This window comes from Myiozetetes cayanensis, unplaced genomic scaffold (genome assembly GCF_022539395.1).
Source record: "Myiozetetes cayanensis isolate MyiCay16 unplaced genomic scaffold, myiCay2020 scf10, whole genome shotgun sequence".
Taxonomy (NCBI): domain Eukaryota; kingdom Metazoa; phylum Chordata; class Aves; order Passeriformes; family Tyrannidae; genus Myiozetetes; species Myiozetetes cayanensis.
The window spans coordinates 16,897,582-17,016,621 of NW_026086605.1; the positions used below are offsets into that span (position 1 = coordinate 16,897,582).

A 119,040-nucleotide genomic window follows, 5' to 3' on the forward strand; every position below is an offset into this window, starting at 1 on the left:
AAGTCCCAGGTCCTGCTTGGAGGTTTGGTGGCCACCAAGTGTTGCAGCCATCACACCGCAGAGGGAACGGCAGGCTGCAGCACAGGGACAGCAGCGAAGTGTCAGGGCAGAACTTCACTTACATGATTTTCTCCCTTTAGACCTCACCAAAATACAGTCAGAGCCAGCCCACATCTCCAGTGGAACAGGATTGTCCATCTGCCTCTCAGGTTGCCTGGGTTTTTGACATTTCTGACGTCCTACCTGTATTTTAGTTTCGATGTATGTACCACAGAAATAACACACATTTCCTTTTTTGCAGAGCAAAGGGGATGAATTAACTACTTTCTCCATAACTCTGAAGCTGTAGCACTAAAACTGGTTTTTATGTTTTGTGATTAATTTTTCTTTCCAAACTGGGGGTGGGGAACTCTTATTGGGCTTAAGAGAAGGAATTTTGTCTATTTATTCTATTTTTCCTACTTTTCTAATCCCTTGGTACATATTGAGAGTAGCAAGGTCACAGGGAAAGTAATTAAATTCTTTTGGGAGAGTAGCAGCTATGTTGTGAGAAGGAAAAATTACATTTTGAGTAGAAAGTCTCTTATCACTTCCAAACTTTTCACAATTCTCTACATGAAATTCTCCACATACCAGAAGCCTTTCATAGGTGTGTGCACCTGGGCTCTGAGGGTGCTGACATAGAGCTGGCAATTGCTTTAAAAACACAATATCAAACTCATTTTAATTTTGTAATACAAGAGCCATGAATCATATGTTGCCAGAGTATACAAGGGTTTGGATAGCCTGTGCAATTCCACCCCATAAAAATCACTTAAATTTATAGGACAGAGCCAACTTCATTGTTTGCTTCTGTGCAATACACCTGCTTTCTCCCCACTGCCTCAGATCTTTAGATAAAACCACCATGTAAAAAAATAAACATAACCCATAAGAAAATTCCTTAGAAAAACATCCACCCTTTAGGTACAGGACATCTTTTATGATTATCTCTTTTGACATTTACTTTTCCTTGTAATAGTCTACATATCAGCTCACACCATGCAGAACAAATCTCCAGCCTTCAGTCTGTGAGCAGGTAAAAAAATTCAGCCTGAATAAACTGAATGTCTGGGCAAGTTAAATGTCTGACCTTGCTCCAGTTTCAGGTGAGATATTTTACTGTGCTGATATTCAGCAGGCATTATCAATCTTACATTTTTCTCAATTAAAAATGGACTATTTCTATTATTTTTTCATGAAATAAAATTAAACATACCTGGACAGTTTATTGTATATTTTATAAATTTTCCATTTACGTTTTCTGGAATTTTAACTGGAATCTGGTAGATCAGACCTTTGGTTCTAGAAATTTATTTTTTTCTTAAATTTGTCTTCCACCATATAGCCTTGAAGCTTTTTACTCAATCTGCAAGACGTATTTCAAAGAACTCAGTCTTCTATTTACAATTTGTTTGTTAAATAATCATAATTTGTTTCCTCTTTGAAAAGCTCTGCGATTACATTTTGTTAATGAAACCCTCACAACTTACATTTTCAGAATGTGAATTTCCCTTGCATTTCACAAGTAGGGGAAAAATGAGAAGCAAACCCACCCTCTGAGTTTTCTCAGTGATCTATACAACATGTTTCCTCCCATACGTGGTGAATGAGGAGCTCATGCTACAGTACCAGGTTTTACATTACCAGCCGTCTGCTCTCCTCATGTTCCTGCTGCTTCTTCACTAAAAGTGTGCTCTCACACCATCTGATAGAAGCACTCTCTGGTAACGTTTTAATAGCTGATCTCCCGCACCCTTTTAGCTCCCCACACCCGTCTGCTCCTCAGCTACTCTTGTCACTTAAATTACAAAATAAACCTTTCCTGGCATGCTGGTCATCTCCACCACACTGCAGCCAAGAAACGGTGTCAAGATGCATTTGTTGAGCTAATTTTAACACTTCATGTTTCTAGAAGTGTTCAGATTAAATGGGTCCCCCTCACCCCTTCTGTCCGTGTCTAAAATAATGGGCGAAGAGTAATTTAAAAGGGAGCTCGTTTTCATTCTACAGTACTTGCAAGGGTTTTTAATTCTGTATGCATGTTGCTACAACAACAAGGAATGTATTTTCAGCTTCTTTAAACTGACTGTAGGATGACCAACCGTAAGTTCTATGAAGGGACAAGGTCTTTTTGGCATCCTAATGAAGTCCTCTGTTTAGTACAAGCTGAAAAAAATTCTTTCTCTGATTTCCTTCACTGTTATTTTGAACGAGCTTAAAGAATGGAAAAGACCAAGTCTTTCACAACACTTGCAATTATGATCAGCTGATGGAAAAGCCTGGAGTGGTAGGGATGTTCTAGCCCCTCCCATACCCAGCTCAACAAGGAGTATTGTCAAAGCTGAGATCCGTCCATTAATTACACAGGGAAGAATGAAGGTAGGATATAGTGGTCAGTCATATGGGTTCTTTGTGAACAGAGACTACAACGACTCTTTGAGAACCATTTGAGAAACAAAAATTAAAAACTTCCTAAGTTTGTTTGGTAAGGTGAAAAAGTTTGTTTGATAAAGGTAAAGAGTAAGCATGGTAACCTTTACATGGCAGACAAAGCAACATCCTCACAGTGGAAAGCAGATTACAGAAAAAAACATTTAAGAGGTGGAATTGAAATATGAAAAATTATGTACTTAGAAAAATTAACATGCAAATATGCATCTCTAATCAGAAATACAATAGTCTGAGTTGAGAATATACAAGTCAATTAAAGAATGTAATATATACATGGTGCAAGGAAAAAAGTGGTTCCTATGGAGCAAAAGAACCAGTACCAAAAACTTAATTCACTATTTCCTGAACTCCAGTGGGAAAACACAGCCTTGGAGAACACAAGGCAAATGACTCAGACCAGCTTGTGAAAAAGCCTGCAGGGAATGTTAGACAGTAAAGACGGTGGAAACATATGTGGAATATTTTCTGTTAAAGCAAATGAATTGAGGAGAAAATGTATTCTGGGATGATTCTGAACCACCCTGCTATGTCCTGGCTTCCAAGAGCACATTCAGTCAACGATCTGTTGACTGTAGGATGGGCACAAGGATAATTTCAAACCAATCCTGAAGCATAAGAAATTGATTTATAAATCCCCTGATCAATACTATTCAGTTTCTTTAATTTTTCTATCATTTCACAAAAAGCTATCTTTCAAATGAGAGGTTGTGTTGAACTTCAGTAGCAGTTTACTGGCAGAGAAAGAAAGAATCAACACAAAAACATGTCAAAAACTGGACAAAGGCATCATAGAAAAGTGCCTAAACCGTACCTAAGAGAGACTTCAGAAAGGGAAAATTTGAGCAAGGAAATTCTTTTTACACTTTGTTCCTTCTATACAATTTGGGACAGGGCACAGACCCTAGAATTTCAGCTGTCTGCAAGTCAAAGGTGTAACAGTAAATGAACCTGTACGTAATTTTACAAAATTCTTCAGTAGTCATGCTTATTTGCCAGCTTGTGACGGAAGGAGAATAAAAAATGCTTCACAGCTTTGCCTTGCAGTGCTCTAGCTCAGAGCAAGGGACCTCACAGCTGCCTGCACACAGAGGATCCTTCAGCATAACTAGACAAGCACTTTACCAGTAAAGTCAGTAAATACATGATACCCTTTAGGGATTGAATTTCTCAGGTGGTCAGCAGAGATGAATGGCACTGTTGGGCACCTTCCCAGTGTAAGATAATATTTCATTTTGCTTCATGACCAAATTGAGACAAATGTCTCTGCAAGGCTCTTCAGTGCCAGTTTTTGTCTTTATACCATGCAGAGCTTGGCTTGCTCCAAACAAAACCAGGTAATTGAGAAGGTCAATCTGTAGACACGCTAAATATGATGTTATTCTCTTGAGCCAGTAACAAGAAGTTGGAAGACTGATAACTCAAACAAGTAGGTTAAACACAGCCGTAGTCTTGTATATTTTAAACAATTTAGGTTTATGAACCATCAACATTGTTTACCCTACCCACTTCTCTGAAAAGGAGTTTATAATGACAGGGCTGGAGACTGACTACTTTCCACTTGTAAAGCAACACTGTTCTTGCAATCATTCACAGCTGCTGCAATCCTAGGGACTGGAGTAAGAGAAATAAATATTATTTTTCATAATGACTAGAGTTTTTATAAAATGCAAATAGTTAATTCAACTGAACTTTTAAAGATCAAAACTCTGAAGTCAAAGCCCTAACAGTTTCCTGGGCAATGTCTTCAATGTGAATGAAGTGGCCTATAAATACAGAATATAAGTTTTTCAATTCAGAGTTAAAAATTAACAGGATAATTTATTTATTGACTAATTAAAAGTGTGATTAAGGGTATGATCTGAACTTCTAAAATTAAAAGATGCATAAATAGATTTCACTAGATAATAGATTCAATTTTTACTATTGCCATATTTACCTACTTAGTTCTTTTCTTTGTTAGGTTAACAAGCCCATTGTTTAAATCACTCCATTATAAATCGAGTTTTCTAGGTCTGTGATACTCTCAGTGTTCTTTTACAGACTCAATTCAGTTGATCTTAATCTTTTTTTGAAGAATAAAACTTAATCTGAATACAATGACCCACTCAAAGCCTGGTTTTGGCCAATGCCTTACTTCCTGTGTCTTATAGGTGAGATTCTTATTCACGTGTTTGCCTTTTTTGCAGTTGCAGGACAACTGTTGTCTCACATTCAGCTACAGTGAATCCCATACAGCACACGCTTTTCTATGACACTTTACTCAGTCAACATCCATCATCTTGAATTTGTGCAGGTGTTTTAGACCTGTATCTTGCACTTCTCTCTATTGAACTGAATCCCATGTTTTAGACTGGTCCTATGAGTGTTTACTTTAACTTGGAATTTGTTTTAGAATCTTTAGATTCCAAATTGCATCCAACATGGTATATCTGTAATTCCTTCCAGTTTAGTCTTCTGGTAGCATTGACATAGTAAGCACACTCGTAATGTCATTTGCTTAGATGGACAGGCCTGTTAACTCCTTAGGGATTTGATTCAGGCTCTCTGCAGAAACAAGGCAACTATATCTGCCACAGTGCACACTGATCACATTTTCAAAATTAACTTCATAACCAGCTGACTTTTAGAGCTATAAATGTTATTTCTAAGGTGAGGTGGACAGTAGGGAAAGAGCAGTCAAAATCCAGCTACAACAACACCACAGACTAACTAGATTTAAACTGCAAACACAGGACAAAATAATGTAAGAATGATCCTTCTCTCCCTCCTGCCCTCCCCCACTATATCCCCATCAAATCAGGGAGATAAAATTGTAGTTTATATAAGAAAATTAATATGGAAGCAATGAGTATCAAAGACTAACATCTGCTTTACGGCAAAAGATGAGTCACGATCATGGAGGAAAATGTGTGTGTAAACATAGGTACAAAGAGAACATGGCAAAGAAGATTAAGGAAGATTAATCACTGTATGGGGAGGCTAGAAAAGTTTCATTCTGTTTCAGTTTCTTTTCTTAGTTCCTGAAGAGTAATAACTTGTATGAGATTTAATGTAATCTGTCAAAAAATGTAATAGCAACATGTTCATTAAAACACAGTAATATTTTCCTCCAGTGATATTATTAGAATAAACTGCTATAAAAGTGATCTCAAACGTATTAGACAACTCCATTTCACACTGCATAAATGATAGCAGTGGAATGTAGAAAACAGACAAAGATCTCATTGTACTAATATATAGTAATTACAGGTGGTCAGAACTTAATTTGAAAGCAACTCTAAGGTTTGGCAGACTCCTAAGCTAAGGCACATGACATGCCACGTGCTCATTGGAGCCATGGAGGGTTTCAAAGTCACAATGCAGTTCTTTATGCCTCATGGTACCCACAGCCCTCAGTTCGATGCCAAGATTCCTCCTACAGCCCATGGGGGGTCCTCAGCACCCGTGAAAGCAATACACACAATCTAGCACGCTGAGAAAGGAGCCACACACAGCTAACAGTCAGCTAAGCTTGTCCTTCAGAGATGGTTCTTTATGTAATTACAGGCCAAGAGGAGATACCAGCTTTCACTCACAATTCTTGATTGCAAACCCCTCCTATGGTTTGTTGCCTAAGCCATTCTATTTCCTTCTCATTATCCTCTCTCCCTTGCCATTTCCCCTCCACTCCAAACTACCAACTAGGGAGAGCTCCAAGTATGCAATGCAACTAGGAAATGGGAGATCTATCTGAAAATGCTCCTCCCTTCCCTGAAGTAGGGAATGGACTCTACATCCCACCTCTTCTCCAGCAGTCATTCTCTCAGACTCTGCAGAAGTCTTTCCTTTTTAGGACTTATTGCACAGAAAGGTAAATTATTCTCTTTCCTCCACTGAGTCACATCATAGAGTGGTTTGGGTTGTGAGGCACCTTTAAAGGTCTCCTAGTACCCCCTTCTGCAATGAGCAGGTTGCTAAGGGCCCTGTTCAGCCTGGCCTTGAATGTTTCCAGGGATGTGGCATCTACAGCCTCCCTGGGCAACCTGTTCCACTGCTTCACACCTTCATTGTAAAAGATTCCTTCTTTGTATCTAGTCTCAATCTGCTCTCTTTTAGTTTAAATATTACAACTTGTCCTATCACAGTAGGCCCTGCTAAAAGTTTGTCCCCATCTTTCTTATGGGCCTCCTTTAAATGCTGCAATAAGGTTTCCCACAACCTTCTCTTCTCAAGCTGAACAACCCACACTGTCTCAGCCTTTTTTCACAGGAGAGGTGTTTCAGCCCTTTGACAATTTTTGTAGCTGTCCTCTGGACCCACTCCAACAGGTCCATGCCTGAGGACACCAGAGATGTATGTAGGATCTCACCAGAGTAGAGGGGTAGAATCCTCTCCCTTGACCTGCTGGGCACGTTGCTTTTGATGCAGCCCAGTTAAAATTGGCTTTCTGGGCTGCAAGGACACATTGCTGGCTCATGTCCAGCCTCTCATCCACTAGCAGCCCCAAGTCCTTCTTGGTAGGGCTGCTCTCAACCTGTCCATCTCCCAACCTGTACTGACACCAGGGGTTGCCCCAAGCCAAGGGCAGCACCTTGTACTTGGTCTTGCTAAACAACATGAGATTCCTATGGGCCCATTTCTCATACTTGTCCAGATCCCTCTGAATGACATCCTGTTCTTCATGTGTGTCACCCAGACCACTCAGCTTGGTGCCATCTGCAAGTTTGTGGAGGGTGCACTCAATCCCATTGTCTATGTCATTGATGAAGATATTAAATAACATTGGTTCCTATATGGACCCCTAAGGGACATCACCTGCCACGGATGTTCATCTGGGCATTAAGCCATTGAGTACTATCCTCTGGATGAGACCATCCTACCAACTCCCCATCCACTAAGCAGTTGACCCATTAAACCCATTCCTCTGCCATTCAGAGAGGAGGATGTTGTGGGACATTGTGGCAAATACTATTTGTTTAAAATAGAACAGCCTCCAAATATCCACATGTAACTGAGGCATTCTTTTGGGATGGTTTGTCAGATTTTAGCCTACTATAAGCATGGGGGATCTTTGAAGAAGTCATTGTAAAGGAGAGACAACACAAGAGGAAAGCCTAGAGCAGATGACACTGTCCAAGTCAGTCTTCATTACAGCGACATTTACGTTTTTTTGTAAAGAAGGCTACATTTTAGCTTTGCTCTGTCAACAGCTTGGTCACTGTGCAGGGCCAGGGTGGCAGCTGACATTGGGTGTCCTCTGCACAGCAGGGAGGGTGCTGTCACCAGCTGTCAAGAGGTGAGCATCAGTGCTCATGGTCTGCACTAGGCTCACTGCCCTGCAGGACAGCTGTGGTCCAGCTACTAAATTACACCAACAGAACAAAGGTCTGGGTAAGATCTCCACTGCAATGTAAATGTGGGGTATAAATACATAGGGTATATGACTGTGACTATATATATATATGCCTATTAATAATAGTTTTTCCAAAACCTTGTGACAGCTCAGGGACAGCCTACACCTCCCCTTCAAGTGCCCTGGGTGAGGAGTATCTCTGCAGTGCAGGGCTGGGCTCAGTGTGCTGAGCAGGGGATGTGCTCTTCTGCCGGTCCAATACTGAGAGGACAGCAGGAAGTTGCTGGTAACTCAAGTGCCTTCATCTTTGAATAATAGAGTCAGAACAATAAGGAATTTGGAACAGATGTGCTAAGTTCATCACCTATGAAACTGAAGCACATGGATTTTGAGAGCCTAATTCTGATGAGAGATTTCTGAAACAGGGGTCTGATCTCCCATCCCCAAACGTGCAGTAACATAAAGCTTGTGTCTACGTTCTCATAAAACTTCCGGCATTTTTAAAAAACACTTCTTGTAGAGAAGACTGTCACCACATTATCAAAAAGTAACCATCCTAAATAATCCACACTGCTATTTTCCTTCTGAAATGAGAATCCCTTTTAACTCCATCAATAGCAAAGGAAAACAAATAAATCGATTCTCGTCCACCAGGCACACAACCATTCCCCCCTCCTCCCCCGCGGGGAGATACCCGCACAGCCAAGCTGCTGCTGCCCGGCTCGGCCCCCGGACCCTCTCTGTCCACCTCCCAGGGGTGCCGCAGTCCCGGGATGGCTTTGAGGCACCGGCGTGCGGGTTCCTCGAACAAAGCGTATGTGTGTGTGTGTTTGTGCGTACGTGTGTGGGGAAACTCCCGCCAGCCGGTGCCGTCGGGGCACAGCGCTGCCGGCGTGTCCCCGCGCTGTCCCCCGCGGGCGGTGGCCGGGGAGGGGCGTCGGTGGGGGCAGCCCCCGGTCATTGATAACCCCCGTGCCGGGCCCGCCGCGGGCAGCCCGGAGCGCGGAGCCGCCGCGCACGCCTGTCCCGCACCGCCAGCCAGCCCACAGCGCACCGTGAGTGCCTCGGGACAGCGCGGAGAACACCGGGGCGTGTGGGGGGAAACCGGGTGCGGGGCAGAAGGACGGGGCTTTAGGGTAGCGGGTTGCCCGTGTGCGGGTCTGGCAGCCGAGCGGCAGCAGTGATACCCTCGCAGCTGCGATGCCGCAGCCGGTGGGTGCGAGCTCCCGGCCGGCGCTGTCCCGTCGCGGCTTCCCGGCCGGGGCGATCCCGGGACCTCGCAGCCATCGGCGGGCCGTCAGTGGAGCAGGAGGGTGGACGGACACAAGCTAAAAACCCCAGGGCTAAAAGCCCCACCCTGGAGGGACAAGCCCGCTCCGCGCCCCTCTGCTGGGACGAGCCCCGCCCGGCTCGGGCTGGCGCGACCGCGGGGGCTGCGCTCCAGCGGGGCGGGCAGAGGGTGGGAGCCGCGGGGACACCGCCCGGCACGGTCCGTGTGTCCCTAGGGCGCAGAGGATGCGGCGGGACGGCGGGGCCCGCGCCGGGACTCCTCGTCGCTGAGGCACCGAGGAGGCTCCCGCGGCGCCGAGGATGAAGATGCCGCTGGCGCTGCTGGCCCTGGCCACCCTGGGGGCCGCCGCCGCCGTCGGGGCTAGCCGGGAGGAGGCGCGGGAGGGCCGGTTCTCCACGCCGGAGCAGCAGCGGTGCCGCTGGGAGCTGCGCTCGGCCGCGGGGGCCAGCGAGCTGCGGCTGAGCTGCCGGGCTGCGGGCGGCGGGGCGGCGCGGAGCTGCGCCTACCGCGGGGAGCCGCGGCTCTGCCCGGCCTACGGCACCCGCAGCCACCAGTACTGGCGGCAGATCCTGTCCCGGCTGCGGCGGCGGCTCCATCCCTGCGCCCCGGGAGCGCCGCTCAGCGCCCGCCTGTGCGGGCCGGGCCGGGCACCGCCCGAGGCGCAGCTCCGCCTGCTGCCCGACTCCGGCCCGGCCACGCCGGCCCCCGCCCCGCAGCCCACCGAGGACGCCGCGGAGACCTACTGCGCCGAGCGGTGGCACTCTCTGTGCAGCTTCTTCGTCGGCTTCTGGGAGGGCTGAGCTGCCCCGGCCCGCGTGAGGGAGCGGGTCCGCCCGTCCCCTGCGCCAGGATGCTCCCGGCATCGCCTGCCCTCACCCACCGCCGCCACTGCCCCACCGACTCTGTCAGCTTTCCTCTTTGACCCCCAATAAAGCGGTAACTATTTTACGACAAGAAGTTCACGTAATTCTTTGTCTCGTCAAAGCTCTGTAACACCTGCAGCACCGTCACGCTGCTGAACAGTGTGTGGCACCCACCAGCTAAGCTGGTGAGAGCACCTAGGGACAACTCGTGCCCTCAAGTACATTAAAGGTTTTCAAAGGACAAAAGCACGAAAAGACAGCTATTCCCTCCCCAAAAATCAATTTCTCTAAGCCTCAAGTTACAATGAAATCAAGCGAGTAGAAGGCATTTATACCAGAATGAGAAACAACTGAGACTTCACTAAACCGTAAGTACTAGAAAGAACTTTTTTGCTGACAGAGATTTCAAAAACTACACAAGTCCGTCCAGTCCTTTCTCCTCAGAGCAGTTGGTCAACTGACTGTCTTTAAACAGGAGCATGAACAGAATTTGGTGAAAAAGCAACTGTGAAAAGAAAGGTTAAAAAATTCAGAAGCATCTAGGTACAAAAACTGGATTTGGGAGATGAATGGCATTTCATCTGGCTAATGGCATAGTGTTGAAGCAGGCAACTTGTTTTACCAAGGAAGAAAAGGGGTTTGAGATGTTAAATGCTTTATCCACACAAAACGTGGTACATTTTGTTAAGGAGAGCTCAAGTTTTCCTTGGTCCCAATTTTTCTTCTTTAGACACATCCCACTCAGATGCTTAAAAACGGATTGTGATTTCTACAGTGCATACCTGGCTGCACATCAACAACTTCTCTACCCTGCTGTCCAGTACAGCAGTGCAGAAAGCAGGGCAACACTCCAGGTAAAGGTTGGAAGGACCCAGCCCTTTCACTCAAAAATAAGCGGCTAGGGAGTCACTTTTGCAGAAACTGGAACTATACCTGTCTGCAGAGAGGTGTTTGGTTAAATACTTACATTAGTTCAACTGTTCCACAGATATATCTCAAAATTATCCCTGCAGTCACTCAGAGTGCTGCTGCTCATCCATCTTTCCTGAAGCAGAACACTTAGGCTCATTGACAGATTGAGAACAGAGGAGCAGCATCCCAATACAGCAGAGCATCCATCATGCTCCCCACAACAAGACCAGTGATTAAATGTCAAATCCCTGATGGGTGCAGTAAAACAACCACACCAACCATGGATAAAGCAGACAGGTAAATGCCAAAAATAAACCGCAGTCCCCCTCAAACAAGAGCATTTGAAGGAAGCAGTCACATCAGAAGGCACCACATACATTTACTTTTTAGCCTGAAGAATTATTTGGGAAAGCAGCTGGGTTAGAAGAGGAAGCTAACAGTATTTTCCCAAGGCTAGTACTCACTGCCTAATCAGCTCTCCCACAGGAGAAGACACCTCTGTCAAAGCTCTAGCATTACAGATGAGTAAGTGTTCAGTCACATCATATATATTCTTATGGCAGCATTATTTACTTTGTTGAATCACAGAATTTCATTTTTTCCTACACTGTGTTGCAAAAGTTTGAAATTCCCAGCTAAACTGCTGGTGAGCTTATTAGGGCAAAGTGTTATTCAGCCTCACAGGTATGCACTGTGGCCTACCTACATGATGCAACAGAGCTAAACCAGAATTTTAACAGTTTCAGATTGAACCTAACCCAGACAAGTACCAAAACAGAACTGTGGCTTATGTAGCTTTGTAAGTGTGTGAGCCTTTGCAATCTCTCCTTTAGCCCTTCTTTTGTACTTTTAAACCCCAGGTTTAATAAAAAAGCAGGCTTGAACCCCCTGCTGGTCCCCGCCCTCATTCATGTATCAAGCGCCACAGATAGACTGAGAACAGTCACAGTGCAGGTGAGGGAGGGGTGGTGGGAGGGCAGCCACAAGCATGGCCCACTCTGCAAACCAGCTCTCCTTATCTGCCTGTGGTCCTACACAGCCCCAGACACCTGCCCATGACCGGGAACACTTGCAGAATCTTTCTATAAGGTTTTCATGATGCCTGTGACAAGGCCACCAAGTAATAAGGATCTGCCCAGTGGATCTCACAAGGCTGAGAATTGTCACACACAGCTCTTAGTGCCAAAGCATTTTCATTTTAAGCAAGTAGCTGGATGATCCTCAGCAGCACTATGCAAAAACTTGATCATCGGCGTATGTGACTTACATGATTATTTTTTTAACGACAACTCACTTTCAGTTCATGTGTATGTCACACAAGCAGCCACAGAGCAGGCTGCTGGCCATAGCATTGCACAGTATCTTGCAATAAAACAAAGCTTTGTTTTACTTCCATGGCACTGGCACGGCAGCTTTGTGCAGTTCTGTTAGAGCCTGCATTTCTCACCATCAGATGCAAAGGTGGAACACCATGGCAACCAAGCTGATTACCCACATCATTCTGCATTTAAAAACCCAACTAGGAACTCTGAACAAATTCATTGTTTACTCAAGAGGGAGAAGAAAGAAGAGGGTCCCTTGCTCTATGTTTTACCACATTATTCCCCTGATTCTCCAAAAGAGCTCAAAGTCTTCCTTTTAGCAGCAACAACTAATGAAATACAGCAACCCAAGAGACTGTATTAATTGCATTTACTGTGGTTAATAACACCAATGCCTAGAGCTGAATAGCAACAAATATTCAGTTTTTCTACTGAAAAACTGAACTGCAGATCCTAAAGGCTGGAAAACTATAGCGAGATCCTCAGATTTGTTTTATAAGGTGGAAGATCATAGCTTTTTGCTGTGGTCTTTTTTATCACCCTTCTTATCCTCCTGCATGGTTAGGTAACAGCTGACACCACCAGCTAAGCCAACCAAAACTAGGAATGCTTTGTAGCCAAGATCTTCACTTCCAACAAAAACTGTTTCTTTCCAGTTCTACAGCAGCTCCACAGCACGTACTTGTCACACCCCACACACAGCCACTCCCACTCCCCGCTATCCTGCTTTCATTCAGGCACCTAAATGTGTCTACACATCCACTCTGCAGCCGACCTTACCTCTGCCCTCCTATTGCAGCTGTGGTGGCCCCTCATGATTCCTCTGCTTCTTCGCTTGGCTGGCTCCTCTCCTCTCATCCGTCCCTCCTCAGCTCCTCCTGACCACCTGATGCCCAAAGCAAGAAGAGCCAGTGTAGCCAACCTGCCAGGGCAAACCCTGCCTGCTTGCCCCACAGGTCTGATAAACTCTTCCCTCCCAGAGGAAGGTGGTCCTGGGCATAATTAATGAGAGGGCACAACCCCTACATGCAGCTGCTGCTTGAGTTGTCATCACAAGGGTGCTGCCAGTTTGACATATCAGGACACTAGGTTTGTTTTTCAAGGATAAGTAAGCTACCTTTAAACAAAAACAACTGATGGACATTTTAGCTTCTGGATATTGAATTCTGGGAGCTCTAACTCTGGCAATTTTCAGATATAAAAAATATAGAATCAGCTATGTGCCATATTGCACACACAGCATTGTTTTCTTCCCTTTGGCTGCTGAGCTTATTTCAGTGTCTGCAGGTTCCAACAGAAGCTCAAGAGCTGTCAATACCATTCCTTGATTTTCCATTTGGAGAGAAATCAGTGGTGATGAATCTGGGTATGCATTTAGTTCAGCTGGTTTTAATTACTCTCCTTATAAATAGAAAACTCTTGATCTTATTAAATAGCAAACTATTACTTTCTCTTTCACCACTTTCTGATTTTGAAGGAACAGTTACAAAATGTTACTCATTTGCAAGTTTAAAGCAGGCAATAATACATCTTGCTGTGTGTAACAATCCCTTCCTATAAAATGACATCCGAAAATTAATAAATGAAATAAATCTTTGTTGAATTTTCCATCTCAGTCATGCCTTCACAATTCCTCTGAATTCACAAGTTCAACAAGTGAAATCTGGTCAGGTAGTCATAAATCAACCCTTATCTCTACCAGATGTATTTGCCTGTGTTTGTATATTTACTGTTTCCACATCTGATGGTAAGAATAAGACAGAGGCACAAAAAAAGAAGGAACTTTTCAAATGGGAGCTAGTTGGATAACAGAACCTGAAGTCTTTAGGCATTTCTCTTTCATTGCCTCTGACATATTTCAGGCTCTCCCTTGTGCTGTGAGCCCTGTCTGAGACTCACTGTAAAGCTGAGCAGCACATGAGGTGAGTGAATGGCAGGCTTTGTCAATTTGCCAAACACCAAATCCCTTCCTTTGTAATAATCTGGATTTTTAAGAATTCCAAGCTCAGTTCATGAACACAGTTACATGAAAGAGGCTTTTAACAGTACAGTATTACAGAGTTTAGATTAACTCTCCCAGCCTTTACACTCCTTCTTATGTGGAAGGGATCTGTTAAGAACAAGCATGTATAAAATATCTACAGCTTTAGAAATAATTCAGCATTTTAGGGCTTAACCTCGTTTGGTATGTGCTGTGCTTTCTGAAGTGTGTACAGGCTGTGCTGGGCTCTCAGAAAGCAGATATTTTGTCCAATTTATTTCAGGGCCTGAGATGGTTAATGATGCATGTTTCTTCAAGGGGGGAGAGGGTGTGAGAGGGGCAGCAAGGCACAGCCTGAGCCCAGCCCACATTCCTGATGGCTGAATAGTAGCATGGCCTGAGCACAGGGCTCTGATTTTAACTCTCCACTCCAGCCTTCCCACGAGCAGCTTCTGCCTCCCCCAGGCTCCCACACAGCCCCAGCCAACAAGGACAAACACTGCGGGCTGGCCCCTGGGGTCTCAGCACACCAGGGAAACACACAGCTGCTTCACTGACAGAAAAAAAAAATTACTGATATAGATATATAAATTCTATCTATTTCTATGTGTATTTCAGAGCTCTGTCCTTGCTGCTGGCCCGTGAACCCTGGATGGTACACGCATTTAACAACAGCTCAGCTGGGCAGAGGGTCCTGCTGCCTGCTGGGTACTGCCTGAGACACTGCACCACCACATGCCAGCACCTGTGCCCTGCAATTCACTCACCCATTTTACACCCACTGTAGGGCTGTTGGATCAGCTGGAGAAGTTCTGTGTTAATCTGTTAGAGGAAACCTAGGAATAACTACTCCATGTAAAACAAGACTTCTTAGGATTTAGTTGTAATTAGACTCTAACATGACGTTATTTTCTATTTAGACTGCCATAAAATGAGAAAATATTTGATGAAAGTGTCATGGTAAAACACAGAATTAGCTAATTTCTTATTATGTGTTCACAAAGTACTGAAGTTAAAGTATCTATTTAACAAAGGACATCCATAGGACAAAATCTGGTCCAATAAAAGAGATATAAATCCTGAAATGTAAAACTGTATGTAATATCTACTTCAGCCCACATTGTTAATTTAATAAAAACCAAAATATTTTATTCTGCAAATTGTATTAAGAGCCCCTGTTAATCTGAGTACTGGATTCAGCAGATTTTCTCACATCTTGAATGTGAGATGAATAAATGAAGTCATTCCATGAATAAATGGAAGTCCTTGGTCCCAAAATGTCTAAAAGGTTTGAATTCTTGGTTGAAAAAGAGCAAAAATGCCTATAGTAAAAAGTCCTACAGTAATTTCTTTCTTTTTCAGACTGCACTAGAAAATACATGAGATGTATCATCCTCAGAGTTAGTTTAGTGAAAAGCAGAAGAAAGTCTAGTGGCCAACTTTTTAAAGCTGTGTTCCTTTTCAATTAAAAAAACTACTGTGCACCTCCCAAAGTCACCATGCTTACCAACAGCATGATTTGCCCTAACAGAAATAAATATAGCCTCAACTCCATGTGTTTGCTGCTTCTTTTTTAAGAGCAAAACCTTTCAAAATTATGAATAAATTTATCACTAGTATCCTTTTGATGGGAAAAGAATAACAAGACAGCCATACAAGGGAGTGTTATTTCATGTTAGTTGAGACAAGATGTTGAGGATTTAGAGCTGATCTTTTGTTTCTGCTCAAAGACAAATGGTATAAAATTTATATGCATGCTTCTGTCCTGACAGCAAAGGGCTTCAGCACGACTCTCGCTGAGAGTTAATGGCTCTTGGGGATGCTGCTCTCTAAAGTCCCTTGGCATGAAATGGTCTCTTGCAATTCATCTCTTGTTAATAGCAGCTCCAAGACTACAGTCCCTCTCTCTCTCTCTCTTCTTTTTTTTTTTTTTAAGTTCTTTTATCCCTGACTGAGCTGCCTGTGTTCCCATTGGAGCCGAGAGGGTGTAGTGTGAAGGTTTTCTCCCCTCAGCTCTATTCTCTTGCAGCCCTCAGCAGACGTCGGGGCAAGCTGAAGGCCCTATGGAAAGTGGGGCCTGATGTCATCCCACCCAGCACAGGGCCAATGAACGTCCTCCAGCACCAGGCCCCGCCACACACGTACACATCAACAGCATCTTAATCACTTCTGGGGGCTTTTTAAAGCTTTATTAGTCCCTGGCAAATAGCAGCTGTAACATGACCCTTTGTTTCAATGCATGTCTCTGAGCCAGGAATGTTATGGTGCCATAGTCACGTAGGAAAAAAGCGCCAGGGAACAAAAAGTAGTTTGGTTTAAGAAGTTATTATAGATCTAAGGGAGATAAAGCTCCTATTTTCATTTCTGGGAGATGAGGTAGCCCTGGGGTGGGGGTCAGCCACGTGCAGGGGGCACCTATGGGGACAACACACGGCTGGGCCACCAAGAGACTCCAGCTGGCCCTTTCTGCCAGCATCAGCATGGTGGGGAGAGCCCAAATCACCTGGCAATGACTGCCTTTTCCTTTTAATGTGTCCCTGTGGTAAACATGGCTTAGTAAAAAAATAACATCACAAAATACACCTAATGCTAGCACAATACAATGTCACAGTTTGCTCTACCTTTCACATGGGTCCTCACCTGCCCTGGTTGTGCAGATGTTTTGTTGTCTTCTTCATGTTCTTTGCTGCCCAAGGAGATCAGGTTCCAATGCTCAGGTATATTTTTGCCTCTGCCCACAATTTGGAGTGGTGGACTCTCAGAGATGCTAACTCCTTTCAAGTTATTCAAACTAAGGTGCCATTTTGGAATAGACTTCTTGTTGGAAATTTTGAGTTAACCCCTGAATGAGGTTAATGAAAATATTTCCATCACACATCAGTCGCAGTACAACTAATTTGCTCTAGAGAAGAAGCACCAGCTAACTTTAAATCAGAGTGGAAGTGAGTGTAAAAATTGGAGTAAGTAACTCATAAGAGAAGACTGGAAAAGTCATAATTACCTGAAGAAGAACAGCTCATTTATTTTTTTATTATTACAGCCTAATTAAGGAGTAAGTGTAAATAAGTACTCTTTGTAAATTTGAGACAGTCGATTTGTTGGACACCCTTCTCTTTTCTAGGCACCTTGGAAATCCTGTTCAGCGTGTCTTGTGCAGCTCACTCGGTTATCTCACACCAGCGCTTTCAGTGACAGGACTAGAATGATGCATCTAAGCTGCATTTTACATCCTCCTCTATCACTCCTACCCATGATGGTCACTCTGGTGTTCTTGTACAGCATCTTCCAGCACTGGCCATACTCTCACCTCACTACCTCTGTCATCCCACAGGGGCCCCACCCCCTCTCCCTCCCCTGCTGTCAGCCTTGCCCTGTGTTGCCCAGGGCTCAGTGTCTCCAGCCCAGATCCTTCCCTGTCTCCTGGGAGGGGGACAGTGTCCTGTGCCACTGCTCAGGCAGACCACTGGGAGCTGTTAGGGGTGTGTGGCCATGGTCACTCAGCACACACAGCAAACTGAAGCCATTTCCAGTCTAGTGACTGCCCAGGCTATATTTTAGCAACACTGGATGATCATAATTAAAGGGAAAAAAAAAATCATGTGGTCTGGGTCCCTTGTGGGGAGGTGGTGAAGGGACAGGAACAGGCATTCGATGCTAACAGAGATTTTGTCTAAGTTTCTATTGATTAAATTAAGCTTTCCAACACCTTCAACAGTTGCTTGAGGCTGTGGAAAGGTAGCTTGTGTCAGATCTTCTCTCTTTAACTCCTAGGGACAACTTCTGTGGCCTCTCATAGTGCATTATCATTCAACTTTGTGTGTGTCTGTGTGAACTCACCCCTTGTGAAGAGCATTCCGCCCCAAGTGAAAAGGCTTATTCCAACTGCTACTGCTCTTGATTTACATTAAGATTGTAACAAGAAGAAGTCAGAGCAAGAAATATGATTTCTGCTAGGTCTGTTAAACCAACACAGCTGTGTCACTGCCAAGAGTGACTGGAAAATGGCAGGATGTAAAGGGAGAAAGCCCCTGCTGCTCCCTAATCTATTAAAATGAGCCACAAACACAGTACTAATGTGGTAAGTCAGGGCAATATGCAAATGACTGCATGTCCCAGAAACCCTAATCCTATCAAGAATGCAGAAGATGTTAATTTGACCATCTTTCACAGCTCATAAATCTATCTGTAGCAAAGCCAGGCTGCCAGATGTCATCCAGCAGCCCTTCTTTGAGGCTGGCAGTCTCAGCACAGACACCCAATCATGCCTCAGTAAAGACCAATAAAGAGCATTGTTTGTGTGGCCTGAGAGCAGCTTCTCACATTTTGCTACAATAGAGGAAAACAGTGGGAAATGTGAATGACTGATTGGCAGAACTGGTGGTCTTGGTTGTCCTGCTTTCCATATACAGAGCTATAGATTTCACATGCATTTTACATCACTAGCATGCGGATTAGTGTACCTTGTTCTTAACAATTAGTGCTGTATTAGTGCTGTCCTCAACTTAGTTTTTTAAATCCTAAAATATAAAAAGAACATAGTTCCTTTTCTCTCATGCAGATACTCCTTATTTAACTACTTAAAATGGCAAGTAGCTTTTATTATGATGTGATCTTACTCTTATAACATCAAAAATATATAAAAGATATAAAAAACAGATAAAAGACTTCTAGAAATATATACTCATTTTATCCTTCTCAAGTACAAGGTTTAAAATTACCAGTTGCGATTTAGGTTCTTTAACATCAGCCAGAATTAATCCAATTTTTACAATGAAGGTGGAAAAACACTGGCACAGGTTGCCCAGAGAGGTAGTAGATGCCCCATCCCTGGAAACATTCAGGTTGGACAGGCCTCTAGGCAACCTGGTCTAGTTGAACATGTCCCTGCTCATTGCAGGGGTTTAGACTAGATAACCTTTAAAGGTCCCTTCCAACCCAAATCATTCCAGGATTTGATGATAATTTGCTTTTACAGGATGTATACTGAAAGCACAACAGCAGATATTTTGGTGTGAAGTTACCTGGGAACAAGGTGAATGAACCTCACTTTTATGAGAGCTGAGAGTTGCGCTGAAAAATAAACTAGGCAAAATTATAGAGATTGTTGTAGAGAAACAGGGATTTCCAGCAATGAAAAAGATTGTCTGCTGTCTACAGGTACAGAGATCCCCATGGAAACTGCTGTTCATTCAGAATGTGTATATTCCTGTCACATGCCACTCTCGTCACCCAAACCATTTTAGATCATGAAGCTCCCGCCAGACAGAACAGACTTCTAGAGCTTCAGATCAGGTGAAGGGTCTGCAGAGGGGCAGGCTCTGAACCGAGCAGCTGAGGCCCTTAATGCCAGCGAGTCCCTGCTGCCTGCAATAAGGGAGAAGGTGCTGATGGAGCCTGAGCCTCCCAGGTGATGCCAAACCACTGCAGTGGTTTGACCCCTCAGCATCGCTCAGGGAACAGGGACAGGTTATCTGGATGCCTGAACTACCGGCAAGCCCCTTCTGATGTGAACAAGCAAAAGCTTAGTTCAGGAAGTCAATTTTAGAGACAAATTTGTACATAGTCTTGTCCCTACAGTATTACCTGCCAAGTCCCATTCTGATCTCAGTATAAGGGAGAAATGGTGATAATGAAGAGAGGCTTTTTTAGGTAGCCATGGTTAAATAAATAATTCTGATGGGTCAAAAGAGACAAAATGGTACAAAAAAAGAAGAAACCTGAAAAAAATTCAGTTTTAAAACTAAAGGACACCATGAATTTGCTTGGGAAATTCTGGTTGCATTTTACCTCCAGAACTAGATTGACAGGGGAGAATGAGTTCTGTCTTGAGATGTCAACTATTCTGCTTAATAACCTTAAAACACCCGTATTGCAAAATTAGAGTATGTGTAAATATAGTTCTGATTAATTTTTCTGAAATTAACAAAATTATGAGAAAAATTTGTGTTTACAGATACAAGATAATTCATTATGTCAGCAAGTCCAAACCCACTATTTTAACAGTATTTCAAGTAGGTTGAAGATGCTGAACCGCAAACTCCACAAAATCTGTACTGTAGAATCAGTCCAACGAAGAGACATATTAAGCATTATTTTGTACAGTTTTTTTTTTTTAAAGGAAAATATGCTATTTATTGATTTTGCAATAAAACATCTGTAATACATAACAATGCACCCTATTACACAATTAATAATATTTAAGCTATTAACTGTAAAACATCACATCACTCTTTCTTCTTTTCAAAAAAAAATAAACAAACCCAAACTTGATCTATGAAATATTTAACTCACACATTTTGTTAAACTCCTTTACTGAAAAGTGGCATTTCCAGGGGTGGTGAGGGAAGTCTCAGAGAGCAGGCACACCTAAACCTGTAACTACTAGTTTATGGACCTTGTTGTATGAGTCCTTGGCTTTTAAAAGTTGCCACATGTACAAGGCTCTCATATCTCTTGCAAACAATTGTCCTGCTTTCAGTATTCCTGTTGGACTCCCTATAGCTGCCACATGGTACTTATATAAATAAAACTATGCAAAACTTTTAATCACGTCCCTGAACAAATCTATTTACAGTAAGTACGAAATATTACTTTTATCTGATTTATTCCACTTAATTGGTCCAGGTCTGAATTACTGGTATTTATTTCTGTATTTTATAAATGTCTGGGATTTTTTTAGTAGTGTTTCCAAATTTATAATTAAGTGCACTTTTAGTAGCAGGTAATACTTCAGAAGTGCCTTGGAATTCAGTCTAATACACAATTACATAAAAAAGCAGGTTTCCGTGTTATTTTTGTCCAATCCTATCCATAATGGGTTATTCCCATGAGAATTCCCCCCTGGGACTAGCACTACTATTGAGGATTGCTTAAAATGAACAAGCACCAGCTCATCATTCTGCCACACCACTTCGAGTCTGATTATACAAATGCTAAGGGGTTTTTAAAGAGATTTTAAATGCTGACATGGCATATATAAATAGGACATTGGATTGAAGGCTCAGTGTAGAAGTTTTTTACTTCAGAAATTCAGCAATCTGACATAGTTAAGAGAAGCACTTTTCTCTATTTTTGTCTCCTTATCAAGACATTGCCTTTCATTCTAATTTAGTGTAGACTATTTCAGATGTGGTATACCACTGACCAGATTTTCTCTGTTAATGTAGTTGCCACCACTCTGACATGCTCAGTCAGTTCCACACCACACAATCACACGCCCCCACCCTATTCCCTTATTTTTTAACCTAATTTTTTTATTTAAGGTCTGTTCTGCACCTTTAGAAATCCATCTTACTACTAACATGGTAAACTGTTCTCCATTCATAGAGCTTTACTCCCCATAGGAGAACATTTTCTTCTCTTAAAACCTACAGTTTTGCAGTTTCTAGTGCATTTTAATGTTTCTAATCTTTCAAAATAAGCTTTAGCATTAGTTCATTTAGTTAGAAGTCAGATTGATTTCACTGTTGGATTATTTGTGTTAGAATTTTGCATTAAATAATACCTTCTACACTGTGTGCTTCAGAGGCCTCGTTTTATTACTGGGACTATGCTATCTGTGAAACAGCCCTTATTAATAAAGTTTTTTGATTATTCATAAAGTTTTTTGATTATTTATAAATCTTTAGGTTTTGGTAACTAACCCCTAAGTATGTTCTTTCCCTAGATTCTGAATTAGAATTTGTTTTATGAAAACAACTGCTCCAATGAATATTTACTGTTCAAAGTAAAGCCCTTTAATTAAAAATCTAATTTTTCATTGCATGTTTTCAATGCTTCAGTAAAATACTTTCAAATAGGGAACCACTATCAGTCACTGGTCAACATATACAGGTTTATTTATTTATTTATTTAAAGATGACACTTTTGGACTCTTTAGTAGCTCATTCTATCATTAATTAAAACAATACTTAATGTAACTGCTGTCAGCTTCTAATTTGACTACTTCAATAACTAAAAGCTATTAGATACAATATCCTCCTCAGTTGGGTCATAAATATTATATACACTAGTTCTTTACTGTTACTCATTTTTGCAACAAACCCTGTTTTTTCATTTTTTCTTGTAATTTCAGTCCTACTTACATATCATTCCTATTTACTTGCTTAATTTATTTACCCGCTTCTTTAGCAGGCTAGTAAGAAATTCTCCTTCTATGCACACCTACCGATCTATGATGCCCACTGCCTCACAAAATTGAATAAATGTCCTGTTGTGAGATAAGCTCCCAAATACATTGCTAGAAAAAGTCACCTTTTTGAAGAGCAGCTAAACACAAAGCCTTAAACTCCTAGTCCAGACTACTACCAACTCCATTTCCCAGGCTATTTCTATGAGCTTCACTGCTCCACATTAATCCTTTCCCACATGTACCATCCTGGATCTGCACAGTATTGTCAGCCGACACGAACCCGCTTTTCCAACTATAAAAGGCCTCAATCACACGTTCTTAGGCACTAGTGCATCTTCTTTTGCTCCTTAAACAATTTACATTTATTTTAAATGTTAAGGTTGGCAAATACTATTCCCATGATCTTTTGAAAACTCTTAATGCTCCTAACTTAAAAAACTTTGCAAGCAAGTGTTCCCCTGGCTGTGCCACTGCACACATAAGGAACCATCCCAGTTCCCTTCACTGCCACCCATTAAGATCCCAGCTGAAACATAAGTTTAGCAGTTTTATCAAGACTACAGATGGAGAGATGGCTCTGAACTCCATGTCCTTTGTGTCAAAGCAAAGTTTTGAAGAGCTACTGTACAGGGCATTTGCCTTCAGTTTTTAAATCCTATTTCTTTTCTTGCACACATTATTTCCCAGGTCTAACATTAATATTTTGAATTGGCTGCAACTTTCCTCTCCTAAACATGTGTGTTCTTCTCAGGAGAAACTGTTTTGAAATCTCTGTAATGTCTACACATCAATGCCTGTTTGCTGTTTTAACTCAAACATAAGTTGGGAAGTTTATGTACCATGATTGCCTTGGCCATCCCTAAAAATGATAATAGTTAGTACTACTGTAACTTTTTAATGCTTTTAGAATTTCCCCCGTTTTTTTTTTTTTTTGTAGGTTATTAGTTCTTTTTTTCTCTCTCTGCTCCTGTCTGTCTCCTCTCAGTTACCAACTTAGCCTCTTTTTAGGGCAGAACTTGTTAGCTCCAAACCAGTCATCTACATGCTTTTTCTTTCTGTTTGGCATTCTGTTCTGGCTGCCTGATCTAGTGAGCCACAGGGAGAGGAAAGAAACTCCCTGATACTCTCAGACGTAGCATTGCTTATGCTTCCTGGAGAGGGGCAAAAAGAGGGACACACCTCCCCCTGTGTCCTCAACTTTGGTGCTTCCCTTCTGACACCACCTCCACCTCCTACTGCAACTTCCGTGGGTGCAGGAAAAGCACAGCTCCAAGAACCACCGAGGGGCAGACTTCAGTCACTCTCACTTCCAGGTCACTGAAGGAAAGAAAGCAGGTTTTGCTACACTGCTGCTTCACACGAATACCAACCAAGCCTTTATACTTTTTTTTTTTTTAAACTGGGAGGCAGAAGGCAAGTCACCCATGGGGCTCTGTTGTTTACAGCAAAAGAGAAAATCTGTTTTATTATATTAAGTTCAGGATGGGCAGAAGAAAGGAAAGTGGCTCCTAGGCTGCAGCACCTTCACTGACAATGACGTTTGCTCAAAAAGTCACTTTTTAAACTTTTTCTCAGCTACTTGATGAATGAAGTGAGGGAGTGAGCAAGTGTGTGTGTGTACTCATAGATACACACTCATGGTTAGTGAGCAAGTTCAGTGCAACTCCTTTATAAACAGTCATTTGCATTCAAAATTAGTTCCAACATACCTCTTCAACATGCACTGCATGGATAATCTTAACTTTTTCAATTATACATAATAGAAGAGTCAGACAAAATAATCTTTTGATTTTTAAGAACTAAGGTCTAAGTTATTAGAATTTTTTTTAAGAAAAAACCCTAATATTTTCAATTTGCTTAGTTGCACCACTTGTTTTTATAGTAATTAATTAATTAACCCCCACACTAATGCATAATGGAAAGTTAATGTTAATTTTTTGCAACCTAGATAGGTGGACTTTTCAGGAGCAATTTTATCAGAAGTTGTGCTCCCAAGATACTTTAAAGATTTTCATTACCCTTAAACTTATCAAACATTTGCTTTCCTGCCCTCTAGTGCTCATGTCTGTATAAGTCTTCTATACAAGCCTGGTTTTGGAAACCTTCTGTCTAAATGGTCCTACCAAAATAAAATTATTTACTTATTGCAATACTACCAGTAACCTAAGCAGTTACTTTTGTTGCTCCCCTGCCATACTGCTGCCCATGCAGTTATCTGAAAGGTAAGACTTTTTAGGTTACTTTTCATTTTACAAACCCAATGCAAGAGAGTTTTCTTTTTCAGTTTTGGACCATATAATGGAGTTTTAAGTGCACAAATTGAACCTTACTTTTGGATTTATTATTAAAACATTTTCACTGCTAGCTAAAGCTGTTTGTTAGCCATGTGCCAAACTACAAGTTTCTACAGTATTTACAGATTTTCATCCAAGTTAAAAGCTTTTCTATTTAATGCAATTAATTTCGCCTCCAGTGATGTAGTTTGTTTTACTATTGTGCATGCTTACATTTAAAACAATTGGTTAACATACTACATCTGTAATTACTCCCATGCTACCAGAAAACCAGTGAATTAAATTTATTTAGTGTTATGGATATGGAATGTCATACAGTACATGTAAAGACACTTCAAGATGAGTAAAGCAGAACTAATTGCACAAGGGATTAAAGGTTCACCTCAATAGTCAGTATTACCAAATCATTACAGCTTCCATCTTCAGAGTGCAAGGTATGTCATGCAAAAAAAAACAGCTCAAAAAATCCCCAAACAGACAAAACCAACATTGTGGTACCACTTAAAATGCTATCATACCACAACATTTTACAAGACATTAGGTGATCATTCATACAGAATGAAGCATTTTAGCAATAACAAAAAAGTTTTAAACATAATTAACAGATTTTGCAGGAACACCAATTCCAGCATTACTATACCTAAGGAACAGGCAACATGCTGGGAGAAAGTACGTAAAAATCAAAGCCTTTTGTATTCATAGCCAATATTACTTTCTGCAAGAATTCTGCAATCTTATTATTCAGTTTCCTCACATAACTGGGTAAGGTTCAATACATTTTTACATAGAGCATAATCACATAACCACCACATCAGCAAGAGGATTTCATTATCTTGACCAGTTACTACATTTAAAACCATGGTATGATAACATGCCCTGCAAACAAATTGTCTACTGGGACAGTGTTCTGTATGTAGAAATACTAAACAACTAAAATATACTCCTACCCACTTTAACCCCAAGTAAACTATAATTTGTATTTACACACTTTTGAAATATGTAGGTAAAAACTGCAGATGGAAGAGAAGCAGAAAGAATAGAGAGGAGAGCTGTGATAGTGCTGACAGGACTGATGAGTGCATTCAGTAACCCTGAACGAGACTTGGACCTTTTGCACTCTCCCTCTGTCACAGAGGTCTTACCAGGGCTACCAAAGGCAGCTGCTGCTGTGGAGGAGCTGCTCATCCCACTCACTCACTCTCGCCCTGCTGGCCGAGCTGGGAGCAGAACCACACACCCCAAACAGCCCCACTCAGCTGAAAGCAGATAAACACACCCCAACACACCTGCCCCAACTACAGCCTGAATGTTAACATGGAAGAGACACAGGAGATGACAGGATGGCTTTTAACATTTCTGCCTTGCAATACTCATATTCTCAGGGTACCAACAGGTAGATTAATCTACCAAATAAGCGTACAAAATAGGCCAAGTTGTTTGCCCTCATATTAGGAATAACATGTTTAACTTCCTGGCTTAAATGTAAGCAAAAGAAACTCAAGAAAGAACTCCTTGAGGTTAATTTTCCATCTACATTCAAAGGAAATAATTTACTAAAACTGTTAACTTGCAAGGTCTTCTAGCCTTGAAGTGAGGATATGGGCTAACTATGCCTACAGTTAAATAAAAAACTTCAAAAGACATTTTACAGGAATAAAATATGCAACTCTAGGAAGTAGGTGGAAAACCACTTTAGTATTCATCTGGAACACTCTATTTTCATAGCCCATCATTCTCAGGAATGTATATTTCATAAATAAAACTACAGAACAAAAATTTGTGTATTAAATCTAAAGTTGGATATTTCTAAACCTCTTCAGATAAAATTTGTTTTCTTCCCCACAATTAAGTGATAAAACCTGAAAAAAATTGGCTTTTCAAATCTATCTTGCATGAGAAAAAACAGATGAACAACCCCAACATCTGGAAAGAACATTTTGTACAAGATTGCAGTTCTAAAACACGTATATTACAAAGCAATGTAAATAAATACCAGGCTAGTACAAAAGCTCTTATTTACAGTTTTACAAATGAAAACGTTTTCAGTGTAAATGCAGTGTTTTAAAGAACACAATATTAGTAAAATGAGTTCCTGTATAGAGCATTACAATTTCTCCTAAATTTGAATGCAGTATTGTATAAAACCATTGTTTCAAGATAATTTTGTTTATAATTTAGTACAGCCAAACCCCAGTTTATGCCTGGAACAGTATCTGTTAAAGTGCTGAAAAAGAGGACATTTCTGAAATTTTAGAAAAACATACTGTACATTATTAAAGCTTTATCAAGTCAAAACTGGTATATTTTGTTCACATTTGCTACCACACCACCTGTGAATGGAAGTTTTTCAACAAAAACTTGTAATTAACAGGATGGCAGCCATTGGTATCTTCTCCTCCAAAGTCTGATGGTTTCCCACAAATAACTTGTCTTAAGCTTCAGTGGTGACTTCAGGTTTCATGATCTGGTAAGTAATCAAGTATTCTGGATAAGCCTGGAAGAGTGACACACATATTTTTTATTATGATTTCATTCTCTCAATGAGTTCAGAATGTTTGTTAGAGAGGAGAAAAAACTATTTATGCCAAGGAAAAAATTGCAAAATATCAAAGGTAAAATCGCTGGAGCATCAGGAAACACATATCCTTTCACCCGCAACCACAGCTGGAGTTTGTTTAAAGACAAAAGCAAGTCCTAGCACCTCAAACATAAGAAAATGCATTACATGCCCTTGGGAGAAAAAAAAGAGTCTGAAAAACCAACCCAAACGCTGTTTACCTGCTCTCCTCTGTAAATGACGTACTCTGCCAATGCCAATCCATTTACACTGGGTCTCCCAGTAACTGAGTGATGTCCTGGGGGAGAATGAGCCATTTTCATAGCACTGAACTGCAGGAAAGATTTGCCCAATGTCACACGACAAAAGAGCAACTGCCTGTGTTAAAAGGAAAAAGGACCGTGAACACTCAATGTTTATGAATGATTATTCATCTTTGTAATTTAAAACTTTTACTTGAGGAGAACAGTGGAACTTTGAAGCCACTTCAGTCAGTCTTTGTAGTTCACAAAATCCTGAAGTTCAGTTTTAAAGAACAAAAGTTATGCTCCCTTTGGAAAGCTCTTTAGCCCAAGGAATCTGTTGGTAATAACACTGAAAAATGTTTAACCTAATTACTGGAAACAGCACGCTTAACAAGGTACTCTGAGATTGTCACGACATTTTCTTTAAATTTTCTAAATTTATTCAGTTATTTTGTTTGCTTTTAAAACAAAAGTTTTCTAACCCCTTCCCGCATCACTCATACTGACAACATAATTCAAGAGTGTTCTAAAGCCAGATTTGTATCTAACAGCCAAATCAACATCAAGGCCAAGTGCATACTCTGCTGCACTGATAGTCTAAAACACAATATACAAAAGCAAAATCACATTCTTTTGAAGGACTTACCTGTGGCAGACATAACAAGATCTATCTTTGTGAATTGGACATCCAGTGCCACCTCCAATTCCATACACATACTGATTGCTTTTGGAAGAATTTTCAGCAAAATAAATCCCAGCTCCAAACATGCCCCCTATATAGGCATGTCTCTCATCAAAGCCTTTGTGAATGATTGCATTCACAAATGGGGAGCCTAAAAGAAAGGAGGCAAAATATTGAAAATACAGTATACAGATTTTTTATGTGTCCTAATTCAACCACCCATTCCCATTATGTTGGGAACTACATGGCCTTCATTATGAGTACATACTGTGAACTTGTTTAATTTGTTCATCAGGACAAACAATGTATTGGTGCACAGAAGAGCTTTTAACTGGCTTTAATTTGCTAATGATAAGATACCTTTTCTGGAATGCTGAACAAAACTAACTTATCAAATTATAAAACCAAGAAAACAAAAAAATCCCAAAACCCAAAACAACCCATAGCAGAAGAACGTTTGATCCTTTATCATTTTGGTCATCCAGCCAATAAAACACACTTGAGGAGGCACACTACTTAATCTTCATTCATAATTGCTAAAATGTTTTCACTTCAATCTTTGAAGTCTCCCTCAGGGAGAGACAAGGAGATGCAAATTTCAGAAGAAAGACACAGTGCATTATATCATTACATTGTGACATATACAACACTTGTTTATAAAAACTCATATAAAACGTAGAACCTATTTCCATTGAGGAATTTACTTTGTTTGAGACAGCAGAAACCCTCCAGTTAATTACTGATTAAGGTGAATTTCAAAATCTCACCATGAAACAGCATCCTTTCATTGGCATGGTTATGATTCTCTTCAGAGACCTCTTTCCTCCTGTGAGTGTACCTTTCCCACAGTTTTTTGTTGCACACTTTCTGAATCTGAAACAATCAAAATGCAAAAGTTCCATCTTGAAACTGAAAAGGTCTGTTCATTTTAGTGGAGAGATGTATAACTATAGCCACTATACTACAATACACTTACACTGCCACTTAAACAAAAGTATCTTGCTTGGAACTCAATGAAACACAAATTCTCTAACTTATCCTGCACAAGCTGATTTTTGTAGCATGACAAGTAAAACATAACTATATACTTAATTAAGAATCAATTCATTTTAAAGAGCTCTTAAATAATACTTCATAATTTACGTTTAGTAAGCTTAGTCACAATTCTACTTAATGCCAAATCACTAGTAAAATGATCAACTAGTAAATTAAGAAATGCCTTCCACAAAGACTTCTGAAACACTTTTAAAAGAAAATAAATTACGTACTCCCTGCACAGGTATGTTGGACACTGCAAAGCCTTTTATACATGAATATACCATAGTAATTCTACTGGGAAAACTGTAATATCAGTTCAGAATAAAACTTAATAGTACTTACTTGCAAATCAAAATCTTTATAATATTAATGAAAATTACCATTTCTTCAGGGGGAAAATACATAAATACAAACCAAATGTTTTACAATTGTTTGATGTTAAATCAAGCCAAAATAAGTACCCTTAGTTCCACATCAGAAGAGTTTTGCTTCCACTTCTTGCTGATTTTCCCCCTTGCCATTCTCCCTCAAGAGAAACCTTCTTTTGTTTCCTATAGAACATCCTGTCTTTTTCTTCAAACATTCTGCAGTTTTCTGTGAGGTCTTTATGTCAATTTCTCATAAAATTTCTTCCTGACTATTAACCCGTAAGTAGCTTTTCCATAGGAGCTTACTCTGAATTTCCCTGGAAGATGATCTTTATCCTATGCATGCCTCAGAAGGACACACACATCTTGTCACATTATGGAACTCCAACAAATGCAGGACATTTTATGGACAGGTCACTTTCAGCCAAAACTTTAAAGGTGTAACCACTGACCATAAAAATGCAACAGGTACCTTTAAGATGTTGTATCTATTGAAGACTCCACCAGCATGTCCTCCATCTCTGTGCTCCCGGACAGTGCTCTGCATCTAACATTGAGAATTTGAGGAGGATCACATTGTCTCAGAACACATTCAACACACAAATATTTCCTTCACACAAGTCAAATAATCAAAAGAACTAATTTTTAATTATGTATTAAAACAATTAAGAAATCATACAAGAATTTTTTAGGCAATGACTATATGTTAAATAATGCCAGGTTTTATGGATGCACATGAACAGGTTTTATGATTTTAAAAAACCACGTGTCTGGACTAGTCCATGATCTAGTTTTCAAACTGGAGAAGACTGTCACTAATCTATCTAGACTTCTATTTCTTTGGTATTTTATCTTGTGTGATTATGACACTTTGAAAGGAAGTGATTTAAAACTGTGTATAACAGACAGGCAATCAACTGGTAGCATAGAATTTATATGATATATGAAAGAGCTTTTCTATATAGTAGAGATTTTAAAAACACTACAAGCAGTAATAAGTAAGAAAAAATTACAGACATCATGAGTACAGATCAAAAGTCGTGTAAAGTTGAAAAATTTGAAGTTTGCTTATGCAAGTTTTTCTTGGGCTTAATGATATTTATTGCATTGTTAGCAATACCTCTTCAATAACAATAACAAAAATACTCAGAGACTACAAAGAATGCCATACCTCTTCTTCTACTGACTGAAATTCCTTATCTTCAGTGGAAAGGTCAATGAGAATAGTTCCACTACCAGAAGTATTTAGAGTCAGGTATGGGTTAAGTCCTGTGAATGTAATAAAACACAACCACAGTTTCAGAAACTGCTGATCTGGAATGATAACCAGTAGGACTTTTTCAAGGGACCATTTTCTCAAAACGCATTTTACCAGATGAAGAGCTTATTTGCTAAGGAAGGCAGAAATTACAAATTACTTTATTGCCTTCTACTGGCCACAGACATTTTTGTGCATGTGTAAATGTGATCCCTCAAATTATTTCATTACTTTCAAACTTTTTCAGCATCTCTGTAACCTACCCACACATTTACCATGCATACACCATGAATGCCAGGAGAAGCACAGCAGCTAGACATGGAATAACTTCATTGATCTGTGGACAATGATCAGTCCTTCTCTCAGCAAGAATCATCCATTTCATACACACTAACCCGTTTGTGTGTGTTTAGCTCAGTATGACAATGTACATGACAGGGAAACCACTTGTAAGCAGTTGAAGTGTCATTTTGTAGGACAAGTTTTATTATCAATTCTTTTTAATGAGATATAATTTGGAATAACATCAATCATTTATAAAAACTGATTATATAAAGGCAGTACTACATGATAATTTAAAATGAGTATATACCTTGTTGTCCAGAAATAAGTCTTTCAACTCCCTTGATGATTTTATGCCTATGGCCATAAGCATTAATTCCAATTTCCTTCAATTCTTTGTGTCCCATTTCAACTAATACATCCAACGTTATCTATAATGAAAACAACACATTTTTTTTTAGTAGAACAACTGCCAATGACAGTGAAAATATACCTCACAATATCTGAGAGAAAAAACAAGTGTGAAAAGAACATGAACATAGAGACTTTAATGTATTATTCTCATATTTCACTTTTACTCAACTGTTTTCTCCAATCCTTTTGTCTTTAAATAAATATACTACAAACTACTATTATGTAACCAGTATTGCTTGCAAGAATCATGTTTCTGACTGAGAAATACTTTTCTAGATGTATTCAAGCCAACACAAACAAAAACTGAAATTACTAATCAACAGTGACTACTTACTCACAATACCACTTATACCGCTGAAAGGAAACATTACTACGTTGTTAAACTGATATCAACATTATTGCCCCCAGCTTCATTCCCTTGCTTTCTAGGGTTGAGTATCTGGAAAAGAATGCAGCCACTCACCTGTTCTCTCTCAAATATGTCAATTAGATGTTCAAGGCCAAGGTTCCGCACAAACTGATTAATGCTAAAATCTACACCTGAAACTGTGCAAGAAGAAAAACTCACAATGAACATTCATACCTGTAGTGTAAAATAAAGTATACACGTCTCACTCTGTCTGTGGCAACAATGAGAGAGACAGAAATTCCTGGTCTATTGCAGATGGGGATTAAATATGTCACTAACCAGCAGCAACTATCACTTAGTCTATCCTAGTTCTTTAAGATTTCTATCTTACTAAGAGTAGTCTTTGTACTTCCACAAAACAAGCCACTAATTAGCTACCAGAAATGCAAATTCAAACAGAAAAGATATTGAGAATTACAATGTCACAGAAGTAATCTTTTTAAGATAACTCATCAAGAATAGCTTCTAGAAACTAGATAAAGTTTGCAGTAAAATACTGCTTGGTATGGAGCTCAATTTCATTTGACTTAGCTTTTAAATTACAACTCACCATTTTGTTTCTCTACAGCAAAGGTTTAGAGCTAAAAGGTTCTGTAAGGGGAAAGGAGTAAAATCTTATACTACAAGACTTTCAGACTTCTGCTCTTCATTAATGGCATCATAGGAATAGAAATACTGCGTATGCCATAATAACTGTATGCATGTATGGGAAACTTCACACTTTTGTAAGCCTTTTTACCACACATCAAGGAATGTTATTCATTCCTGAGAAAGCCTTACCTTCTTTTTTCTCCAAAACAGTAGCCCCCTCTGCACAGTTTGTACCGACAACAGAGGGGAGCTCAGAAAAACTACCAGACAAGTTGTCAAGACTACTTGCAGCAGACAGACTGGATGGACTGGATGGAACAGAAGACAGGGAATCAGCTGCAGAACCTGTAGTCTGAGACACACTTATGACCTGAGGTTTGTAGCAAGTCGGTAAGGCAGAAGGAGGCATTGCCGCTGTCAATAACGCACTGACATCATCTGCCTGAAAGCGAGAAACCAACTCATTAAAACAGAGGAACACTTTTGCACAATGTTTTCTCCAAGAATGCAATATCATTATTTCAGATTTCTTAAGTATACTACAAAATAAATAAATGCATATTGGGAAAATAGGCATTTTACAGTGCAGTTTACAAATGGCCTGCCAACAGCACGCATGAAACTGTAAAATAATAAAAGCTCTAAAATAAAAGGTGAAATAAGGTAAAAGCTTTAGGGACAGTTAAACAGAATTAATTTCCCAGGGAAAATGAACTGAAGTTTCTACTGGCAACAGAATTTATGAAGCAAACAGTTACTCTGAGTGTAGCTTTGGATTGTATTATAATACTTAGAAAAAACATGCCCAAAAACTTAGTTTCTGAAATATATGTTGCTACAAATTGTGCTTACATTTTATTGTCACAATTTTTGTACTAGTCAAACTACAAGCACTGAATTAAAAGCATCAAATTATAACCATAAATTCCTTTTTGTTGCTTTGGGTTTATTCCCCCCAGTCTATATTGAAATAAGATGTCTGAAGCAAGAAATTCTTTAAAGCAGGTTTATAAAGGCTCTACTGACTTTCCTTACCAGACACATACAAACACCAGAGAAACCAGAGTATTTTAAATTCTGCAGAAGTTGCTGTATTACCCTTTTGTCCAAGGACAGTTTTTAGATGAGCTGTCACAAATAGCAGACGAGTACAGATTTCCCAAGATGAGCCCCATCACTTACAGTGACCAGGTCCAACGGCGTTTGTCCTTCTTGGTTTTTCAGAGTGGGATCAGCCCCATGTGCCAGTAACAAGGCACAAAGCTGAGTCCTTCCTTTCTGGGCTGCTTCATGGAGAGGTGTGAAAGCCCATTTGTCCGTGGCATTCACACATGCATTATATTTTATAAGTAAAGCTGCTACATCAACATGCTGGAAAAATAAAAATACCTGTTAAATTCCAAGGTACTACAGTGCATTAAAGTAACTCATAACTATTACTGACACGTCTCTGTAATCAGAGCTATTCTGATTTTTCTTAGAATACATTTAATTATGATTTTAAAAAGTGCCTCCTTCCTCACTTATACCAGCAAAAAGTTAAGATTTGTTCTCTTGTGAAAAAAGGACAGAGTAAAACAGAATCCCAAATCAACGGGAATCTGAAGGAAAGAAAGCCTGATTTAAACTTCCAGTTTATAAAATACCCCAGCTGTTTTGGTTAAAGACCTGATTAAAGCACAAAGATTCAAGTTCAAAAAAACAATTGCTGTCTCAACAGCAGCTATATAAGTGAAAGTGAGATCTTGCTGATAAAATTCAAGTGGTCCAGGTAAGGAAAGGCATTTTATGGGACATCTTTCAAACTGCTGATTTCCTAGGTATCCATGGTCAAAAAACTCAGTTCTGTAAACTGCATTCATGATTTTACAAATTCCTAAGTCTTCACCTATGAGCTATGATCAAATTACTGATTTTGTGTTTTACAAGATTACATTATAACTCAATAGCAAAAGCATTCTACAAAGTATTGGCTCACAATGCTGTCACTGAAATGTATCGCTTTTTTAAATAAATAAAATCCAAGAAAGTTTGAGATGTTTACCCCATAGGATGCTGCATTATGCAGAGGAATCAAACCTCCTTTATCCTGTGCATTCACATCTGCTCCATGCTGTAACAGGTACTCTGCAACCTCCAAATTGTTGTAACCAGCTGGAAGGTTGCAGAAGGACAGAATAAACAGAATTAAAAAACCACCCAAAACAGGCCATAGAGAGGCAGTAACTCACTTAAATTACTTGAAAGTTAGTTAATATGTCAATCCCAGTGAGGACAGTATATTACTTATTACTGAGGACACTTTAATTAAGAGGATTTGGTTTTAAAACCTGTCAATAAACAATAAAAGATCTTTTTCAGCTAGAGAGAACAGGAAATTAAAGTAAGTAAATGGTTGGAAGAGCAATGTAAGATTAATATTCCTGAAATACTAATTTTTTAAAAGAGAAAATACTGAATCCTCTAGCTTTGAGGCTACACTTTAAACTTGCTCAGACATAGAAAGTTCAGTCACAGTAATTAGTAACTGATCAAACCAGTTAATTAGAACACTGACCTGCTAAATGTAGTGGTGTTGAATGTCGTCCTTGCGTGTCCCGACAGTTGACATTGTCGGGTGAACACAGCTTTTTTACTCGGGCCAAACAACCTTTCTTTGCAGCATCTAGTAGAGCTGCATCTCCTCTAAGTAGGTCTTGAATATCAGTATCACCATCTTTAACGAGGTCTAGGGGAGTATTTCCATCTCTGTTTTTCTTCGTAGGGTCAGCTCCATGCTGTGCACATCAAAAACAGGTGGGAAATATGTCAGTAAACATGCTGCATCTTAAGCATCTTACAGCTTACTGAGCAAATATTCTGACATATGCTGGAATCCTTCAGAGAACCTTCCATTTACTGTGTGAGAAAGGACAATATAGTTGCTAATAGCATCGCTTTTACTGAAAACACTGAGCTATAATAATTTAGAAAGCACAAAGCACAAATCATTTCTCAAAGAGGTTCAATTTACATTTCAGAGGGAACAAGAAAGAAAAGAAAGCAACTTTTCTCCAGCATGTGTTATACCTGTAACAGGAGTTTGCAAATCTCGTATTTTCCTTTTGCTGCAGCTTCATGCAAGGGAGTGAATTTCCACAAGTCAGCTACATTGACAACGGCACCATGTTTAACCAGCAGTTCTGCGACTTCATAGTGACCATATGAACAAGCATTATGTAACGGGACAAGTCCTCTGGAAACAATTAAAAGAAAAGAAAAATTCTCTTTGAAAATAGGGTATTTTTTCACTCAGTGACATAAACTTAAAACACAATGAACCTTCAACAATGAAACCATTATCCCCCACCCCGGTAGTCTAATACAGCAGGAGTACCTACTGCCAAAGCAGTGCAAATGCAATCAGCAGCAGCACTGAAGAGGAGCAAAAAGACAGGGCCAGAGAAATCCTTGACACTCTAGACTTAAGTACTGCTAAATGCTTTTGGACATTCTGAACATCATCATTCTAACAGAAGGTTCCACGAAAATAAAAAAATAAAATGTCTGAAGAAAGATGGGATGCTTACCAGCTAACAATGTTCAAAAGCTGACAGATATTTCGAACACTTACCCCTTATCTTTTGCATGCACATCAGCTCCATGCTGAAGGAGATACTCCACAACAGATACTCTGTTATATCCAGCAGCAAAATGAAGTGGGGTAGACTGACGCCCCTCAATATCTCTGCAGTTCACACTCTGAACAGTACATAGCTTCTGTGAATTTCCCAAAACAAAACAAAACATATGTCACTGATTATGTAGTGTTGGCACTTTTAATTTAGTCATAGAATGTTGTTATACACATCTAATTTTGAATAACTGTTTTTATTAAAGATTTAAATTTATTTTTATGTAAAGTCTTTACTTTTCATAGATTGCATCCTAAGAAAAAATCCACCTGCTCCCAAATCCACACTCGTGACTTATTTATGCTTTTTATATAGGGCAAACATCTGGAGGTGGTGAATATTATAGTCAATCATCTGTAATAATTGTGCAATATAAAGGTCTTAAGACAGGGATCACAACTCTAAAGCAGTCAGTGAAGAGCTGTTTGATTGCCTGCTTTGAGAAATTATAGACTGAGATATAATTCTGTGCCAGTTCCGGCTGTAGTGGAGTAAATTTTTTTTCACAGTGGCTGGTACAGGGCTGTGTTTTGGAGTTGTGCTGAACACAGGATTGAAAATGTAGAGATGTTGTTGTTGCTAAGCAGGGCTTACACAGAGCCAAGACCTTTTTGTGCTGCCACACTAGTGAGGAGGCTGGAAGTGTATGGGAAGTTGGGCGGAGACACAGCTGGGACAAGTGACCCAAACTGACCAAAGGGATATTCCAGACCATATGGCATCACGCTCAGCAGCGGAAGAAGGAGGAAGGGGGGACATTTGGAGTGATGGGTTTCGTGTTCCCAGCGTGATGGGGCTCTACTCTGCTGGAGGTGGCTGAAGACCTGCCTGCCCATGGGAAGCAGTGAATTAATTCCTTGTTTTGCTTTGCTTGTGCGTGCAGCTTTTGCTTTCCCTATTAAACTCTCTTTATCTCAACCCACAAGTTTTCCAGATTTTACCCTTCTGACTGTCTCCCCGATCCCACAGGTGGCAGAGTGAGCGAGCAGCTCTGTGGGGCTTGGCTGCTGGCTGGGGTTTAATCATGACAAACTCTCTTATTTTTAGGTACAGGTTTAAGCTTACTTTTACAGTATCCACATCTCCAGCCTTTGCAGCCTCCAGCAACTGTCGATCTGCATCAGAATTACCTAATGGGATCCCTTCTGCAAAATAAATGAGGTTGCATGACAGGTAAGTGAAGACAGTTGAAAGGATTTGTTAAGATAGGAAATCATTTGATTTTTTTAAGGGAAATCCTTGAAATAAAGTTAACCAATTACAGATAGGTTTTGTCTTTGCTTACTATTTACAACTATAGTTGACAGAGCTAACAGTATTGCAAAGTTGTCTTTAGCAACATGCTTCCTATCTGTTTTGAAGTACTGTGGAACCATTCTTATTTCAGTTTCAGAATTAGACTATATCAAGTTTACCTATATGTATAATGCCCAAACCTTAGCCTTGAAAAATCCTTGTACAGTGTTGCCTCTGCCTACAGATGCAAAGACAATTTTACTGTAGAAATTCATTTTCAAAATTCCCCCCACACTATGTCAGAATTTTTCTAAAATTATTTCAGGTGGCTATGCCACAAACATTCAGAGCATCTCTGACAATCAAGAGAGTAAATGATATTGTTAACTAGGAAATGAAACTCCACAACCCAGACTGTCTCTTGAAGAACACACTTTTTTTTTTTTGACTTGTCTTCACTATTATTTCTTGACAGCACTTGAAATGGTAAGTAAAACAAAGCACTAGAGCAGATCTTGAATAAATCAGCATACCCTGTAGCAGCTGTTGCACGCTTTCAGTCCCCATTTGTAAGGCTGTAAAGCCCTGCAGAGACACGATGGAAGGATCACATCCAGAACTCAGCAGCAACCTGCATGTCTGAAGATGACCACAATGTGCTGCTCTATGAAGAGAGGTCTGGCCAAGATTATCTAATGCATTAACCTAAATATAACAGAGACAAGAGACACCACCATCAAAGTTTAGCTTTAGAAGTGTTTTCATTGCTGACTAGGAGCACTTCACAAGTATTCATCTTACTTTAATTAAAAGGAAATATTAAGCATATTTCCAGAGGTCATTGTAATTTTTATTGCACACAACATCATGTAAAATCTATCTGTCACACAGTTCAGCCTAGCTCTTGCTGTTCATATATACCCCCTACTTTTTTTCCTTACCCATTTCATTATTACTGCTGGACAATGAAGCACTGAGTAAGACACTCTAAAAATTTTCCACTCACAGAGAGAACTACAACTGAATTTCAAACATTCATTTAAAACAACGACTCCATGTGTAAGGCTGTACTGATAGATTGATAGCCTATACCTGAAGTGTATAAAACTAGAACCTTCCAAAATTTATTATTTTAGAAAAGCCATTCTACTTAGATGTCCATTCTCATGGTATGAAAACCTATATAGTACACAAATGTCAACAAAACCCCCATGATACTCATACCTTAGCTTCGTGTTTCACAACTACTTCAACAACATCATTATGAGCCTTTTCTGATGCCACATGAAGAGGAGTCAAGAAGCTTTAAAAAAAAAAAAGGAATAATTCAAAATGTATTTTGCAAAATCTTCTAAACAAACACTTAGGAATATTCATTTGAAACCACTCACTCTTTTGTTTTTTCATTGATGTTGGCTCCTTTCCTCAGCAGCAGTTCACATACTTGTTTCCTCTTAGGATATGGAGATGCAGCAGCACAGTGCTGTGAACATTAAAAAATTTAGGATTAACAACTATCTAGCAATATAAAGGCCTTATTGCTTGCTGATCAGTTGGCAATTAAGAGCTGGTGGTGTATAAAGTTAACAGAAAAAAGCCCCAAAACGTGCAGAAGCTTATTAATTTGGAAGATTCCAAATGGGCTTTTGGATTTACTCTGGTATTTTCCAGAGCTTCCTCTCCAATAATTGCTGGAAACCATCAAGCTTTACAAACAAAGCTAACACACATAGCTTGCTGTTGCTTAAAATGAGACTGTTCTACAAAAAAGTCATTTAGACAACTTAAAAAGGCAATTTAGGTTACTCTTAACATTAACTTTAGGAACAAAATATTAATCAGTGTTATTTGTTTAACTAGACACTGGATATTCCATGTTGGTCTGAATTACACTCTTCGACATCGAAATTTTTATTTCTAAACTATTACCTAGTATGCTTAGACCAGCCACAATATAAGCAAAATCATGAATAAATCCTGAGATATTACCAATGCTGTCTCATGTGTCTGGGGATGCTTGAAGTTCACTGTTTCCAAAGACAGATGTTTCTTTATACGAGCTACATCTGACTCTCTTGCAGCCTGCAGCAGTGAGTGACCTTTGAATTCATCTTTAAAAACAAATAAACACATAGCAGAAGGTTATGAGGTTGGCTTGAGATGGATCAAGAGAATTGTTTCTTTCAGTTAGACAAAACTATTCATTTTATTCAGCAGACCATGGTACAGACATTTTCAACTCTGAGTCAAGCCTTTACATCACTTGACAGAACTTGTTAGTGAAGTCAAAACACTGTATGAATTTTGCTTTGTTTCTAAACCAAAGCCAGAGACATCCAAACTGGCTGAACAAGAGCTATTTCACTCACCACTTTATAGCTTCTACTGTTCACATATGTACCAATTCAAGCATATATAAATCTCTACTTCTGACCTATCTTTGGAAAAGCATTTTTAGATGCTAACATGAAGTCTAATGAAGTATTTACTGACAATGTCAGAAAGTTATTGTGTGACCCCTCAAGAACAGAATTTGAGGTCACTCTTTGCAACTCCTTTATAGTTTGCTGGACAAAAATCAATGCCTTTCATCAACTTCTTTGAACTTTCAGTGTTTGTGGCATACTGAAATATAGTCAGCATTCTAAACAGTTATCCTTTTCTTTTCTTCAAACAAAACACTGTGGAATAAAAACGAGTATTTCAACAATCTTGATGCAATGACAGGAGCAAGTAAGGAAAATGACAGTGTATTGGCAAGGTCGTGAGGGAATGCATGTATTCTGGGAAGAAAAGCTACAAAACCCATCACAACCACATGACTGTAAAACTGACAGTAAAATTATTTTAAATGCCTACATTCAGAAAATATAGCAATCTCAAATTATAAACAGTGAAATGTACCGTTCAATACTGCACAATGGCTTGGGAAGTGTAAGCATTTTCTAAATCTGATTTCTGGCAGGTCACTGTCCAGGGAACCTAAATACACATCACAAGCTGTAACTATAGAACTGATCTCACTTTATACTCACATGCTAATCGTTCTTTTAATTGGGGTGTTGGAGCCAAATCAATGGTGCTTTTGTTGTGACAGTTCAACAGTGTTGGGTCAGCACCATAACTTAACAAAAGAGAACATACTTCCACCCTGTTCTTAGAAGCTGCTTCATGCAGAGGGGTGAATTGCCACAGATCCATTGCATTCACACATGCTCCATGCTTAAAAGGGAAAGGGGTAAAAAAAGATGCAGTATCAAAACCAGATCGTTAGAAAAAGACAAGGTTATTAGTTTTAACACAGTAGACTGTTAAAATAAAAATCAATGCTTATATGCAAACTGTTTCCAAGACACTAATTTTCAACCTATCACATTTAAGTACAAGGTTCTGCAAGTAATGGCCTTGGATGATTAATGTATGTGGAATTCTTCTCCAGTAACATTTTGACTGCACCTCGAGTTCAGTCTGTAATCAAGTCTAATAGGACATGCTTTTTCCCACCACTTCTGTTAAAGCTGTATGGCTTTGCAAAAAGTAATTCAAGATTCTGTGGAGGAGAAATCCAACATGGAATACAACTCTACTTTAACAGTTAAGACACACAGTAGTGTTTTTTTGTGTCTAGTACCACCATTGCAAAAATTCACTTTACAACTGGTCTCTGAAGTAAAAATATCATGACTATTTATACTTACTAAAGTACATGCTTATTTCCATATTTTTTTTTAATTTAATGTTTTGCTAAACAAATAGAAAGATACATGGAATTAGTGAGGGGCTTAGTCATCCAAGATGGAACAAGAGCTATTCCCTGAGCATCCAAATGTCTGAAGTTATCTAACAGAACACTCTCAGTATAATGATCTGGATTTGCTGTGGCAGCTGAGAACAGACACAGTTCAAAACTCCCTTGGTGGAAAACATAGATTATTTTGCAGGCCACATCTTCAAGCCACTAGTTGATTGTGCTTCATACTTATCTTCAAGATTAACATAATCCAGATAAACCACTTTAGTTACAGGAGTTCAATTCTGTTAGGAAGATTGACATGTTTCTCTTTCTTTGGGGTGAAGGCTACAATTCAGGGCCAGAACTGATGTTATAAAATTCATTTCCTCAAGAGACTGAATACTCTTTAATTTAAAAACATTTACTATCTTTACCAATTTTTTTAAAACATCTCTTATTACTTTGCCTTCTGAAATATTCCTCTACTGTCAAATTCAAAATATCACTTGGCTTTTAGGGTTTTCTTTTGGTGGAATTTTTTGGTAAGGGTAGAAAGTTGAGATAAGCAGTACTTACTTCCTGGTACAAAAACATTCAACTTTGGAGCAGAAAGAGTTAAAAACAGAAAGCACATTTATAAAGAAAAAGCTTCCTTGCAAGCAGAAGATTCTGTAGCTTCAGCTTAATAATCACTAACATGTAAAGCAAAAGCTATCTATCATGAAGTTGTGTAAATCTAAGTACAAAAAAATATGCAACCTACATTAGTCTATTATAAACCACTCTTATTGAATAATATTTAACTTCCTCTCTTCAGAGACCAACCTTTACTAGAAGCTCTGTTACTTCATAATGACCATAGGAACAGGCATTGTGAAGTGGCACCAAATCTCTATACAGAAGAAAAAGGAGAAGGATGATTATTTTAGTACACATATTTCAATTCTAAATGCATCCATAACATTGCACATGGTATTATGCTGCACCTTAAACATTTTACAAATATAATATAAGAGATGATCAGATGAAGCTGAGGGAAAATAAGAAGCTGGAGAAGAAATCAGAAAATCCCATCAGCATTTATCAGAACAAACACCTAAAATCATCAGAAGATGAGAAATTAATTGCATTGTCTCACTGCAGATGAACTGGTTTCACTCAGACTTGAAACCCTAAGCAGGAAGAACTACCTGCAGGGAATGTTCAGGAGTGACTGTAATTATATCTTTTTCACAAGAACATTGCTGTAATATCTCCTTGCTTGAAAACTAATCAAGTTGCATTTTTGTCATAACAGAAAGGTTAAAGATGACAGAACAGCCTCAAGTTGAAAGAATTCCTGGTTAAAACAGCATTATTGTTTTTTACTTCATCTCTATTTTTTAACAAATTCTGTTTACTCTGGACAAAAGCAAAAAGGAACCTTACCCTTTATCCTTGGCATGTACGTCAGCCCCGTGTTGCAGTAAGAGCTGTACTATTTTTACACGGTTATACCCAGCGGCTAAATGTAATGGAGTAGACTGAAATGAAAGAAGGTAGAAGTAATCAGTAACACAAAATCAAGGGTTGATTTCATTTTTTTTTCAAAACTTGTTAACAGTACTAAATACTGAAGTCTTTAAAGATTTACAAGATAAAAAAAACCCAGAGTGTTCGAATTCAGATATTTGATAGCTATGTTCATTGTTTACTGACTACTCTAGAAGTCAACATAACCCCTGAATTTACTCCATCACTAATACATTTGGGCAACAAAGGCCCTCTTAAAGGATTTTTGAGTCCTACATTTCATTTTTGTCTTTTAGCCTACCCTAACTAGAAACACTTTGCTGGCACAAACTATATCCCTTGTGAATAGGGTAGTAAGGGGGGCATTAGAATCAATAAATTATGAAGAAGTCTCCCTGCCAATCAATAAAGTAAGTTAGAAATTATCAACAGAAATTGTTATCCACATCTGTGAGTGCAGTAATTTAGTGGGATGTGGGGGAAACTTAATCTTCTCTTCCAAACTCTCGTCCTCCACAGAGCAGACAGATCTGTGATGATTTCTAGAGAATGCATCCAAGCATTCTCATCAGCAGCACTAAGGGCACAGCTACAAATTAGTGAGGAGAAATCTTATCCTGCACATTTACAAACCCATCTGCTGAACTAGGTTAGCTCCTAGAGGATGAGTCTCATAACTAGAAGATGAGAAAACAGAGATGCATCAGTGTTTTGGAGACCCCAATATCTCACCACAAAGACTCAAAAAAGGCTAATTAGATCAAAACTTAGGTGAATGAATACACATACTTAATGATAACAAGGATCCCAAAAATTGATACTCAATAATCTGAACCTTCCACAGGTTGGACCCAGAAGACTTGAGATTTTTGAGAGTGGAGATTTTGAACATTTTTATGTTATTTCTTTACCAATACTTAGAGCTATGAACAGCTCACTTGCCTAGGGTGCATGGCAAATAAGGGGCCTGTATCTCTGACAGCAGTAAGAATCTATGGAATGGCCCTGTTTCTTTATCAATGCAGATATGAAGGTCAAGCCAAAGTTTCAATTGAAAAAGTGTTTGTTTATTGCTCCTAGATAGAAATACCTACATAGTTCTTTAAAGATTAAAAACAAACAAACAAATAAATCATCTGGCTGCTAGAGAGGTGGAGTCTTATTTTCCCACATACAGTGAAGAAAATAGACAGATTTTATGTTTAACATTTTTAAAATCTGGTCAAACAATGACTGTGAAACGTATAAGAGAGAACTAATTTTAAATGAGGTTTTAAACAAAAATACCTTTCTGCCATCACTTGCATGACAGTTAACATTTAAAGGTGTAAGAAGAGACATCATTTTCTCCTCATTCCCACTCCTGGAAAACAAGACATGAAACGGGCAGAAATATTTTTATCCTGATTGTTAGTAGCTTATTCTGGTTTTATATTTTACATTGCTATAATGTTCAGCAGATTTTAAGCAATGCATTCACCTCTGTATTGTCAGCATTAAAAGGAAAAAAAAATGCATTTACACAACGATTTTGGTAATCTTATTCACAGAAAATAGCCAAAGCTTAGCATCTAGATGGAATGACAGCTCAAAAGACAATATATATATTAACTGCATACAATTTTGAAAATATAATTCCAGATATCTTCCAAACCTACATACCTGGCACTTTCTAAGAGTTCATCTTTCTTGTATTCACCTAGAAGACAAAAGGGCTTTCTTTAGGGATCAAATAAGTATCTTTATATGTGAAATTCACTACTTATCCTCCTCTTCCAAAATTTTAGAGAATACAAGTGCTAGAAGTACTTAACAGCACACCTTTCAGTACTTAAAAGATGCTCACAGAAAATAGGAAAAGCGATTTTTTACTGTAGGGTGTTGACCTTGGCTGGACAGCAGGTGCCTACCAAGCTGCTCTATCACTCCCCTTCCCAGCCAGACAGGGGAGAGAGAATAAGGTGGGAAACAACTCATAGGTTGAGATAAGGCAGTTTACTAAAGCAGGAGCAGAAGTCTGTGTGCGCACAAGAGAAGAGGAAAATAACGAGGTTTATTCTCTACTCCACAAGAGCGAGCGGTGTTTGGCTACGTCCTGGGGAGCAGGGCTCCAGCATGTGTAGTGGTTTCTCAGCAGGCAGCCACTGGAAACAATAAATGCCCCCCCTCCTCCTCCTTTCCTTGGCTTTTATATCTGAGTTGACATCATACGGTATGGAATATCCCTTTTCTTAGTTTGGGTCAGCTGGCCCAATTGTGTCCCCTACCAGGATCTTGCTCTTGACTGGGGGTGGGAAGCATGGTGTGTCAGTGCTGCCCAGCAGTAGCCAAAACACTGGTGTATTATCAACGCCTTTCTAGCTACCAATGCAATGCACAACACTGGGAGGGCTGCTATGGGGAACTGTACTTCATCTCAGCCAGACCCAGCACATTTACACTGGCACATAATGACAGGACAAGGGGAAATGATTTTAAACTAAAATAGGAGAGATTCAGATTAGATGTTAGGAGGAAATTCTTTACTCAGAGGGCAGTGAGACACTGGAACAGGCTGCCCAGAGAAACTGGGGATGTCCTGTTTCTGGAAGTGTTTAAGGCCATGTTGGATGGGGCTCTGGGCAACCTGGCCTAACGGATGTCCCTGCACACGGCAGCGGGGTTGGAACTCGATGCTCTTTAAGGTCCCTTTCAACCCAAACTATTTGACAGGTCATTACTGAACTAGCACAATAAACTATCCGGAGCATATGCCATGACTGAGATGATGAAGGCCATAAGGGAATTTCTATTTAGAATTATAAACCAAGGAGAAGTTAGAGGAGTATCAAAAAGACAAAACCCAAACTACTGAATTATATTAGTTCAAATGTTATTAGTCATAAAGTAATCTAAAGACTATCACTTACCAGTCAGCACTGCTTTTGCAGACGGGTCTGCTAAATCCAAAGCTGTTCTTCCATCTGTGTTCCGGATGGTTGGTTCAGCACCATGCTGCAACAATACTACAAAAATGCCAAAGTTTTCCATGAGAAAACAATTCCACAAGACAAGGCTTGTGAGATACATCACTACTGTAAGCTGCAAGCAACAAAAGAAACATCCAGTTCCTGATCCTAACTTCCTTTTCAGATTTTTCATGTCAGATTTCCCTAACGTTATCTGTGAACAGTTTATCCAGTGAAACATGTCTACACACATTTTATGAGAAAAAAGTGGAGCAGAAAGGGAACAACAACAGACTGGCAAGAGGCAATCTCAGCTGAGAGCCTGTGATACACTACAAAAACCAGTAGCAACTTCCATCAGCTCCAGAGCAAGCTGATCCAAATCCACAAGCAACTGTGCCCTAAACTGTACCCAGGCAGTGCATCCTGCACTCATACTCAGGCCAAAGAGGCAATATCATATATACAGCTCTCTCTGGATGTGCTCCTTAAAGCAAAGGAGAGCCAACCACACAATCAAAAAATTTGTTTCTTGACCACGTATCTTAACTTTCTACCTCTTCCTTAAGAAGTTCCTCTTAGAAACTGTGTAGGCAAAAAAGTGGTCAATATAACTGAAGTTTAGCTCCATCTTAACTAATTTAACACAGCTGCTACATATAGACAGAATGAATCCTTTATTAAAATCAGTTTTTTTCTTTCCATTGCATTGTGAGTAGCAGAAGGCAGCGTAAGAGTCTAAGCTGAAATAGAACAGAATTTAGCTCCATCACATCACTCTATAGCTCCTTTTCCATGTCAATGTGAACCTTCAGAGATCGGCAATTATCAAAAAGAGTGACATGTAAGAAGTGACATATGAATTCACGTTTAGGAAAGATTTTTAGTTTTAACCCTTACACCAGTCATAGCTTCATAGAATAAAAATGGTCTTTAAAAGCTTCTGGATTTTTCACAGTGAAAACAAATGAGTCAGTCACAGGAAGAGTGGGAGAAAATTACCAATGCAGACATCTGTCTTGCCCTTAATGGCAGCCTCATGAAGGGGAGTGTAATTCCAATTATCCCGAGCGTTAGGATCTGCACCATGCCGCAAGAGAAGATTGACGACTTCAGCATGACCAAAAGAGCAAGCGTTGTGAAGAGGAATAAGGCCTCCATCATCTCGGGCATGGACATTGGCACCGCTCTGAAGCAAATATTCAACTACATCCTTCCGACCAAAACCTTGAAGGGGAAAAGGGAGAGAAGGTGTCAGGATGGGGTAAGAAAATTCCACGTTCCACATGTACAGATTGAAATAACAAACTTGAATAGCAGTAACCGCTCTAAATAACAACCACAACTGCCACTGTTTACAAAAGAGTTTTGACACACTAACGCTGTTTTTGAAACCTTTAAAAATTAGACTAAAATCAGTAGAAAAATAATAGTCAAGATTACTGGAACAATGAACAGGGCTCCCACGAGTCAACAGCTTCCTTAAAATGTAACAAAAAGAACAGAACAGTGACAACAAAACCTATTTTTTAGTCACTTTATATGGTTAATAAACTGAACAATATTTTACGTGATACTCTGCCAACCCACTGCCAGTTTGTGTATGGAGCAATGGATGAGCCCTGGGAACAGTGAGGATGAGATTGGCTTCAAGCCAATGCATGGAGCGTCCAAAGTGGAAGCGTTCAGGGCCAGGATGGATGGGGCCCTTAGCAGCCTGGTCTAGTGACTGACATCCCTGTCCATGGCAGAGGGGTTGGAACTACATGATCTTCAAGGTCCTTTCGGACTAAAAAAATTCTATGATTCTATTTACGATTCATATTCTAAGCTTTTTAAAAAATATTCACGTAACAAGAAAAGTATTTACAGAATAAAGTTTCTTGTTTCCTAAAAGAAGCAAGTAGGCAGCACTACTCTCAGGTTAACACTAGAAGCATGGCTATTTGCTTTCCAAGGAATAATTAGCTTAGAAGTGTACACAGATTCCATCTTTGAAATAATCACTTAAGAAAGCCCTTAGGGACATAGGAAGTTTATCTGACACCATTCTATATCGAAGAAATTTATTATAAGAGTATGCACAACCATAATTTAAACATATTCATACTCTCTATTTTCAGTGATGTCTAAAATTATTATAAATATTTGATCCAGACTGAAGAACAAAAATGCTTTTATACATTCTCAGGCACTTTTTTACAAGCCTGTTATTCAAGTTAGTGGACAGCAAAAAATATGCCCACTGGTACATCTGGGCTTAGAAATATATCATAAATTAGGTAATTCCTCTTATAAAGCATTTCTATAGGTACTATTTTTCAATTTCAGTTGAATCTTGCATTTTTTTTTTAATGGCAAATAAAGTAGGACAACAAGCTGTATCTTGTTTCCTCCAGTATCTCCACAGGAGGCCAGAAAGCTTTAGGACTTCTGCTTGTAGCCATTATGCCCATCTGGTTATGTTGCAAAGGTCACTGCCTACAGAAATCCCTCAAATGTTCCACGAATGTCTCCGTGGGTCTCAGGACTATTACAGCAGTAAGAGCCATATTTTGGTACGTATCAGTCTTCTGTCAAGTACCTTCTGGGAAACAACCCATGTGTGCAGGACTTGACCTTCCTTTCTTTAAACTGTCTGACTTAGAACTGTTTGCCTACAGAGATCAAGACCTGGGTGGGGATGAAGTCTTGGGCTTTTCCCTCAGACAGAATAACCATACAGTTGCCAACACCACTGATACTCAGGTTGCAGCAAATTTAAACTTTGCTACAAATCATCGTGGAATGTCAGCAGACAGGTGTAGGTTCCTGCACCCATAACCTAGAAATTATGTATATTCCTGATAACAACACAGTGTTTCAGTGACAAAGCCACCAAAGCATAAAAGAAGGGACAACATTTCAGTTACAACTGAACTTTTAGTTTTAGCTTAGTTGTGACTCAACCTTTTCATAGTATGTTCTTCACTAAAATTGACTTCAGTAAATCCCTCTCTTGGAGCAAGAGGCACTTCCAGTGTCACCATCCGAACCTCATAAAAAAACTCCACTGCCATTATTAAGCAATTTCTCGATCCTACTTGATAAGAGACCATATAAACATATATGTCAAAGAGAAAGAGGCCAGGAAAAGTATTCAGAAAAGCAGTAGTTAAATTCTAACTTTTCTCCTCTTCCCCCAAAAGTCTGGTAAAGAACCACATTCACCACAAATTCATCATTATTATAAAAATCAGTTTATGTGAAACTTTTTAATCCTAGAATGAACTTCAAGATGTTTTCAAGTAACAGTCACAAGGCTATATTGGTGATGTGCTTCAATTTTTCAAATACAAAACAATACTAATAATACAAAGCTTATTAGCACTTTGCCTACAACAGAACCACAGACTGCACAGCAAAATCACTTTTGAGTCTCAATATGACACCTACTCACCCTGCCTGCCCTAAGAGAGAATGGGAGCTCAGCACGCTTGGGATAAGAACTGGATCCATGCAAACCCCATTTATCTGCACTGGCACAGTAAGCCATATTCACTGCACATGCATGCATATTTCTGCTGCTGCTGCAAAAAAAATCAGTACCTGTACATATACCCATGCACCCATATTGTTCTATATATTAAATTATATGCAGTGTATTCCTCGTTCTTAAATATATTTAGCTTTCCTATGTAGATATTATAAATACTAGGTATAATATATATATAAAAATACGAGGTATTATAAACACCAGTATTTATAAATACCTATTAGGTATTATAAATGCTGTTATTTTCTTACATGTGTCCTGATTTTTTTCTTACATCTTCAAGCCTTTAAAAAATTCTGCTTCTAGTCTGAATGTATACTCAAAATTTACTAAATTCTTTTGAGAATCTATTCAAATGAGACTTCTGCAAGTGCCAGAGTTCTGCAAACACATCGTCAAAGCTGTTATTTGACGACAGACTGCTTGGTATTTTTTTTAGTACCAAAAAAACGTTTTCCAGGACTGCTGCAATATGTCAGAAAAGCCTCTGACCAAACTCTTCATCCAGAATTTACACATCTGGTAACAAAACCACTCATTCTTGTACACAAGGCATTCCTATCCCTCGAAGGGCTGACATACAGCCATGTTTTTGAGGGTAAAATGCCAACCTTAGCATGAATCAATTCCATAACTGAAAACCAGCTGTAGTGAACCTTGTAACAGGCACAGAGAATTCACCCAGATTCCTCTATCTAGTACAGAGGTTCAATCAGATACAGCTCCTGAGCAGCCTGCAGCTTCTCTCTGTGCAAAGCCTGCATCCATTCCAAAAATGCCTCCACAGTGCAGCAACACCCCGCAACTACCTGTATCTAATTTAATGTTGAGATGGGCTCATTTGCATCACACCAATTTTTGTGACTTCTCTCCAGCACTGGGTGCACAGCAGGGATTCCTTACTTCCTTGTGGAAGCATCTGTACAAGAGGGCACCATATATGGAAGGAGAATTATTTTCTCATTACATTCTAAAGGATGCATGTGTACAGAGGAAATGACCAAACCGCACAATGGCCTCTCCTTGTGTTGTTTTCACCGAGACTGGAAAGCAAGGAGAACCTTTGCTGACACAGGGCAGGCAGCCACTATCTCCTGTATTAGTTCCTCTTTACCATTAGTCAGCTGCTGCAAAAACTGTTTCAAACCACAACATTGTGATTTTTAAGGGGTGGGGATTTTCTTTTGCTCTTGAGTTTTTATACAAAGACCACCTAAGCGGGACCATAGCTTGTGACCATGCAAGGTAACTGTCTTACCGTCATGAACGCTTGAATTTTTTTATTGCAAAGGACGGCTCAGGATCTCCACCTGACACTCTTCTACTATCTGTGACAACTGAACACCTCACTGCACTTGTTCCCTGACAAGTTACAATTTTTTAGCTCACAATTCCTGATTATAAATCATAATAGAAATGTTTAACTGTATATAATAAAAAAAATATTTTGTCACCGTGTGCCATAATTGACATTCATCTAATACTGATGAGATGAGAAGGCAACAGAAAGAATTGAGCTTCACTTCTTCTCCCCACCCTGGCCGTTCATATTTTTTGATGAATTTCAGATTGCAGTAATGGCATTTTGGTACCTGCCAAGTCCCTAAAGCCTTGTGATACTTTGAAGTTTAACACACACTGTGGAGAAGAACACTGGTTCTAGCAAGTATATGCAGGTTATGGTGGGAAAGGATGGAGCCCATTTTATTGTGAAGGGTGGTGGCTCCTGCCTGAAGCTTCAGTACAACCTACCTACCACACACAGAGTTGTGTACTACAAAATCCTAAGAGCAACCTTCCCCAAAAGCCCAATATTTATTATCTCTGATAATAACATATGCCCAGGGAGAGCTTGTAGTGTTGGTTTTTTTAATACACTTTATTTTAAAATCCACCTTTACAAAATGACACATGGAAAAAGAAGACTTTGTTTTATTTATTTTTTTTTAAATTGCTTGGTGCAAAGACTTAAAAAATAGAACCCAAGTCCAGACCCCAGAATGGCACTCTAAAAAAGGAAAAAAGGGCAATACAAAACCTATCAGTGTATTTCAACTCCATATAAGAAGTCTCAAAACTGAAAGAAAATAGTCAGAAAAGTTTTGTAACGTATTTTCTAAGAATACCAAGCCAACTAGTATAAACAAAGCAGGAATACAAGAGATTTTTGCTTTCACTTCCTGGAACGTGATTCTTTTAGAGGCAGAAGACAAAAGAAGTTAGTATTACTCCAACTATGAGTAATGGAGTACAGGCAAAATGAAACAAAAACAGTAACTCCCAAGTTTGAGAGTTCTTTATGACCACCTTTCACATGGAGTCTACTGCAGGTGGGTTGACAGCAGTGGAGTTTGACCTGAGGCAGTAAGGAGTGTTAAATCCAGAAATAACACAAATATTTTATACCACACGTTAACTAGAAACTATCAGCATCTCCTACAGTCCGGTGAGAGGAGGAATTAATTTCTCTGTATCAGGTCTGGAGAACACTTAAGCATGGCAATGGTGTTTCCCATTTACACACCAACATTAGAAGTTGAACAACTACATGAACTTATTGCTGTGCATTTTTCTAAAGAAAAATCTTTCTATAGATCAGGAGTTCTTTAAAGTCAAGACGGATCACTCCTGTCCAGAGAGAGAGAAACTAGATCACTATACTGAATGAGAAACACCTTAGGCACCCAAAGGAAGCCCAAACCAACCAAAACCAAATAAACAAACCCCCTCACTTCTACAAAAGGCTCTAAAACATAAATATTTGTTTGTAGAAGTTCAGTCAATTAGTGAACAGGTAGGACTGCTGCATATAAAAGAATAGCTGCAAAACTGTTTTCCTCTGACAGGATATTTTGTCTCCTGTGCTCCCTTACTGATCAAGTTTTTTACATTTATGAAATGCTGCTGTCCTAAGGAGGTTTTCAAAAACTTAGACCTCTGAGGTCTGAATCAAGACCTCTTGACACAAAGAAAGGACACCTTAAGTAGAAATCTTTTCTAAGACAATTCAGTAAAGAAACGAACATCTTTGTTACTATCCATGCTGCTCAGCCGAAAGGAAGCTGCTGTCTTCTGCAGCCTGCCAGCCTTGGGGTCCTACAGCTAAGGTCGTAATCAAATCAAAAGCACCAACATGAAAACAAGTTACAGTCAGGTCTTTGTCTGAAAAGGTGGGATGCAATCTTCTGGCCTGCTGCCAGAGAAAGCAGTTGTTCTGTGACGTCAGTTGTTTGCGTACTCAAGTCCTGAATTAACAAAGTCCATTTGTTAAAGATAAGAATGCAAAAACCTTAGAAACTGTGTTATCTGACAGGCACCTTCATGGGTGCAATTCCAAAAACGCGCAGGCCTGCCGAAATCCATGAGAACTGCACCTGGGACAAGTGTCCCTGTCGGAGCTCACGTGTCACAACACGAACAGAACCCCGCTCCAGATGTCCTCACGGCCAGCTGAGGTTTGTTTTTTTGTTTTTTTTTTTAAATGGGAAAAGGAAATAGACCGAGGGTAGACACCGCTGTACCGCTCGCAGCCCCCACCGCGTGGGTGACCCCGAGCGGGCCCCGGGGCCGGGCAGAGCCGCGGCGGGGGGCGATGCTGGGGGGTGATGCTGGGGAGCGATGGAGGGCCCGGCCCCCCGAGTTCCGCCCACCCGAGCGGCCCAGGCTGCCGGCGCTGCCCCGCGGCCCGGCCCGGCTCCCCCCGCCCGGTACCTGCGGCGAAATGCAGCGGGCTGGACTTCCTGCCCGCCGTGTCGCGGCTGTTCACGTTCTCGGGCCGCACCAGCCGCTTGACCCGCTCCACGTCCCCGTTCCTGCAGGCCTCGAAGAGCTCCCGGGCCGGCTCGGCCGCGGCGCCGCATCCCGGTGCCTCAGCCAGGGCGGCCGCGCCGCCCGCGCAGCGCCGCCCCGCCATGCCGGGCCGGGCCGGGCCGGGCCGGGCCCCCGCACCCCGCACGGCCCCGCACACGCTCCGCGCGGGCGCTGCGCCCGGCGGAGGGATCCGCGCACCGCCGGCCTCGTGCGCAGGCGCGCCCGGCGGAGCCCCCGCCCCCCGTGAGGCCCGCGGCGAGGCCGCTCCCCGGCGGTGCGGGCGGCGCTTCCTGCGCTCCGTCCTGGGAGCCGGGGGGAAGCAGCGGCAAACAGAGACTCACGACGGCCTGTCTTTAACCCGCTGCCCTCTCCTTCGTCAGGGACGATGATGATGAGCGTAAAAAGTACAGCACTAGCGATTCGTCCCGCATTCGTTCCAAAATATGCTCGTGCTGCTTACAGTTATTAAATGTAGACTAGGAGGTGATGATTGTTCAGGGATTTTTTTTCCCCTCCCTGTAAAATGTGTAAGACTGTGTTTTGGTGCTAATAACTTCATGATGCTTGCACAGTTACTTACATAGCAAAGTACTGTGGCTCGAAAGGAAGTTAAGATTGCATAATAACTATGCAGTGGAAATTATACAGTATAAATGATGTAGTTTCCTTTATTAATCTTGAAAAACAGGTATCAGAAAATACTGTTAATTGACTGACAATTCAAGGTTTTGGAAGACAATGGAAAGCACCTCCTGCTAGCAACCCTCGCCAGCTTGATGGAAAAGCCTGACCATAGATGGGACTGACAGGATTCAGTTGCTGAATATTCCACTCATGACATATTAAAATGCTTACTTTTGTAAAAGACAGTTGAATAGAGTCAGTGGCTTCCAGTTCCAAATGCAGAGATAAGTACCTCCAAACCCAACTGAACTTGCAGACTATTGTTACACTAGGAAAATCAATGGCCTGAGAACATGGAAAGAGATCCAGATTTGTATAGTTTAGTCATTTACACTCTGTTAAAAACATCCTTGTCCCTGAAACAGGGCGGTTACATCCAAATTGCCTCTCCCTGGTTCGTACTACTACATAAACTATGCCCAGGAATTTTTTTGGTGGGGGACACTACTAACTGTCCCAGGCCTACACCCTGCTATAGCAGCAGATCAAGGTCCAGTGCCTGTGTCTGTGTCCTCACACTGTTTACTGATTTACACATAGTAGCAGTATGACAGAAGAATGCAGCCAGCACAGGGACAGAAACCACTTACTTTTGACAAACACACGATGCCTTGGTCACGTGTATTTTCTGTAATCCCACTGGCTTTTCTCTGTGTCTTCATTTAAATTACAAGCTGTTCTCAGCACGCAGGGAAAAGTCAGGCTACGGCCAGAGGCCCTTGATCAGCACTGTCACACATACATAATTCATCCACTGCTTTGCATGGGGCCATAATATTCCAACATAAACTGTCATCAAATGTGTCTCATAGGCCTGCAGCCGTCCCAGACATTCCCAGCTTCTCCAAAGCATGCATGATGAAAACTTCCCTTCCTACGTGCAGGCTCCACAGGCTGAAAACAAGACCTGCAATGCTGCCATTTGTATCCTTTATTAGCACCATCAGTTTTGCTGGAAAAAATATACAAGCTTTTGAGTTCATAAACCCTTCTCCAGGCCTACAGCAGAAGTAGTAAATGCATTAACTTAGCTGTTTTCATTTCAAAACTGATGACATAGTGTGTATCTAAAAGTATCTAGACTGTGTATCTCAAAGTCTGTGGAAGTGTAAATACCTGTGTAAATACAAACACATCCTGCTCCCCAGGTCTTTGAAGTAAATTTAAAACTGGAACAATTATTTCACTACTTCACTATATTGTTTCTTTCCTTGGCTAAAGGAATTATCAAGTGCTAATGGAAAAAAAGAAAGAAGAAGAGAAGGATTATAAAGAGCATGGTCTAAAATAAACAAACTCCCCATTTTTTCCACATCACTTTACCCCAAAGATGCTGTTATTCTAAATTATCTATAGCCTGACTTCCTTTTCCAGTATGTCTTCCTGATAGCTTGAGTTTGAAAATATGGCAGGTATCTATGAATAAAAACAAAATAATAATAATAAAAAATTATACTGTAAGAGCAGGATTCAATTAGCCTTGAATTCATTGAGTCAAACACTTTCAGCATATTTTAGGACTGGTGTATTAATAGCCTTCACAGTGACTTTTGAGATTCACATCAAGTAAAAAATCCCTACTTTTTATTTTATTTATATACTTATTTATGTTATGAGAAAATAATCTGTAAAATCCAATGTTTTTCTTCCACCTTCTGTACAATAGTTAGAAAACCATAGCTGAAATGTATGCCAAATCCCATGTGGTAGAGATTTTTCAAGAGGCACCTGTTACCAACACCCCCGAGAGGCTCAGCCATTAACAGCTTGGAAACATTTGACTGTTATTCCTTTTAGTGTAATTTGTAATATACCAATGGCTTCTACCTTTGCAGTTCATTTATCCCAGTGGCGTAATTTGGCCTCATAGAAACAAAGTATTTTGGAAGTGTGCTCAGTTTGTTTAGGAACATGCTTGGTTGGTCGCTAGAGGGCAGGAGAGGAAAGGAGAAAAAGAGGGAGGAAAATAAAAAAGCAGAAAAAGAGGAAAAAAATAAGAGGAAAAAATAAAAATAAATAGAAAAAGAAGTAGAATAATAAAGAAATAGAGGGACTGCTGGGCATAGACAGACTAAGGCAGCCTTTAAAATTAACTCTTTTCCTTTCTGCTTAGGAGACTGTTTACTGATGGCAAGAGACATTGTCCATGCCAATCTACAAGGCAGTCCATCAGATTCAGGATTTTCAGCTGTCAGCCCTTCATGTCATGAGGACTTCTCAGCTCTTTCTAAGTGGTCCCTGCAATGCTTTGCCTTGCTCATGGAAGGAAAGTAAAACACTAGAATTAAATAGAACATTTTAAGAGTTCAGAAATTTAGCTTATTTCAAAAGGAAAATGATTTTAAATTTACTCCGTTTGAAGTATTTCCAGATGAGACTTGGAAAAAAAACCCAAACCAGCGGTAATTAATGTTAAACATCAGGAAATAGTAAAACATTGCTATAAAGAGTAAATTTCGGAGAGAAGTGAAAGGGATCTATTGTTTGTTACTAATTTTTTATCAACTATAAATAGAAACTTTCTCAGAGCAAGCCACTTTTTCTAAACGAAAAGAGATGCTGATTAATTTAAGAAATATGAGCCCACAACAAAATCAAAGCAGTGAATATGTTTAGCAGTGGATCTTTTAAGAAACTTTTTCCTTTCCCTTTCTTATTCTACCCATCAAGTACTTTGGCTATGCACCTTAAACAAGATCTGCCAGTCATCTGTAGTTAGTGGTGTGTTATATGTGCCACCTTTGTTTTACCAGCAGATGGGGGTAAAGTGGAATAAATATAAAATGTTGTTCTGGAATAATAAAGGGATTTAAAATAATAAAAGGAGACATGGAGATGGTGAAATGTTGAGAGACTGAGCATTGCAGAGAGGAGCAAACACAGAGCCAGGTGGTCCCTCTAGGAGATGGGGATAGATTGTGAGTTGTTTATGAGGTGTAACAGTGGATGATTTAGTTATCAAAATACTGTATCTCTGTATTCAGCAACCAAGATAATTCTTCATCAGCTTGGTGACCAGCTGTGGTGACAGCAGTTAGAGAAGATTCTTTTTAGTGGTAGGGAGGAGCTTGTGATCCTGGCATTAGAAGCACGGGTAAGTGTATGAGAGTTCACGTAAACTAGATTATGCAGAAAAAAAAGCCTTTAGTCCAGGACCCTTGTGATTTATTTAAAATTATTCCAGTTTTGCTGTCAAAGACTGCTAGACAAAAACATGTCTAGAGGGCTTAAAGGGAGCTTTTGTTTGTTTTTCTGTAGTGCCTGGAACATTCCAGGCTGACAGAGAGATTTTTAAAAGCATAGATTGCACACATGCAAAGCAGAATTACATGGGGTGCCAGCATGGGAACATGGCAGAGACCTGGGAAGTTCTTATTTGTTATTAGTAAAAAAGCCACAAGCAACAGAGGAGCAGTAAGGCCAAAGATCAGCACTGACTAGGGGTGCCAGCAGAACAGATTCATTTGTATCTCAAATAGGGACAATAATATGAAAATGCTAAAAGCAATTAAAGGCAAACTAGAGTGTCTGTCCAACCACGGCATATTCAACTTTCCTGAAGCCAATTGAAAAAAAAAATAAAATTGTGAGCTACTTAGGTTATAATCTGCATAGAACTGACTGGGGTAGTAACAGGGAAATCACAATTCTCTTGAAAAATAATCTTAGAGGGATACATTTACAGAGGAGTAACAACTAGCAAGATACTCTCCATGTAATAGAAGGGTTAACTTTGTTCATAAAATCTTATGTGTATGAGGGAATAAAGAACTTTTGTTATAATTCAACAAGATAAGTTTCATGGACATCCTGTTAATCAAGCAAGTGTCAGTAAAAATAATTGCAGACATCTTGCTAAACAAACAAGTATCAGTATCAGTAAAATTTACAACTGATAAGAACTGCACCTTTCATCTCTGACAAATGCCAGATGACCACTTAACAACGAGCCACGAACTCAAGCCTCAAAGCAATCGCATTCAAAACCTGGGACTTGAAAATGTATAAAAAGGGGACATTTACTACATGGTGGTGTGTGCCTTGGCAGGGCACTTGCCCTCCAGGCCACCCAGCGCTGTTTTGCTTTATTATCGCTTGCTTAATAAATTTATCAATGTTTAATTGGAATTGAGTTGTCTAAATTCTTATACTAACTTATAACACTCCATGCACTTAAATTGCAGTTCAAGTGACAATTATTTTAACAAATTTCAGTATTTGTTTCCTATTCCAATTAAAAGCCAAAAAAAAAAAAAAGGCTGTGTGGAGGTTCAGACATCTTCACAGTTTATCCTGGGCATTTAACAGAAGCATCCAGGCCTCCAAGTAATTAACAAAGCAGGCAGGTTTCTCAGTGATGCAACTCTTAATTGCCCTCTGAAGCACTGTAACTCTTTTCACTGATGGCATAAGAAGCCTATACTTTTATTTTGATACCTAAATTAGTTGTTGTCTATACAATGCAAATACCATACAGAGCAGACAGTGTGAAGGAAAGCAAAGAAGCAACCAAATGCAATGGTTTTTTAGAAGCTGTTACTGCACTATTCCACATACTTGCACATAGATTGGCAAGTTGTGATGTCCCTCTCAAGCTGTTATTTCAGGACAGATCTTTGAGAGGCAATTTCTCAACAATTCAAATGATGGCTTCTTGGAACAGTTAGTTTCACAGCCAGGGAGAAAAACCAACCAACCGAAAAACCAACCAAAAAACCCTTGTTATTCTTGACTTGAGCCTAAGAAACACAGTTACTTTGTTTAAGAACTTGTTTTAGTTTCACCACGAAGTAATAATTATCAAATCCAGTAAATTTCAGTATTTCTAATGGAAGGCTCCTGCTGAAAAGTAGTCCATGGCACTGATTCAGAAGAGAAATTGAGATGAGAGGAAGGAATTTCATTACAGTGGAATTAAAATCAGATATGAAAACATTAAAATCCCGAGACTTATTGCGAAGAATATATTTATGCATGGTTTTAACTGAGGGACACAAAGTAGGAAACAAGTTTAAGTGGTTGCCAGAGTCACACTCCAACACAAATTATCACAAATTGTCAGTAAAAACCAATAAAAATAAATATACTTTTTTTTTTAAAAGGCGGATTATGAGACGTGAACACAGTTATGTGTTATCCTACTAACCATAAGTTATCACAAAGCTAATCCAACACATGACAACTAGAAACTTCTCCTTTGGGATGTTTTATCCAACACCTTATGGCTCACTGTTACCAGTAATAATGTCTCAAGAAGAGTAGAGTACATTTTGTGTGGGATATTTTTGGAGAAAAAAAGTTTTGTGCTCCATTAAGATAATTTTTATGTTCCTGCAAGCAGGGTTTAAAATCTCCATCCAAAGATATTTTTGCTTGTAAAAGAAAAATATCATAATATTAGACATTTACCTGAATGTGGAGTAGGCAGACACATTGCATATAAGGCACTAATCCTCACTTAAGGGGCATCAGTTTAGTTTATTTGTTCCATGAGTAAACTGAAAATAGAATCTCTTTATCAGACCTCTGAGATCGAAACAAAGCAACACAAAAGCCTTTTATACCTTAAATTTAATGAAGAATTGGGCCTAACAAAACTTAAAATACTCAGAATGGTCAAAACGTTCTAAAATAATTGTATGTTTGAACTGTCTTTAAGAACAAACTAAATTGCAAAACTGAGTTAAAAGTAATTAATTTAGCTTCATTTTAAGACTCTGCCACAGGTCTCTAGTTTTTTATTTATTACCTGACTAAATGTGGTAAGCAATTTTAAAAAATATTTATTAATTGATAGAATGGTATATTGTTAGGCTTTGTTATTGTTAATATTATACATTTAAAGGATGGGAAAATATTAGCAAGTTCAGTTTTGTTGGTTTCCACCACAGTTGAGTGACATAAATGTATGGCAATATAACATTTATTTATGTATGTATTTTTGTGATCCACTTCTTTTTGTAGTTATTACAAGCAATTGAGATGTTTCTTCTATATAGTTTATAGAAAGCCTTATAACCATAATTTATGTCTTTATGAATGCATAGAAAATAATTTTCCCACTCATTCCAGAAAATTATTGGTTTTCTTCTTGCATCAAACATACCTTGATTGTTGAAATGTTGCCCTGTGGTCACTCTCTCAAGGTCATGGGTCCACAGTAGTGTAATCTTACTGCCTAAAAATAGTAAATTATAGTGCTGGTATTTCACCTGGGACTGTGATGATTTTGCATGGCATGTGCCCACGGTGTACTGGGCCAGTACAGCCAATGCCCTATACCTTATAAATTCCCCTTTAGATGGCAATATTTTTGAGGGTATAGGGTAATCCTATGTCATGGGGATTTTAGCTATCTGAGACATACATTTAAAAGTTATCCTTTTTGTATTTTAAGGTGATTGAATCAATTTCTTTATAACTAAAAAATGGGTCCTTTTTACTTTACATAAATGCTCACTATTGCTGCTAAGATGAAGTTACACAAGATTTCATTTCAACATCAAGGTTACTTGGGGTTAAAACTAAATATATCTCAGGTTCTACCACTCTGGAATCCAGCCAGGAGAGTGAGTGGTCATCCTTCTCTCTTTCTTTTTCAGTTCTTTGCCTCATTTGGCCAGGCCCCTTGGTCTTCAAGATAAGTACTTAGCTGAAGGGGTCTCCTACCTCACTTCACCAGTAAATGCCCAGTGGGAACTTTACTTACTTTCCAGATCCACCTCATGACTTGAACAATTTCAAGACTGGAAACAGAACAGCTGAATGGAAGATTACATTGGTGTGGAGGAGTGGGCATGATTAAGACCTTAAAACCTTAAAGACATCTGAAATGCTATTACTGCACACAATATGAGGGCACACAAATAAAGGCCCCACAGGCATCTAACAGTAAAATAGCTTTCTCACAGCAGGTTACTAACTGGTTTTCTTCAGAAGTAATTTAACTAATGATCCTTTCTCTGTTGTCTGGACAGCTCATGCAGCAGAGCTACTGCTGCCTTCTTGATACTGTCCATGCATGGAAACTCTTCATTGTGAACCAGAATAGCCCTTGCAGTGTAGATGATGTAGCACCCAGCTGTTCTTGTGGCCCTCTTAGCTTGTAAACCAAACTCCTGTGCAACAGATAAACATTGGACACAACTTAGCTTAATTTGTATTTCTTCCAAGATAAATTATATTCCTTGGAAAAAATGCATGGAATGCATGCTAGTTACTAGGGATTTTTAATTGTAGGCAAACAAATTATTTTTATCATTGGAGTTAGTTTGACACAACCAGCCATATATTTAGAAGGCTGCAGAGCACTGAAGAACTGATGACAGTGTACAAACAAATGGTCAGGGATTTTCTTCTTTATACAGGCACTTTGTGATGGTATCTAAAAAGTCTATTAGGAATATAATTTTCCCATTTTTTAGCTAGGTAGAGTGATTCAAAAACAGTCTCTGCTGTAGCGAAGATCTGGGAGGCTGAAGTGCAGACTTATCAGAACAACTGACGCATGCCTGTCCTCATTTTATCCAAGACAGAACAATCATAGTAAGGAAACATCAAGAGGTATTAGTATTCCTCAAATTTAGCCAAAAGAGCTTTTAGCAAAACAAAATTGGAATTAAATAAAATCATATTTTTTCTGAGCTATTCTCATCATCTACTCAGGTAACACAGAGAGGGCAGCTCTGGAAAGTTAGATTCTCCTTACAGAGATTATGATGTAGAAACTGAACCCTGCATTTAACAGCACAGTATCACCAGCTTCTGGGGGAGAACTGGTTTGCTTTTAGCAGAGATCTCATGGAGTCCATAGGTGTAGGCCACCTTGGCTAAAAGCTGAATCAGTTATTTTTTCCCCATGTGGTTAACCAAGTCTGTGTTACCTTTGTTGATCTCACCAAGGCTTTTGACACTGTGAGCAGAAAAGGTCTGTGGCAGGTTTTGGAACGTTTAGGATGTCCTCCCAAGTTCCTCAAAATGATCATCTCGCTTCATGAGGACCAGCGCGGTCGAGTCAGATATGGCGATGCACTTTCTGAGCCCTTTCCCATAGCCAATGGTGTGAAGCAGGGCTGTGTTCTCGCACCAACTCTATTCACAATCTTCTTCAGCATGATGCTCCAAAGGGCCACGGCAGACCTCGATGAAGACAACGGTGTCTACATTCGATATCATACCGATGAGAGCCTTTTCAACCTAAGGTGACTGAAGGCCCACACTAAGAGCGTAAATCATCTTGTCCGTGAGCTGCTTTACGCTGATGATGCCGCTCTCGTTGCCCACACAGAAGGAGCTCTGCAGCGTTTAACATCCTGCTTTGCAGAGGCTGCTGAGCTGTTTGGACTGGAAGTCAGCTTGAAGAAGACAGAAGTCTTATATCAGCCTGCACCTCAGGAAGTCTCCCATCATCCCCATATCACCATTGGTGAAACAGAGCTCAAATCAGTCCAGCAATTTAATTACCTGGGAAGCATCATCTCCTCAGACAGTAAGATTGATGCAGAAACAGACAACAGGTTAGCAAAGGTATACAAAGTTTTTGGTAAACTCCATCACAGAGTGTGGCGAAACAAACACCTGAAGAGAAGTACAAAGATCAGCGTTTACAGAGCTGTTGTACTGTCTACTCTTTTATATGGGTCCGAATCATGGGTCATTTACCGCCACCACTTGCGTCTCTTAGAACGCTTCCATCAGCGCTGCCTCCGTACAATTCTAAACATCCACTGGACTGACTATGTGACCAACACGTCTGTCCTTGAACAGGCAGCAGTCCCGAGCATTGAGGCCATGCTGCTGAGAACACAGCTGCGCTGGGCAGGGCACATCTCCAGGATGCAGGACTACTGCCTCCCTAAGATCGTGCTCTGTGGGGAACTTGCCACTGGCTGCTGCAAGAGAGGAGCCTCAAAGAGGAGACACAAGGACTGCCTGAAACAATCCCTCAGCCTTGGCCATATTGATCCCCACCACTGGTCTACCCTGGCCTCCAGTCAGGAGGCCTGGAGACACACCATCTGTAACGCTGCTGCTGCTTTTGAGAACACACGCAGGATCACTCTCGAGGAGAAAAGACAACGCAGAAAGAATCGCGTCTCGTCGATATCACCTGGGGAGTCTTTCTGCTGTGCCTTCTGCAACCAGACTTGTCTATCTCTCATTGGCCTTTTTAGCCATCAGCGCGCTTGCAGCAAGCGTGGGTAGAGCCCTTCTCAAATCTTCGTTCATGAAGCCTAGCCATGATGATGGTTAATCAAGTATTGTAATATTTGGAGTAGTCATATTGACTTACATAGAGGGACCTGCATATAGGAAGTTCAGTAGCATACCTAAATGCTTTGCTAAATAAGCTGGTCAGCTGCCAGTCCCTTTAGGACTGGAGAAGAATCTGAAGGCTTTGCTTCTGTTCTGGCAGAAGAGAGAGAAACAAATAAATCTTACAATAGATTCCCTTAGCTAATATTCCTCAGTACTGTTTTATTTATCCCTGGACAGATTTATAACGTACTTTAATGCTGAGCTCATAACATTCTTAAAAGAAATATTTAATGTCCCTGAAGAAAAGAACCCATTTGTATAAGAAATCAGAGACATTATGCTTCACAATAGTGAGAAAAAAACCAAATATTCATGCTACTTGCATTGCTCAAAAAAGCTCTGGGAAATCATACTGGTTAAACTGAAACTATGTACTAATGGCTGCCCCAAGACCACTCTCTAAAGTAACAACCTTGTATGTTGGAAGCACAGGCTAAGAGATTGTGTGAGCTGGTCCCTCACAATGCTGAAGACTCCAGCACCCAGGGCCACTGAGGCTGCAGGCAACTTGTGAGGCAGCAGGATGGATGGAAGATGGACAGGGAGCACTACACTACTGTATATACAGCTGTCTTGTCTTTTTTATGGAGGTAATTATCCAGCTGGGATGGTAAAAGAGTTCACTGTAGGAATGGTAAGAGTTAATTTAAGAGTGAAGGAGGAGTTAAGTAGAAGCAGATGTGCTGCAAAGTGATATTTGAACCACCCAAATAGCTCTATGGGCAGAATAGGGTAGTCAGGACCTTGCTATTATTATTACTCTATTATCAGAAACGTGTGAACTCCAAGCTGTGCTCCCACACAGGTCAAGCTCATGGTGTTAGTCTAGATAGAGATCTGTATGTATGGACAGAAGTCAGCTTGGCACAACACTGAAACTCATCCTTTAGGAAAGACGCCTAAGGGGCCGGATTTGACCTTTAGATGATGATGATGATGACTGACCTACTTCAGAAATATACTTTGTCCTCACAAAGAAACAAGGAGTCCAAGATTGTTTGTATTTTGAAATTGCCTGGTTACCGATTTTTTAAATTTTTAAGTTACACTTTGTCCAAATACTTTAGACAGAGGATTTATTGAGTTATATTTTTTTAGGCAAACTGCCAGTGTCCTATTTTAAACCACTGCTTCTGCTTTAGCTGATCCCAGCACAAATGTGCAGGCTTAGGTGACTTCATACTCTCTGGACAGGGCTTCCAAACGTAAATTACGTCAAAGCTTGATATAGCCCCTCTGTATACTCCCCATCTATATTGGGAGGAGTTGTGTGAGGCAGCTAGGTATGTGGTTATTGTGAGTACTGGCAAATTCTGCTGCTCTTTTTACTTTTGATGCCAAGCACTGATAAATCTTAGAACACAGCTGGTGCCATTTGGAAATCCTGCCTTCTGTCTGTTGTTCAGGGAAAAAGAAGTTGAGTGAAGAGAAACCACCATAAACATCATGTGCATTATGTGTCAAAATTTTCAAACCAGAAATTTTAAAATCAGTGGAAGATTTTGGTTTTTCAGGCCAAAATGGTGCTTTTGTTATGTTAAATATAGCCTTAGAAATGTGGCTAACAAATTACCTTATACAAATTACCTTATAACAAATTACCTTCTATAAAACCAGGCTATTTTGCACCTTGCAAAACACTGAGGCACTTAAAGTTACTAAATGAAACCATTAGCATAAATGTTAACCAAGAATCTGAAACAATAAAAAACTGCATATAAAAAAAAGTCTAAAAATTTTTGAGATTTTGGGAGGGAGATAGATATTTTCACCAGTGTGTGACAATGATCTGCACTTTGAGGCTTCTTAATAGGAAAACTTGTAGGAAAAAGTATGTTTCTGAAAAAAAGAAACCAAAACCCAAACAAGAACACCTTTTCCAGGCACTGATCACAGAGAAGAGAAAGACCTTCCATAATTTCTTGGTATCTTGACTGGTGTTCATTTCACATTCTGCCTTTCAATTCAGGGATCTCTAAACAGCTTATTAACTAGCAATTTTACTGTCAGCTATTGGAAGGCTTTGAATGATAAAGTGATCAAATGATCACTTTAAGGCTTTAAATGATCAAATGATTCAAATGATCAAGCAAAAAGAGGTAGGAGAATTGGCTTCTCTGTCTGAAACTTATCTTGGGCCAGTTGTGTTGTGCTGTGTGCAAACAACAACTTGCCCTGGGCATTGACATTCTAGGCTAAATTCAGAAGGAATTCAAAGCAAGGCCACAGCGACCTGCAGGGATTTATTTTATCCTTTGCTAGATGCCTTTTACTACCTTATATCACTCTCCCATGTTCATTTATATGAGACTAACACCCTCCTATTTTTAAGTTGCTTCTAAATATAGAAAGAGCCTTTCCTCTGAATATAGTAGAGCCTTTCCTTTAAAAGATATGTTAATAGTTGTGCATTTGTGCACAATTTCTGCCAAATTGGCAAGTGCTTGCAGCAGATCCATTGACATGCTAACCTCTCTTTTGCACCTGGTGTGTTAGCATATGGTAGGATTAATAGCACTGTTACAGCGAGGCACCACTTTGGAGCTCACAGGCTGCTCACCTTTTAAGATGCCTCTCTGCTACAACTGAGAACATGTCTGGTCTTAGTCATTTTTCAGGACAAAGGAGTTCATCTGAAGTCCTGCTGTATGTTGAGCAAACCTCTGATATGACCCAAAATGAATTAGAAGGACTCACTGAATCAATTCTTGACTGTCTTCGCTAGCTACATGTGAGAGGAGGCAAGGATGGATCTGATCCCTTCCCATCGTGTCCTCTGGGCAAGAACGGCAGATTGAGTTCCCTGTTGCATTCCCTCCAGTAACCTCCCTTGCCTCGGCTGAGTGATGAGTTTTCCACTGGGGAGAGTTTCTTGTGCAGACATGTGAGCCCAGCCTCGAGGCTGCCACACACGGCAGCTAGACACTCTCATGACTGGCACAGCTCCTCTAACTGCAGGGACAAAAAAAAAAAAAAAAGGAGGAGGAGGAGGAATGGCATGTCAGGAAAAAATGTGCCCCTTAAAATGTCACACACCATTTTAGCTGTCACCTTTTCCTAACATTTGTGTTGCACCACTTGAGGCATGAGGCAAAGGAAAAAAAGCAAAGGAAGGGCAGTGGCCAGCATCACCTCTGAATTAGAGAGCTTGCACTGCTCAAGGACACTGAAAGTTTTTGTTTGCTTGTTTTAAACAAAGCCCAAGATTGAATTTCTATCACAGTAATGATATTTACATAAAATCAAATGTGCCTACAAAACACTTAGCTGCAGGGAAAATACAGAACTTATGGAGACTTAAAATTTCCCTTCATATTTAGACAATGTATTTTAAATAAAAAGATTTTTGCTTAGTTCTTTCTAGGCTCCTGTTACATTTAAATGATGACATATGTGATGGGAGAAAAGGATCAAAATGAACTGGAAGTGTTCCCTTCTGCTTCCTGAGGAAAGTGTAGGACTTCATAAAAAAGTGCCATGTCAGTAGTCATTTTGGGACTCTGCACAGAGACACAAGAAAACCTCTGAGATATAGAGCCTCTAGCTTGACTTGTTTCCTAGCCTGACATCCATTTTTTTTTCCATCATGATTTCCTCCCGCTCTCTGCCTCCTACTCCATGTTAGAACCAATTTAATAGGTAATTCCAGACATTCCTATTCAAAAGTATTCCCCCAGCAGGAAATCAGTGCCCTATTTTTCAGATTTAAAAAAAGCAAGCAAACTAAGCATTTTTTCGGAATGTATGCTCATATCTCTCCTATCCACTCTATATCCATGCATAAATTTTTGCATCAGCCATCCTATCATCTGCCTGCTGAGCCAGGCTACCAAAGGCAAATTTAAAGCGGATGAGTAATCAATTATCTGCAAGAATGAAGTCTCAGTGGCTAATTGAACTCATCTAGTCATAAGACTCAAAAAGGAAGAAAACTGGTTTTAGATATGATGCTATGTATCAGCAGTGGAGTTTTGGTAGTAATTAAAACATTGTATGACATAATAGTGGCTCAAAGAATTCTATGGTAGTTTGGCTACAGGTTATTGAAGTGCATAGTATGGTGTATCTGTAAGTCATGTTTCCCTCCTCCTAGAAAGTCTTGCTCTAATTCCTTGTTTCAGATCTTTGACCATCTGATACTTTTGATAAGGCATGGAAACATCTCCATTTAGCTGTTAAAAACTTATACCAATATGAATCTGCAGGGAAAGTAGATTTGCTCAGTTGGTCTGCTGAAACACTCCTTTTTGCAAAACAACACAGACAGATGAAATAAATGTTAGGCAACACTTCTTGAAATTATCATTGGTTTCTATGATGTCTTTTCATCATTGCAACAGATTGAAGTTGTTTTTTGCCATTCAATCTGATTAAATTACACTGGTACTGAAGTACAGAAATCCATATATTCAAAGGAACCCCATGCTCCATTAAATTTTTGTGAACTATTGTGGCTGTGGGGATGATGCACAGTGAAAGTATAATTGTCTCTAAACTCAGAACACATCCCACTGAATGGCTTTCTAAGCATGCCCTTGCCCCATCAAGAAAAGACTGGTAGTAGGAGTTTCAAGTGGGAGTTTCCACCCTTGTTATTAGCTGCACTGTAAGGGTTACACACTGTGTGGTAACATTGTTCAGGGAAAGATTTTCAGGAGTATAATTACTCTTTCGAGTTCATATGGATAAAGAAAGGAAATGATCCTAAGAACAGAGGACCTCAAAGACCCATGAAAGCCAGAGAATGTTTCTCTATAGACTTAGCTAAGAACGTATCATTAGAAATGTCAGCCAGAGAATCATGGCAAGAACCTTCTATATTTATGTGGTAAGATGTTATTCATCACTTCACAACCAGTTTGATGTGCTCACACTGGAATAGGTCTCCTGTTTTCAGAAAATCCACAGTTTCATTAGGCACAGATGTTTCTAATCAACATGGCATCCAACTCTAATATGTCTATATAGTTTAAACAAAATAGAGATTAATATTTTATTTTGATAAAAAATGCTAGAAAGTAGATTTTCTAATTTTGGCAGACTGATGTAAAAAGAAAAAAAAAATGCCTGAGACCATGAAGCTCCCTGTCCTGGACAGAATGACTTTCACCTGCAAGAAGGATTAATTTGCCTTTTGTATATGGCTATCATAAAAACCAGGACAGGAGCATGAGCCTGGAATGTAATTTACAAAAGCTATAGTGTGCCATAGACTTTATTATGTATTTTTAAAGTTCTATATGCTGTTTAAAAACACAGAGGACAAAACTAGTGCTAGATTGCCTGTAAAGCTTATAACAAGGGATGGTAGAAGTAGGGCATACTAGAAGATACATTACATACCAATGAGTCTAAGTCTGATCGAGACCTTTTGATTTAGAAGAAGATCAGTGACAGAAAGCACGGTCATGCTCCTGCGCACAGCATCTGAAAAGATGATTTGACAATAATCAAGAATGCGTTTAGACTTGCAAAGCTTTAGGACGTAGTATGTGTATCAGCATTCTTGGGTTTTGGATGAACAGATAATGAATCATCATTTCTCTTCCTCTATCTGCACTTACGTTGTGTTACATAAAAGGGTCACGTATCCTATTTTATTTTCTGGTATTATACCTGCAGGGCATTCTTAACCTGATTTTGGAGCTATCAATCCTGATAATAGGGTGTCATTTCTAAAACAGACATTCCATTGACCAACACCCCATCCTGCTTTTAGCATTGTTGTGCTATGACTAGCAGAGGAGTTTCTCCTTAAATACCTTCTTCATGGGATATTCAAATACAGACTGTATCAATTATGAATATGGCTATTATCTGGAGAAGCCAAATGTGTAATACATGATGCCAGTAATAAAATGGATATGTAATTCCTATGCTACCTATTTTATACAGAGCTAGAATTTATTTCCCCTCATGCTCACTGTCTTTATTACTGGCCTGAGGAAAAAAGCTACCAGAGGAACAACTTCTCTTTCCCTCTGGGGCACAGAGAGCTTAAAAAAGTTGGCAATCTGGGTTGGATGGAAAAAGGTTTTTTTTTACTTTCTTCCCTTCCCTCACTTGCTCCCAAAGGACAGAAGCACAACTTCCTCTCCCATAACACCCAGTTGATATGGTCAGGCTCTGGCTTGGGAGACAGCCTGCTCCTGCCCTGTGAGTAGGCTACAAAGTGCCTTTACTGCACTCCAGACAGCTCCATGGGCCTCTCCTGTTAGAGCTGTGCTGTTCTGCATACATAAATATACTGCAGAAAAATATATGGGCACAGGAAAGAGAATCAAGAACTTCAGGATGGGTTTTCCCCAGCTCAGGAGAAGGTCATGAATGCCATGCCACCCGTGCTGTATGTTATTTTGTGTCCCATCTCATTCTCTGGGAAGGGATCCTTGATAGAACTCCTTGCTAAAGGCAAAAAGAAAGGTTGGATTTGTTTCTTTGTTTAATGTTATGTTTCCAAGAAGTACTCTGTTGAACGTCATTCCTTTAAATATTAGAATTTTGTAACAAAGAAAAGTTTCTAACTACCCCTGGTTAAGAGAAGCTTTTTCCTTCTTCCTAGTCTGGGAATAAAGAACAGAATTCCTTTTCCTTTCCAACACACTCAGTGCTTTCTTCTTCAGATAAATGTTCTCAAATAACTCTTCATACCCTTAAATAGTACATTATGACTAGGAAATGTATGAGAGTGTCACCAAGGTGAGATCTATGCCTTTGCAGTAGAGTGCAGCCTAGAAGATTAGTGCATGGGCTCTGTTTTACTCACTGGGCAAAGTCCATCCTGTTGCCTGGTTAACATGAAATGGTTAAAAAGAACTAGCCAGGAAGAATGTGTGGAGCAACCTTGAGTGGTTTGAAGCCAATTTTTATTAGTGTAGGAACAGCATGCTGAAAGAGCGGCTGTGATTTTTTGCACTGGATGGCTTTTTAAGGGGTCTTAGTGGCTTTTGCTAAGCTAGCTGGGCAATAAGAGTTGGGTAATAGATTAAGGGACATGAAGTGTGGTGAGAAGGTGAAATGTAAATTGACAGCATGAGAAGTCACCCAACCAAAATTAATCAGAAGAAGAGATAGGAAGACGGAAACAGCAACATGTGTAGAAATAGAGTTGTAGAAAACCTTCAGATGTACTGTCAGAGCAAAAGCCTCAAACAGGTTTGAAATTGGCCTGACTGTGACAGCAAGCAAAGCAAAAAGTTTGTGTATCAGCATTTTGGAGAAAACTTTATTTCAATTTTACAGGTAAGAGTGAACAGTGAACATGTGGAAGTGGAGGCAGATGTTAAATCAAAAGTCCTGAGAGCCTGAGACTGTGATAGCCTATTTACAGAAGTGCAATATCCTTTTCCTAAATGACTGAAATCGTATGAGAGAATGATTCCCAAAACTATTGAGTTGGAACAAAGAGTGATTTAAGAAGACTCCCACAACCCACAAATAAAAGGTACTTATTCCATGTCAAAATTCTGGTGAGATAACTGCTGTTTCCCAAACAAACCTAACAGGCCTGAAGAGATTGAACCAATATCTATGTACCAAATTGCACAGAGCCTTTGCCTCTGCAAACAAAGAAGTTCTGCCTGTGTTATGTGTATGAGAGAACACCATGGATCTGTTTTTAAGTCCTGAATTAAAGGCCAAGTGAAATGTTTATTCCCCTCTATGGGGCCCATATGAGGTTGCATCTGGAGAACTGTGTCCAGTTTTAGGTCCCTCAGTAAGAAAGCTTCATGGATTAACTGGAGTGAAGGCAGTGGAGGGTCACCAAGATGCTTAGCAGACTGGAATGTGCTGCAGAAGGTGAGGCTGAGAGAGCTGAGTTTGCTTAACTTGCAAAAGAAAAGGCTAAGTAAGAGTGGGTCAGAGTGCAGCCTCCTACAACTAAGAGGGAATAGAGGAGGATGGAGCCAGACTTCCACTTGAGATGTACAGCAAAAGGAAAAGAGGCACCAGTCACGTTGCAGCAAAGGAATTCCAGACAGATAAAGAGGCAGCAGTCACATTGCAGCAAGGGAATTCCAGACAGATAAATAGAAAAAATTACAAGAGGGGTTAAGTAATGGCACAGGTTTGCCTAAGAAGCTGTGGACTCTCTGTACTTGGAGGTATTTAAAGCTCAGCTGGACAAGCAACCTGAGCAGCCAGATCTAACTTTGAACCTAGTCCTGTTTCAAGGAGGAGGCTGGATTAGATGACCTCAAAAGGCCTCTTGCAACCTCCGTTATTCTGTGACTGCAATTCTCTAGAGAAGCATGCAAGAGTATTCTCACTGAGTAAAACCATTTTAAAGATTGCAAAACTTACTGTAAGCATTAATGCATATATGGAGCAAGCACATTTTGACAGTAAACCATCTGTGTTCTGGGAAGCAGCATCCAAGAATAACCCAAAGAAACCAATTTATTGCAAATTTTGCATTTAGGCCACAAATCTTCCTACATCCAGGACAATAACTACTTCCCCTCCCATTGCAGGATGAAAGGGGACTGATGATGTTAGAGCACTTGGATTAAAAAACTTCATTCTTTCCAGCAAATCTAAAAATGAAATGAATCTCTGCATGAAATTTGACCCCTGTGAAACTGGAGAAGTATACATTTATATATATATATATATGTTGTACATCCAAAAAAGGATAGCTATGGCACATCCTAAAAAAACTCAAATTTTTTGTCTGATGTGGTTAGAAAATAGACTAAATCTGAAAGAGAAGAGATTCATTCATCTCTTAGACTGATGCCATAGGGGAGAGCTTTTTCCCCACATAGAAAATCCAAGAAGAACTTGACACAGAATTTGACTGTACTGATTTCCAAGCCCCATTCTTCCCATGTGATAAGACAAAAAGAACCTTGTAAGAGAACCTAAAATACAGGAATGGATCATGTCTCTTGGGGGGCAGAACAAGAAAAGCAGTGTTATAAAGACCCTGCAAAGACTTCTGAACACTCTGGGTGAACACATTGCAGCTGTTAGCTGGGCCGCTGTCAGATACAGCAATGCTCATTCAGGATGAAGGTTTTATTCAACATAAGTCTTATGTGAATGGTAATCATATTGAATAATCATGTGGCTCCTGCAAGTCTGTAGGGAACTGTGCACATTTGGATAAAGAAATCACATTTTTCCTTGAGAGATTGGAAAGAACGAGGATACTTCCCACATAGCTGATGGAAGTGTCTACTCAGCCAACATTTGCTTGTTCACACAGCATTAAACATAAACCAAATTGCACAAAGCAGCATTTCACTTACTATTTTCTTTGGAAAAGACTACTCATCAGCCGAGGTAATTCCTTCACCTTGGCCCAGGAAAAAGAATACAGAATAAACACTGGTTATCTACACACAGCAACATGATTTATATTTATGAAATGTTTGACCACAGGATATCAAGGTTCAACCTTCTTGGGTGTGTGGTTAAAAATAAAATCCACAAAAAATTGAGAAAAGGAATGTTGTAATATTGAAATACTGTATGTCTTTCAAAGATCTAGGAAAGCCTTTGCATTCTAAAAAACTGATCTGTATTTATAAGCCAGATTTATAATCATGCATAAAATATATGTATGTGTTTTGTTTTCTGCACTCTTGGGAAGTTCAGGTTATTCCAAGAATGAATACCTACATTCATGCTATTCCTTCTTTCAGTTTGCTTTCCCTTTTCACTTTAAGGTGCAGCAATTTATACGTAATGTGGCATTGTCTTTATTTCATCTTACTATGTACTAGCAAAGCAATTATACTTCTAACAGGCTGCGTTTTGCAAAAAAACTGTTTAAGGAATCTTGCTGAAAATATCCTGAATTTAATATAATCACATTACATAAAACATTTGAGCAGCCTGAGATACATTTTCTTGCTTTTTCGATGTCACTTGTTTCAGAAAGCAATGCACTTCTCTCACACTATACATTTCCAAAGTGATGACTAATCTACAATTGACTAATCTATCATTAATCAGTCTTAACAAGATTAGACATTTTAAATCAATTTCTAGCTTCTAATTCAGTCCAAAGCTTTCAATTTCAAAGAATTTAAATGTCTCAGATTTAAATGCCTTTGAATTTAGCCTTACAAAGTTCCAAGAGTGGCAAGAACTTGCACTGTTGACTGAAATGAAACGAGATCTAGACCCTCTGCCAATGCTCAATGAGTTAGACCTATGTCCTGCTGCTGTAAGAAAACATAAAACCCATCTGTCTTTGCATGTGTGTTTGGTTGCACATACTTCTCCTTTCTGGGGCACTGAAATACTTTTTTCCAGACTTTCTGTGATTTACCTATTAACAAGTGATCACAATTTACAAATGTCTCAGTGAGGAGATCCCAATGGCTAGAGCATGTTAGGCCTAACTGAACCATGAGAAATGGACTAATACATATTCTGAGAATGTAAAAAATGTATTTCTTCCTCATATGGACTGTGCCAGTGATGAAGAAACCCCTAAAACAATGACAGAGTTTCCCAGGACAAGTTTCCTGTGTATATATTCATAACCATCAGGAATTTTCAGAGTTCACCAAAGGGTTCTGAGAAGCAAGTAAAGAAAATAGTCTTCTATTTGGAGTAAAATAAGACTTCTGCTCACTGTATTTCATCAGATAAATCAGTGATTTCAAATTTTCCAAGGCTCACAGGCTCAACTGACCAGCCTTGCTATGTGCCTGAATAATTACTATTTGCGTCACAGTTGCATTCATAGAAACTTGCAGCCAAACTTAGTAGATAGTACACATTTACAAAGATCAGTCTTAGTAGTATTGAACAGAAGAGCTCAATTCAAGGGAAAAAAAAAAAGACGGTGGCTGTAAACGTTGTGTGATCTGTCATTACCACAGATATTCTTTACATTCTTTAAAGCTCTGTCTTATTCACAGGTGCTGTGGGATGCTCTAGGAACAACATATGTGCCAGCCAAAATAAGGTGGACATATTCTTTGGCCTAGCAATTGATTTCAGTTTCAAGCCCAAAATCAAAAAAAACTTCCCCGTTCAATTGCACAGTCTAACTGCATTGAGCTGGCACTGCTCACCCACTCAGCAAACAGCAGCAATTTCTCAAGGGATGCAATTACTATACAAGTGAAATGGGTATCTTTTTTTCTCTCTGGACTTCTATGTGTCCACTATAAATGTGGACATGACTTAACTTTGCTCTCAGGAAATATTTGCTTATCTTTGCTTCAGTAGGCTTCAATTAAATGCTAAAGGCTATTCTATTCTTTCTATATCCTCAACTGCAACATATTTCCTTCCTTCCCTCCTGAAGCTGTGGGGGAAGACAGCAAAGAAACCGAGAAACCTGAAAGTAATAAAGTCAGACTAAACTACAAAAACCTTGTTTAACTACCCAATTTCAGAACACAGGCTGAAAAAAGCAGCTCTTTCATTTTTAATAAAATGACAAGAGCCAACAAACAGATGATACCTGACAGAAAGGTACGATCACTCATTACCTGCTCTCAGAGCTGCTGATTGAAAGGTCTCTGTTAGTTCAGGCAGGTGAAGAACAGTGAGACCCAGAGGAGCATCTGCATATAAAAGCATTCACTGTGGAGCTAGTAGCATATATTTGTCTTTAAACAGAACAGTGTGAATCCAAGTGCCTGTTTGTCACCGAGCAACCTCAGCGAACTCCTTGCAAAATGAGCCCGTGCCTTACATTGCATCTGGATCATCTAGGCTGCAAACTGTTTTTAAAAATATACATTTAAGGTTTAGCGAAAGTATGGTAGCTATAACAAAACTGTATTTACTCTTGCTAACTTGTTGCAATTATTCTACTACATTTAACGTGCGACTTATTCAGGAAAAGACAAAGATCTAGTCTGGGTGCTCAATTTGGGTTTTCATGTTACAGAAGCAGTTGGAGGTACAACCCCCTATGATGGGTCTTGATTTTATAATCAGCCCTGCCTCTTCCAGGAATATATTTCTGTCACTGTGCACTTGAAAATGTCAGAAAAGCTGATATGCCATAAAATGCTCTCAAATGCATAGTAAGACAATGAATGTTTTTCCTCTGGTACTCCCATTTTAGCAGCCCTATTTGAAAGGTAAGACAGACAGATCTGCTGATGACAGAAGAGCTGCAGAACCAAAGTATCTGGAAACCTGAGTCCTCTATAAAAAGCACAGCTAGGGAACCATCGCTGGCAGGATGAACTGGTGTGCTAACTCAGATAACCCTGTCAGTTTGCCTCGATGCAGGGATGCCTCCTCGGATTAGGAAAGAGTTTCCTGGCCCCACACAATGCTCTCTGTTTGTATTGGCAACAGGAAATTGGGGCACCAGTCCACGACCATGAATGTGCTCCAGATTACCAATTAGGCACAAAGTTGTGGTATCCAGTCCATATTTACTGACTTGGGCAATGATCTCCCCATGAAAGGCTCTGCATCTCAGTACTTTTTTTTTTTTTTTCTTTGCTAAGCATATAACTTTAAACAATCTTTCATTATGTTTTCCAGGTCAGGCAAAACAGGTATTTTACCACAACAGGAGCAAAATATTTCATAGCAGCAAACAGTGCAATGAGCTACTACATAGGACCAGAAATATGTGTAGCAAAGCCTTGAGGTAATTCCTTCTGTGCAGACTTCAAGCAGCTCTTATTTAATGCCTGCAGATAGTGTGATAGAGCAGCCTCAGCTGCTGCATGTGATCTCTGATAATGCAGCAGCCCAACTAAGTGGTGCTGTGGGAGAAGCTGCATGGACAAACATTCAAGTAGTGCAGGCTCATAAAACTTCTCCAGTTATTAACTCATTTTTTATAATGGGTAACTAGAAGGGATTTGATAACTGCCAGCCGTGTGTCCAGTCCTCCCTTATGGTGGGTGTTGGGCATGGCTTACTGATGCCCGATAGGCTGCTGAGCTGAAAGTATTTGTAGCTCCTCCTAAAGAAAAATTAACCCTTTGCAACCAGTAAGGCTTCTGACACACAGGTACTGTTTTCTAGCACTTTCCCTAAGCAAATGATGAGAAAATATCATCTGTCTTTCAGAGGGAGCTGCAATGACCAAAAGATAAGAGAAGGGAAAGAAGAGGAAGAGTAATGGGAGCAGCAGGGATGCAACTCGAGAAGCAGAGGACCAGGGAAGGTCGTCCTGAATAACTGGCACCAGAAAACAGAGCAGTATTTTTCAAAGCCTTGTCTGCATTGCCAGGTAGTGCTTCAGGCTTCATCTGTGTGACACTTAATGTCATGTACTGTCACGAAAGGCAGGAACTTCAGTCACCAAGGCACAGAGCTAAGAAACTGAAGTCTTACTGTCCTATGAATACTCTCATTATACGTACAGAGACAGCATACTGATCCATGTGCCATGCATCCATCAGCAGGAGCCTCTTGGGAACCCCTGCCCGCCCGCAACTCCGCAGCCGCTCTGCGGGGCGTCGCTCCTGCCGTTCCCTGAAGGACGGGAGAGCACGGCAGCGCCAGACCGGGGTGGGGGGAAGGAGAGGGAACGCGGGGTGTGCAAGCACGGGGCGTGACACGGGCACGGCACGAGGACCCCCAGCCCGGGCGGGATGTGGCGGCACCATCCAGCCTCCCGCACCGCCCCGCCCGGGCCGGGGCCGCCCCTTGGCCGCGGGCCGCGGCCCGGCCCCATAAAGGCATCGGCGCGGCGGGCGCGGCCCCCGAGCGGCGGCGGCGGGGCCCTTATGCACTACACCGGGTAAGCGCCGGCCCCCATGCACTGCACCAGGTAAGCGCCGGTCCCGCTCCGCCCGGGCCGGGGCTGCGAGCGGAGCCGGCCCCGGGGAGCGCAGCCTGGCGCTGCCTCCGCTCCGCGCCCCTCCCGCCCTGCGCGTCCCCTGTGCCCGGGCAGCCCCGCGGTGCTGCTCGCCCCTTCCCTGCCTGCTCCGTGTTGCCTTCTCCAGCAGCCTGTCTCAGGCTGTGGCGTTGGGTTTTGCGTGCTGGGCTGTTTTTTGTTATTTCGTGTGTTTTTTTCTTTGGTTGGTTGGTGTATTTTTTGTGTGTGTGTTTTTTTTTTGGTTGGTTTTTTTGTTTGGTTCTTTTAGTTTTGGGGTTTTTTTTTGACACTGCAAAAGCTGAGAAGCAGCAGGTCACCAAAGTTGCAGAGAGAGTATTTTTGCAACCTGAGTTCTTTTCCTATTAAAGCAAAGCAAAACTTCATTACTTTGATTCGGGTACTCTCCTCCTACTACTTATTATGGCAAATACCTCCACAATTAAAAAAAAAAAAATCAAGTAGACGAGGCCAGCACAGATTCTGCTTTGGTTTTGGCAGGGCTCTGAAATACCAGGGAGAACTCTGGGAAGCAGAAAGCTCTTTTATTTAAGTGGCAAAGCCCATGCCTTTCTATGACTCAACAAAATTCTGCATTTCCAGCAGGGACTGCATCCATCTCAGCAGGGATGTGCTGCAGTCGAAGCCCCTCTTTACAAATATTCACACTAACTGGCCTTGAACAGGCCATGTTCTTGCATAGGAATTGTGATATTCATCATTTGAGAGAGAGCATTATGAGTAAACCTTTCCAAATAAAGCTGTGGCATTCTTATTGAATACTTGCAGTAGGCTTTTGGCATGGTCTTTGGGGATTATCAGAAGTTGTTTTTAAGCCAATTCTTGAAACCTAAGGAGGTCTCTCCCCTCCCCATTTTTCCCCCCTCTTCACCCAGCAGTCAACATTAACAGTGCAAAGAGCTGTATTACTTAGACCTGAGTTAATAGCTCATAGAAGATATTTCCAAAGGTGCTTTAGGATTTTTGTTCATCTGAGTTATCCAAAATAAGTGTCTAAAACGTGGACTAATGGTTGTTCAAAGCCACAGTGTGATGGTTCTGCATCAAGGTACATAAAATCCCATTTGATGCTCTGATGGGATAGTCAACTTGCTTAATATAGTGCTGTCTCTCTCCAGAGATGAAGCAGCTGATCCAGCTTGTTGGAATTTTAAGACCTGGGTCAGAGCCTCTAAGAGGGAAGCTAAAGTGGATGAGCATTTCCACTTACTCTGGTTCTGTTTTACTGATTACTAGAACGTTCTTTTTCCTGTATTTACAAGGAAATACGTTCAATTAGCTGTCACTAAAATCTGTTTTTCAGAGGTTTTGATAAAGCAAAGATCTGAATTGAAGAAGTTGAGGATTGTCAAGAAATGACTGGCTAGTCTCACCCTAGTTCTTTAGGTAGAACTGTCAGTTTTGATTTAGACTGCATTGTTTAAAGCTGTTCAGAGACAAGGTCATGAATAATTAAGAGAGTGGATGAAGCAAATATGCATTCTTAAGAAGCTTCTTATCTGATGTTATAAGCAAAAACACAGGACATTATTTCTTTCAGAATGATACAGGTCTTGGACCCGAGACCCTTGCCGAGCTCCATCATGCCTGTGGACGTCGCCATGCGAATTTGCTTAGCCCATTCTCCACCGCTGAAGAGCTTTCTCAGCCCTCTCGAGGACTGCCAAAGAAACAACTTTGTGAACAGACTCAAACCTCTCAGACCATGCCTTCATGTGAAACGTGACTCTGAAGCTCAACAGAGCGACTGGAACCACTCATCAGCCCGAGCCAAGAAGCGAGTCGTGTTTGCGGACTCGAAGGGGCTGTCCCTGACGGCGATACACACCTTCTCTGAGTTCCAGGAGCACCCTGGGTGGGATCTTCAGTTTGACCTCTTAGGCATTGAAGACATAACATCTGACTTAAAATTGCACGAGGAGAAAAACTTGATTCTGGGTTTCCCTCAGCCCTCAGCTGACTACCTGGACTTCAGGAACCTCCTACAGAAGAACTTGGTCTGCCTGGAGAACTGCACCCTACAAGAGAAGGTGTTGTCAGGCACTGTGAAAGTAAAAAACGTGAGCTTTGAGAAAAAGGTTCAGGTTCGAATTACTTTTGATACGTGGAAGACCTACAGGGATGTTGAGTGTGTATACATGAACAATGTTTACAGTGATTCTGAAAATGATACCTTCTCATTTACCATCGATTTGCCTCCTGCCATTTCCTCTGAAGAGAAGATAGAGTTTTGCATTTCTTACCAAAGCGAAGGACATACCTTCTGGGACAATAACGAGGGCCAGAATTACAAGATTGTTCATGCAGAGTGGAAGCCTGATGGTGTTCAGATACCATCTGCTGAGAAAGACTATGCAGATCATCAAACTCAACGGAGAGGACAAGAGAGAGAGCCTGATCAGCTTGGCAGTCCGAGGCTGTCCAGTGGCCTCTTTCCCCAGTGGCAGAGCTTGGGTCAGATTGAAAATTCATCACCATATTGGTGATCCATAATACCAAGGAAGCATTCTTCTATTTGGCAACAGAACAGCATTAGTTTTCTGGTGCACATACTACACGATGAAAGCACCTGGCAGGTTTTGTTTGCTGTCTGAAGAAATCCAAATTCGTTAGTCTATGGGACTTGTTAAACCATATTATGCTACTGAAGTTCTTAGCCAAACCTTATCCTTGGAAGGAAAGAAAACCAAGGTAAAAACCCATGCGTATGCCACCTACTATAGGAATAGCGTGCCCGTATCTCAAGTATATGCTGCTTTCTTTCTGCTGTCAGGTCTCCTGGCTCACTCCAGGGGAGAGACTTGCAAAGTAGTATGGAAGGCAATGGTATGTTAGCAAGCTGTAATAACTGTATGCCTGAGAGTATGTGTGTGTGCAATGTCACAATTCACTTTGCACATATTAGGAGTGCAGTAGATGCTGTCAGGAGGCTTGATATGAGCCTCTACATGCTTGTGGCAGAGGTAGGTAGGGATGCATGGCAAAGATTTGGGGCTTCAATACAGGTTCAGAAACTTGGAGAGGATAATGGAGAAGTAAGGAAAGAGGATGAGGTAGAATGTGCTGTATAACTTGGAGATGTGCAATGTTCTAATTGCTTCTTTCCAAAGCTGTTTTTCTAAATCCCAGGGGAAGTTCTAGGGGATAAAAAGACTAAAGAAAGTAATGCAAAGTGGGTGTTGGAAGTGACTACTACTTTGAGATGATGTCTGTCCTCACTGGCTTTTTCGAATGCCTTGCATTTGATAACAAATCTAACCTTGACTTCATCATCCTGCTCACTTAGCAGGCAGATGGTTACCTTTTAATGTTAAAAGAAAAATGTGCCTTTAAAAAAATTTTTCAAGCCACCCTAATATGCCAGAAGTAAGGTCAGGTGACAAAACATCAATTTTTAAATTTCCTTGGCCCGTAGCAGCATTAGGTGCTTCTATTCATCACCTGATCTAATATTACAGCATCTGATGTTTGAGTATCTTACTCCCAGTTGCAAAGTTAGCAATGACTTTTCACAAGTGCATAACATAGGCAAGGTCCTTCATATTGAAGACAGTGAATTAGTTGCACTTTGTGAAAATTAATTTCTTTTAAAGAGCAAGGCTGCTATTAGTTTTTTCTAGACTAAATATAGGCTTGCACATAGAAAACTGTTCTATTTTACCTCATTTTTTGAAAATTCTTTTTTTTAAGACTTTATTAAACTAATATAAATTTTGTATCCTTATGCTTATAATTTAGCTTTCTGAGCTGTCAAACTGTAAAGGTGATCTGTGTTTCATGCAAGACTTGTGTGAGAAATTCTCCAACACATGCTCAGCAGGTGTGAATACTGGCACACCTTTTAGCTGTACAGAAATAGCGTTAACATCAAAATATAAATCACAGCTAAGAAGTATAATATCCTGAGTGTGAAGCAGTACAGTGAGATGATTAATACTAAGGTGAAATAAATCTCCTCCACTAATTGCACTTTTCCCCTATGTAATCCGTGCTGTTATGTGTGAACTAGCCATTTTAAGAATAAACTTTATTTTGATATACCTTGTTCTCACTTTGTCAGCTCAATGTATTTTCTCAACTTCTGTAAAACAACTTAGTTGTGATACAAGGTACAGCCAGTTCCGTACCATGGGGTTTGCTAAAGTTGGCTCTAGTGTGGCATCTCGGGTCAGAAGCTGGCATTACCCTGAAGACAAAATCCGGGATCTTCACTAAATGAGAGATAAGTGACAAGTTGTGCCGCTTAAAAAACCCCATTGTATCTCACTAAATTTAACTGGAGCGTTTTTGTTTGACAGATTCCGTCAGGGATCTTGCTGTGCTGTGGGCAAGACTGGCAGGAGTCTGTCTTAATTTGACTGGCCAGACTTACCTGCTGAGCTATAGCATACTTGGTGCTTGGATGGATGAACCTAGACAGCAGCACTTAATGTTTTCTGGATTGCTGTCACCTTAGCTTGACTAGTTATGCTGCCTCCTGCAGCTTTGCTGCTGTTTGGGACATTGAGAGGTTGGGTTTTCTCCTCTTGTATGCAGGAACCCATTAGAACTGCCATCAGCACCAAAGATCTCCCTGCAGAATGAAGTGTTTTTCTCTGAGCCAACCATCACTGTTGCCCCTGCACCATGGGCCTAACCTCACAGTTACTTAGAATGGAGACAAGGGGGCATAGTTTCCAAGGGCCCTAGTCCCCTGGGGGGCTGGCAGAGGGTTTTGATATACCCCTGTTTCTCCTTCATGGCAATTTAGAGCAGCACAGAGTCAGAAGAGGCTAATCAGCACAGATTGCACACCAGCTACTTCATATGGGATTTCTCAGTACAGTAACTCAGTGACAAGATGCAGTTTAATTCAGTCTGTTGCACACAAAGTCAGGGGTTTCCCAGCAAGAGATCTAGCTTTAATTATGAAAAAGCAATTCCCAAAAGGCAGAAGACATGAAGCTAACAGCATTTTGCTGACCTGAAGAGTGAGTTTAGAGCTTCCACGTTGCAAAGCCTGCACTGAATGCAGAGCCCTCCTTTCCCCAACACTATCTACCGGTCTCAAACTCTACTATGTACTACACTGGGTCTTGCTGCACAGGTGCTCTTATGATACATACTGCACCATCAGCTCCCTGCTCTAGGAGAAAAGTGAACTGAAGAGAGATTTGTAACTTCAGTAGTTTGAAGGCTCCTCTGCCTCAGTGTGGAACATTTCTTCGGTGAACCAGGTGCAAGGCTACCGGTTGGAGCAGAAGGCTTCCAGCATGAGAAGTAGCTTTTCTTATCCTCCAGCTGGGCTTTGTGACCAGCCAGTCCCACACTCTGCCTGACATATAAATCACTTAAAAATACCAGAAGACAGGTTCCTTTGACCAAGCCTTGGCTTTAGGCCAGGTTCTTTGCAAAGATGCCTTGCAAGGTCTCACTTGCCCAGCAGAGAGTCAATGTAGGGGTGTTCCGCAGCTCCAAAGCCCTCCCTCAGCTGAGAGGGCAAAGGATTTCTCCTTTTTCCACTCGTTACCAAAGCAATACAGTTTCATTCCTTTCTCTTTTAAAAGAGAGCTTTAACACTAAAGCTTGCATCCATCAAAAAGGTAACAGGCTCCTAGAGAAAAGTATTAGCAACACTAAGGTATATTAACTGAAAAAAATATTCACCTTACAAATGCATTTATCAGACACAGAGGAAAACATCACCACTGGAAAACTGATTTAGCATCTTAGAAATCTGCCCTTTCAAACACATCCATTCCAAAAACTGAAGGTATAAAGCAGATGTGATCCTTGAAACAGAGCTTGCAACTTATGGCATCATCTCATTCTCTTAGGAATTCACTTTTTCAGCTCGATTGTAGGTTTGTATTTCCACCACTAATGTGACAGAGGGAATGAGTGGATTCACTCTGCAAGTTTGGCTTTCAGTTATAGCCTATGGGTGGCACAGTACTTATAGACTTTATTCTTCAAACATGAGTGTTTCAAGTTGGGTTCCTAATAGCTGTACTCACTTTTGGGAAGCTAGATCTAGTTTTGCCATGCAAAATTAAATTAAAATTTTATATTAATAAAGATCTGTCACCCTGGAAGATCAGTGTATGAACATTTCCTGAGAACATAATTAGAATTTTCACAGGCAATTAGTGAACGTCTTTTTCTGCAGTTATATATAGCTAAACAAATTACCATGATTTATATGGTTAATCTGGTATATTAGTGATAATGTGGTAGATGCTACAGTATTAAATAGACATAAAGCAACAACTCACATCCCTCTCAAACACTTCTGAGCTTTAAAATGAAATGTAATCAAGAATAAAACGTTTCAGTGAGGCAAAATAAAAGAAAGTAAAGATGTGCTAAATCCTGTTGAGAGGTCTCTCTTGTTTCAAGAACCATTTCTACTTCAGCCTTTCCCAGCTGGCATTCACCTAACCTGTTCTTACAGTCCTTCAGTGATGGAGGCTCCACAAGCTTTCCAATTATTCTTTCCTTGGCTTACTCTAAGAATTTCCTGAGGTGTTAGCCTATCTAAAATTAAGCTCTTAGTTTCTTGCTTTATTCTGCTATAGGGAAGAAGAAAAAACTATGGCTTTCTTCTTGCAATAGCCTGCAATGGCTTGAGAACAAGAACAGCTTTCCCTTTTCTCCCCACATCCCTTCTGTAGGCTACATAACACATTTCATTAAAATGGATATGTTGTCTTTCCATCCTTGTTTGGAAAGAACCTGTTAGACCTTTGGATTGTCCTTAATGCATAAATATCCCTCTTGGCTATCTCTGACGAAAGCCTCATGATGTGGTCCTCAAAATCACCAGTGAAAGCTTAGCACAGTTCAATACCCATTTTTCATTGCTCAACTGACTTCATCTGTCTCATACAATAAGGCCTGAGGAATGTATGGCTCATTTCTGCAGTGCTCGATGGCCTGTCTGTGAAGCTTATGACAGCCGGGCAGGTTGAGTCAGTGATGCACTTCACTGACCATTGATTCTAAGGATGGCATTTCCTCCATTAAAAACATTATATACAATAAGTTGGCAACCAGAAGTGATCCGGGGGGAGTAAGTATTAAATAAGCAATCAAATGTGCTATAGCAGAAATGGTGAGGGTGCAAGAGAAGAAAGTGATCTACAGTTTACTGTACTGTAAAAGAAGTTAGAAAGAATAAAATCAAAATTATTTTTTTAAGGGTGTTACTGGGGAAATATCTCAGCTATCTCTTTATATTTCAGGTCATCATAGTATTTTCTATGCTTTTGCAGCCCCATACTTTTAGGAGAAACATGAAAGTGTCTGTTGCTACACACTTGGCAGCAATGGGAGTGATGCGGCAATTCCCCTCTCTTGCAGAAATGGTAAAACAACACAAAAACCTTCACACAGCAAAGCTCATGCCCTAAATAGTCCACTCATCCCTGAATCACACACATAACTATAGTTAACCACGAAGTCAAATCTGTGAAATTGTAATGCCAAAAGCAAGTATCTGAATTTTTTTTTCCAAAAAATGTCTCTGACTGATATCCCTTTGAGAAAACATTTTACAGATTAATTCAGAGCATGCAGCAAGTATCATTAACTGAAATCAGGGAAAGGTCAGGATGAAGGGGTTTTTTTGTGTGTGGGCTTTTGGTTTTGTATGTTTGTGGGTTTTAAATTTTTTTCTTCACAAGGCTTTGTCTTTTTCTCCTGCTTTCCTATTCACAATCTCTCTCCAATTTCCCCTGCCTGGAGCTAATTCAACATTGAACCAGGAGATACGTAGGTTCTCAAGGCATCCAGCTGCCTTACTTTAGCCCAACAATTACAATAGAATTTATAGGGATATACCACCCCCCCCCCAAACATAAAACTACAACACACCAAAAAAGGCAAAAAACCAACCAAGCAAAACACCCAGTTATTGTTCTCAATTTAAAGCTAATTACACTCTGCAGGTCCATCAGGTCAGCTGTCAAGAATGTTGTGGTACAGCACAAACATCTCTGAGCACCATAGCAAATGCACTGACCCCAGGGAAACAGATCTGTCCATAAACTTGGAGTTCAGCCACAACCATTACCAGTCACCCCTCCTCTACCTGTAAGAAGGTCAGGCCACACACTGGCACAGTGCAGAAACACACCAGAGCTGCAGAGTTGGATAGGTAGAGTTAAAAGATAATTTTTGTGGCAGTCATGTGTCAAGTATTGATACTCTTCAAACTCTCCATCTAGCAAAGGTGAGTGATGGAAGACCTCCTAACATTTTCTCCTTCATTTTCCTTGGAAGAGACACCCTTCCAAGTCAGAACTAACCTATGGTCTCTGTGTCTGTGACTGTCACCTCAGCAGCTGCACCACCAAAAACATTTCCCTTTACACTGCACCGAGAAGTCAGGAAATGTTAACTCGCCAGCCCCAGAGTTATTATGAAATCCTCCTTTTCTTACCTGGCATACACTTCCGAAAGACCGTGGGTATCTGAATTTCTGAACAATATCACTTTCAGAGGTCCGTCATTATTTTTGTTGAGGAAGAACACCAGGGCATTATATAATCTCAGCATAAAGGAAAAGTCTGCCCATGGAAAGGAGACCCCAGCAATTGAGATAGAAAGGTTACCACCACTTGTAGGTCCCAAGAACAAGAGCTAGTAACACTCCCACTAGTAGGAGGTGGAAATGATGCCTTAGGGACAGGTGTTATTGCTAAAGCAAATCTCCTTCAGGGCTAATACCAGACCTGGGGGTGGTGAGTTAGTGCTGCACTAGCAGCACCTGAGAAAATGGGTGGTTATTTGATAAATAAATGAATTACATTCCTTCCCCTCCAAATCAAACCCTTACCATGCTGGAGAGAAACAAAAGGGGTGTTTTAGAGGCCCCTATCTTTGCATCCTAGGTGTACTGGAACCAGTTGCTCAGCTTTTTCCATTGGCTCATGTGAAAGCATAAGGTCAAGTCACCACTGAAGAAGCAGCTGGGCCTGTACTGGAGTAACAGGTGTGGGTTCAGGTATAGGGTGTTTCTACTCAGCTGGAAGAGAGAACCATCAGGCAATAACTCAGTGATGAGTATGAGTGAGGAGTCTGCTCCTCTGTTTCAAAATCCATGAACAGCTTCATATTGAAGAGCTCAACTCTGATATTCATTCTAGCTAGTAATTAGAAAAACGTAGTATTTTTTGTTTTCAGTGGATTGCAAATGTCAAGTATTGTATTATTATTCTCAACATCAGTTACATAAATAACATTGCATTTTATTCTATCCAGTGAAAAATATGCTACTTCTTAAGTATAAAATGTCATACAAATGTTACCAGTGTACACACTGGGCATGAGCAGGTTAAGTTCTCCTGTAGTCATAGTCTCAAGCAACAAACTAACAGAGGAGGTTGTGCTGCTCCTCACACTTCAGTCATTATTCAGGAGGGGGGAAAAGAGAGGGATGAAATCTGTTTCCAAGATCACATCTTGCTAGCTGGTTATTAGAGCTCACATCTTACCCCTACCAGCTCAGGGAGGATGACCAGGGCATGCACCTGAGCCAAGTTCAGGCTCACAGTGGCTTGTGAAGCTGTTCACCCTGTAGTCCTCCTTGTCTCTTATGGTAGTATGGGAAAGAATTACTTTCTGTCAGCATGGCAGTGATGGGGAGATAATCACAGAATCAAAGAGGAGTGAGTCTCAATCACAAAATCACAAAATCACAAAATCACAAAGAGAGGTTTGTGCAGTCATTTTAAACAACAGTCACCTCTCCCAGGCTAAAAGCTCCTTAAAGAAGGCAGTTTTAGAAACTATTGTTCAGAGTATGCCCTCCTCAGCCGTTGGTGAACATATTGCAGCAATGCCTTTACAAAGAATAATTAGGCAAAGACATATATTTATAGTTAATTATCATGTTAGGGTAGCAAGAGCAGAGCGAATTCCAAATGTAAAATATTGCCCCCCCTTACTTTCCATATGGATTATATTAGCCCCTCTGGTGTTTGCTTATACCTCCTGGGAGCCTTTTCGAAGCGTTCTCAGCTCTGGGATTTAATGCGTGACATTGCGGACATGCAGAATTAAAAATGTAAAGCGTATTTGCCTCCTCCTGTTTTTAGATTAGCAACAGAGAAAATAGTCCTTGACCTGCACATAAAGCCAGAAGGTCGCAAGGGATGCAGCTGCATTGTGAGCACAGAAGGGAGAAGAGAGCCCATGGCAGGTGGGGCAGAGGCAGGAGTCCCTCTGGAGCTACAGGAGAAACTGGAGGAGAAGGAAGCTGTGGATAATGGCCCTGTCAAATGCTCATTGCTGACAAGGAAACCTGTTGAAGTGTTATTTCAGGAGACGAGAGTGTTTTGTCTACATGCCAGGGAAAGGATTGGACTACAGCTTAATTGATATCTGCAGTTGTTTGAGAAAATAGTCAAAACCAATGATTTTCACTGAGTGTTCCTGTGGTAAAAAACTAAAAATCTTTGCTTAAAACAATAAAGAGGACACAAAGTGTGGGGTTTTTCCACTCAGTGGAACATTATTAACAGCTCTAGCACTTGCTTTCTGAAGTGGCCTACATTTTCCAGACACCATTCTACCTGTTTTCCAATTTGTCTTACTTACTGAGTATTTTTTAAACCCTCAAGGCTTAGCTATCAAAGCAGTACTCATAAAAATGGTCTCTCATGACATTTTTGAAGGATATTCTCAGACGTCAGGGCTTTTACACCACTCTTACCTGACTAGAAACCAGAATAAATTCCTAGTATTTTAACTTTATTTTTGTACTGTTCTTTCGGTAAATAGAGTAGTGTAATTCATAGGTACTTAACCTGAGGCTTGTGTGCCAGAGGGCCATTTGCCACAGGTTTAAAAAATCTTGAGACAGTGGTGGATTTTTTTCATTTATGGTTTCAATTTTTGTCAGAGCAACTTCTTGCTTTTCCTGCTCTGAGTCACAAGTTTGTGCAGAACAGAATGCAGCTCCTGCAGTAATTTATGTAAGGGTTTATTTATGTGCCTTTATAGAGAGAAATCTGCACAGTGGTTTGGAATGTATTTTTTCCCAATTGATTATAAGTTCTGGCCTCCTGCAAATAACCTTTGCTGCTACTATGAATTTGCTGGTTTTGTGACTACACTGGTAAGGGAGAAGTGTCTAAGTGTCTGTAGGGCAATTCCTCTTATGCTAATGCCAGTCCTGCTGGACTTTGGCACCTTATGTATGTCCAAGCATCTTTTGTTCTCCAAAGGGCATTCCTTTTCAACACCATGAGCCCACATGGTTTCCTAGACAGTTTGGATTTCTCTTCACATAATGGTGCAAATTAAGTGTCTCTGTTCTTCAATAAAATGGGAATATGTGGGACTGCCTCTCACTGGCAAGAAGCACAAAAGTGAAAAAGTACAGAACGTGAACTGAAGTCCCTGGATATTTTCCACCATCCGGTCATTAATGCTTGCTGTAGCTCCTCACTTCCCATGCTGGCTGCCAAGAAGAGCTCAGTGAGCTCCAAATGCAGGGTTAAGGGGATGGCTGGGTAAGGGATGGCTGGGTTGCAGCTCAGTGCTTCTACGGGGAATATTTCTTTGCTCTAAAGAGACACTGAAATAGTTGTACTTCCAGCATCTGCTTCCTCTTAGACATCTATTTTACTCCTACATTTGACAGATGGACCAGTGATGGGGAGATGAGTGCTGAGAGCCTCCAGCTAATTTCACTGATTTGGAAACATAACTGAGAAATACATATATTTTTATCCCTCACTTCTTTCACAGGTGTTCTACTCCTTCATTCAGCAAAGGCCAGAGCTACAAATAAAATTTGAGTTTTGTTTAGGGAGGAGTGGAATAGAAGACGGAGGTGTGGCTGGTGTAAACCATTTCACCCATTTTCATGTTTCTGCAGGCTTGAATATTTCAAACACAATTAACAAATATATTCTTAGTGCAAAGACTGCTTCTGAAGTAGAAGGAGCTCTTTTTTTATTTCCATCTGAATTTCTGACTGTACACTGAGCATGCAATAAATAGTTAAGATTTCTCTCAGATAGCTCTTGGCTGTGTTGGTCATTTAACACAGTTATTCTTTCATCACGCTTTCCTCTGTTCTTGGTCTTGCAAGTTTTCCCTTCATGCATTTCCAATTCCCAAACTTGCAGTGAAGCTATTCTCGCCTTCTGCCCTGCCTGGAATTCACAGGCTTTATGTGCTAGTGTGAATCAGCAGTAATTAGACATCATCTGTAGGAAAGATAGAGGTAAAGGAGTTGAAGGTGATTTATCAGAACACTTTAGTAGCAATATCACACTGGAAAATCATCATACCTGAGTCATTAGGTCCACTTCACAGTCGCAGGCCATTGTGTAATAGATAGCTATCCTAAAGGCTTTCTGAAATGCCTTATCCCATTATATTTAGACTGAAAATTGAAGCACTATGGAAGGGCAGGGATAGTACCTAAGTGCTATGAGCAATTTCCCATTTGTTCTCCCTGTCAAATGTTCTTCTCTCAATTCTCTCAAAACACAGTACTGTAGTTAGAAATCATTTGAATCTGATGAGTCAGTGCACGTAGTATTATCCTGGCACAACCGAGGCACTAGCAATTAAACCTTATTCTCCAGTTGTTCTGCCCTTTTAATCACTGCCAGTTCTCATGGGTTTCTGGCTTACTGCTTGCTCTGAAGGAGCTGGAGGCAGATGACCAGTCAGGTATCACAGAGATGTGCCATACTGGTGTCAGTCTAGCAGAGTTAAAATCTACTGTTGGATCAAAAATGATTTGATTTATATAATGAATCCACCACGGGGTTATGTTGCAACATCCATTAAAACAAGAGCAAAACAGCACTGCATACCAATACCATAAAAGGAACGGCAGCTAACTGTGTGATTGGCTTAGTGTTTGTTATAAATCACAATAATTAGCAAAGTAAACTAAAGTCCAAGTAATTTCTTCCAAAATGTAACTATTTCTGATTTCTTTTCAAAATTGTAAGGCTGGGAGTAGTTCTTTATGAAGCTGAGGGGGAACCATCACTGGGCAGGGCTGCACAGAGTAGACTGTTCTGCAGGACGTGTAAATCTGCAACCCTCCTGTACAGCCCTGCCAGCACTCTGACCCTGTGTGCCGCATCTTCCCCTTCTGGTCTACCCTTCCAAACAGAGCCTGGTAATTACGTGATATTTTGTATGAGACAAATCAGTAAAGGGTCAGCATGAGAACAAGAAACTTGTAATTTGTGGCTTAAAGAATGCAATGCTTAACATATTTTGCCTGTAAGTATTTCACAGCGATGACATGCTGTCTTCACAGAGCTTTGTAAGGCCAAGTGGATAATCTTTCCTTCTCTTCTAAATATGTTTTGTGTAATACCCTGAACAGCATTTGCAGATGCTAATAAAGACAGTATATTTTATAGATGTTCAAATTTTAAAAAATTGCGTTTCATTATTTGTTTGCTTAGTATAAAGATGATGCATTCTGCAAATACTCATTTTAAGACTGACAAGATTTTGAAGACGTCAGAATGCAAGTGCTAGGGTTTGACTGTAAGCAGAAGAGACCTTCTGAATGCCAAGTAGGGAAAGATGCGAGTGGAATGAGAGTGCTGTGGCCTTACAGGGGGAGTTGGACCTGAAAGCAGACATAAAGGCTGCTAAGCCTCTTACTGAGTCTTGAATGTGCAACAACTTTTCCTCATGGTCAGATTTGAGGGGAAACAAGACATTTCAGGAATATTTCTGTGAAAGCTACATGTTTATGGAAACCATGCAAGTTAGCCAATATGAAAACGTGTGTCAATTCTTGCTCCTCTCAATAACTTCTTTTGCATTTTATCTAATTGTACTTTAAAAATTTCTCTTAAATCAGTGCTGCCAAATGCCTTGATGCTTTTGGGTTTTTCCCTCTTTTGATTTTTTTCCCCTTAGAAGTCTGAGTTAAAACCTACATATCTCCTTTTAAGATTCCCATTTCTGTTAAATAAAAGCAAGAGAAATAGGGATATAGGGACAGCAGAGAGAGACTAAGATTAAATGGAAATGGACATTTGCTGACTTGGCTCTCATAACCTCATTGTTTGCTCCCTCTTTGCCTCTTAAGAACTGCAAATGGTTCCTTTTGCAAGCACATGGAGTTACTGAGTTTTCTGCTCAGTACATTTCTGTCCTCCAGGACTGACAAATTACAGGCACTGCATTCTGTGAGAAGCATCCACAGTGCACAAAGACAGTCAATGCCCCTATCAGCAGTTCAGTGTTAGCACTTCACTGAGACCACACAGAATGGTGGATAATTCAGATGGCAAATTTGCCAGGTGGAACACAAGCTGAGGGAGCTCTTGTGGCCACTGGTGTCCTATAGTCTCATTTCTAGATTGTCACTACCTACCCCCAATGGAAGGCATCCATTTGATTCCATTTCATATCCAAGAAAATTAAAAAATATCTTCTAGGAGCATCTCCTGCCCATGAGCTAATGTTCCCTCCAGGTCTAAGAGAAAATGCTTGGAAACAGCTTTTTCAGGGTATTCTATTGTGCAACATAAGAAAAAGGTTTCCTTGCATATAATAAAAAAATTAATATATCTTAACACTGTTTAAAGTATTAACCTGTCTTGCCCTGCCTTATGAACACTTAAATATTATTAAATTGCTATTGGATAAAATCCAATAGCAATTCCTGAAGGTGTCCAGGGGGAATGTATTCCTCCACTTGTCTGCAATAGGAATGAGTTGGAAGTAAGTGCTCAGTTGTTGGGGTTTCTCACAACTGAGGTACCTTTGAGGCAGGCACTCCCAGAACCAGGCAATTGTGAAACACTTACAAGAGAATCTGAAGCTGCAGTAGACAGCATCTGCCTGTGGGCATAAGCAGCAGCTAAATGGGAATCAGGGCAGCAGAAGGATTTAGATACTAAAGTTCCTTTCTGGATCTGGACCTCAGTGCAGTGAAGCTTCCACTGGATTTCAACAGGTGGCCTTTCGTTTGACCTCTGGTTCTCCCTTCACTTTCAAAAGGAAAGTGGATGCATAGTAAGGTTGCCATATGATCCTGACAATACTTGAAGTAGAGATAAAGGGGTTTACGGGCAACTTGTATGTACTTGGAGGAAACTGTTTTTCATGGAAAAAATGGCAGATTCCCTCTCAGAAATGTATACAGTATTTGCCTTTTCCAGAAAAAAAACACAGCTAATTTCTGTATACAGTTTTGCAGAGTTCCTATACAGTTCTTAGGTGTGAAAAGTTACCATTTTTTTCCAACTGTGTATAGATTTATTGAGCATTTAACAATGGCTAGAAGCACAGTCTACACTGAAACATGTATCTAAACCTTGTTTAAATGTCGTCAAGAAAGCCAAAAAATATTTTTCCTAATAAGAAATAAAGCATAGTCCTGTGTTGTTCTGATGTAGCAAATATTTGTTTATAAATTTGTTTCGCTAGAGAGTACCATAAGGACATGACTACCACATTTCCAAGGAGATGCCACAACAGACCCCATATTAAACAATGTTCCAGCTTCATTTTCAATGAAAAGGGTTTTCTTTTTAATTTAAAAATGAAACATCATCTGAAATGAACATACACTTACCCAAGTTGTGGATTAATCAGGCCCTGCCTTCAGCTGCTGCCTTTATTACGCCTTCATAACAGAAAGTATTTTATGCTCACCTAAAACACAGCTTTGTCTACTTTTATCTTTTTAGAGAGCTGATGGCAAAGGTGAACACACAGTATGTTCTAATAGCCTCATTTACATAATTTTTTATATCACGATTCTTTTGCTTTATCTAGGTTATCCCACCTCAACCTTATTCTGGATAACTGAGCAGTGAGTCTACAGCAGAATTAAGTAATGAAGGAGAAATATCTCAAGCAGAGACTGTACCCCCAGCAGCTTCCCAGGGCTGAAGAGAATTAAAAGTGTGCTGTCAGGTTTGCACCTCTGGATCTGGCCCCAGCATAAGAAGAGCTCAGTGAGGCGAGGAGCTGCCCTCCTTCATTGGGGCTTCGAGCAGCACAGTGAGCTGCCCTGAAGTTACTGGGAGAATTAGTTGGTCCACAGAGCACTTTGGCCACATTTCTGACTATTCAGCTTGTCCTCTAGACCTTTCCCGAGGTCAATCTGAGTCACAGACTAACATGTAGGGGCAATGCAGATGGGCAGACTATTGGGAACCACAGGTACATAAGGCTTCACAAACAGAGTGGGGAAAGGGGGTGTGTATCTTCTGCCTGGCCACTTTAGAGCACAAGACTACCAAGTCCCCAAAATATGCAGGGCCAGGTCATGGGTTTAAAAGCACAGATATTAAGATTATGAGAAGGAACCACAATTTTAACTTCTAGCAGAGTCAGAAGACAGATGCATTTCCAGCCTTAAATCTTTGAAAAGTGAAGGCTACAAGGCCTTCCAGTCTGCCTCTGGACTCTGGGTGCTTATGGGATCTAGTGGTCATACCATTAGAACCACTAAATGAGCCTTAAAAAAAAAAATTAAAAAAAATAGAAGAATAATTTAAGAGCTGAGGAGAAATGCCAGAAGTGTCAGAGGTAGACATTCTTCCCTACCCCCAGCTGTGCTTAGTGGGAGGTTTTCTTTCTGGAGCTGCATTAAAAACACTCTTTCCTGGGTCTGAGTTCCACATGCCCATGTTAGAGCTTGCCAGAAGGTAGTCTTTTATGCTCAATACAACAACTTGATTTCAAACTGCAAACTACAGACAGGCAGGATCTTCTGTCTCCCAAATAAGAAAGCCTAATTTCTACATCTTATGTTCTCCATGTCTCTTGAGACAACACTGCTTAGAGGATCTCAAATAGAGGACAGCCATCACTACTGCTCCAGGCTGAAATCTTTCTTTGCAGCAACTAGCTCAGTTGCATCTAAGCCATCCATCCTAAATACTCATCTTGCCACCAGGACTTAGGGTTGTGTAGCTGACATTCAAGGGCTGTCAGTTAAGAGGACTTGATGTAGGGTATGTGTAGAGGCTCAGAGTGTAAAGGTGGGCTGTCACAGGACAGAGCATCTCTTCTATAATGAAAGGCTGAGAAAGTTGGGATTGTTCACCTCGAGAAAGAGAAGGCTCCAGGGAGACCTTATTGTTACCTTCCAGTACTAAAAGGGGGCTTAGAAAAAAGATAGGGACAGAATTCTTAGCAGGGCCTATTGTGACAGGACAAGGGATAATGGTTTTAAACTAAAATAGGGTAGATTTAGGCTAGATATAAGGAAGAAATGTTTTATGATGAGGGTGAGGAAACACTGGAACCGGTTGCTCAGGGAGTTGGTTGAGTCACTGTCTCCAAAGGTATTAAAAAGGCGTGTAGATATAGTGCTTAGGGACATGGACATGCTTAGTGGTGGACTTGACAGTGTTAGGTTTATGGTTGGACTCAATGAACTTATAGGTCTTTTCCAACCTAAATGATTCAATAATTGCTTTTGAAAATCCACTGTAGACAGTGAGTGAGCCCTGATCTGTTCTTATTCTCCCCTCCCCTTCTAAAAACCTCACCTATGTATACCTAAGTTCTAAACCCTTCCCCCACTCCTTTGGAAGCCAGGTGCATTTTTTTTGGAGTAGTGGGGGTTTTCTTTTAATAAGGGAGTGAATTCATGTGAAGGCCAAAAGCTTTTCTATAGGAAACATTCATTCTCTCTAAAGAAAATCAAGAAAGGACCAGTGAGACAGCAGCACTCAGGAAGTGCTTCTGTAGAACTCATCACTTCTTGAGAAACATCTTTCTGGGTAATTCTCTGAAGAATTCATTCAGAATATTTCAGAGAATTATTTCAGTGACTTCAATTTATCCCATATAAACCACTTATATTTAGACAAGTTGCAGTCAAAACTACGTGATACCATCATTGATTTATGTGCAGAGCAGCAACAAATGAGTAATAAAGTTAAAAAGTAATGAAAGGTCTAGCAGATGGGCACAGCACCAAAATAAACATTCTGATAAAAACACAGATTCAGCAAACCACCAAACCCAACAGATTCTTGGGAGTTTGGCTTTGTTTGGGTTAACTAAGTAAATTTGCTAAAGATGTTGTTAAAATATTATAGTATGAAGGCACAGAGCATGCCAAGGAAAGTTCAACATAATCTGGATATAAGAGTATCAAGATCTCAGAGAAAAAATGCAGAACACACTGTAGCTCAGTTGCACTTTGCCCCCATCATAAAAACTTACAAATCCTTCTAGAAGAGCTGCCCTTTCCCACAATCCATGTCACTAAAACTAAATGCAGCAGTGGTGTTGGTGCACCCAGAGCCTTCAGCTGCTGTTCCTCACATCATGCCTTCACATCTTGTATGAAATTGCTTTCGTTTCAGGAAACTGGGCTCAAACTTGGGAAAAAAAAGTACAGTAATGCAAGTGTATAAAATATTGTGCTATCTTAATGGGACATGGAAACTTGGCAAATAACTTCTCGTTAGTAAGATTTTTGATCAACTTGGTTCCTGTTTTCTGCATCAGGATGGGAAATGCTAGATAAATAATACTTTTGTATTGGGGAATGTAGTCTAATTATCACTGGATAATCCAGTGTCATTACCAGTAGTAGTTTGGGTGCAGATTCTGAAACTCAGCAGCTTCCTTACTTCCCATATCCCAGAGCCTGGAACCTGCTCACAGATGAGGGAAGTGGGTAATCCCTCATTTTAATCAGAAAAGGACAGTCAGAGGCTCTACTCCATGGTAATAAAAGATGATTTGAAGTGGATAACTCTGCTGCACAATCCATTGCAATCTACAAATGACATGGAAGTATTGTCAACAGCATGGTTTTCTTGTGAACATTTCATTATATATTTTTGGGCTAAGAAGATCTGAAAGTTGCCTCCAACTGCAATTATAAACTGTGGATGACAGAATGTATTTCCAGAGACCATCATCTGTTCTGGGCAGATAATGAGATTTACATGGCCCGAGACCAAGATCAAATTTTAGAAAAACTTTCAGAGAAATCTTTCTAGCATAATGGTTTCTCAACAACTCTAAGTCAATCCATGTATAAGGCCCCATCAGAAAATTTGCCCTGCCCTCCTCCTTTGTCTGTATATTTCCTATTTTCTGCTGGACCTGTGGGACTGGCAGTGACACGAGCAGGACGCACATCCAGCTGTAAAACAGACTCATTCTTTGCTGGGCTCAGTTTTCAGCAGAACAGTTTTAGTTGCAGAAGTGCTTTTGAACCATGTGCAGTTCAAATACTTTTTTGATTTCTGTAAATAAAAAAGCTGGCTTGTCCTGCAGCAGCAGCAGCTGCAGCGTGCTCCCCACCCAGCCCCGCACAGTCCCTGGTGCCCAGAGCTTGCAGCTTGGAGCCTACACCCTCTGAGGGACTCATGGCCTTGGGAAGAAACCCTTTGCATGACTGGGAGCAGGACTGAAAGGACCAGTCTGTGCTGCCAATTTAATGTCTAGGTCTGAGCAGACTTTGTAGAGTGAGACCTCGGGATGAATGTAGAGTTATTAAAAAAAAAAATATGGTAGGCAACTCGTAAAAGTAGTTTTAGTCAGAAACAAAACTTGAATACTATACAAATGAGGAAATTTTGGTCACAGGAGACTGTAGAGGAGTTTTCTAAAATATGCATTTGCTGGCTATGGCTGCCTCAGTCTATCAAGTCAACATTTTCTAAATTAAGAGGGATTTATGTAAACACAGCACGGTCTCTAAGGTGCTGTTTATGGTCTGTCTGGTATAAATATTTATGATCATTCTAAAATTAGTGATTTTTCTAAAGTGTGCTCCTGTTTAATATAGCTCATGACAGTTTCTATGGTAAATATCCAGTTTTGCTTAAGAAAGAAATAGAGGCAACATAGAAACCCACTGTAAATAGTGCTACAATGGTGGCTAATCAACGGAGGGTTGTTCTCAGCTGTAAACTCCTGTGGACTCTGCTGTCTGAGAAGAATTCACTCCTACCCGCTTTTCCCCAGGGTACACAATCGTTTTCCCACATGACCATGTAAGCACATCCATGCCACGCAGCAGTATATATAGGAACAGAGTGCCGGGAGGAAGCACTGGAGCCGCTGCCTCCTGCCATAGAACGCACGCGATCACACGGAATGCATCTGCTTACTCAGATCTGGTGTCAGAAGGATAATTCATGTCCTCTCTGCAGAGTTAAAAATAAATTGGGTTCAGACTGAGTTCAACAACCTAAGGTTGCATATTAGTAGTTATCACTTTTCCTGAGGGGTGAGGCACTTTTCAAGTTCCCACTGATAGGAAAGCAACCAGATAAGAGCCCAGTGCGTGATCAGGGGCACGGTGCTCGCTCTGAGGTGACTCATGCTGATTGGTCGTGACTTCAGTGGGCTTTTGTGAGCCATGACTACAGCATCTTTTAGCAGGATTTCCTTGAGTCACTGGCCTGTCTATTCTAGATCCATAGATCTATGGAACCTGAGCAAGTTTATAGAATAGACTGTTCCTGTTCGTGTACTGCTTTATGAATTGTAAAGTGCAACTGTGGGTAGACTGTCAATTAATTTCTATCTTAATCTCTCTTTTGAATAACAAAACTGTATTAATAAGTTGAAACCATCTCTTTGCCAGATCTTGCAAGTTAAATCTACTCTTAGTATAGAATTACCAAATAAGAGTAATAAACGACTGCAAATTATTATGAACTTCCAAGTCCCTGACCAAATTCAGTCATTCAGTGTCTCTTCTTCCTCTGCCTTTTCCCATTCCCAGTCTTCTCACTTTTTACACTGCTAGGAACATGAACTTCAGAGCAAGAGCTAAACAACTTTGCTATGGTCCTCCACTTGAACCGCTTCAGCAAATCTCAAACACAGAAAAAATTAAAATTCACTTAAGACAATTGACCAGGAAGACAGAAAGCTGGTGAACGTGACGAGACCAACCCACTGCCACAATTCAATCTACACGTGCTGACAAGCTGAATGATGAATGTACATTTGCAAAGGGGAATGAATTTGTCCAAAATGGAACAAGCTAGGTAGTAGTCACTGAAGTGGAAAGAAATGGATTCTAAAAAAATTGTGAGATCACAAGGAATAATGAACTGAACATTGTATTATTGTTTATAAATACCTGATAGTTGTGGTGAGAAGTAAAGAAGAATGAGCCAGACTCTTCTCTGTGCTGACAGGACTGTGACAGGACAAGAGGCAACTGGCAAAACTGAAACACAGGAAATTCCCCTTGAAAGCAAAAATACCACTTTTTCACTTTGACTGGAATAAGTCAGAGATTTTGGAGTGTCTACTCTTGGAGATATTCAAAGCTGCACTAGGCAGAGCCCTGGGCACCAGCCCTGGCTGCAGCTGCTTTGAGCAAAGGACTTGGACTTGATAATGTCCAGAGGTCCCTGCCAACATCCACCTCACTGTGACTCTTCAGTACCTACACAGAGATCAGAAATATGAGAATTCTTTGTTAGAATAGAAGGACCAGAAACTTACCCATGTGACAATATTCGAGTAATAAATGATAATAAATGATTTAAGTAAACTGCAAAGTTTTGAGTATTTCAGTTGCTGGAGCAACTTGTTAAGGACTATTGCAGACATTCCATCCATACGAATTTTGAAATCGAATTAGACTTTATGCTAAATATAGTGATAAGACAAGGGACAGGGGCTTTAAACTGAAAGAGAATAGGTTTAGATTAGATATTAGGAGGAAATTATTCACTGTGAGGGTAGTAAAGCACTGGAACAGGTTGTCCAGAGAAGTTGTGGATGCCCCATCCCTGGAACTGTTCAAGGCCAGGTTCAATGAGGCCCTGAGCAACCTGGTCTAGTGGAAGGTGTCCCTGTCTATGGCCAGGGGGTTGGAATGAGTTGGTCTTTAAGTTCCTGCCCAACGTAAACCATTCTATCATTGCATATATTCACCTAGGAGCTAATTCAGTAAAATCCCTTATCTAAGCTGCCCTGTGTTTATGTTAGGTTATTTTTAATAATGGTCTCCTAGGAAAATACTACAGTGAGAAGACCAGTGGATATGCTTTTTTAACTTCATAAATATGTCTTTAAAGAAATGGAAATACCTTTGAGAAAAAAATATAGTACAATAGAGCCCTTTATAAGCCCTATTTCTCCCTGGGGTGCCCTGCAGGATTGGTCTTCACAGGGAAAAGGTATTGATGTATCTCTTAGGGTGTGGTTTTAGAAAGGTTTAAGAAGAAATCTCCTAAAGTACAGGTGTAACCATGATACCAAACTTTGGTAATACCTGTGAATTTGTGAATTCCTTCTGACTACAGAGGATGACCGGGTGTCAGGGGCACGGGACTGAAGCTTACAAGGAACTTTTGAATTTCAAGCTGGCTTGGAACACGTGAGCAAGTGTGTCTGACTGGTTCATTTACTAGTTTGCTGTGTCACTGGGACAGCAGCCAGTGCAGGTAGTGTATTGCACGTGAACAGAGTGCCTACAGAGGCCTACTTCAGTTCAAGTATTTTCCTTATAGATAGCCCATCGATTAGGTCTGTGCAGCCTCTTTGTCCAGATATGATGTGCTGCAACCATTCAGCTTACAGCACCGAGTTTGCTGCTCGTCCTGCTTGTATGAAAAGCAGAATATCTTTCCCATCCCTCCCTTGGACTGTGGCAATTTTCAGAAATGAAGGTGGTGCAGCTTTTCAGCATCTTCTGTGGGATGCCTGGGTAGTGACAGCCTGGGCTCTGCACTGGCAGACCAGTGTGGCAGACCAGGAGAGAGAGCTGGGGGCTGTTTTTCACAGCCAGACCAAATCCCTTCAGACACACAGAGGATGTTTTTAGAATAACTAATGTTCAATCAGTGACAGGCTAGACAAAGCAATGCATTTCAGAAAATTGATGCTCAGGAAGGAAGACTGGAGATATCAGGGCAAGAGGATTGTCAGCTTTATGGAGACATATTAAATACGTGCTGAGTTTTTCCAGAACAAAAGAAGTAAAACTAAGTTGGCTAAAACCACCAAGTGTGTTTGACCTTTCTTCCCTATAAGCAAAACCTTACACTTGAGCTGGGGCCTTCCTCATGTGAGAAGAATAAAAAAGTTCTTGCTTCCTCCAGTACATTATTCATTCCTAAAGATGGGGAAGATGCTGTTTGTAATCTATTTGATCCCAGCCTTTCACCCTAATCAGTGTGGCCAGAGAGACTGTGTGACAGATACACCTCCCCACAGAAGCAAACCTCTGCATTTTTAATGCCTTGGAGCACCTTGGAACGGACCTTTGAATCTGCAAGAATCAGGGCTCACAAAGTGACCAATGCATCTCACCAGCCTCCCCCTCTGCCCCTGAACTCAACTTTCTTAATCAGAAAACCAAACAAAGTTATCACATACACATACACAAAGAGGAACATAAAGAACATTTCTCACTGTTACAGGTGCATTGAGATCCCTTCTTCCCCATCCCCAGATTCCCCAGCCCCCCAAGAGTAACTGGAGAGGCTGCAGCAACCCTGGTACAACGGTGCAGAAAGGGCACAACTCACTCTCTCACATGAGCAAATTTCTGAATACCCAGTGTGGGTAAATTAAATACCAACATTATTTGCCAGGACTGGTGCTTTGTTTCTGTGGTTCACCAGCAGAGTTCATTTTGTCAAAGAAGTGCAAACAAGCACTGCCATTTCTTTTTTTTAAATCTGAATCTGATGACTGGCAGAGTCTGTAGCAGCTTCCTGGGCTTCTGGACACTGGGTCGGCTGCCCAACACAGAGTTAAAGGAGTATCTCACAATTTGTACAAAGGAATTGTTGTTGGTTTTTAATGTGTTTTTTAATTCCTTCTACTTATGCGAAAAATAAAAGGAAAGGAGAGGGAAAAAAACCTCACTAACTTATAAAATGTGCTGATTTTTTAAAATGCACCAGCATGATGCTTAGCAAGCAATGGAGAAAAAATTCTTACAACATATTAAAGATGAAACCATCCATACTTTTACTAAAAAATCTGCATTCAAACCTCAGGGGAGACAAACTTTTTTGATCAGCCTCCATGTGTTTACGAATGTGCAGATGTCTAAAAATATGTATTTACCAATCAGAGTTTATGCAAGTTTAATAGATCAAACAGAGGCTGTAATGTCAGTTAAAATTTAACTGTCATATTCTAGTTTGTGTGACTGCAGACTTTGAAGCCATGGCCAGAATAAAGTAGGAGTTCTCTGTGGGACTCACCTGATTTGAGCATGGTTAGAGAGTAACTTTTGAAGGACTGCCAATACAAATGATCCTTCTTGATAACATCTGCCTTAAGCATGGTGAAATGTCTCTTGGATCCAATTCACTAAACAATTCCGTCCTCTTTGAGCACCTTTCAAGTTAAGAAAAAAAAAAAAAAGAGACAAAAACTATCAACAAAAAACTTCAGCAAAAAGTTTACCCTAGTAATAAGTCTAGACTGTTGAACTAAAATGGGGATTGCCAAAGCCCTTTTTATGTTTTATTAAATAAAGATATTTTCTCCTGAGTGATGCTAATTAATAACTGTCTAATGTACTAATTTGGAGACTTCACAATGGGACTGAGCAAATCAGTCTTTTAGACCTCTGCCTCGGCTCTTTTAGGATGAATTTGGAACAATGAAGGCTGTTGGCAAAAACAGGTAGATTTCCTCGCTGGAGCTGGGATGGCACTGGTATTCTCATGCTCTCATTTTCTCCTTCCTTCTCCAATACAGTAGTACCATTTTTTGGCTATGCAGCTTGTGCTGAAAGTACCACAGAGCCCAGATATGAACAACAACAACTATGCAACAGAGAATTTTAGTTCACACTGGGCTTTAAATGTCCTGTTTAGATAGTACTTTGACAAATGGGAGCCTGAACATGACTGTATGTACCTTTCTTTGCAGCTGGGAAGGTGAAGGGCAACACTAGGAACATCTTTTTGGTCCATCTTTCTCGGTGTGGTTTGTGCCAGGATACAGATTTGAGAAGGTTTCATCTGGAACCATTTCTCTTCATCTGTGGCAGGATTTCCTGAACTTCTGAAGGCTGATCCTCCTGCTTCGGGAAAAGAGCAAGGTCCCAGCATTTGGCAGCTTTCCTGTGTGCTGCTAAAGCCGTGCATGCTTGCTCCCCATCCCCATCCTGACCCACTTTGGATAACCCTGAGGCAGGTCAACACCGTTCTGTGCTTTGGTTTTTCAAATACCTCATACTGTCCCTTCAAAAAAATGACCCTCCCGACAGTTTCTCTTGAGTGTTTTTAAGAGGTTACTTATTGCCAGTGTGAATATCAGTATTTACTCCATCTATACACCTGGTGTATGACACAGATCTCTGCTGATAGCCTATTAGCCAAGTATTATCACATTTAAATCCAATTATCATTAATTCAAAAGACAGTCAGCTGTGAAAGCTCTTCCATGTTTTTAGAGGCTGGGGATAAGTGTCACAGGTTCAACTTTATGGGTTTTTTTGGCTATAATTAGATGCTGACTTCATTCCCAGAACTCCTCTAGCTCAGGCACAGGCCCCTTTTCATCACCAAAATGTTACAGGGATCTCTGAAACCCTGCAGCAAATTTCAGACTCTGTTCTGTGTTGGAGATGCCATGAAGCAAACTTCCAGCAGAATGAAGAACCTCTGCTTTCAGTAAAAGTGACAGTACCCACCAAAGTGTGTCAGCACATACACAGTGCTTCATTTCCACCTGCCTGCTTCAGTAGCATGTGTAAACTTCAGTTTTGTGATATGACACTTAAAAAACTACTGTAGGTATGCGAGGAGATGGCAATAAAAGCCAAATGCTCTGCAGCAGAAAGCAAAAATGACTTGTCAAGTTATGGGAGAAATACAACTCCTGAAAAAATCGTGTGCCATATATGAACTACATGAAATGCTTCTGAACTGTGAGAACCTTCTTTTTCTTAACATATTTTAAAACACATTCTCCCACCAATGTCTTCCAGAAACATATCTCTGCTGCAACATAATAAGCCATTCCTTGGCTCTGTGTTTTTTGTATTTCAACACACTTTCCTGGATGCAGCTCTCAGCTGAAAGAGATGGGCTGTTTCTGCATTTAGCAAACAAAAATGTAAACACTCTGTAGTTTAATGAACTAAAACCATGTCATGCACTAGAGGTCTTCCCTTCCTCTCCTGCCTCCCCAGGCAAGCTATTCAACTGGCCTCTAAGCAAGTTCTTAAACTTCTTTAAAAGCAGAATTGCCAAAAATGAAATCAAAGTGCCTTTCATTCTATCTTCATGCCTACTAGCTATTAAATATGGAAATACCTTGGGAATCATTATCTGACAGGCAGTCCTATTGTCATTTCAGTCCTCTAAGAATCTGTTCAGTTTTTTTCAATCTAAGAACAGTAAAAAAAAAAAACAAAAACAAAACCCAACAGATTTTGTTTGGGAAAAATGTGTGCATGTTGCTTAAAACATCGTAACAAATGTAGGAAAATACATAATCCTCACAGCTGATATATTAGAATTATTTTTCTAAGAGGCATGAGGTCAGCTGGCCAGAGGTTTCCAGAAAGTTGGTATGTGAACCAGCAGATGCACTTCTGGGATAGAGAAAACACAGACTCATCTGCAAACAGCCAAAGTGCCGCCTGTTGTTGCATAAAACCCTGTTCCTGTGATGCAACCACACAGGTTTCATCCACCAACACAGGAACCAAAGCCAATCCTGGGTAGTTACACTACATAGTAAATTTTCAATTACGTTTAATCAATGAATACCTATATCCCAGAGCTACACAGCTGTGATACGAACTCAGACACAGAGAGGATCCACACCACCACAAACACAAAAACAGACACTAAAGAGTGATGCTGCTCTTCCAAATGCAGCCCCTCAATACACCCAGTTTTGAAATGCACCAGTCAGAATCTCTCTGTTGGCTCTGAATTTGATTGGAGCTGTTAGCCCTCCTAGTTAAGTGAACAGAGGTGGCTCTTTGCCATCGAAAAGCAAATGCCTTACCCAATTCTTCCTGAAGTGTTCGGAATAAGAAAACTGTATGAGGCGTTGTCATTTCAGTGGCCAAAATCCTCATTCTGCATAATTGGTGTGGACAGAAATTAGTGTGTCATATTCCAGTAGTGCACTAATGTAGCTCTGACTGGGATTAATTAAATGTGTTGAAAAGATGATAACATGTTAATAAGGTTTATGTTATTCAAACAACCTATTTTGTATTCTTTATTGTGACATAAATATTGCTGAACAAAAGCAAATTGCAGAGCTAAGGCAAATGTTCAGCCATTTTAGGCAAAGAAAAGCCAGCTGAAAGTACCTATGCCTTACCTTTGGTATCAAAATGCCCTCACTTTCAGCAGGCAGATAAGTCTGATTTATGGCTGAGCCAACCTGCTTACACACTGCTTCTGGTTCACAATGTCTTTCTCTTTCCCCTAGTCACCCAGGCTATGGAAAGCATAGAAATCTGGTATAAATTGCCAATACAGAAAGTCCGAGTGAGCTCCTGTTAAGCAGGAATGGCTCCCAGGAGTTGGACTCTTTCCTGGCCACAGCTTTCTCCTTTTGAAGCATCTCCAGGATTTTGTTTCCCAAACATCCCTGACTCTGCCTGCCCTTTGCTGCCTTTGCCAGTGTTGTTTTCTGGTTCTGTTAAACTCTCTTTCGGGCATTTTGTGACTACCAACAGGGAATTTCATGGTGTTAGTGTTCCTAGCAGCAGTTCTGGGTCCACAGAAAGTGTGATGCCAAGCAGTGCAAACCTGACGGCACCTTAGCAGCTGTCGAAGAGCAAGAAGGGCTCTTGCAGTCAGGAAGTGGTGGCAGACAAAAGGCAACTTGGTAAAAGGTTGAGCAACACTCTGGCACTCCAGCGTCTTGCTTTGACCCAGGAATAACAAAAGTTGAGGCTGGCTGCAAGTTTGTGGTATTATTACTCTGACTCACAGATTCAGGACAAAGCTTCCCATGAAGAAACAAAACAGTCCCCTGGGATAATGCTGGTTTGTAGCAAAACCCTGCCATCATATATAGAGACATGGGCTGCACTTTCTTACTCTACAAACTAAAAGCTGTGTTCCAGCTTCCAGATTTATTCTGCTTACGCAATGCTAATAGCCCATGTCCTGGAGAAAACTTTCCTTGGGAATAGAATGCCCATCTGCTAAAATATGGTGAAGATTTGGGCAAATAATTATTCCATGTATAAACAAAGTCTGATGCTTATTTAAGAACAGTCTTTAAAAAGATGAGTATGGATCAATCTTAGCCGAAAGTGATCAAGAATAACACATTTCTTGTGAGGAAAATGGGACTGCTCTAATACTTATCAGCATCATTCTTTATTAATGCCATCAGGTTTCAACAACTGACTAGAAGTCGTAGGTTTAGCATCCCTCAAGCATAAAAGTATCAGTGCCACACCATTTCAAGAAATTGAAAAGGATGCCCAGAAACACAAAGCTTATTTCTTAGGCTATGAAGACATAATTGGCTGAGATAGAGTCAGAGAAACATGAAACAACCATATAAAGGCAAAGAAAGTCTGTTGTAATCACTGGCTGAGTTAAATCTGTTTTTGTAAGAAGCGTGTCAACTCAGCCAACAGAAGCTGGCAGCTATGTGTGTGCAGCTAGTTTTTCCAAAGGAAAGCCAAAGTAAAACTAGAGTGTTTATTCTGGCATCAAGGCATTCTTACCCCAACTGAAATCTCAGCTATGTTTGTTCCAAGTCCAGAATTATCTTAATTCTACTCAGTGTATTATCATTCTTTTCAGATACATATACAATCTTGAAACAAATAAACTTTATCCTGAGGTAATGTTTTTGGGGGAGGTTACTTCTGGTGAGGCTGCCTGACTAATCAGCAAGCAACAAGGCACCCACTGTCTGGTGTCCTTTAGTATCCGGAGCTTTTACTAAATCCAGCATTGCTCCCACTTTTTTATGTGGGGAAACTGAAGCCTAGGAAGATTATTGGGTGTACTGTAAAGTCAATAATTAACAATTTTGTTGTAGCCTCATTTGAGAAAATTGACAACATACCATCATTTCCAGGTATAGGCCACTTGCTTTCAAAACAGAGCCCTAACGAAGCACACCGATGTTTGCAAAAATAATGCCACACACAAACTCTGCAGCTCAGGGAATGAGTTGGCTGTACTGAACCCAAATGCAAAATAATCATGTTTACCTTATTAGAGAGAGGTCTGTGGCTGCCTCCGTTTATGTAGGTGTCATCTGGAGGAGTTACCTGGGAGCTGCAAGGAGATGGGAAGAGCATCACTGGAACCTTGGAAAAAGCTATAGAGAGAGACTGGGATACTGCTGTGGTTGGGATGGAATTCCTGGGGAAGGGACAGAGCTAAAGGGACCCCCATGCTCTCATGAGGGTGGGTGGGTGTGGCTCAGGTGTGGCTGTGTTGTGACTGCGGGTGCTGGAGGTGACAGCTGTGTGAGGAGTTGTGGGTCTGCTCACCAGCTATGCAGGAGCTGGGCAGGTTGGTGGGATGCTGGTGAAGCTGCCTAAACCTGGGCTAAGATGGGCTGTGGTCACACCAGGTGCAGCTCAATGTCCCCAGGCTCAAGAGGAACTGCTGCTGGTCAGGAGGGACAGATCCTGTGGAGCCACCAAGCCCAGCCCAGAGCCAGACTCCATGTCCTTCTCCCCATGCCCTGCAGGGCTGCACCTGGGTACCAGCTGCTGCCTGCTCTAGGTCACACAAATCCCTGATATAGAGCCAGGTGCTCTGCTTAAAGCCTGGTACAGATCTCTGGAGCTTCAGGCCAGTTCCTTCATCACAAACCCCCCTTCATTTTCCATCAAATCATTTGCACTTACACTCCAGGGTGTATGACGGTGTGTGAAAAGAGGAAAAGAACAAAAAAAAAAAACCACAAAAGAAACCTAAAAACTGTAATTACTTTATGGAAAAATCTCACAGAATACAAAAAAAAAAAAAAAAGCCAGAATTTTATAAAAAGAGTCTCAAAGAAATTATGAGAAGTCTTAGAATTTTACCAACAATTACTTGTTCTTTTCATAGAAATCTTTATTCCTGCTAAAGAGTTATGCAGCAACCCTGAAAAGTCCACTTATAAAGCATAACATTATCATTTGGACCTCACATAAAGATTACCAGGGAAATTATTTCCTTCTGCAAGTCAGCAATTTCATATTTCAATTTGAATGAGAGAGTTCACCTTTAACATTCATTATTACGGTTCTAATTGAACAGTTTTATGAAACACTCTTTTGCTACCTTGCAAATGCACTTCAGTGAAGTGAAGCAAGACCGGAAAGATGATTACCTTTTTTATCTTTAGATGGTTGCCCATTAAACACACCCATAATGCGAATGCACATTGTTATCTAAGTTCCCCCAAACATATTCATGTTTCACAGCATGAAAAGAGTTAAATTCAGAGCTAGATTTGTATCTTTATTCATGAAATGCCAGCTTTTATGAAAGTGTTAGAGACATTAGTAACCAAATGTCAGTCCCAAAACACCAGTGAATGTGATAGCCCACTAGGTGGGAATTTAATAGTCTACTAGGTTGACATACCACGTCCAGTGTCTAGTTGCTGGAAAGAAGGACTTTGGCATCTCAGTGATCCACAAGAGACTCATCTCCCAGAGAAGGCAGACACACAAAATATATCAGAGCCTGAGTTTAAAATATGATATAATTTTGAAAATTGTATTATCCAGACTTATCATGCATGTATCAGCTTTGAATTTAATCTCAGCATTAAATGACTTTTCCCCAGAGATGTACCTTGCCAAGAAGATGTATTTTTATTACTTTCCTATTTGATTTTTGCAATACTGATCCTGAGGCAAGCTTGAAAAAACAGCATCCCCATTTGTTTTTTGCAGAAAGTTTGTGGATGTTGGAAAAGGGCTTAGGAAAGGATAATTTACCAATAGATACACAGCTTTCAGATCAGATTTAGCAAGATGACCAGCCTTAGGGAAACAGAGCAGGCCTTGCTAATGAAATCCTTTCCTAGTTATTGCTGTATCCATGACCTTACAATTTGCATGAAGTGCTACCTCTTACCATCAGCTGCTCAAGATGCTGATTCTTTGCTCTTCAGCAGTAAATTGGCACCAGAGGGATGAGCAGGCCCCTGTGATGTGCTGTGGCTGACGTGGCAGATGAGCCATTTCCATTTGGTGGTTTGGTTTTTTCGGTTTTGGCTTTTTGATTTTTTTTTTTCTCCTGACACCTGATATATGAGTTGGCTTTTGTAATCTTCTGAATCCTGTGATCTTTCATGGTCTCACTGCACTGGTAACAATACAGGACTTGGGAATGCATAGGGAAAGTAAGCAATACTTTACCTTGTGTGCCTTTTCCCTCCTCATTTGTCTAATTGTGCTCAGAAATCCAACTGCTGCAGAAAGAAGTGTGTGAACCCTGGGGAGTGGTCTCAGCCAAATACACTTTGCTCATGGGAGGCTCAGAGGCAGTTGCTGTCAGAGACAAGGCTTAATGCAAACCTAAATGCACAAAGTAAAAAATTTTAGGTAAAAAGAACATAAACTCTGGCTTCTTTCCCTTCATACTCCATCTCTTTGCAAGCTGCTGTGCTTGCATTATAAGAGAAGTGTCTGCAATGAGACATGACAAGTCAGAGTATTGGAAAGGTGCTATAAGAGTAGTCTGAAATAGCATTTTCAATTGCCTGAAGCGTGCCTGTGATTGCCAAGTCATGCTAACACACTACTCACAGGGTCTTGTTACCGAGAGGGCAGGCTGAGAGCCTTGGCACAAGAAGTTGTTCCTTCAGCTGCAAATCCAGTCCAGCTCACAAATAGGCTTTGGCTGCATCCTGGAGCAGCAATGGTGGGTCCCCTCAGTCCCTTCCCCTGTGGATTGTTACCAGAAGACTCGGAGGAGTAGAAACAAGGGAAATTATTTCCTTCTGAAAATCAGCAATTTCACATTTGAATGAGAGACAGTTCATCTTTAACAAAGTTAAAATTTAATAATGGTAAATTAAATTATTGTTCTGATTGCACAGTTTTATGAAACTTTGGGACTGGGACTGAAGGCGCAGACCTCTGCCAGGAGAAAGCTCCTGCTGATGGACCAGACCACCTGCAGGGTCAGAGGAGGCAGAGCCCATGAACCCAGCTTTAGAGAGTGGGTGCCAGAGACACCTGGCTACTTTGTGCTCTAAGCAGTCTGATGCCCATAATGCACAAATCCCAGCATTAAGTGGAAGCCCTACTGTGATTTAAGAATGCATTAATTACACTTACAAGGTAGAGGTAATTAGGTGGTGAATTGGTCTTAGATAAAGAAAACATTTAACAATGATTAAAAAATTTATAATGCAAGACTGGGTATATTTCTGCGAATGAAATCCTTTCCGGGGTTTCTCTTTTGAGCGAAATACTCCATTGCATTAAAGTGAGGATTATGTGAAGATAAAGCCTTAGGGCAGATTCTTACCCAGTGTGAACTTGCACCTTTAGGATGGAGTATGGCTCTGCTTGTTTAAATAGCTGTCTTTCTGCTAACGCTCTGATTCACAGCTTTTGATGCTGACAATATACATTGACTCAAGCAAGCTCCCTACGTGAACTCCATGTCAACCTATCAGCAGCATTTCCTGCCTTGGACAGAGTCTAAGTTCTTCAACAAGTTTAGAGAACAACTGGCAAACATCTCTTATCAAAATAGAGGGCATAAGAGCAACAGACCAAGTGCTCAGTGGACAACTCTCCAGCTATTTCAAAATAAATAAAACCAAGTTAGACTGGAGAAATTATATTTTTGTTTTTATTAGAAGTATTTAAAAATTATGATTTTGATGAAGTTAAAGGTGATGAGTTATACAAGCCCATATCGAGATACCAATATAATGTATATAATGAGCCAATATAATGTACCTGCAGAAACTTCAAATATTAAAATTCTGGACTGTGATTTACTTTGTTCATTCAGGCTCATCATTCAAAACCTTTAACATTCAAAAGTGGTCAACAGTTTTAGAAGAGACCATTCACAGAGAAGGCACTGCCTGCAGATCAGGGCCTGGGTCTGTGCCCTCTGCAGCTGCATCCTCGGGGCAGCTGCACAGAACAGAGTCATGTAATGGAATGGTCAGGCTCACCTCTGGCAGAATTTCATCTGGAGCTAGGGGAGTTATATTGGATTGTGATTAGGCACAGTTAAGCCCAGACATAGAAACTGGAGCAGCTAATTTATGGTGCTATTCATTCTTACTGAATAGGATGCATGTAAAAAATGTTTCAATATATGCTGCATAAGTACCCGTGGGAAACAGACACAGAATTGCTCATGCTGTTTTTCTGTTTTCTCGATGGTATATTCAGAGCCACAGTGTTCCTGCAGCTGATTATGGTCCCTCCCTCAGACTAGAAAGTTATAAGCCAATTTCAATCTGTTTTCCTTGCCTTGAAAAAAGTAAATTCATTAAAAAATGAGAGGTTCCTTGAAAAAGATGCATAATATTCAGTGCAGTAGTCCTTCTAGGCAGGGGAGAATACCTACAGGAATGCTATTTACCTGAAAACAAACTCCTTCTCAATTAGAACTGAAAGTATTTTTGTTTCAAGGGTGTTATAAGAAGTAACTTAATAACATGGAAATTTAGGAATGTACTGAGGGAATAACAGCTTTACACAGTTTTGGCATGCTGCATGCATTGGATATAAACACTCACAAAACATCCAAGCTTAATAAAGTCAAAAAATATTAGAAAATAAAGATTCAAACATGCCTTTTCATTGGGCAGATTGCAATTCTATGCATAAACTTACGATTTTCAAAAATAAGGAAAGAATGATGAAGAGGTTAAGTTTGGGGAACATATTTTGTAAACTAGTGAGTATATAAATAGCTTATAAGTCTTTGCCAATCAAGTTTTTGAACTGAAATTTCTATAGTCAGAACTTGAGATCTGTATTGACAGAATTTTTACAAGTTGGCAAGTATGGGATTCACCCAAAGCCTACTGAAATCCGTGAGTGTTTTCATGAGCTTGAATAAGGGCTTTAACAGGATATGCTTCATAATGCAAATGACACAGCATTCTCAACACCTATCTCTGCAAAACTGCTTGAAGCTTTATAGTCAAAATGGATTATTTTCAGCTTAGAATTTCCCAGCATATTAAAAATTCAAAGTTTCATCGAGACTCCAGATGCATATTTTCCAACACATTATTCTTCCAAACTGTCTATATTTCATTTATCTACATGAAATAAAAAAACAGCTAATGAGTAGGACAGAGGACCAGAAGTCAGGAAAAGCATGTTGGATTCAATTTTGTATGTGATTTTGTGCAAAATAGTCTGTTCTTTGGTGACGGCAATGGTTTCCAAGTGCCATAGGCATGCTCTCCCTCCAGCACTTGAAGTGCAAAGATTTTTCTACTGAGAAAATCTGCAAAAAACAATTGAACTTTTTTTTCAATTATCTGCAACCCAGAACAGACTTTTTCCAGAAGAAATGGCCTAAAAAGCATCCATAATTTCATTGGCTGGGATGGCTTCTGCAAATACCCACTAAAAATTACATTTACAAATGTTTCTGTAAGTTATAGAAGTGTAAATTTTAGGATGCCTTAAATTGCAGTTGTTCACAGAGAATTACATGTACGGTGTGGAATATGGACTGGAATATAAAGAAGTAATAGTAAGAATACGTGATAAGGTCTCTTTCACACAAGAAAATATTTGTAAATAAGCTGGAGTCAGGAAATAAATCCCACAATGATATCAAGCTCAAAGCCTGACCCAACATCAGCGCTCCCCAGAGAGAAGGCAGTTTCCCCAGAGAAAATAATCCTTTCAGTGCTTCAGAGGCCAGGCAAGGCCTCATTTGATGGTTTATGATGTTACACAAACAGCTAAATGCAGCCCAAAGAATGTAGCATTAAAATTAGGATAAAACATGTAATTTTCTGAGTTTGATAGTAGAAAAGAAGTTAGTGCTATGTAATAACTGAACAATTTGCCATGATGGCTTTCAGAGTGTTCTCTGTATTTTCATCCAATAAGGTATTTCTGGCTTGTTATTTTTGCATGTTGCTCAGGAAAATTGCATACTGCGATGTGAAGAAGAATGGTACTTTAGCTGTTAGACTCACCACACTTCCCAGAGTGCTTTCCCACTCTCAGCCCCTTCTGTCCTTGGATCACACCTGCCTTGTGAGTAGGAGGGGGGGTTTCAAGCATGACTCCTGAGAATGATCAGTGTTTTGGTTTAGCCACCAAACCAAAAGATTTACAGAAAACAAAGACTGATATAAAATCATAGAATGGCTTGGGTTCAAAAGTACATTAAAGATCATCCAGTTTCAAACCCTCTGCCATAGGCAGAGAAAACTTCCAGTAGACCTGGTTACTCATAGCCCCATTTAGCACAGTCTTGAACATTTTCAGGGATGGGGAGTTCACAACTTCTCTTGGGAAACCAGTTCCAGTGCCTCCACATCCTCACAGCAAAGAATTTCTCTCTAATATCTAATATAACCTTCCCGCCTTCAGCTTAAGGCCATTCCCCCTTGCCCTGTCACTACATACCCTTGGCAGAAGTACCTCTCGAGCTCCTTCAGGTACTGGAAGGTGCTGTAAGTACTCCTGGAGCCTTCTCTTCTCCAGGCTGAACAGACTGTCTCTCAGCCTATCTTCACAGGAGAGATGTTCCAGAGCTGAGATCAACTTACTGTCTCCCCTCTGGACTCATTCCAATAGATCAATGTCCTGTGTGTTGGGAGCTGCAGACTTGGACACGGTACCCCAGGTGGGGTCTCAAAAACCATACTCCAGGTGGGGTCTCAAGATAAATCAAAGTAAAATTGAAGTGGGGGCTATTTTTTTCTGAGGTGAGGAAGCAGAAGGCCATGTTTTACACTGAATCAGACATTAAGCTTTTATTGCACTTGGAGAAGTTTAACAAGAGCAACCAGAGAAGTTAAAAGCTAGAGCTCATTCAGTATGATGGTGGGAGAACCCAGTTCTCTCTGGGCTGCTCAGCATGCTCCCCTGGAGTAGAGGACCAGCCTCCTTCTGCCTGATGCAAACCACAGATTTAGGAACTCAAGGGTTACAGAGAAACAGAAGTTCCTATCCTGCCCTTAGAGGACTGGAATGCCAATTCCCCACCTTGCTGCTAAATGCTCTGACCACCTGAGTGTTGAATGCAAAGGATGGAAAAGCATGACACCTTCCTCACTTTGTAAACCAAATATTTCTCCCCACAAAGCTCATGAGCCAAAATTAATCATTAAATTTTATCAGCAATTTTGGATCAAACAAAAAACTCCAATGGGTTCAGAAGACAAAAGGGATAATTACTACAGGTTTGAGTAGCTCCAGGTATGGAAACCCGTGTAGCTATATTTCATGGATGTTCTGTTTATCAAGTGTAATTTCTTATGTGTACTGTATATATATCTGCAATTATCTTGCTGCAAAAATCAGTCACCTTTGCTACAAAAGTAAGTCATTAGTGAAATAAGCACTTACTGCTGCCTAGCTGTAATACGAGCTCCTGAAGGTCAAGAGCAGTTACAAACTAGAACATTGCCCTAGAGTTACCTCTCGGGTTTTTAATTTCCTTCAGCCACAGCTGTGGCTCTGCTTTCGAGCCAGTCTGGGAACACCACCAATAAAACCACGAAAACGAAACAAACCCAAAACCCTCTGCCCTTTAATACACAAAAATGAACAAACCTTTCTTTTTTATTTGCAAGTTGCAATGGGTGGTTGAGTATTTTCTGTGGTTCTCTCTTCACATTCTGCCTTTGCTTAAAAAAACAGTGAGAAAGATGGGAAAGGTTGTTACCCAGTTTTACAAGATGTAACAGACATATAATACCCAGCATGTACCATATGCTAAGATAATATGAGACTATTTTATTTGGCTGCTTTGGTCTAGTAATATTCAATAATTGTGATGAAGCTTTGATCCTAACAGTAAATTTCCACATTCTTTTTATATATGGACCTCATATGCTTTTATGTTTGATACTTATTAATAAAAAGCTCTAAAATGGTGTTTGGTACAGATGTTTTGTCTTTTAATCTGCAATGATTAAAACAAATGAAGCAATTATATCAATGTTGCACATTTCCAAAACTGCCTTGATTTAAACAACTTCATTACAGTCACCAACCACCTGGCTGACAACTTGGTGGTAGTACCTGATCCACCCAAAACATACAAATCTCCTGCTTCTTGGTTTCTTCCTTGACCCTCGAGCTGAAAAGACCCTGGGGTTCAAACTGAGTGAAGGAATTGCAGAGATATGTACATGCACCTAATTAGAGACAAATGCTAATTGCAGAAATTTAGCACATTAGGGGTTTGCATTTATGACATTTTCAGGACAGCTCTGTGGCCACATACTAAAGAGCACGAACAAGTGAAACCTAAAAGAGGCAGACAGATTGTGGCTTTTCCCCCTCATAATTATTTCCTCCAAAAGAAATGACTAATATTTGATCTACTAATCTTATCAATTTGGTAGCAAACCAACATTTCAAATTTATTTGCTCACCTCCACTTATCAATTTCTAGCAAAATCTGTTTTAAAAAGATTGAGAAATCAAGAACTGAATACAGAGCCAAGACACTCAGCAAGCTTCAGCTGGGATCCAGCCTTCAGTGACTGACATCAACAAGTGGTAATAAATCCAAAGTGAAAAACTCAGAAGCATTTAGAGAGCTGAAGTGAAGGGCTGCAGCCAAGTTGCTGCACTGCCAAGCCCCAGCTGCAGCCTCTGCACTGGCTCTGCAGCAGCAGCAGCGATCTGTGAGATTACCTGGGGAAAGAAGGTCTTCCAGCTGCTTTGCCATCAGGCTTGGTCAAAAATGGGTCCCCCAAGACAGGCTTGAGATAAATACTGTTGACACTTCAGCTGGCTACATATTGACAAAAAAGGCTGGGATTTCAGATGGTCCAAGGCAAGCCTTGCCTCCTTTCTCACCTTGTAAGTGGAGCTCGATTCCTCAATTTAAATTTGAATGCTATCAAAGCATGTGAAACCCATCACTAGTACAAATAACGTAAGCATGGGCCACGACAAGATCAAAAGGGGAAAAAAGCAAACATTCCCAAGGTAATTCAAATAATAAGCTAATAGCAACAAAAAGGAAGAGCAGACTGAGTTACAATGACTGATCTGAAGCTAGGAATAGGAATTTTTCTCCCATACAGGATATCTTCAATATGCACCTTCTGTGTAGCTCCCCAGAAATGAGAGGTGAAGGACAGCAATTCTCTCCACTTTCCCCTGCCACCACCTTGAACCATTGTTTTCAATCAGCCGTTTTTTTAAGAGGCACAGACACATTTACAAGTTGCACCCTAGACACACGTCACTAACCTTTTGCAGCAGTTTTGTCTATGTATTCTTCCTTAATATTAGAATCACTTTGATTTATGAAAATGTGCTGCAAATAGAGGATTGACATTGCATGTAGTTAGGGTAAGGAACTGACAAGACAGTTAGCCAAATAATTAATCTCTGTAAGTGACAACTCAGTTCTAAAATGTCTGTTAATTCCCCTAAGTTACCCTATGTCTCAAGAAAATACAAAATAAAACCTGAGGTCTAGTGAAAAAAAAAGAAAATGTAGAAGAAAAAATTGCCACAAATAGCCAAAGGGATGATTTTCTAATCTAGGGAAATTCAAAGTGAAAGGTTCTATTTATCACTCCACAATTACCTATCTATTATGAATGACAGTAGATCTTGAACACAGTGAAAGGCAGCATAACTGTACAAAGAATGCGGATTGTTGCTGTAAGTAATGACAGGAGAAATTAACCAAGGATTGGTTGTGCTGCATGAAAGTAGTAATTTCCTCTTCACAGTGCACCTGCAAGTATGAAAATGTTAACTGAATGTATGATTAAGCATAGCAGCCATGCTTATGTCATATATAATTAATAAGCCCTACTAATAAAGCCAGCAACAAATAAACTGAGAAGAAATTCAAGGGCAAAAGATCAACTGAGAATACCTTTGCACCATAAAATACAAAAGCCTTGATGCATCAATTGGCGTCCTGAAGGCAGGGAAGAGAAACCCAGGTAATCTTTTCTTTTGAACATTGATATGAAAAATGATGCAAGCAATTACACCTTCAGATTCCCAGCTACAGTGTACACACTGCAAACAGTCACAGATGAAAAACACACACAACTACCAGTAGCACATGGGGATGAGAAATCAAGCCAAGAGAGAAAAAACATTCCAACACTATCACTTTCACATGAAAACTTACTCCTATCACATCTCCCATGTTTTGGTTACATGCCTACAGTAGTTGACACAAAATAACAGGGAATGAGGAACAGAAGACAGAGCTCTCAGCATAGCCGAGTTGATGTTGCTTCAACGGCTTTGATTATAGGATGATGTTTAACTCTTAAAATCAAGTATAAGAAAATGAAACAGCGTTCCAGACTAATTTCATTGAGTTCTGCACCTGTGAAGTCTTACAGACTGTTGAAACTGAGTTCACTTTTTGAAAGGAATAATTAAAGGATATTAAATATGCCAATATAAGAAATACAATTAAAAAAATCTGCATGTATGGGAAATCCATCACCAGTAGCAACTGTTCCAGCATGGGCTAGGAGATGATCAACAGGATGAAGAAAATATCCCCCAAGTATTTCAAACACGTCTTGGTTGTAATGCTTAAGAACATTTCAACCCCTATATGGCAACCAACAAAGCAATGTTAGAAATTATTAACCTTGGAAACGTTCTCATGTATTTACAGTAACTTCCAGTGGCACAAGCTCTCAGGAAGAGTTTTTACATTCCAGGATGTGCCATTTCACATGACAGCTTAATGCATTTCAATTAATATGCAGAAATATGATATTGAATAGACTCTGAATCCTAAAACAAAACCACCCAAACCAAAATGCAATGAGGTTGTTTATATGCAATAGAAACAAATCTATGTTTTTGCCTTAAAAGCTTCAGTTTGAATGAATACAAGTGCTTTTAATGTTTGGGAAAGCTTTTCTTTCACAGTAAAAATTGCAAGAAAAGATAGAATTCCAAAGGAATAGTGATGTAGAACATTTTACTGATTTCAATACAATTAGACAATGCAGTAAGCATTGTCTACACACACAGTGGTGTATGTAGGAAAATATTATGGTTTACTCAAATGTACCTTTATCTAACATGGTGATTGAATTAAAGAAAAACAATTTCATTCTTAAACTCTCTAAGATGTTAAACACTAGAAAAATTAAACCTCATTAGCTAATGGAATAAAATTAGATTTCTGCAACTAAAATGCCATTCTATTGAACTTCTCTATAAGAAAGTAATTTTTTCTCTTCTGTTGCTGTGCTCATCTCTGTTCTACACAGGCCACATTCATCTGCCATGATTAATTAACTTTTCTGTTAATGAACATTTAAGAATTAATATGATGCATTTAGTATTACAGAACATGTCCTATCAGGGAGTTTTAAAATCTGGGCAGGATACTTTTTCATCTTGGAATCCTGAAAGATTTGGGAAAAGATCTCTCTGTAAAGTAGACAAGTGAGATGACAAAATTAAGTGCCTTCTTTGCTCAGTGTGGCATATGTTACTGGTTCATCTACCCATTTCTTCCTACTAATTAAGGCCAACTATTAAACCCCCCAAGCAGTATATGCTGCCACCAGAGTCCTTGGAAACAAGGTGTGTGAGGTTACACAAATTCACCAGAAGACAAAGCCAAAACCAAGACCCACATGTTTGAGTTTAAACCACACTGTTTTCAAAATGACTGTGCTTTGGCTACCTCATATCCAGCTGGACTGATCTTCCAGGGGACAAAGCACAGTTCTTGCATTCCACAGTATTGCTACTGACACAAAAAAATAGCAAAAGAAATGAATGTTCAGGCTCTTTGCTAGAGCAGAAATTGAATGCACATCGAGCAAACCCCCATTGATGAGATGGTTTGAAGAACATACACATAGTTACAAACAGGTCTGTTCTGGTAATTCCTTCAGAGAACAGTGGAGGATGGATTGTTATTATCCATAGTATGGTAGCTGCCAGAGATCCTGGTGTAAAGACAACTAAGGACTGTGTGAGAACAGATGCATCTCTCCTGGTTAATATGAAATCATGTTATAAAGAACCAAATAAACAACAACCCCATAAATTAAACCTGAACATCATATATCTACAGAATCTAGGACAACTCTCATGGGAAGAAAATATTGCATCTGAAGTAAAAGTCTGTTCATCACTCAGTACAAGTACCCAATCATTAAACTGATGCCAAAAAGGGTAAATGAAGCCTTGTTGTATTAGAACACAAGACTCCTAAAACACAAAACTTATTAATTGATATATCCTATTCTTACACATCCAGGTATTACTGCAGAAGAGTCCGGAACTGCTGCCCAACTTATGTGAACTTCTCCCACCCTTCCAGAGTCTAATAAGCAACTATGTCACCAGATTATCAGACAAAATATCTCCATTTTCCTTGACCTCAGAGTTCTTCCCTAGATGTAGGTTGCATAAGGAATTATTTTTGTATCAAATATCCATTCTACAGTTAAGAATACCTATGTCAGACCATAATAACCCTTGCCATACCTGTTGTATTTGACATAAAGCCCTTGGGGTTTAAAAAATTCAGTAAGAATTTAATTAACAATTTGAAAGTTGCAGATCACTGGTGGCCCATTTTTGCTCATTAATTTAACAACAAAACCTACCCGACTATTAATTAGAACATTTCTAACACAAGTGAAACAGCTGTGGCAGTCCAGGCTGTTCCATTATTATTTTCTTATATGCTATGAATATTTAAAAGTGCAAGGAACTTCAACATAATAGCACAGACTCTGAAGAAAAAAAATTACAAATAGACTGAAAACTTACTTGACTAAACAAATTGATTGGAAGAGAACTATGTGCTCTAGAAGAAAAAACACATGATTATCTGACAGGATAATCTGTTTTAATGAGTCAGGACATTAAAACAGAGGCTCTGAGGAACCTTTAAGACATTTTCCATTTTTCCAAGGAGGGATTCTAAAAGAATATTAAATACCACAGCTATGAAGAATAACAATGGATATAGCATTTGCCTTTGGAGCAAGTCAACCAGTACCAACATCTTACTACTGCTGGTTAAGAGGAGAGTCTGACCTCTAATTAAATTATTTCAATCTTCATCTTTGCTGCCATCTGTAGGTAACTTGAATGGTACAAAGAAGACAAAAAGCAAGTTCGAATCCGGTCAGACGACAGTCCTGTGATCAGGACCTATGTCCGTGAGAAAGCACATGATGTTCTTGTTACCTGTCCCTCCTGACTTTCATGTTAAAATTAGGCAGAAAAATACACGATAAAACATACAACAGCTTGTGGCTTTGCACCTCAAAATAATCTT

At 40.2% G+C, this 119,040-nt stretch overlaps 3 protein-coding genes across 6 annotated transcripts; 2 read left to right on the top strand and 1 right to left on the bottom strand.

The window, feature by feature from the left end:
• The first annotated feature begins 9,399 nt into the window (after window positions 1-9,399).
• Window positions 9,400-9,988, top strand: FGFBP3 (fibroblast growth factor binding protein 3). Its single transcript, XM_050305433.1, has one exon. It carries the CDS (start codon window positions 9,416-9,418, stop codon window positions 9,914-9,916), a length of 501 nt encoding a protein of 166 aa, XP_050161390.1. The 5' UTR covers window positions 9,400-9,415; the 3' UTR covers window positions 9,917-9,988.
• Window positions 9,989-24,888: 14,900 nt separating this feature from the next.
• TNKS2 (tankyrase 2) lies at window positions 24,889-53,143 on the bottom strand. The gene is made up of 27 exons (XM_050335217.1): window positions 52,813-53,143; window positions 46,569-46,793; window positions 45,528-45,623; window positions 44,281-44,317; window positions 43,906-43,981; window positions 42,535-42,629; window positions 41,932-41,998; window positions 40,409-40,595; window positions 39,363-39,484; window positions 38,765-38,856; window positions 38,598-38,676; window positions 37,907-38,078; window positions 37,203-37,282; window positions 36,077-36,222; window positions 35,533-35,698; window positions 35,021-35,240; window positions 34,508-34,617; window positions 33,646-33,834; window positions 32,653-32,905; window positions 31,927-32,009; window positions 31,360-31,480; window positions 30,681-30,778; window positions 29,982-30,056; window positions 28,871-28,976; window positions 28,068-28,254; window positions 27,398-27,554; window positions 24,889-27,113 (listed from the first exon to the last, which is right to left on the bottom strand). The coding sequence occupies exons 1-27, from the start codon at window positions 53,012-53,014 to the stop codon at window positions 27,051-27,053; spliced, it is 3,504 nt and encodes a 1,167-aa protein (XP_050191174.1). The 5' UTR covers window positions 53,015-53,143; the 3' UTR covers window positions 24,889-27,050.
• On the top strand, window positions 52,400-80,736 carry PPP1R3C (protein phosphatase 1 regulatory subunit 3C). 4 transcript variants are annotated; one of them, XM_050335230.1, is made up of 2 exons: window positions 52,400-52,556; window positions 78,237-80,736. In XM_050335230.1, the coding sequence occupies exons 1-2, from the start codon at window positions 52,423-52,425 to the stop codon at window positions 79,180-79,182; spliced, it is 1,080 nt and encodes a 359-aa protein (XP_050191187.1). In that variant the 5' UTR covers window positions 52,400-52,422; the 3' UTR covers window positions 79,183-80,736. The 4 variants fall into 4 exon arrangements, with proteins under 4 accessions (XP_050191187.1, XP_050191214.1, XP_050191195.1 ...); XM_050335257.1 differs by lacking the exon at window positions 52,400-52,556 and adding an exon at window positions 75,852-76,087; XM_050335238.1 differs by lacking the exon at window positions 52,400-52,556 and adding an exon at window positions 76,573-76,630.
• The last annotated feature ends 38,304 nt before the right edge of the window (window positions 80,737-119,040 follow it).

Coding starts and splice junctions, on each gene's coding strand:
- FGFBP3 (XM_050305433.1), top strand. CDS start 9,416: ATGAAGATGCCGCTGGCGCTGCTGGCCCTGGCCACCCTGGGGGCCGCC.
- PPP1R3C (XM_050335230.1), top strand. CDS start 52,423: ATGGGTGCAATTCCAAAAACGCGCAGGCCTGCCGAAATCCATGAGAAC. Junction 52,557..78,236: donor TGTCCTCACGGCCAGCTGAG/GTTTGTTTTTTT, acceptor TATTTCTTTCAG/AATGATACAGGTCTTGGACC.
- TNKS2 (XM_050335217.1), bottom strand. CDS start 53,014: ATGGCGGGGCGGCGCTGCGCGGGCGGCGCGGCCGCCCTGGCTGAGGCA. Junction 31,481..31,926: donor ACATATTTGAGAGAGAACAG/GTGAGTGGCTGC, acceptor TTTTCATTATAG/ATAACGTTGGATGTATTAGT. Junction 28,255..28,870: donor TGAAAGGATGCTGTTTCATG/GTGAGATTTTGA, acceptor CCTTTCTTTTAG/GCTCCCCATTTGTGAATGCA.